Source organism: Pistacia vera, unplaced genomic scaffold (genome assembly GCF_008641045.1).
Source record: "Pistacia vera cultivar Batoury unplaced genomic scaffold, PisVer_v2 Contig1224, whole genome shotgun sequence".
Taxonomy (NCBI): domain Eukaryota; kingdom Viridiplantae; phylum Streptophyta; class Magnoliopsida; order Sapindales; family Anacardiaceae; genus Pistacia; species Pistacia vera.
Window position 1 is genome coordinate 1 of NW_022195276.1, and position 144,179 is coordinate 144,179.

Consider the following 144,179-nt stretch of genomic DNA (forward strand, 5'->3'; position numbering starts at 1 on the left):
TGCTTTATTAGTTTCATGTCTCTATATGACTTTGGTGATAAAATAATTTGTTACAAAATTATCAGAATACTTGTTCTTGTCTTCTATAGCTTGGTTTTGGAACAAAATGAGTATTCTTATGAGAGATGCCACCATTGTTATAGGACAATTGAGTTCACTTTTGATGCCAATTTCTTTTGGAATATGGGTCCTTTCTTGGAAATTATAGCTTTACATGGTCCTATATATCTTTAAATCTAATGTATTTATGATTTTTTGGTTTATTTCTTCTTTAGGCAGTAATCATTATCTGATAGCAATTTTTTTCTCAGCTCATGATATTTTATTAGGCCTGTTTTGGTAAAATCATGAAATAATTTCCTCAAAGAACTTGCTAAGATAGTATGATTTATTGCTGTTTTTTAGATTTCATGACAAAAATTAAAGCTGAGAATTAGAGACCAATTGCAAATAGACATGGGATTTGCTATTTTTTTCCTGCAAATTTGAGCATGTAACAGCAGCTATTTTTGGTGGCAAAAATTTGAAGTAATGCGAGAGTTTAAAAACAAATGACAAATCTCCTTTTAAGCCGAGTAGTGAAAATTTTGCAGAGGCGATTTTTGTTGTTATGTTGAGTGTACATATGTCATCAGCTCCAGTGGCAGATATACGTTTAATTTGATTTGTGTATGACATAAGGTACACTACCCACAAGAACAAGAAAAACAGTAGAAAAAGCTTGGCATATCTGGGTGTGGTGGGGATGGAATTTTGTGCACATGTGCAGAGAAAAAGCCAAGGAGGAAGTTGCCTTATCTTGTTTTCTCTTTTGACATTTACTATTCCAATGTAAACATTTAATCTCATTTCCTAGTTGATCACAATGTAATTATCAACATCCATCTCATAGTTTGTGTAAATATTTCTGTATAGCACATTGGTTTTTATACAGAAGGAAACAAGCAACCNCTTGTTTTCTTAGTTCTTCTATTTCTTCTGAATTTCCCCACTTTCTTTTTGTTCTCTCTAGTCTATACTCTCTTTATTCTCTCTATTTCTCTATAGTCTAGTTTGTCTCTATTAGAAATTGAGCCTACACAAACAATCCTACACTAATCAAGAAAGTTCTCAACAAGAATAAGAACATAGACACACAATCTTTTACTGTGGTTCACTTGTTCAAGATTGAACAAGTTACGTCCACGTTGAGCTCTAGAATATGGAGGCTCGTTGCACTATTATTACCAATGAATCACAGAATACAAACTTAACCACAAACACTCAAAGAATCACTCTCCACACCTCAATCCTTCAACCCCTAACACCATAAATCTACAACCCTAGAGAAAACTATTCCTGCTTCTCTACCCTTGAAAGAAACACAACTTCCAATCAGATTTATAGCAAGATTTACACAAGAGATATGAACATAATCAAGAACCCTAGTAGAGAGAATACAATTGCAAAATACACAAATGATCCACTGTGCAAATTGGGCGATTTGACTTCTTTTATACCGTTGACTAGCAGGAGTGATTTCAACCATTGGATTAGTCACAAATCAAGGGCCAGGATTACAAAGGATAATAACCAAAACGGCAGCGTTTTACTAAAGCTTAAAACGGCAGCGTTTTACTAAAGCTTAAAACGACACCGTTGTGGGCTTCATATATTAACAATCTCCACCTTGAAGCTTGAACCATCCCTTCTGGCAGCATTCTATCAATGTAGTAAGCATCTCATTTATTCCTTCTCAGCTCTAGTGTATCACCTTATATGCAACAAGTCCAAGCAATGCTTGAACTTTGCAGAGGTCACCACCTTGGTTCCCTTGTCAGTTGGGTTTTTTTCAGGTGGTACCTTTATCAGATTCAATTGCCCTCTTGAGATTCGGTCTCAACCGGAATGACACTTTACATCTACGTGCTTAGTCCTCTTATGGTATACTAGGTTTTTACTTAGATGTATGGCACTTTGACTGTCAAAATATACAATCACAAGTCTATCTAGCAAATTTGCTTCTCTCAAGATCTCTTGAAGCCATATTGCTTCCTTAAATGCACATGTTACTACGACATACTCTGCTTCTGTTATGGACAGTGAAACCAGTAGTTGCATTTGTGATTTCCAGCGGACACAATTGCCTCCCAAGGTGAAGTAATAAGCTGTTGTAGACTTCCTTGAGTCTTTATCACCTGCAAAATCAGAGTCTACATACCTAACCAGATCAAGTGAAGTGTTTCTCTTACAAAAATCTAATCCAACATGCACAGTACTATTAATATACCTAAGCAGGCATTTTAATGGAATCTAATGTTCAATTCCAAGATTTGGCATAAACCTACTTAACAATGATATTACATAAGATAAATTAGTCAGGTACTTATCATGGCATACATCACAGAATCTATGGCATTGGAGTATGGAATATTTTCCATCTTTAACATTTCAGTTTCTGTTTTAGGACATTGTAGTTACTAAGGATAAAGTGACTTGCTAAGGGCATGGTAACTACTTTAGAATTAACCATTCCAAATTTAGAAGTTAGTTTTTGTAAGTATGGCAATTGGTGAAGTTTTAACCTATTAAACCTTTTATCATCCCTAGTATATTCTTTGCACAACCTAAGTCATTTATGTCAAACTCAGCACTTAATTTTGCTTTCGAGTAATCTATGTGAGGCTTAGATTTACTTATTAATAACATATCATCAACATACAAAAGCAAATATATAGGCATGTTATTAATACAAGCAAAGTAAAAGCAATTGTCGTACTTACTCCTAGTTAAATCAATTCCTACTATTAATGAGTCAAATATTTTATATCATTAGAGGACTGTTTAAGACCATAAAGAGACTTATGCAATAGACACACATGTTCAGGCAAGCTTTTATCCTTAAAACCAGTAGGTTGACTCATAAAAATCTTTTCTTCTAACTCACTATGCAAAAAGGCAGTTTTAACATCCAATTGTTCTAATTCTAAATCATGATGTGCAATAATTGACAACATTAGCCTAATAGTTTTGAATTTAACTACAGGTGAAAAGATTTCGTTAAAGTCAATACTTGCCCTTTATATGAAGCCCTTAGCCATTAGCCTAGCTTTATATCTTGGAGGTCTGACAAGTTGATATCTTCCTTCAACTTATATAGCCATTTGCACTCCACCAGCTTCTGGTCTTTAGGCTTTGGGACCAGAGACCAAGTCTTATTCAGCTTCAAGGACTCAATTTCTTCCTTCATGGCAGCAAGCCACTTCTTGTTGTCCTTGGAGCTTATTGCTTCTTCATAAGAGTCAGGCTCAGACCTCTGAATTTGTACTCCAACAATCAATGTTGTGTAGATTAGGTCTGTATAGCTAAACCTAATAGGAGATCTGATTTCTCTCCTAACTCTATCTCTTGCTAGTTGGTATTGATCCAAGTCACCATATATGTTGGGCCTCTTCCACATTTTCTATCAGCTCACCTTCATCATCTTGGTCTTGATCAAGTGGCAATGGTTCATTTGCTGGTTTAGTCCCCTCAGTTGGGTCAGTTAGCTCAGCATGGCCTGTTGGCTCCACCTCAAACTAATTATCTCAGCTTGATCAGAATTTACAGAATCACTTCTAGGATTACCTGCATTGTTGTTAGTAATCTTGCAAGGAAACACATTCTCATTAAAAATTACATCTCTGCTGATTATGACTTTAATTCCTTGGGCATCCTTTGGTCCTTTCTTAGGATCTAAAAATACACATCTAAGGGATCTAGGCTCCAGTTTCCATCACCTATGTGTGCATAAGTAGCACAACCAAACACTCTCAAGTGACTAAGAGTTGGTCTTCTTCTAGACCATCTCTCTTCAAGACATTTAAATTCTATAGAGTTGGAGGGACTCCTATTAATAAGGTATGTTGTTGTTGTTGTTAAGGTTTCTCCCAAAAAGGTTTTTGGCAGACAAGCAGTGAATAAGAGGCATCTCACCTTTTCTAATAGTGTTCTATTCATCCTCTCAACAACTCCATTTTGCTAAGGGATTCTCCTAACTGTCGTATGCCTCAAAATCCCCTGCTTTGTATAGTATGCATCAAATTTAGAGTTATAGAACTCCAATCCATTGTCTGTCCTAAGGGCCTTAACTTTTTTCTCTACTTGGTTTTCGACCAAGGTTTTCCAGCCTTTAAATCTGATTAAGGCTTCATCCTTAGTCTTAAGAAGATGTACCCATACCTTCCTACTATAATCATCCACAATTGATAGAAAGTAACTATTCCCTCTATGTGACCTAACCCTTTTAGGACCCCATAGGCTAGCATGCAAATAGTCTAAACAATTAACAGCCAAATGAGTTCCTTTTGGGAAACTCATTCTATGTTGTTTACCCAAGACACAGGTTTCACAGAAACTCAGGTCAGACACAGACTCATTACCAAAGTAACCTTGTTGTCTAAGTATATTCACCCATGTGGCCCATTCTCAAGTGTCATTTCTTTGTAGCAGACATGTTAGTGGATAGAAGTGCAGTATTATAAACATCAGGGTAATATTGACCACACAATATATACAAACCATTCTTTTTAACACCTTTAAGCAGTATATTACCATTTTTATACACTACTATACACCCATTATGTGCTTTATAGCAACAACCAACTTCATCAAGAGTTCCTAATGAGATCAGGTTTCATTTGAGTTCAGGTATATATCTAACTCTAGTTAACATTATTACCTTACCACTATTTAGTCTAATGGTGATATTACCTATACCTAGACCTGGCAAAATGGGTCCAGACCCCGGGGACGGCCCGTACCCAGGTAAAAAATATAGGGTACGAGTCCAATATATTAAACCCATTTTTTTGGACCCGCACTCGGCCCGACCCGTATAACTGACGAGTTATATGGGTGAACCCACGGGCACCCGCGGGTACTTGTTTTTGAAAATCCCTAACCCTAACCCCCCTAAGGCTAACTCAGTAACTCTCTATCCCGCCTCTCATCTCTCTCAATCTTCAACATAACAATTCATCCTCTCAATCTCAATCTCTCATCAGTCAACTGAGTACCTCCCTCTTTGCCATCTTCTTCGTACCTCAACTCCCTCTTCGATAATCATCACTCGTCAATCATCAGTACGGCAGACCTCACAGGTATTTCATCCAGTCCTCATTCCTTCCGGACTAAAGTCTCGGTTGCCCTCGCTACATCTCGGTCGGCTGTCACTCCTCTCACTCCGTCTCGGACTGGGCATCGGAGGCGTTCCATTCCTAAAACTCCGGATTCTTGGAGCTCCTATCACCTAGTAAGCTATTTTCTACTTGAATGTGTTTTCTTCGTAATCTGTGCGGAAGTGGTTGTACACATTGTTCCGTATTTTGCCCTTGTTTTTCCCTTTTGTTCTTTTAAATTTGTGTGTTGTTTGTTTGTTTTTTTGACACATTTTGGTTGTCTTTTTTAGTTGCACGTGTTTAATGTAGTGTACTCATATTTTTGTCCGTCGGTTTTTATTATTGAAGCAGATGGATGCAAAGTGGAAATTGTTATTTATTGATTTTGTATTTTAATTTTTGTTTGGATTAAAATTGTTTACACTTATATTGTTTTTTTGGTTAGCTTTCCCTGTAGCTCCAATATGTGCTAGAGTTGTTTTCGTTGAGTGGGTATGTTGGGTTGCATTTGCAGGTGTGGAATCGGAGTTTGTTTATTGTGCTTGAATTAGCCTCTTTGTGTACATATTGAACATCTGCCGCTGTGAAAGGACATAACCCCCTGTGAAACAAATCAATCCACTCTTTGTAGACCATGCTAGTGATCATGTTACGAAATAGATAGTATTCATCTAAGGGGATAGATCCCATGAGTTCATGTTTAAAAACGATATGTTCATCTGTTGTGGATTTTGTTTTTGTGATCTTTGTAAAGGCCTCTTTACCTATTTGTACTTATTTGCTTTATTATTTCATGTCTCTATATGACTTGTTTGATAAATATTTGTGTACAAATTCCAGATACTTGATTCCTTGCTTCTAAGCTTGGGTCTTGGAAACAAAATGAGATTGCTTAGATGAGGATGTCACCATTGTTATGAGGACAATGAGTTCACTTTTGATGCAATTCTTTTGAATATGGGTCTTCGTCCTTGAAATTATGATTTACATGTGCTATATATTCTTTAAATCAATGTATTTATGAATTCTTGTGGTTATGTTCTCTTTAGCAATAAGATTACGATACGCATTTTTTTCGTCAGATCCATGATATTGTTTATTATGCCTGTTTTGTTAAAATCATGAAATAATTTCTCAAAAGACTATGCTAAGATGTGATTTATTACTGTTTTTTTTAGCTTTTCATGACAAAAATTAAGCCGTACAATTAGAGACCATGCAAGACAGGAATGATTTGCTATTTTGTTCCTGCGGATTGACATTAACAAACATTGTTTTGGTGGCCAATTTTGAGTAACTGCGAGAGTTTTAAAACAAATGACAAATCTCCTTTAAGCAGAGTAGTGAAATTTTGCAGAGGGCGTATTTTTGTTGTTATGTTGAGTGGTACATACGTCACAGCTCCAGTGGCAGATATACGTTTATTTGCATTTGTTGGATGAAATAAATCTTTTTTTTGGGGTATACAACTACCAAGAACAAGGAAAAACATAGAAGAGCTTGGCATATCTGTGTTGTTGTGGGGATGAATTTTGTGCCATGGTGAAAAAGAAAAAGCCAAAAAAGGAAGTTGCCTTATCTGTTTTTCTTTTGGACATTTACTATTTCATGTAACATTTAACTCATTTCCTAGTTGACTCACATGTATTATCAACATCCATCTCATAGTTTTTGTGTAAATCTTTCTGTAGAGCAACATTGGTTTTATATACAGACAGGAACAAGCAACCCTTTGGTTGTAGTTGTACCTTGCTAGTGTTTGGGTGTAATCTGAAAAGTACAAATAATAAAAACCTTAATTGAATTCGGGAGACAAGGGATTTCTAGTTCTGTTGTTTCTAGGATTCATGAACGACAATTTTTCAATTAACGGAATATATGTGTTATGTGTATGTTTATTTTGGTTCCATTTGGTTATCATTCAAATGAATTGAATTTAGGAGTAGTTGTATTAGGGGGTGTCAAGTAAAAATCTAGAACTGTAGAATTTTAGGGGTGGTAATTGTCAGTTCAGTAAAAACATTAGGGGTGAAAACAAACTAAAACCTAAGCAGAGAAAAAACGGTTACCTGCGGTCCACCCGTAACCCGTATAGGGCAGGGTACAGGTCCATATTTTGGACCCTTATACTTGACCCGTAATACTTCGAACCCGTATTGGCCCCGACCCTTGGCCCATACCCTGAAGACCGCGCCCAACCCAGCCACCCACCTATTTGCCAGTTACCATACCTGAACCGACAGGAACTGGTTATTTCCCAGTCACTGTCAACCATCTTAAGTGTTGGGAACCCATTCTTGTTGGATCATATGGAAGGAGACATCTTGAATCTAACACCTCATTCTTGACCAATTATAGTATTAGAGATAGTGAGGTCTTCAAAGACTTTCAATGTAATATAGTGCACGCTAGGTTACTCTCAGTACTAGCCTGTTTATGTTGCTTCATCCAACTCATAACAGGTTTGTTTTTTTTTAAGGGTTGATTGTTAACACTGTAGAAGCATGTCCTAGTTTGCGCCTTTAGGTTACATTTTCCTTTACATCCTTCTTTGTTTTTTAAACCTAAGTTGTTTTGAGACACACTTTTTGCTTCCTTACCAAATGACCAGAATTATCATCCTTGTACAATAGATATTACCATTTCTTTTCTGAATTTTAGTTCAAGCCCCTACGATTTCACCCAGCAACAGGCAAACCACACTAGGAACTATCCCACACTAACTGTGTAACGCATTCTTTACTACTAAATCTGAGTCAGGCAAACACAATTTACAAACTTATTAAGTAAAAGAGTCTCATAGTCTCTGGTCATGCCTTCCTGCAGTGTTAAGGTCCATCCTTTTAGAAATACATCTAGGTTTCATCTATGGCACTGCTAGATCTAGTTTATAAGCAAACAAGGCACCTTTAAAAAAGCATAATAGAGGCAGAGACTGCAAAGCACATCAAGTTTCGAGTTTACCCAGATGCGTTTGAGATGCCAGACCATCTACCTTCAACACAACTGTGTGGATAATTCATGATCTCAATTGTAAGCTTATTCATCTACCTCTGACTTCTTAGGTTTTTCTTAGACCTATTCGTGGCGCTTTCTCTGGAGCAATACCCCTGTGTTGTGGAATAAGGGCTTTCACTCTTTTTCCAAGTGTTTACGTCAATCTTACCATCATAGCTTGGGGAGGATTTTCCATGATTGTGTTGGTACTCATGACTCGACTGTTGATAAGAACCCCTAATTCAGAATTGTTTCTGACCTTGCACTTTGGACCAGAGCTGCTCTCTAAATTTCCAAGAATTGACAGAAGACTCAAGATTTGAAAAACTGATTCTACACCGTTGGATAAATGACAAAAAACCCCCAGTGCCTTAGCATAGAATTGACTGCGAATCGTACTCAAGCTTTGATACCTGTTGAAACAACACCCAAAATTTTGAGCCTACCAAACCATCCTCCCACTCCAGCAAAGTTCTCAACAGAAATACGCCACTGCCGACACACATCTTGTTACCGTGGTTCACTTGTTCAATTTTGACACCAGGCGATTTCCACTGTTGGCTAGTCCCCCTCACGTGCAGGATGCAAGGCTCATCCCCTTCCCCGCTGGCCGATGTGAGGACACGTACACTGGTCCAAAACCCACGATCCGTTGTGGGCTTCATATTTACACTCTCTCTTGTTTCCTTCTGGTTTTTCATCCCTACCATGGACCGACTTTTTTTGGATCTTCTACGCCCTTCCGGATCTTGCTATTTATTAACTGTGGTGTCTCATTGGCGGACTCTGCTTTTTCCTTTGAATCTGCTGACTATTTACAGGCTGCCAAACGACCTCGTCTCAGGTACTAGCTCCGGCGAGCGTTCCTCGAAGTTTGCCCGCCTCTCCCCATGCACTTGAGAGGGGTGATCCTGCCCACGGTGATTGCACGCTTCTGAGTGGATTCCGTGTGACATTGGCTCCTTTCCCCCTCATCATCTCTGATGTTGCGAGTCGTATGTATGCTTGCCTTCGACCCTCAGAAGAAATTGTTGTCCCTCCTCCTCTGTCCTCCCCTTCGCGGCCTTTTTTAAGCCCCCTACGCCTTACTCAGTCCCCTTCGTTCGTCCCTCCTTGCGTGCCTCACCCTTTGCAGCTTCCCCTTATGGCTCTTTTTTCTCCTCCTTATTATTTATTCCATAAATCACTCGCTTTTTTTTCCTCTTTCTGTTCTATGCTCCCCTCCGTTATGTTCTTTCTCGCACCCTAAGCTCTCCCCCCTCCTCTTTTTTCCTGCCTCCTCCCTTCGCCCCCCACCTTCCGTCTTACTAAAACTGAACGGGAATACAACGTGACTGGCAAACGAACCAAAAGACTTCAGAGAGGGAGGGCTGGTTACAATAGAGGGTCGGGTATTGTCCTGCTGTCTGTGATTCTGTTCCAACTTGATTCGGCGCGGAGGGTATCTTCCCTCACGCTCCCATAACTTACCCATACACTGTTCCATGCCTCTTCCCCCCGTTTTCGCTCGGCGATCGGGGAACTTGTCCCCCTCTCAACTTTGGAGAATGAGCTTCTAGTTTCATTAACAATTCCTACGTAAGTAACCATTAGCATCCTATTTTCTTTCTATTTTTCATTATTACCATTACCATTCCAATTTATCAGATTCAAATGAACGTAAACATGGCCTCAGTTACCTATTCATACTAGATTCCTCTTTCTTTCTGCTCTCCCTCGTTTCTCCGGTTTTTCTATCCCTCATTTCTAGGGGGGAGGTTCCAAATAACCTCCCTTTGTGAGAACCCCGCCCGACCTACACGCACGTTCCTCCCCACGACATCCTAAAGGTACGGAACTGCACCCCGTGCAGGTTCGTCCATTCCACAGACCCCACCTAAAATCTCAGTTCATCCCTTTCCTCCCGTACCCTCTCCCACTCCCCTTCCCCCCAATTAGTTAAACCGACAACAAATTCCTTCAAGAGGCACCCCCCCCCCCCGTCCCAACAGTTTCTCTTCTTCTGTCCACTGTGACCGCCGCTACCTCTTCTCCCCCAATCCCAACGGGGACTCCAACGCCCCCTTGCCTTCCCTCCGTTCTCCCCCTTCCCACTTACCTTCGCCCTCACCACCCCCCCAAACCCCCCCCCTTGCAACACTGCCCCCATACTCCTCCTCAAACACTCCTCTCTCCCTCATACTTCGCTTCTACTTCCTTCCTTTTCCCTTCCCTTCGTCTTGACTACCAATGGGTGCCTTGCCTCTACCTTCCTTTACTCTCCTCCCTAACAACCAATGTGTACACTACACGTACCGTTCCCTGTATCTTCCTTCCTTTTACTTCTTCCTCCTCCGTCCTCTGCAGCTTCCTCTGTTTACACTGCCGTTCTCCTTTCTCTTCCTTAGTCCATTTTCCCAAGCATGTCTGTGATCCTGGTCAACCTATTCGTGCGATTATAAATTACGGTACTGACTACTCCCTTACTCAGTAAGTACTTCTACTCAGAACTTTCTGGCTACGTGTTTTAGCCGTACTGCACAATTTAGCGTAAACACTCCACCCCCCCTCGGTTCTCCTCCTGTTCTCCTCGACTGTTTCCTCCTCCTCCCTTCATACCCGTCCCTCCTTTGTCATTCCCCCCTTAGCATCCCCACTCACCATCTTATCCCTCACTTCACCCACCACCTCACAGTACTCTCCTCTCCGTATTCTCATGTCCATCGTTATACTTCCTTCCCTTCTCCCAATCAGAGTTAATTACCCGTATTAGCCCTGTAGGCCACACTGTTCTACCCACTTCTGTTTCATCTACAGATAATTGTCCTACAATTCGAGCCGGTACCCCCTTTGTACACTTTGTACATTTTCCTGCGCCCTTATGTGCTCCCCCCTATCTAATTGTCAGCGTTCTCCGGAGGTACACGTCCTCTCAAAACTCCATCAAATCTTTCCCCCGCCCACCCCCATACCCTTCCTACCACCATTTGTACACTCATTAATCACGCCATTGTACAATCTTCGGAAGCGCCGTCCTACTTCATCTCACACCTAATTTACCCAAACCTACCACCCCAATCCTTATGAATCATCAATACAACCTCCATGACCCTCCTATCTTTCCAGTCTTACATTACCCTCACCCGGCATGGGCTAGAAACCTCTCTTTCTCCATATCCAAACACTCCCATCACCATAGAGACCCCCTTAAAGCTGCTACCCACCTACAGTCGTATACCTAACTTCAATACAACTATCTCCCTCTTCTTACCTTCCTCGTTAGCTTAACTTGTCAATCCTTTACTTCGTATAGGGCTCGCTTAATGTTTGACCTAGTAGTGATGTTCTAAGCTTAATTATTGTGATGTAATCGTCGTACGATACGCTATTTTGCTTGGGTTGGTGGTGTATCATGTGTGCGGTGGCTTACTATGATCATTAAGCTCTCTGTTCTTTCTTCTATCTTTTTCTTAATAGTGTATTTAATTCCGTCGTTTCACGTAGTTTAAGTGTTGTTTTATTTCCCGCCTCCAACCTTCCAGTCGTGTATTTATATGATGAGGTTTGATCCCTTTTGATTTTGTTCTTGTCTTCTTCCTCCACATCCCCTCTTCTATTCTTTTATTTCTACACTATGTTTATCTTCTTGTCAGAATAACTCCTTTTAAACCCTTACATACGTACTCTAGTCATCCTTCCGAGTCGTGAGTTGGGTGATGATGGGGCAGTGTAGAGGGGTGGGGGTTGTGTGTGGGTGGGGGGGTTGCGGGGCCCGGGGGGGACCTTGCCTCCCAGAGGATCGAGGATTTCTCTGTATCTCTAGTTCCGTCACCTTCCTGCTCTTCTCTCTTCTTTATCTGGATTTTGCCGGGTGCATGTCTCTGCTACCACATTTCTATGCCTTAATTTTTGAGTTTTGGAACTTTTTTGCCTATCCCTGATCTGTTGTTTTGAACTTTTTTTTATCTACGCTAAAAGCAAGGGGAGCTAGTAGCCCATGTACTGCATTCATTTTGTCTTCTTTATATGAGGGATTGTGGGTAATGTGGTTAGCTAGAGTTGTGACCGACACGGGCCCTTCTTCATTGATATGATATTAGATTGCAAAAGACAAGGGTACAACCGTGTAAGGTCCAACGGATAATCGTACAGGTCTTTTTCTAAGTTACGATTCCAGTTCGGTATGGTCCTCAAATGAGGGAACCAAATCAGAACAACACATGTTGGTTTCAAAAAAAAAATGGAACCAAAACCCATCGCATAGTATTAGTTCGGGGTAGGTTCAATTCTCGTTTCGTCTACCTGAAAGTTACCCATGCTTCACCCCCGCGATTTCTATATAATCTGTCTTGTTTACGTTGTTCTTCTGCGGGTGTATCAACTCCGACTAAAGCAAATGTATATAATGGCTTCTCTTCGGTAGCACATTTAGGTTAGACTGTCTACGGTAAACTTACAATTGCGGAGGCAACCCAAATCTACAAACCACCTGCATAGTGAAAATCAACTTTCAACTCCAATCAATTAAATTTTGCATACAAGAACAACTGGTACCATCATCCTATTGTGGCACTGTTCAGTTTTTGAGGACCAAAGATCCATTAACCCACCTGCCGAGCATAAAGAAACGCGCAAGTTAACATTCTATTATAGACATACAAAACATTAGTAAAAAGAAATGTGGGGAAGTCCTAACACCATTTTACTGCTTTTCAAATACTTTCTTCGTCCCAAAAGCTTCCAATAACACCATAGTCAGTGTCAAAATGGGTTTAACTAGGGCCTCTGATAACAAAATATAAGGCCATTTATTTGGAATAACTTTAAACATATTCCTTCTTTTGTATCATTCTAAGCTCAGATAGAAAGTTCATTTAGTTACCACAACAAAATAATACAGTGATCTCTTGAGAGTTGCAGAAAAAAGAAGAAAATTCCACTTAAGGAATAAAATCAGTGATATTAACATACTATTTGAAAGAGAACAAATGCACCTCATGAAGAGTTCCATGTCTCCTCCAACTGAAATTACAGCGTCGCACCCTCCTATGAGCATGCAACCATGAGACTTATATTCTATTACACTACCGACCTTAACCAACCTTTAATAAAGACACGAACTGACAAATCAAGGGCATCTAGAATGACTCCATATACAGCCCTCATTTATGTCGATCACAGGAGAAGGACAGAAGTAAAGGATTCACATGTCTCATCAGGTACAGATACACTAACTAAGCAAACACTTCAAACCCCTAAGGAAATATCAAATCTTTCATAAATATAAGCCTAAGACATGCCTTAACATCAGTAATATTGCAGCGCTAAACGTAAATAATATCAAGAAATAGAAATGAGCAAAACTTTAAAGCATAAGAACAGAGAAAACCTTTCCAACAAAACATACTACAAAAACTCCAAACTATTTGAAATTTAGGTTGTACACTGATAAAAAAATAACAAATTGACAAAAGCAAAGCCAAATTAGCTAGGACAATTCAAAACCTGGGAAGTATTGTGGAACCCGATATATTCCAATTTTTCTTTCTTTTTATTCTTTCGCATAATAAAAAACCCTTCATCATCAAAAGATTTGGTTCCCAAAACACAAAACATCTAAACAGTGGATCAAAGTCATAACTTCAGGTTGTTGATAGTACTGGGCCAAGCAAACCATGAATAAATGCAAAAAATACTAGTTAGAATAAGTCATAGGAAAAAGATGCATGTGATACAAGACAGAGGATGTGCTGCAGGGATTCTTAATTATTCCAAAGTAGCTTCAAGAAACATTGTTCCTAACTATATAATCATTGTTTGGAGGTGAATTCTGCACGTATGCATGCATAAATCATCGCGAAAGACGTAGATCTTTCCTACTCAAAACACTAACATAGCAAGCGATCAGACTTCAGTAACTAACAAAAAATTACTAAAAGGAAAAGCACTCTATGTGACTTCATGTTTTCTCACAATTCTCTGTTTGTGAAAATAATTTGTTTGTAGGCATCATCTGACGACACCCGCCCCATAACTCGCAAGCAAAACTAAAAAGAAATTTACATCAATGACTTAAGGATTTGTTTGAACTACTATAAACAGGTAGGGAAATCATTTCAAGCAAACCTATAAGGACATATGCGTTTCGCTATGCATTTCTTGCTGTAACGTAATTTTCGATCGTCCCGATAAGGGTCTCTATCTTCTGAACAAAGTCAATCACATCTAATTTTTCTAAATAGCTCAGAAATACGGGGGGAGTCCACAGATTGTAATGCAAAACAGAACCTTTTATCACTTTTACCAAACCAATTTTTTTACAGAACTATGCCGAAGAAGAGAACTTTAAGCATAATCATACTATGAAGTTGAAGTTGTGCAGGCCCAAACAAGTTCTACAAACGATTTTCTAAAAGCAAACCAAGGGAAAGACTTGCTAAAAGACCAAAATCTTTCAAACAAACACTACAAATATCATATGAAATATATCATTTCTTCTCCCAACATCTAATTTCTTTTAACATTGATCTTTAGCAAGATGTATGCTTAATATCAAAACCTTTTCGAGAATAGTAAAAATGTCATCGGCTAGAGAGAATAACTATCCGCATAAAATAATTCTCCTGAGTAGAAACTATCACATGCTCCAGCATCAAGATAAACAAGAAACTGAAACACATATATGTCGTTAGAGGGTGTACTAAGGCATAATAGACTCTCTTTTAAGTAAGGTGGACATGAATTGTTACTTTTGTGGGTTTAATTAATTAGAAAAATAACCCATCAAATTTGATGAGCAGCTTGTACTTAGAACTATTTCTGAGAATGCTTATAGCAGTATAGAACTCATCAAGCGAGAATTGTACTTAGAAGAAAATTTGACAAGCAGAAAAGTTGGATTATCTTCATATTGACTGTTATGTCCTATAGAGCTGGGATAGAATCAAAGGCAGACCAAGGGAAAATAAGTTCTAGACATTTTGGAATAAGCAATGGAATTAGAAATCCCAACAAAGTTGCACCCATGTAAGGAAGATTAACAAGGTGAGCACTAATAATTAGCACTATAGCAGAAAAATTTTTAAAAGAAATAACTAAAACACCATAAACTTCGCTAATATATATATACGTGTGTGTATCTCTCAACCAACTTCCAAATACAACAATAAACTATGACAAAGCAACTAGTAAGCACTAGTTTTGAATTGGGTAATGTATTGAACGCCAGAGGTTCGGTGTGGAAAAGGCCCTTGGGTACAACCAAAAGTTCAACGATTCAAATTTCCTTGGAGCTATCTACTTGGGATATTATATCACACAGCTCTCATAGCTACCAACCTTGTATACTCTAGAAGGACCCTCATTCTTTGACTCAGTGAACACATAGAAAAGATCAAGGGATTTTTGGGTGAATATATGTATTATAGGAGCTAGCACATTGCAAAGGTGTCAAGATGATAGCACCACTACAAAAGGGTTCTAATACAGTTGTTTTAACACTCTAGAGAGCCATTCCCCAAAAAGACATGAGTCACATGACCACCTCCCCTCAAAATACATAAAATGTTCAATGTTGTGCTTAGTTAAGTTCTGTTAAACTGTACGGTACTATTTTTATTGGGAAAAAAAATGTATATCAAAACTTTGCTTTAAGAAATTATTATATTCACACAGTTTCTCGTTGAAAAACCAAGTAACATAAATGATGTTTTGCCAAACCAAACACATAACACCTTTAAATAGCTACTTTAAATATTAGACTAAAAACATCCACAAACTATGTAATATAAAACAAAGTTTTGCCAAATCTAACACATAACACCTTTGCTAAGCTACTTTAAATATTAGACTAAAAACATCTACACAACAGAATGATCAATCCATTTTTAAACAGAACAAACATATACCACACCAATTTCTAAAATAGAAGTCATAAGTTAATTATCAGTTCTTTTATAACTACTCAGCTAATAACATCTGCTACTTCACGCAGCAAATGCAATCAATCATTTTCTTTTTGCAATCTAACATGAAATGTATTCATTATAAATAAGTTTGATCCAACATCAATCTGCAGACTCCATAACATAGAGAAGTATAATTCAATACATACATAAGAAGACCAAATTAGACAGCAAAAATAATAACACCTGTTTTCTCTATCTCGATACCTTAACTCCCTCTCCTTTTCTCTTTCCCTAAGCTCCTGCTCCCGAATCCTCTCTCTTTCATCCTGGTCGCTTCGGTGCCTTTCTGGTCGACTCCCACTTCGACGGACTGCTCTCTCTCCTTCTCCATCTCCACACCAACGGCAACAAGCGAAAACGACAAGACTAAGAACGCAAAGGAAAGTGGAAAATGAAAAGGCAAGGCAGCTTCAAAGGGGAAATGGTCAGGAATGGTGCGTGGTGAAGAGAAGATGCGCGCAATATCAAAGGGGAAATTGGGGGAATCGGGGCCTGGGAATTAGGCTGGGTTTATATAGCAAAAGGGTTTTTAGTAATTAACTTAAAAAAATTGGTCATTTCTTTAGTTCATTATTTTTTTAACTAATGTTCTAGTTACCATTAATATATTTCATATTTTGTAAACTATATTTATCAGCTAAAATTTTAGTTGCCAAGCAAGTTAATTTAGAACTAATTTTTTAATTGCAAAATAATCATTTTAGTTGTTTATGATTTTCCTTTGGCGGGAATACGAAAGTTGGGTGGGANAATTAATTAAGTAATCATTTAAGTATGTAATGTTATAATTAATTAAGTGATTATAATTTAATGTAATGTTATAATTAATTAAGTGATTATAATTTAATGTAATGTTATAATTAATTAAGTAATTATTTAATTATAATGTAATGTTTTAATTAATGAAATTTCTAATCATTTAACTAAGTGTTATACTAATGTTTATAATAGAATGTTATACTTAATAAAATAATCATTTAATTAAGTAATCATTTATTTATAACATAATATTATAATTAATTAAGTAATCATACTATTAATTTATAATGTAATGTTATAATTAATTAAATTTCTAATCATTTAATTAAGTATTATGCTAATGTAGTAAGTTACTAACATTTATAATATAATGTCATAATTAATTAAGTAATCTTTTAATTATGTAATGTTATAATTAATTATGTGATCACACTATAATATAATGTTATAATAAATTAAGTAATCATACTATAAATATTTAATGTAATATTATAATTAATTAAATTTCTAATCATTCAATTAAGTATTGTACTAATCTTTATAATAGAATGTTATAATTAATTAAATAATCATTTAATTAAATAATCATTTATTTATAACATAATATTATAATTAATTAAATAATTATATCAAAAATTTATAATATAATATTATAATTAATTAAATAATATGCTAATGTAGTAAATTACTAATATTTATAATATAATGTCATAATTAATTAAATAATTATTTAATTATGTGATCATACTATAATGTAATGTTATAATAAATTAAATAATCATATTATAAATCTTTAATATAATATTATAATTAATTAAATTTCTAATCATTTAATTTAGTATTATATTAATGTTTAAAATAAAATTTTATAATTAATTAAATAATCGTTTAATTAAATAATCATTTGTTTATAATGTAATGTTATAATTAATTAAATAATTATATTATGAATCTATAATATAATATTATAATTAATTAAATTTCTAATTATTTAATTAAATAATGTACTAAATTACTAATATAATATTATAAACTTATAATTAATTAAATAATCATTTAATTATAATATAATATTATAATTGATTAAGTAATCATTTAACTAATAAATTATTAATATTTATCAATTTATCATATATAATTAATTAATTACTAATTTACTACAGATATACTTAAAACTTGATAATTAATAAAAATAATTAAATAAAAATTATTATTTAATCAAATATATTATTTTATTCAAAAATAATTTTTTTAATAACATTAAAACACTTTTAATTGGTCATAATTCCAACTATATATTTAATCAATCAAAACTTTAATATTAATATATTATAATATATTAAAGTTTTTTATATGGTATAATTTATATGTAATAAGTATAATTGTATATTTATTTAATTAGGATATGATAAAAATTTAACTTTTTCCATCTTAAATTTTTTTATATGTAAAACATATAGACCCCCTATTTTTCACAAATATTTCATTTCAGCCCAAGTCCCAAAACAGATTCCAAAACAAGGTACCAACTGTAAGTTCCAAGCCGGATACTCGCTACAGATTCTTTTTTCCAAGTTCCGGTTCCAGTTCCGATTCCGGTTCCTCCACATGTAGGAACCAAATCAGAACCACACAGTGTTGGTTTCAAAAAAATGGAACCAAAACCCATCCGCATAGTATCAGTTCTGGGTAGGTTCCGATTCTAGTTTCGGTTCTACCTGCAAGTTACCCATGCTAACCCCCGCTATTTCTCTATAATCTGTCTTGTTTATCGTGTTCTTCTGCTGGTTTATCACTCCTACTAAAGCAAATTTATAATGCTTCTCTCGCATCACATTTAGTTTAAGATCTTCTAACGGTCTAACCTTTACAATATGCTTAGGCACCCAAATCTACAACACCATGCATAGTGAAACATAACTTTCAACTCCAAATCAATTAAAATTTTGCATACAAGAACACCTGGTCTCCATCACTCCTATTGTGACTGCTTACAGTTTTTGAGGCCCAAAAGAATCCATTAACAACCTGCCGATCATAAAGCAAGATGCAAGTTACATTCTATCTACTAGACATACAAACATTAGTAAAAAGAAATGTGGAAGTCCTAACACCATTTAATGCTTTTTCAAATACTTTTCTTAGTCCAAAGCTTACATAAACATATTTCAGTTCAAACTTGGTTTAACTAGGGCCTATGATAACAAAATATAGGCCATTTATTTGAATAACTGTTAAAACATATCTCTTCTTTGATCTATCTAAGCTCAGATAGAAAGTTCATTAGTTACCACTACAAAATAATCAGTGATCTCTTTGAGTTGCAGAAAAAAGAAAATATACACTCTAATGCATAAAATAGTGAAATTAACATACATTTGAAAGAGAAACAAACTGCACCTCATGAAGAGTTCCATCTCCTCCAACTGCAATTACAGCGTCAGCACCCTCCCTTATAGCCTGCACACCATGAGACTTATATATAACACTACAGACATTTTAAACCAACCTTTAATAAAGAACCCAACTAACTTCAAGGGCAATCTAGAATGACTCCAATACCACCTCCCCTCATTATGTCGATCACAATGAGAAGGACCAGAAGTCAAGGATTCACATGTCTATCAGGTACACGATACACTAACTAAGCAAACAAATTCAAACCCCTAAAGGAAATATCAAAATTTTCATAAATATAAGCTAAGACATTCCTTAACATCATTAATATTGCAGCCTAAACTTAAATAATATCAATAAGAATAGAAATAGGCAAACTCTAAAGCATAAAGAAACAGAAAACATTACAACCAAACCATACTACAAAACAACTCCAAAATATTTTGAAATTTATGGTTGTACACCTGATTAAAAAAAATAAAAATTGACAAAAGCAAAGCCAAATTAGCTAGACAATTCAAACCATTGGGAAGTATTTGGGAACAATATATATCCAATCTTTTCTTTTCTTTTTTTCATTCTTTTCGCATAATAAAAAAAACCCTTCATCATCAAAAGATTTGGTCCCAAAACACAAAAATCTAAACAGTGGATTCAAATTCATAACTTCAGGTTGTTGCATTAGCTACTGGGCCAAGCAAAAACATGAATAAATGCAAAAAATAAATTATGAATAAGTCAAATAGGAAAAGAAGCATGATACAAGACAGAGGAGTGTGCAGGGATCTTATATTCCAAAGTAGCTTCAAGAAAACATTGATCATAACTATCAATCATTTGTGAGTTGAATTCTTGCACTTATTCATGCATATAATCATCTGCAGAGACTGTATGATCTTTCACTACTCAAACACTAACATAGCATAGCGATCCAGAATTCAGATAACTAAAAAAAAATTACTAAAAGAAAAGCACTATGTGGCTACTTCATTTAGTTTTCCTCACAATTTCTCCCTGGGGAAAATAATTTGGATTTTGTAGTGCATCATATGACGAAGCTAACATCGCAAGCAAAACAAAAAGAAATTTACATCAATGCTTAATATTTTGTTGAACTAATATAAACATTGTAGGGAAATCATTTCAAGACAAACCTATAAGGACAAATGCGTAGCCTATGCTATTTCTTGCTTTAAAGTAATTTCAGAATCCGTCCGAAGGGTCTTATCTTCTGAATCCAAGTCAATCCACTATCTAATTTTTCCTAAATAGATTCAAGAATATACTGGGGGAGTTCCACAAGATTGTAATGCAAACAGAACCTTTTATCACTTTTTACCAAACCAAATTTTTTACAGAACATCTGCACCGAAGAAGAACTTTAAGCATAAAATACTATGAAGTTGAATTTTTGCAGGCCCAAACAAGTCTCTCAACCGATTTTCTAAAAAGCAAACTCCTAAGGGAAAGACTTTGCTAAAGACAAAATCTTTCAAACAACACTACAAAATCATATGAATATATCAATTTCTTCTCCCAACATCCTAATTTCTTTTAAATCTGAACTCTTATGCAAGATGTATGCTAAAATCAAAACTTTTCGAAGAATATTAAAAATGTCATCTGCTAGAGAGAATAACTATCCGCATAAAATAATTTCCTGAGTAGAAACTATCACATGCTCCAGCATCAAGATAAACAAGAAACTGAAACACATATATGCGTTAGAGGGTGTACTAAGGCATAATAGACTCTCTTTTAAGTAAGGTGGACATGAATTGTTACTTTTGTGGGTTTAATTAATTAGAAAAATAACCCATCAAATTTGATGAGCAGCTGTACTTAGAACTATTTCTGAGAATGCTTATAGCAGTATAGAACTCATCAAGCGAGAATTGTACTTGAAGAAAATTTGACAAGCAGAAAAGTTGGATTATCTTCATATTGACTGTTTGTCCTATAGAGCTGGGATAGAATCAAAGGCAGACCAAGGGAAAATAAGTTCTAAACATTTTGGAATAAGCAATGGAAGTAGAAATCCCAACAAAGTTGCACCATGTAAGGAGATTAACAAGGTGAGCACTAATAATAGCACTATAGCAGAAAAATTTTAAAAAGAAATAACTAAAACACCATAAACTTCGCTAATATATATATACGTGTGTGTATCTCTCAACCAACTTCCAAATACAACAATAAACTATGACAAAGCAACTAGTAAGCACTAGTTTTGAATTGGGTAATGTATTGAACGCCAGAGGTTCGGTGTGGAAGGCCCTTGGGTACAACCAAAAGTTCAACGATTCAAATTTCCTTGGAGCTATCTACTTGGGATATTATATCACACAGCTCATAGCTACACAACCTTGTATACTCTAGAAGGACCCTCATTCTTTGACTCAGTGAACACATAGAAAAGATCAAGGGATTTTGGGTGAATATAGTATTATAGGAGCTAGCACATTGCAAAGGGGTCAAGATGATAGCACCACTACAAAAGAGTTCTAATACAGTTGTTTAACACTCTAGAGAGCCATTCCCCAAAAAGGCATGAGTCACATGACCACCTCCCTCAAAATACATAAAATGTTGTGCTTAGTTAGTTCTGTTAACTGTACGGTACTATTTTATTGGGAAAAAAAAATATTATCAAAACTTTGCTTTAAGAAATATTATATTCACACAGTTTCTCGTTGAAAAACCAAGTAACATAAATGATGTTTTGCCAAACCAAACACATAACACCTTTAAATAGCTACTTTAAATATTAGACTAAAAACATCCACAAAAATGTAATATAAAACAAAGTTTTGCCAAATCAACACATAACACCTTTGCTAAGCTACTTTAAATATTAGACTAAAAAATCTACACAACAGAATGATCAATCCATTTTTAAACAGAACAAACATATACCACACCAATTTCTAAATAGAAGTCATAAGTTAATTATCAGTTCTTTATAACTACTCAGCTAATAACATCTGCTACTTCACGCAGCAAATGCAATCAATTATTTTCTTTTTGCAATCTAACATGAAATGTATTCATTATAAATAAGTTTGATCCAACATCAATCTGCAGACTCCATAACATAGAGACGTATAATTCAATACATACATAAGAAGACCAAATTAGACAGCAAAAATAATAACACCTGTTTTCTCTATCTCGATACCTTAACTCCCTCTCCTTTTCTCTTTCCTAAGCTCCTGCTCCGAATCCTCTCTCTTTCATCCTGGTCGCTTCGGTGCCTTTTGGTCGACTCCCACTTCGACGGACTGCGCTTCTCCTCTCCATCTCACACACCAACGGCAACAAGCGAAAACGACAAGACTAAGAACGCAAAGGAAAGTGGAAAATGAAAAGGCAAGGCAGCTTCAAAGGGGAAATGGTCAGGAATGGTGCGTGGTGAAGAGAAGATGCGCGCAATATCAAAGGGGAAATTGGGGGAATCGGGGCCTGGGAATTAGGCTGGGTTTATATAGCAAAAGGGTTTTTAGTAATTAACTTAAAAAATTGGTCATTTCTTTAGTCATTATTTTTTAACTAATGTTCTAGTTACCATTAATATATTTTATTTGTAAACTATATTATCAGCTAAAATTTTAGTTGCCAAGCAAGTTAATTTAGAACTAATTTTTAATTGCAAAATAATCTTTTAGTTGTTATGATTTCCTTTGGCGGGAATACGAAAGTTGGGTGGGAATATGAAATTTCAATTAATTTTGGCAACAAAATCCAATTTAGTTGCCATAGATGCGTTTTTTGTAACTATTTTAATATGCACAAAATAATTTATGCTAAAAACACCCTACCCCCTTGTAATTATGTAAAAAACTTGGATATTTTGGTAATTTTTTTATTATAACTAGTTTAGCTATTATATTGTAGTTGCCAATATTATTTTTTATAACAAAAAATTAGATGTGAAATCACATATTAGATGTCAATTATTCCGCTTTACTTGGAAATTTCGAGCAAAATTGACAACTAAATAATTTAGTCGCTAATGTAAATTGTTCTGCAAAATCAAATAGTCCTTCGCACTTTCATAATCATCCTATTTGGTTCTAGACCGTTGTTAAATTGGCAAAGGGAGAGTTACAAAGTGCATAGAGTAGACATTTAAGATGAAAACATACCAACATAATGCCAAAAAATTAAGAAAAAGAAAGAGTACCTTCAGAGAGACAAACCCAGTTTGATTGTTCAAAGACAGTAACGAAGTGAACAAGGCAGAGGCAGTAAACATATGTAATGGCATCAAAGACAGAGCCCCACCCAGCTCCACTGGAAGCCTGAATAAAAAACCCATACAACAATCCTAGTCAAGCTTAAAGAGCTACTTTAACACAACTGAACATTAAAATTTAACAAAATGGTAATAAAATAAATTTAAAAAAAAAAACCATAAGATACTAATCAAAGTAACCTGGAGTAGGTGCGCTTGTGAAGAGATGACAAGCGAGAAACAGAGGTCGGCTTAATGGGAGAAGCTAGTCCGGTAAATTTACTCGCCGTTGAACCAGACGGTGAGCGGCTGAGACCAACAAGGACACTCGTTCCCAAGGAGCAGGAACGCCCGTTCCTATACTACAGAAGTCAACAAGCTACAACTGTAAGACAACTTAGCTTGAGAGGGGCTATCAAGATATAAGCTTAAGAGCAGTTTGGGTTAAAAGTAATTTTGGAGAGTAGTCTAGATTACATTATCATTTGTGTGGGATAAAATATCAGAAGTCAAAGTTTGAAAGAAACCTAGCGTTTTGTATCAACGACTTTATAAAGAGTCTGCGCATATTTTTTCCAGTTAGTTACTCCAGTTGTTAGTGAAAAATTCTATAATTTCTTCTTTCTTCAATTTCGTTCTTGATCTTTATTTCTTTTAATTAATTCTAGAAAATATTCACAAAAACTCATGTGTATTTTTAAATTGCTTTAGAAAGAGATAAAAGAAATTTCACTTTTAATTTTTCTCTGAGTTAAATTTTTTTTGTTAACTCCAATATAGTTTTCACTCTCCTCCACCTTCAATTATTATATTTATATTTTTTGTTACAATAGAACTCCAAGTTCTCTTAAGCTTGAAGTTATAAACTAATCAACAAAAAATAAGCAACGTAATACTTCCGATTTATGGAAATCTCCATGACGGTGGAGTTTCTAATATGCAATTTCTATTTAGTAATTAAGAAGACATAATTTTGAGTTTAGGAAACTAAAAGGAAAGGACATTAAATGCATAGAATAAATTGTAGACAAACTTGAAAAAGGGGTGTAAAGAAAAAAATATAATTAAGTCTAAAAAATATAATAGTATTATATATCATATGGAGTTAGAAAGATATTTTTAATAAAATAAGGAACACTTAATAGGATCTATGATAACATACGGGGTACAAATCATTTTTCTTAAGTTGCTAAAAGAATGGTTTTACGCAAGAGTCAATCAAACGGGTCAGAATGTGACTCCGCACCCATGGGAAATCCAGAATTCATGCATTTAAACACAAAATTTAAGCTCGCAACATTATGGTCAAAAGGTACTCGTATGGCTGTGTTTGGATGGGGGCATATAAGATAACGGGGATAATTCATTTACTTTGTAAGATTTTGGTGTTTAGTTTGCAAGTAATAATATAACGGGAATTTTTATTGCAAATAGGAGGCGTTTGGATAATATAATATTTATTATAAGGGTATATTAAATTACGAAAAGAAAAATCACCTTGAAGATTATTGTGAATGTTTAGAAAATGTGTTTGGTTGGTTCGAATAAATTGGTGAATAATATGTTTAGTTCGGAGGATAAATGGGTGGTTATGATTAATAGATACAAATTGCCCTCTTTTAAATATTAATATAATAGTATTTTTATTTTTACTATTATTTTGAATCATTTCTTTTAACCCCATAAATTTGAAATTTTGGTAAAACACCCTAGCCATATAAAACTTTAATTTGTAGCAAAATCACCCCCACCCACCCCAAGCCACTGCCGGTAGCCAGCCACCACCGCCGATCGCCGCGGTAGTTGACGAAATGGGGCACGATTGGCCATATATGGTCAGCCATGTGCCTACAAAGCTAGAAGTAGCCACGGAAATGGCAAAATCATGGCCATTTCACGGCAGATCTGTGGTCGTTTCACAATCACATCTTTGGCCATGAAACAGCCATAGAAACGCCTGATCTGGCCATTTCTGACGATGGATCTATGATCCATAGCTGTGGAAAAGGCTGTGTTTACTATTAATAATGTTGGGATTAATCCAACACACCTCCCCCAAAAAAATTGTTTCGTTGTAATGGTGTATGACTGGCAGGATCTGGCGCGGTCGTGCGCTGGTAAGGACTTTTCGACCATGGATCACAAATCTATGGCCGAAAAAAGCCAGGTCTAGTGTGTCTATGGTTTCAGGCAAAAGATGTGATTGTGAAGCGGCCACAAATGTGGTCATGAAACGGCAAGGCCAGATCTGCCTATGAAATGGCCATAGATCTAGCTGTTAAATGGCCATGGATTTGTGATCCATGGCGGGAAATGGCTTTGTCGGCTCATGGTCGGCCATATACGACCAATCGGCACTATTTTGTCAACTGCCAGTGATGGTGGCTAGCTATCGGCAATGGCTTGGGGTGGGTGATTTTGCTTCAAATTAAAGTTTATATGACTAAGGTGTTTTTAGCAAAATTTCAAATATAGGGGGTCAAAAGAAATGATAAAAATAATAATAATTACTATTATATTAATACTTAAAAAGAAAGACAATTTAGTAATCTATATAACAACCCACTCATTATCCTCCCAACCAACAATTATTCACACAATTATTCGAACTAACCAAACACATTTTCTAAACATTCCCAGTAATCTTTAGATGATCTACCTTTTCATTAATATAATATCTTCCTATAATAAAATTATGATACAAATGTCCCTTATATATAAAAACATTTACATGAATTGAGCTTTAATTATTCCCTTCTATTTACGTGGTTGCCAAATTCACTTCATAAAAATGAATGTTCAAATTTAAACTCTTTTTAGGAGTTACCATAACTTTTCAATTTCGCAAAGCACACAGGAGGTTGATGACAATGACTTCACAATCGTCTGATTAAATTGGTTGATTCCATTTTGTTATTTTTAATAGAAGATTGATCATCTAGTTCCATTTTTTAGTAAGCGAGATGGTTCTTCTGTTTAAAAGTCAAAATACTCTTCTTTTTTATATTGTATAAGTATAGATTGAAGAATGGCATAATATAAAATATAAAAATTGCTACCATTTCTTAAATTTCAAGAAGTATATCCTTGTATTTTACACCCCAAGGTTTAGACCAATAGAGCTAAATCCTAAGGGTGCGTTTGGTTGGAGGTAATGTTGGATTACTAAGGTAATATCATCTTATATTACTTTATTATCACATTTGGTTTCAAGTAATATAAGATTTCGGTAATCTTCCAATATAATAATAGTTACTATTGGTAATATAGGAGGTAATCTGATTACCTCCATTTTCTTAGGTATTTTAAGATTACTGGTAATCTTATTTGTTATAATTTTCCCTTAGTAATAAAATTTTAGGACAATAATACCTTTGATTTAAAAACAATTTAAAAATATCAATTGACTATTTTATCCTTATATACAAAGTTTTTAGGACATAAATAACCTTGAATTTAAGAATCTGGCCAACATGCTAGTTGCGAAAACCACCGTGACAGCGACGGAATGGCTCATGGTTGGCCTTATTGGTCGATTGTGCATCACTAAGGTTGTTTCTGGCCATAGATCACAAATTCGTGGCCGGAAACAGCCAGATCTGGCTGTGAAAATCCAGATATTTGGTTGTGAAACGACCGTCGTTTCATTCCAAATATCTAGTCTTTCAGGGCCAAAAACACTGTCACCACTGTGCGGTAGTGGCAGGCCGCTAGCAATGGCTTGGAGTGGATGGAGGGTTTTGTCAAGTTTTAAACTCGTTTGACTGAGGTGTTTTATCTAAATTTGAAATGTAGGGGGTTAAAAGAGATTATTCAAAAATATAATAAAAAATAATTATATAATATTTAAAAATGAGGGCAATTTAGTAATTTTATAACATATCTACCAATTTATTCAACCAACCAAACACATTTCTCTAAATATTCTCAGTAATCTTCAAGATAATCTATCTTTTCATTAATATAATATTCTCAATAATACAACATTTCCTAGGCCAAACACACCCTAAAGGGGTAAATACAATTAACTCATCTTAAATTTGGTATAATTATTTATAACTTCAAAAACATCTAATTTGTCAATCATGTGCGTTAGATTAGGAGTCTTGTTCCTAATAGGTATTAAGTCTTAATAGGATGTGAATCCTTGTTGTTAGGATTCTTTTCCACCTATGATTAGGTTGATTATTACGATCTACTCACTTTGGGTTCCTAAGTCTTAGTATTAGAAACTATAAATAGGTGATTATTGGGTCTTTTTTAACTACTTCATAAAAACATTGTGGATAGTTCATAGGTATAGAGACTGAGAGATTCTTGATATTATATTTAGCTCTGTTCTAGTGAAGTAAATTAATATTCCCGTAGTGTCGGCATATGTCAAACCATATAAATCTTGTTTGTCTTTTTTTTTTTTTTTTTTGGTTCTCTATTCTTCTCATGTGTCTTTCCTTGAGTCAAATCACGTAAATCTTGTGGTGTCTCTTTCCAAGTCTATATGAGACTTTCTAAAAATGTTTTAATAAACTTGTTCATATACTTAAAATGGATTAAACGAGTGATGGAAATATTACATGCTGTGTTTCACGACTCAGCAAAAGATAATTAATAAGAGTTAGTATTGGAGAGGATTAAAGAGAGAGACGTTTACTTGCCATGTGGTTTAAATCTCCATCTTCGCTGCATGTATATCTGTTTAAGTCAAGATTGGCCAACGCGCTCCATAAATTCTTCAAGACTTTATATCTCGTCAAAATTTTACCCGAGTTTTGTGCTATGTATAATCTCCTAGATTACAACGGAAGAAGAAAAAGTATAGATCTTAACAATTAAAAGACAAGCGACGAAAGTGCAGGTTTTATCGTTAATTTGGCGATAATATGAAAGAGAAAATGTCTCTACAAGAGGAACATACTCCCAACATAAAAGGTAAGCACGACCAAGAATATGATGGTGACTGATGGAAGAAAACAAATACTTTCATATGGCGCCAGCGGCCAAACCAGCAATAAATAGTTTTCCAGTTGATGGAAAATTTAAATGATATTAACTACAAGCAATATATCGATCTTTTCTAAATTAGAAAAAGGTGTAATATAAATGATATTAAATTACAAGCATAATTTTCTTGACACTGGAAAGGTAGTTTTGACGTTATTAAATTGAAAGTAATTAAGGATAAAACTAAAAAGGTAAATATGTTTTTTTTTTTTTTATCAATTAAAGTGTCACTTACGGTAATAACATATAAAAAACACACAATTTCCTTGATGTTTTCTTAAATAAAATTCCCTTCATTATCAAAAATAACAATTTACCTTTCTTGTCACTGTAATATTGGTTTTGTTAATTAACTAACATATTTAACATGAATCTGTTGAATTAAATGGCAAAACCCCAATGGAATACCAACAGTAGGGGGCAAATAGTTATTTCTTATACTTGAGGGAGGGAATAAAATAATGAACCTCAAGAGGGAAATTGCATAAACTCTAAATTCTAAAGTCTTATCGAATTCCAATGTCTCCCTACCGCTTTTTAACTAGTAGAATTACTAGATTAAATGTTAATTCTGTTTGGTTCAACGAAATGGACAAGGACTTTCCATTTGGTTTGGTTAGGTCTGAGTCATTAGCCTATGACTGGGGATTCCCCGTTCCTTAAAAAGGAGAAGGGCATCCTCTCAAAATTTTGGGCATTTTAGGAATTGAAATGTCCAATTTACCCTAGTTTATTTTTTTAATTCATTTTATCTTTACAGCTATTTATTTAAATTTTATTATTTTATAATTCAATAATTGTTAAAATTTAATATCAATAACTAAATATAATTGTTCTAACCCCAACATCTTGTCAACAAAGCCACGACCAACCCATGGCCATTCCCGCTATGACCGTTGTCGGATGGCGATTGTTCCTCACGTTACCAATTGAAAGGAAAACAAAAACAGAGCATAAAAATAGAGAGTATCGAAGAGGAAGAAGAGAGTGTATTTACTGTATTGATTCTTAAAGAGTAAAGTAGAGATTACAACTTTTATATTAAGCTGCTACACAAACTGATTTAACAGTAATCAGTTTTACAAGAAACGGCAGCATATTAGGCAGTGTAAGATTTTTTGATTTTACTTTATAGTCAACATGCTCCCTCAAACGTGATTACATCGTAAATAAAGTTTTATCATCACCTGACCTCGTTCCTTGCTTCTAATTAAGAATAAAAAATATTGGGAATTAAAAGGATAAATGGTAAATAACTCGAAACCTGATTACTACGCCTAAATATTGAATTTATATTACTTCAGGGAAGTATAGAAATAAACCAGAGGATATACTATGCTCTTGAACGTCCTAATAAAACTTTAATCCAGCAAAATATTCTACGGTGATGTGGACTTGTGAGAGATGGGTACGGAAACTGAAAATGAGAGTGGCGGAGAGAGAGAGAGAGAGAGAGAGATTCAGTTCAATTAGTTGGATTATTGGAACTTGACAGTGACCATACCCAACTTCATGCCAATTGCAAGTCATAAGGTCGATATAAAAATTGGCAACAGCACGCTAACCAGGGCTGACAGAACCAAGAAAAATACACCTAAATGGCATGTTTTCAAATATACTAGACCAAAATGATAAAACAAAAAAAATAAATAAAATAATAACAATAACAATAACAATAAAATAAAAAATTAGTATATCGAAATATACTATTGCGTTAAAATTATTTTATTAGAAGAAAAATTTCGCATAAAGTTAAAAAAGTAAACTAATTATAATGATTTATCATGTGATTGAATTATCTAATTTAATATCAAACAAAATAATTATCTAAGTTTCCTAAAACCCACAAACATGAAATACTTGTTTTTTCTGATGCAAAAATAAATTACAATTCTTAAAAATTCAACCCAAACAATAATGTTCCCATATTTTTATTATCTTCTCTGAGCTCTTTAGTCCAATTAAATTAAACACTACGCAGGTAGAAGATTCAGCAGAAAAGCAATGAATTTAACTAGCAAGTTGCTTTTTCACGTTTCCTTTTCGAATTCGTATTTTCAAATACATTTTGACGACAGCATATTTAGTAATTTAATAACATAAACTTTCTAATGCAAATTATATTTAAAAAAAAAAATGCATGGCTTGAGAAATAAGAGATGTTTGTGTAATTAATTATTAAGTTTATGAATATGAAAGTCACATGATGTGAAGTTAATTGCATAAGATATATATACACAAAAATGTTGTCATGTGTTTTATGGGAGAGGGAGAGGGAGAGGGAGAGGAATGAGTAAGTCAAGCCATAGATATAGCGGGGAGATTGCTTAATTATGTGCATTAATTATTTCTTCCATAACTCTAGAAACTTGTATATATATACTACTTCTTTCATGTGATCATGAGAATATATCATTTGAAATTGTACATTTTACTACATGATGAATTGAACAAGTTTACACAGAGACAAAATGTTTCCTAAATCTAAGCATTAGGTCCTTTGAAAATGACTCCAACAATTTTTTAAGAGATGCATCAATATATATTTAACTCCTCAGAATACACCAAATAATTAAGGTCCTTTAGCGTAATTATACACCTGAAATTCTTGAGAAACCTTCCTTAAATGTCATTAATAATGTCAGTAGAAAGTAGTGATCCAATCAGAGAGTGGTGATATTTTTAGAAGTAACTAGCATCAAGTCCAAAAATTTGAAAAGGCAATTGCATTTTCAACGTCGTCTTCCGTAATTCAAAATACATTAAATGCGTTTTGAATGAATGGGATTAACTCGATTTCATAAATCATATTAAATCCATTCGCCATTCCAATTACCATAGACAATGATTGTTTTATTTTCTAACTAGACATGGTCCGCGCATTGTAAGGATATATTATTTAATATTTTTAAAATAGGTTATAAATAAATTTATTCTAATAAAATAAAGTAATTAAATTAAGAGATTATAATTGTTAAATTATACAAGTTTTAATATAAATATAACTTCTATATCTATACAGAGTTGTGTTAATATAAAATCAATAATTGTATCTTGATATTTATCAATTATTCAAATTTAAAATTTATATTGAGTTCATTTACAGGTTTGACATTGACTGGTAAATTTTTTTCTCAGAGTATAGGATTCTCTTCAGCCAAGGTTTAAAAACAGATTAACTTCCATCTTTATACGTTTTTATTTAAAATGGTTAAATTTTTGGAATGTCCATGTAATGTACTTATGTACTTATTATTAATACTCATCCAATGTGTGAAGATAGAAGAATCAAATCAAAACTAACGTGTTATGATGGAGAACAATTTTCAATCAATTAATGAGTAACACCAAAATCAAGATAAAATTGAATATAGAGAATAATTCTTTTATTATATATAAAAAAATAAGTACATTGCTTTTTCATACTGTAAAGTGGGTTTGGACGATGTAGAGTTTATTTTCTATTTTTCTTATAGTTGTTCAGTTCCTCTAGTGCATATGCATACTCTGTTTTGTTTATGTTATAAATAATATCCATGGCAGATTTTATAATTTCTAACATCTGGTCAATGACTTCTCTGAACTTGTCTCTAACAGTATGTAGATCATCCAGATTGGATTCAACTTTTTTGAAAATCTCCCTCAATTCCTGCATTCCCTAAAAAATGTCTAAACCAATTGCAGAAATAATATACAATCACATTTTATAAATATATGGAAACGGTAACATGAATGTGTAAATATAATTATGAGATGAACTCTCGACATATAAAAAAAAAATGGTTTTTATATTCCCACAAATATGTATCATCGTTTTGTTTGACATTTTGTAATTTAGGATACAAAAGATGTGGAGTATTCATACCTTCTGGTTGCCTCGGTAGGAATTATTGTTGTTGAGGTCGTTGCTGGTATTCATTGCAGATTCTTTTGGTTGTGATGTTTTGTCAGCCATTTTCGAATTAAGTTGTGGAAAAGAAATGAACAATTAAAGCGTATAGTATCTGAAGAAAGTTAAATGGGTGATTGATGTCAGAGCAATATTTATAGGAGAATAGGATACAAAGAGGTGGAATATGAACTGACAACCGGTAATAAATAAACGTGTCGATCGAAAAAGTGTTAATAATTATTTGGATAAGGTAATACGAAACATTAGTAGATTATCTGTACGATATTAAAGAATACCTTAATAAATATTTTGTTAAGTGTGCAACATATTAGTTAGGTAGTTAATGATGGTTCGACAAGATATTGAGTTATTATGATAAATAAACACTGTGATTTACTATTAATAAAATCTTATTGATACATTTTTAAAGGAATGACAATAAATATTTTGTCAAGTATCAAAGTCAGAGATGATATGATAATGTCATAATATATTTATTAATTTTTTAATTGTGGTTGGGCAATATGGTTATGAAACATGCATATAGTTCAGCTTCAATCTTGTTTGATCAATAATGCTACAAAAGTTTTTTTTTAAATTTGTAATAGAAAGGGTTATTTCTAGTTTTTTTAATTAAGATTATAATATATTTAGATTGATGTTTGTTGAATATATTCAATTTTTTAACATTTTTATAAACATTTTTGTCTAATTAATATTTTTATTAAATATCTATTAAAATATTAAATATTGTTTATGTTTTATCTAGTATTTTAGTCTTGTAATTAAAATTTTGTTACTTCACATTAGAATATATTTTGACTCGTTTTATGTAAATAGAAATAGGAAACAAACAGAGGGAATAAATTTGAACTCATCTTTTATGCGAGAATGTTTGAACAATTTCTGGGGTACTATATCACACAATATAAAAGTTGCTCCGGGAAAATTAACAGAAATTTAATAACTGATAGAAACGTTGATTGAAAAAGTCAACTTATTGTGTGATGAGATACGAAACGGTAGCAAAACTGTTTGTGGTGCATTAAAGGAAAGCGTAATATATAAATAGTTAACAATGGTTCTATGGGCAAGTTTCCAAAATATGTTGTGGTTTGGCATAGAATTTAATCTAATGAATAATGGAATGGAAATTTATTTTTATATATTATAAGAACAATATTTAGATTCCTATTTGTCGAACATGTTTAATTATTTGAAATTGTCATAATCATTGGTGTTTAATATTTTTATTAAATATTGTTTACGTTTTACTGATTATTGTAATTTTGATATCAATTTTTCTTTATAAGTTATTAAATATTTTGATCAATCATAAATAATTGAGTGAGTTTTAACTTCTATTTTTAGATTAAACCAAAAAACATTTAAATTTGTACATGTGCAAGAAATTACATTAGAAACTTACTAAAAATTAAATTTCTTATAGACTATTTGGTAATTCACATTACATCTATGACATATGATATTTTTTGGTGACGTTGACCTGTCCTAGTGTATAAGATTTTGATTCTCCTTGTTGCAAGTCCCAAATATTCATTTTTAATGAGAATTGTTGCAGTTGGAGTCAGGGACTCGAATTCTTCCCTACAGTATTTCAGTTTGTAGAAATGATTAGGTTGTTTTACTAATTTCATTAGAATTTATATACCTTTGTTGTCATTTACAGTAAGCAGAGCAACGACAGTGTGATATATTGCTTGCATGTTATATTTTTGGCAAACTGCAATCAGTAGTTTTGATCCCATATATGTATCATGTTCGATGAAGAACAAATGTGTTCCCACTAGTGGTAAAGCTTGTTTATTTTCTGCTTCTGTAAGTGTCTTCGGAATTGAAAGTCCCGCTGTTGTTATTGTTGGCAGTTTGTGTTGTTGTTTCGAAATGTCGATTCTTTGTAATATTTGTTTTATATTTGCTTGTTTGTTCAGAGATTTGCACCTATAAATTATATGGTAAGTAATGGTTTCGAAGCACAAGATTCGTAATAGTTAAAAAAAAAAAATCCATAGTTGGGAATCACAATACCATTACCTTATGATTAAGCAATTAAGAATAAATAAGTGTGCCAAATATGACTCAGTTAAATATGGATCCTAAAACGTGTTTTGTTTTTTGTGTATTAGAAAACTATTAACAACTAAAGATGCACATGGTTCAGCAGAGTCATTTGTATGCTTAACCATTATTGTTATAAGACTGTTGCGGAATAAACCACTATCATATTGTCATTAGTTGTATGTTTAACCTTTTTGTATAATATCATTTTATGTATGACTACGAAAATAATGAAATCAATAGATTAATGAAATATGATGGTTTTAGTAAAAGTTGTGTTAACCGTATTGCTTGTAAAGCAGTGTCATCTTTGTCGGTTGCTTTTACAATGATTCGTTGTAGAATTTCTGATGGTAATTGCAACAGACCTGTGGGTTGTTTTTTTGTTCTTTTGTAAGGAATCATGATGTCTTGGTATTGTTTTTTGGGTGCAAGTATATGGAAATTATGTTATTGATATGGTATCTGTGGTTTATATAGTTCGCATGTGGGTAGCGAACAACTTTTTTTTTTTTTTTTTTTTTTGTATTTCAACTGCTTAGATAATGTTATGTTAATCATTAATAAGAGTAAGCGCTGTTATCTAAATCTGGTTTTTAATAGTTTTTTAAATAAATGATGTTTGTATTAATCATTTAATGTTAAGTATTACTTAATTTCTATATAGGTATATTAAACATTTGAGACATTTGATTAGTACGAATTTTTTTAAACCAGTGGGAAACAGATTGTGTTTCATCAAAATAAATGTCTTCTTTTATGAATTCCATTAATATCATATAAATACCTACATAAACAGTATTATTTATTTGATCAACACTTTATCAAAAGCTGTACATTAAGAACAACATTAAATATCACAATACGAGATATCATCAAAATATCAATCACATCAATAAAAAAGTAAGTACATTAACCCATAATTAAAACTAAATTCTAATATCTTGATTTTTAATAAAAATGTCACATAAAAAATATCACATAATAGTACAATGCATCGATCAACAATAAATAAACATGGTGATCTACTAATAATGATATCTTATTGGCACAGTATTAAACGAAACAGTAATAAATATTTAAATATTCAAGTTAGATGTTGTGATGATGTGATAATATATCAATTAATATAAAATATTTATACGGTTCAGCTTTGGTCTTGTTTAATTGTTTATGTTTTATTGAGTATGTTAGTTTGTTAATTAAAATTTTGTTGATTCACATCAGAACATATTTTGATTTGTTTTGTTTAATTAGGAATACAAAAGAAACAGATGGAATATGAATAAAGATGTTATAATAAATAAACATGGTTGTTTAAGATGAATAAGATCTAACTGGCATGAGTTTAATAGAAAGGATAAGAAGAATAATTGGAAAAGGCGGTAAAAATATATATGCATAAAAATATGACATTGAATATCAAAGACATGTCTGCAAAAATAATATCGATTGTACGATTAGACCATATAATATTTAGATAGTCTTCTCAACTTACATGAGTGATTTAATAACATCTGTGTACAATTGATATTAATAATTATAAAGGTATAATTATTAATTTTATCTTAACATCTGGTCAATGACTTCTCTGAATTTGTGTTTGTATCACTTTAATATTATTTAAATTATTTATTTAAAATTTAAAAGTATTTATTTGTTTTTTGAGAATACAAAAGGTGTTTTGGGAAAACGAATAAATTTTTAGTAATAAGTAAACATATTGATTGAAAAACATTAATAACTTTTTGGATACGAAACGGTAGCAAACATAATAAATATTTTTTTTTTTTAAGTATTTAAGTCAGAAACGTCATGGTAATATTATAATATATCGGTTGGATCGTGAATAATGGTTTGGCAACCGTGCTCCAAATGGATGTTATCTTTCAGCGTGGGATTTAATTTGGTTGATAAAAAAAATGATTTATCTTAACATCTGGTAAGGACTTCTCTGAATTTGTATTGGTATCACTTTAATATTATGTAAATTATTTATTTAAATTTTTTTTTTTTGATAATACAAAAGGTGTTTTGGGAAAACAAATAAATGTCTAGGAATAAGTAAACACGTCGATCGAAAAAATGCTAATAAGTTTTTAAATAAGAGGATATGAAACGGTAGCAAAAGTAATAATTATTTTTGTTAAGTATTCAAGGTAGAAACGTCATGATGATGTTGTAATATATCGGTTGGATAGTGAATTATGGTTTAGCAGTCGTGCTCCAAATGGATGTTATTATTCAACATGGGATTTAATTTGGTTGATAATAGAATGTAATTTTTTTCGATGTGTGATAGGAATGTTTATTTATACATTTTGTTAATTTACATTATAATATATTTAGATTGATGTTTGTCAAACATGTGTAGACAATCCAATGAGTTTTAATTTCTATTTTCAGAATAAATTAAAAAGCATTTAAATTTTTACATGTGTAATAAATCATATAAGGAACTCAATAAAGATTATATTTTATATATACTATTTGGTAATCTACGTTACATTTTGGACATGTGATATTTTCTGGCGACGTTGATTTGTCCCAATGTATACAATTTTGATTCTCTTTGTCGCAAAACCAAAATATTCTCCTTTTAATAAGAATTGTCGCAATTGGAGTCATGACTTGAGCACTTCCCTGCAATTTTTCTGTTTGTGGAATTGATTGGTTAGTTTCACTAATTTCATTAGAATTTTTACACCTTTACTATCGTGCATAGTGATTAGAGCAATGACGGTTTGATACATTGCTTGTTGGTTATTTTGTTTGCAAAATGCAATAGGTAGTTGTAATCCTCTGTTTCTATCATGTTCCATAAAGAACAAATGTGTTCCAAGCAGTAGAGAACGTAATACCCAAGATGTCAAAGGTATGTTCCTAACTCAAAATAGTCATTTAGATGTTAATTATATGTTAAAAAGCATAAAATCTAACTAAGGGCAAAATAGTCAATTCATTTGGAACGTTATGAATCAATTATCCATAGAAAGGCATTAGGGGCAAAATAGTCATTTTGCCTATGGATAAGCATTGAAAAAGTCAAGGATGAGTAGGCTTAATTGCATTTAATGGCATTAATTAAGTAATAATTATGTTTAGTGCGAAATGACCAAAATGCCCTTATATAAAGAATTAAGGACTTATGAGTTATACAATTAAAATAATTGAGCCAATAGTATAATTTTGGAAAATTAATGAAATATTTTCCTATAAATGAGAGGAAATTTGTTCAAGCCAAGGGAGAGAGCATTTCTGCAACCTTTCTTCCATTTTCTCTCAAATCTTCCATGAAACAAACCTTCTCTCTCTAAGTTTTAAAGGAGTTTTGCATTAGTTTTCAAGGAGAACATGACAGGAGCCTTGGATCTTCAAGTTGAAGGGTTTAAGGTAAGGATTAAAAACCCTAGTTTTGATGTGATTTGAAGATTTGAAGTAGATGTTGACGTATAATGTTATATATGTAGGATTAAGGTGTAAAAGAAGACAAAGGCAAAGGATTTGTTGGAGGAATTCTTTAAAAAGGTAAGAAAGAACCTCCCATGACCTTAGGGAATATGCTAGGGTTTGTAGATTTTTATGAGACCTTAAATTAAGGCTTTAAGGCATAGAATTAGTTGATGGCAAGTGTAGTTGAACTCATTTATTCTATTTATTGTCTTGAATTCATTATACATGAAATTATTGCTATTTATGTTTTATGAGTTGTTATGTTTGATTGAAGAAAATGAAGTGTTGATGTTGATTGTGGCAAAACTTGTAGTATTGGAGGCCACATGGTGTTGAATGGTTGCTATTAGAAGTGTTGATGTGTTGTTTGCATTAACTTACAATGTTATAACAATGATGGATGATTATGGGAATGAGATTTTACACTTCCTTTAAGATGTTAAAGACTAGTAAGGGGAGGTTTATTTGATCCATAAGTTGACCTATTGGTTAATTGTTAATAGGAATTGATGTGGCATAGTTTAATATAAAAAATTCGGATTTGGTAAGCTTTGGGTTATGTTAAACATGCTTCAGTATTTCGACCATAACTTGAGTTATAAAAATCGAAATGAGATGATTCTTGAAGAACTAGAAATTTAGGAGATAGCCCTACAATGTTTATGTTTAGGCCAAGAGCCAATTCGTTTAGAAAATGGATGGAAAATGGCCTTAGTATAAGCTTCTAGTTATTAAAGTTTAAGATTTAACATAATTAATTCTTATGATTATGAATTGATTATATATTGATGTGATTAAGCCATGTACTAATGTGTATCCATTAGTTAGATGATCTTTGAAAGATATACATGGTCATGATGTCAATGCATGATTAATGTTATGAAATGGCATGAAGATGCAATGTAATACATGTTTTAAGATGATGTATGTGAGCAAGAGGTAATGTAAATGGATTGATAATCCATAGATGAATTAAAAGTATTAAGCTCACCAAAATATGTATTTACATGCCATAAGATGTTAGAGATGCATATAGACATGATGGAAAATGCGTAAGCATATCCTTGTATACCGGTTGAGGAAAGATGAATATATGCTTTAGATGCTAAATAACGCATAAGCACGCCTCCCGATGATATGAGCTCTAGATGAATTTGAGGCTAGATAATATGAAGTGCTTCAGACGCTAAGAAAAGTCTTATCGGCTACACGTTAAATGCTTCATATGCATTTAGTTGCACTACATGAGTTATGATGTTATTTACATCATGAGATGATTTATACTCATGTTAGATGAGATTTAGATGTTATATCATGATATGTAATGTGTGTGTACTATGTTTACATACTTATTTGTATGTGTATGCATTGATGTTTATATAGCCATGGGATAAAATGATGAAAGACATATGAAATAGAAAAAGGGAAGTATACCTAGATGTAAAAGATAAGTGGTGTGTTAACAAATATGTTTAAATGAGGGTCAAATAGCACATTTAGAATGAAATGAATCATTCCTTACTGAGCAACTAGCGCTCACCCTTTCATTGTTGATTGCTTTGTAGGTAGACCAGAAGCGAAGGATGCTAGAGACAGCGGGGCTACATGTGAGGGGAGATGATTTATTATCATCTTGATATTTTTATGCTGATGTAAATAATGTAAATGATAAATGTTTGTGAAACACCTTTGGAAGCTTCTACCCTATAAATATGTTTTGATTGTGTAATTTCCGGATAAATTCTTAAAGTTTTTGAAATTATAAGTTTGGATCTTGCGTGTTATCTTATATGCATGTTTAGGATATTATTACTATTATCCTTACACATTTTTTTTTTCTAAATACAACTCGTTCTCCAGACATGTATCCCCGGGATTCTCATTGAGGGATATTTTGAAGATACCTAACTGGAGGGGGGGTTTTTCCAGAGAAGCATGCATATTTTCTGCTTCTGCAAGGATCTTTGGAATTGAAAGTCCCGCCGTTGTTATAGTTGGTAGTTTGTGTCGTTGTTTAAAGATGTTTCTTCTATGTAAGACTTGTTTTATGTTTGTTTGTTGGTTTAGAGATTTGCACCTATAAATTGTAAGGTAAATAATGGTTTTCAAACACAAGATGCACAATTAAAAAAAAAAAAAAAATTTTGTTTTCCAAGCACAAGATCCACAACAACAAAAAAAAAGTGTAAATAATAGTTTCAATGGTTGGTAATCATAATATCATTCCCTGTATGATCAAGAAGTTAACAATAAAAAAGTTTGAAAATATGGTTCAGTTAAATATTGATTCTAACATTTTTTTTTTTAATGTATTAGAAAACTGTTAAGAACTAAAGACACAAGTGATTTGGCATAATTCGTTTCAATTGTTGGGAGTCGACATACAATTTTCTGTATGACTAACAAAACAATGAAATCAACAGATTAACAAAACATGATGATATTAGTTAAACTTACGTTAACTGTATTGCTTGAAGAGTGGTGTTGTTATTCTGAATTCCTTTTGCAATGATTCGTTGCACAATTTGTGATAGTAATTGTAACAGATTTGTGGGTTGTGTTTTCATTCTGTTGGAAGGAATCATGATGTTTTAGTGGAGTCTTTTTGTGTGTAAGTATATGGAAATTATAATGTTGTTACAGTCTTTGTGGTTTATATAATTTTGTTGTAGATATTGGATAGCGAACAGTTTTCTGTGTGTTTGGATTTGGTAGATATTACCATGTTAATTATTAATGAGAGTTAGCGTTGTTATTTGAATCGCGTTTCTAGTATTTTTGTAAATTAATGATAGTTTTCTTATTTTGTTGAACATTAATTATTTGATTTTGTTATATATATCAGATATCGTTGCTTCATTGTTGATTCTACCAAGAAAAATTGATTATTCTATTCAACAAATATAAACTTTTTTGTCGTAATCACTTAATGTTAAGTATTAATTTATCTTAAGTGTAAACGGTTTGCATTCATCTATTATCTCTACGTGGTATATTAAGTATTTGATACATTCGACTAGTATGAATCTTTTTAAATTCATATAAATTAATGTATTGAATGATATTTTGTTCATTGTACATGGATTATGTGCATATCTTATGCAGGTGTCTGATGCTCTGAAAGTTCTTTGAGATAATTGGGCAACTGGTCAAATGAAAGAGGGTGCCTCTGTTGTAAGAAGATGGGAGGATCTAGACACTAACATATTGGTGAAAATCTTCCTATGTTTTGATGTCTTGCAATTGACTTCAGGGATTGCTCACGTTTGTAATTCATGGCGTTCAGCTTGCTGTGATCCTTTGCTTTGGAAAATTCTTGATTTGTCAATGTTGAGATCAAATTTCATCAAAATCCCATTAGAGTCATATGTTTACATGGATGAGTGTTCTGATAACACATTGACTCGTTTGTTGAAGATTTCGTTGAGTCTCAATCGGGGACACATAAGAACCTTAATTTTTCACTTCAATTTGTATGTAAGGGACGAACAATTTACTTATATTGCTGAAACGTATTTTTTTTTTTTTATTCTCGCTATTTATTAACTGAGTCTTTGGCATTGCCTTTAGTACCAGTGATCATCATCTTTAATTTTCTTTTTGGTACAGTGAACTGGGAAGTAACCCACCATATATTGTTGTCTGCAGGTGCCTTTGGCTGAGGCGTCTCATTATGCCAGCTTGGAACAAAATAAAGAAGATGTAATTTGCAAGGCCATTCATACATAGAGATCTCTTGAATCCCTGACAATGCAAGAACTTCAGTGAACTCAAGGTCATGGGTACTTTTAACGTTCTCTTTGCTTCTACGATAGCCAAATTTCTTCCAAATTTGAAGATTTTGAGATTGAGATGCTGAGTGATAGTTAAGGATGCCCTAATGCTTATATTGGATGACCTACCAAACCTGGAAGTCCTCAACATATCACATTGCCTTCTTATAGAAGGTACACTACTTCCTCCACTGATGCCCGAAAAAATTATTAAGAAGCTAGATAAAATTATCTTGGAGAAGGCTGCTCGATTACGTGAGTTCTTAACATGTACTAAGCACTCATGCATCATGTGCTAGCGTACTCAAAGTGATGAAGGCTTTATGAGGTGGTACAAATATGAGGAAGGCCTATGGAAAATCGATGAGGTGAGGTCTCTTACTTTTTGATTAGAACATTGTAGAGACTATAATTATAACATTTTGTTTTGTTTGTATGTAATATCTACGTAATATGTTGTTGAATAGGCATATATAGAATTGGTCCATTGTGTTTTAGGTTGTCATCCTCCTAACGATTTCGTTTTAGGTCATCAACATTGTAATACTTGCATGATGATCTTCTCCCATGGGAAAAGTATTATTTGTTTGCATAATTATGTACATATGGTAAAATTTCACTACAAGAAATATGTTATATTGTGACAAAATTAATTTTGTCAAACGTTATTTTGTCACGAGTAATATAGTTATTATGAAAAATAAAGAAACATCACATTAAGTATGACAAAGAGAATATACAGTGACTAAAAAAAATATTTTCATAATATTTTATCACAATAAAGAACCCTATAATAAATGTAATGAAGAAAAACGTTTTTATCATAATATTTCGTCACAAATTTTTGACGTAAAATTTTGGCGTCTAGGTAAATTGTTTATTATGACAAACATATTATGTCATAAAACATTTTAGTCATTATATTTAGTTACACATGCTATAACTATAAATTATTTTGTCACAAAAAAAAATTTATTTATTATTAAAAAAAATTTGTCATAATATATGCTGAAATAGAGGTATTAATGACAAAATGTTTGAGTCAAAATTTAAGCGTCGAGATAAATTGTTTATCGTGACAAACATATTTGTCATCAAAAACTTTAGTCACTATATTTAATAATACATGCTATAATTACAAACTCATTTGTCACAAAAAAAAAAAAAAAATTGTCATTTATAAATGTTATAATGGAGGTATTAGTGACAAAATATTTGAGTTAGATTGAACATGATATTTTGTGACAAAAATTTCCTAAAAAAACATATAATATGATCTCCTTTAATTTTTATTTTTAAAAACTCATAAAACCCAAAAAATTGTAAAAAAATAAAAAATCATTAATAATTTTATAAATGTAAATATTATAGGAAAAACCAAATCCTGAAAGAAGAAAAATAAGACGCAAGAAGGAGAAGAAGTAGGGAGAAGGGACAAACGTACTCTAAAACGCAATTGTTTCCCTCACACTTTAGCTGTGAGTTTGTATTTTTAGTTAGATAAAATATATATAGAGTAAGGAAAAAAAAATAAATGATTGGGTTTGCTTATGTGGTTATAGGGAAGAGTTGAGAGAAGAGTGCATAGGTTCGAATCTTGCAGTACCCATTTTTATAAAAAAACTAGTTTTTTCTTTGGTCTTTTTTTTTTTAAAATTTATTTCATTAATGTTTAGTAACTCCGCCAATGATCTTTGCACACAATTTACTCTTAATTTGGAAAAAGAAAAGAAAAGAAAAGAACCAATTTTAGTATATTAGAATATATCCTAATCCAATAAAAATACAATGATAATCCATGGTTTAGGTTTCTTATATAGACTTACAAGTTAATCATATGTAGCAATACTTGATCATAATGTACTACTCCAACTTCTTATAATAACTCTAGACTAATAAAACTTGACTAAATTAATTAATATCAGAAAAAAAAAAAAAAAACCTACAGCCAGTATTTGATTAATGAATAATATAATCTTTAGACCATACAGGCGGTTGTCTTGTTCTTTTTGGAACACTTTTATTCTTTTTGGTTGTTATGTACTAAAGTATATACAGTATATGATCATATGAAATTAGAAGATTGAGATAAATTATACAATTCAAGCTACCCTTGAGGTGGGTGTTTGACATGTGGTTTAGTTAATACTCTATTTAATTTAATTTGCCATTTCTAATTTATTGCAGCAAGGACTCGATTGAGTGATTGATTTAAACTTCTAATTTTATAGGTTGAATGAGAATATATATACATGTAAACGATGAATATGTATTAGCTTGAAATTATAACAAAAAATCAATTACAATATTTACAGTTATGACAAATAATAATATATATTTTATATATTAACGATAGATATGTATATATATTTTTTTATAAGCATAAGTAATTGATTAATTAAACATATATAAAAACTTGAGAAAAACTCAATTGAAAAGTTTGGGTCATTAAATCTATAAAAATTATGAAGGATCGAATAATATAAATTGTGTTGGATATGATGAATAATAATATATATTTTATATATTAAAGATAAACATTTTTATTTTTGTTAAAAATCAGTCTATTAAAAAAAAAATTAAGTTTTTTAAACAAAATAAAAAAATATATAAAATATAAATTAATAAATAACCAATTTTAATAATTAAGAAAAAAAAAATCAAATTTCAAATAAGTAGAAAAAATGGCCCAGCCCCTTTTTATCTATTTTCCCCACCCCACCGCCCCAAAAGCTCCACCCTCAATTTTCTTTCATGCCTGCTGCTCACATTCCCTCATATCTACTGACTTCCCTCCAACAGCCCCAAAATCTAACAACCTCCAATTGAAATCACTACGAACTCTAGCAGGTGGCCACCTTCTCTAATTTATTTTCTTTTTTCTCTTCATTCTTGTTTTCCCTCTCTCACTATTTGTTTAATGTTTTCATGGATTTGTTCATTTTCAAGGTGAATTTGATGGTGGTGCAATGGTTGCTTGTGTTGGGTTAATATAATGCATAGTTTGGAGGTTTTTGTTTGTTGCGGTTATGGTTTAAGGGTGCATTGGTTGCCGGAATCGCACCGTGCTATTCTAGGGCTGGTGCGAATTGGACAGTGGTGGAGGCTAAGGCGACGATAGTGGGTAGAGAGGCAAAAGATGAAGGGGCGGCGACAGAGGGACTTGTTACAACTGTGAACAGAATAGTCATCTGGCTAGGGATTGTCACCAGGGAGGTGGCGGTGGTGAATTTCATTTGAAGGTTTGATTTTTAAGGCTTATATTGAATCTCTGGCGTTTTCAACTTAAAATTTTTTCACTTGAGTTGGCATATTGCATTTAAATTGATTATATGGTGGGTTGCGTTGGCTGTGTGGGAGAAATTAATTTATTGAGCAGTAATACATAATTGTGGAAATATAGAGACAAAATTTTAGCATGTTTGTTGGTCTTTTTATCATGATTTACTATAATCAAAATCATATTACTTGTTGAATCCAAGAACTTGGATTCAGCTTTCATTCAATATTATTTATTTGATGATAATTTGTTTGTGATACACAATAATTTTTTGTGTTTGCCCATTATCCTTAATGTTTACGGTTTAGTGTAAACATGGTCTGATATTAGCAATTACTAACATGTGCCTCTACAAAGGAATTAGACCTTATCTGAATGAAACAGAGAGGGAAAAGGGCAAAATCAACTTTGGTGGAGCCAAAATCTAAGCTGCTTTTTATCATACGCATACAAGGGTACGTTGCATTCTTTGGTGATTTGCCTAAAGTTTTTTGCTTTGTATTGTTTTGGGTTATGATATCTCACTATCATTTTATTCAGGCAAAATGACATGCACCCAAAAATTAGGAAGATCCTGTACAAACTAAGATTGATGAAAATCTTTAGCGGTGTCTTTGCCATGGCTAGTGAAGGCATATATGAATAGCTGCAAGAGGTGGAGCCATATGTCACTTATAGGTAAGAGACAAACATTACTTTCCATTATTTTGTGATATGATCTGTTCGATGTTTAGCATGAGGATCAAACTACAAGCATCTGTTTCATGACTTTTGTATGATATGCACTTGGTTGGATGATGAATGTTGAAATCTAGAATAATCTAGAATTGCAACTTCTTTGAGGATGCATCATTTTATCACTTCATATATTCTATTATCCCTTAATTAAGTAATAAGAAGATGAGTGTGTTCTGTTGAAGGATACAACTATGATCAAGTTCTACAGATATAATTAATTCTTGAGCATCTTGGTTTATGTATTTGATTGGGAGTATTGCTGGTGTTGATGAATTAGTAGCTTTTTTTCCTTCAACCAAACTACTTATTCAAGAAATCATTTTGTTAGTTTATCATCTTTAGTTTCCCAATGCAAATAATTTGTAAGATGTTGCCCTGGTTTGAAGTAATGATTAACCCTTATGTGCCAAATACTCCTAGCTTTAAGTCAATGGAGATAGTTATAATGTTTGTTTTTCTTGGGTATTTTACTTAGTATTGACTAGTTCCAACCTCCATGGGCTCACCTTTAACACCCAATAGTAGCTACTTTGTATTACCTTACAGTTCCATTCTCTCTTAAGAATGTTACCACTTTATGCTTTTCCAAATTCTTTTAATGCTATAAACATTGTTCATATTGTATTGACGATATTTTCCCTTTTTTTGTTTTTGTTTTTTTAACTCTTCAGGTTTTGGATGCCGCCAAGTCTCTTCCTCCAGTGGAGCTGCTGCATTCTTGCTTACTTATTCGCGTGTGCTGGACGAGTATTACTGTTTGGGCTGTAGATATTTCCATGTTGAAACCTTGGAGGCTTGGAAGAAGACTTTTGTCGCCATTGACTAGAACCTTTTCTGGAGCTGTTTTTACTGGGGAATTATTTACAGATTGCAGGTTGCTGCTCCCTCCTTTTCTTCTTGTTTTGGTTGCGTATAAGCAGGATTTTAGTAGTCGTTGTGCAAAATTTTTTGGTTCTTTGGGTGGATGGTTCTTTTGTGTATAGCATGTGCAATTGACTTTTGTATACCAAAGTCCAACATTGTTTTTGTGTTGCTGGTCATTTTGTAGAGTCCTCTTTGAGGCTTGCTTGGTGCCTTTTTTGGAATGTAAATCCATGCCACCTTTTTTGTTTTCTTTGGCTTGGTTGCTTGGGCTTGTCCAAGGAACTTGACTTTGTAGGGGTCTTCTTTTTGGGACTCAATCCTTTATTCTTTATAAAATTACTTTTTACCCAAAAAATATGCAAGAAGGGTTATGCAAAGATAGAGAAACAAAGTATATTGAGATGACAAAAAATATTTGTCACGCCTATATTATTTTGACAATAAAAAATTTGTCATGTAAAAATAGTTGTATTAAAAATTATTTGTCATGCTATTAAATTTTTTACAAAATTATTTCTGTCACTATGCAATTTTTGACAAATAATATTATCATATAAACAAACATGTGACAAAATAAATGTTGTCACAATAAAGTCTGACAAATAAATTACGGTCACTATTAAAATTATGAGAATATAATTTAGTCATTACTGTTACAATTTTGACAAAATCAATTTCATCATCATATATTATATTCTCACCATAAAGATTATCATTTGGTCTTTAAATGTAAATCAATTGTGACAAAATATTACTTATAGTGATAAAAATTGTCTTCTATTGTTACAAATAATATATCACAAGAAACTAGTTTACAATGATAAATTATTATTGTCACAATAAATAATTAGGCTATGGTGACCAAACACTCTTATGTCACCATACACTTAAGAGTACGAGCTTAATGTGACCAATCTGGTGACCAATATAATTCCTCACATTAGTGAAATGGTCACAATTTTGATATTTATAGTGACAAATTATTTTGTTGCGAAAAGCCTAAATTATTTTACAACTAGTTGATCGTTTGTTGTCCATTAAGGTTATTTCAAAATGAAGTGGTTTCAAAGTAATACGCAATTGAGTATTTTATCTGTTTCCAATTCATGTTATTTTATGTATGGAATCATTATTGCTTAATATTATTGAATTTGAAATTCTATTGATTTTGTAATTGTTAGTGTCAAATTCATTTCTATTGTCAGGTTTAGTATTTGATAGTGAGATTTTGAAGGAATCTTTGATTTTCCCTTCTTTTATACTTTTATGTTAAGTTATAGTGACATTGTTCGGTTGAAGTGGTAATATTAAAGTTTTATAGTGCGCTATCATTTTGGCTTTGTAAAATTCGTAAATGATGAAAGACGTTGTTGTTTAAAATGTTGTTGATGTTTAAAAAAAATATGCGGATTTAATATTCAGTATTTTACTTGAAGTAAATTTGGGGATTTAAGGTTTTCTCTGTCAGTTTCAGCTTCAAAGGCATTTGTCCCAATCTGTTTGTCGTGTTTTCCATGTCCCTCTTTTCTCGTTGACTGAAGTTGAGATAAGTAAAGTAAATTTTCTTTAGTTACAGTGACAATGTCGTTTTTTATTTTACATTGGTCTAATTAATTTGTCATCGATTTTAACTTTGATTAAAGTGCATGCTATTCTTACAAAGTTCTGAGATTTGTTATTATTGTTATAAGAAGTTGTTGTTAGATGGTTGCTGATAATTTGTTGTGCTGCTCAGGTTGTTTATTGGTTTCTCTAGTAGTCATGTTGCAAATTATTTTCTCGGTAAATTTACTACTAAAATTGGTGTCTTTCTTACACGATTTTGTTTGTTCAAGTCAGGTTGTTTATTTGTTGTTCTGGCAGTCGCGTTGCACACTATTTTCTCAATAAATCTACTACTGAAATTAGTGTTTTCCTCATTACGATTTTGTTTATTATCTTGTCATATTTAGTGTATATTGTAATACTGTTGTTGTTTTATGAATTGATCTTATGAAATGCCAGTGGTACAAATGCTTCAAAAGTTAACATCATTGTTATCATCTAATTATCTATTTATTTTTCGAAACAGTTGCCAAGGTTTTGGTATTCTCTATAGTACGTCTGAGATATTGTTGTTTTAATTTGTGTCTCTATCACATATCACAAAGAATAAATGTCTCCCAAGTAATAACAAAGTCTTACAATTTCTATTAAGTTGAATGATTGTTTGTTTTCTCTATTTTTATTTATTTGATGATGTTATTTTTTCATTGTAGTAATCGTTCCCAGAAACTTGATGAAATTTATTCGAAGACTTGATTTTGAAGTTCTGTATAAAGGAAGATCAAGCAGTGATTCCAAGTCATAATTGTTAACACCTTTACAAACTCCTATTTTACCTGCATCTGTCTCCAATTCTGTAAACCTGATTCTAGTTCCTGCCATGTTAAATTGATTGAAGAAGAAGATAATCAGTCAGAAGAAATTCCATTACGTAAATTGGTGAAACGGCAGAAAACATGTTAGCAAGAGGGTTCGAATATGAATTCTGAACGAAAATGGAAAAAACTTTCTAAAGAAGACCTAGACAGCAAAATATTCGGTCTAGGGAAAGGGGTAATGTTTTTTCACTTTATCATGTGAATATATACTTTATTTGGCACGACGATGTTAATGTGGTTTCATTGTTTTTTAAATAGGCTTATGAAGGTTTCTTAGAAATCAGAGAACATTGGCTTGTTTCAGAAGATGTGATCTCAGATTTGAAAAAAGAAAATGAAGATGTGATTTTCGAGGTTCGCAGATTGGAAGAACAGTTGAAAATATCAAATGAGGCGTTTGAAAAGGTCAAAATTGAATTGAAACACTATAAAGAATCATTTAGTAATGTTGAACAGTCTTTTACAAATGAGCGGCAGCAAAAGGAAGTCTTTAAAAAAAAAAAAGTAATGAATTGTCTGAAGAAAATGATAACATCAAATCTTTAATTGCACAAGCTGAGAAAGATAAAGAAAAGGCTTATGATTTGGTGTCAGAAATGTTTTTGGCCACAAGAAAAGCTTGTGTCATAGAATTTAAGAACAGATTCCCAAATGAAGATTCTAGTTTTTTAGAGACAATTGTGTTGCAAAATGAGAAGATGCCGCCTAATAGAGATTATATTGACTGCAATGTTGTTGTACCTTTCTCTGGTCCACTTAACATCGCTTCTATAAATTTTTAAACCGTTTGTTAAATATTTTGACAGTATTTGCAAATATTTGCCACGTAAGTGTTTATAGTTGTGTTATTATTATGGACGTGGATGTATTCGCTTGATGCTAATTTTTGTGTATATGAAAAAAAGTCTCCAGCCCACGTAATGTTACTTCTGTAAATATTTAAAGTGTATAATTGTACTATTGATGTTAAATATCTTGACGATGTCTGTCATGCAAGAGTTTGTTGTTGAGTTGCATATGTAAAAAATATGCATTTATAACACATAATACATATAATGTAGCATTCATTGTATCTGACAATAATAATATAAAACGTATAAATATCTTTGTATCAAGGAATTTACGTTTCTGTATCTATTTAATCATTTAATGTGACCTTTTCATATTCATATAAATATTTTTAATTTTTCACATTAATCTCTCATAAACAATGTCTTATATTATATACAATGCATCAATCCTTTCTTTTATAAACAATGCTTTTTATTATATATAACATATGAATCTCTTCAGTTAAACACTTCTTTGAAAACAATATTTGTCGATGTCCCTGCCGATTCATCATGTTGTAGGGCTAGCAGAATCTTGATACCTTGTCTTGAGGTTACTCTTGATAGTACGACGTATAATTGACCATGTGTAAAGACCTGATGTTTCATATATGATCCTACTGTTTTGAGTGATTGAACCTGGCTTTTGTTTATTGTCATACAAAAGCTAACTGTCACAAGTAACTGTCTTCTCTTCAACCTAAAAGGCCACTTCATATCTACATTCGACATTATTATTCCGGGAATTGTAACAGTATATATCCCCAATATTTGACCCCGTAATAATCACTGCTTTTATGGACCACTTTCCTAAATGGGTTATAATCAGTCTGATTCCATTGCAATGACCATCAGATTGATTCAAATTACACAGCAACATAATTGGAATGCCAATTTTCAAATGCAACTCATGTTTGGGCATACCAGAGCACATTAGAGAATTAAGAAATTCGATCGGATAGAGAATGTCATCATCATTTGAGATACCTGCTACTTTGCAAGTGTTGTCTGAGCTGAAATACGTCTTTCCATCTGTTGGCAAACTCTGGGTGATATAGTCGTTGAATCTATGTACTGTCTCATTTTTGGGTGTCAATATTGCTCTCTCTCTCTCTCTCTCTCTCTCTCTCTCTCTCTCATATAGTCAATATTATTTATTTGAGCAGATAAATCTGGAAAAACAGCATTCATAATTGTTTCTTCGTGATTAGTATGTTGATTAATTTTTAAGTCTTCAGGTATTTGGATGTAACTCTCATCTTCTACGATGTCCCTTGCTTTTCCAATATCAAGTAACAGTTTGTCAAAAGTCTTCAAGTTATCCAATTCTGTTGGGTTTACCAAGTTTGTCTTCAATCTCATGTTCTCTGTAAGTCTCAACACTGTTACATGTTTCCAAAGGGTAGATAATGATAAACAGGCCTGGATTATGTCATGTTTTTTCCCTTTTGGTATAACTGGTAGAAGCTGTCTGGAATCACCACCCAGGGCAACAGTGAGGCCTCCAAATATTCTATTGGCATTTGATTGATCTTTTTCAGAGAAAATATCTTTCAAAGTTCTATTAAGAGCTTCAAAGCAATACCTATTTGCCATGGGTGCTTCATCCCAAATGATCAAAGCTGTTTCCTTGAGTAGTTTTGCCAATTGTGTCCCCTTTTTTATATCACATGTACTTTCCTCAGTGATATCTAAAGGAATTCGAAAATGTGAATGTATTGTTCTTCCACTGGATAGTAGCAATGCATCAATTCTTGATGTAGCTGCAGCCAGTACAATTTTACCCTCAGATCTTAATTTGGCCATGATTGTTGACCATAGGAAGGTTTTGCCTGTTCCACCATGTCTGTGAACAAAAAATGGTGTTCCACTTTGATTGTTGACAGAATCAAGGATTGAATCGTATATGCATCTCTGGCCATTGTTGAGACCCTTGTATAAATCATTGTATAGTGTTTTCATGTTGTCGATGTCCTAATCTAATTCCTTAGATATTAATCTATTATGTAAATTCTCAAAAATGGAATAGTTTGGAATTGGCATTCTAGGGAAATCAACCAAGGATTTTCCTGCCTTTTTCATCAGCTCTTCAATCTCAAACAATGCATGATTCTAAATCTGTTCCTCAGTGCTTCTCAATTCTGTCATCCGCATTTTCTATTTAAGAATGTAGGGAATGTCTTCAGATAGGCATTCTGCATTTGCTTTCCACAAGTCTCTTGGACTCACCACTTCTTTATATACAAGAATAGTTACAAAAAGTTGTCTTAACTATCTTCCAGTAGCCCATGTTGATGTTTCATTCGAGCAATCATTCCACTCTTTATCTTCATCCAACAATCCTAATGCATAACATTCATCTTTGAATGTACTGAATATTTCTCCGTTAACAATTCAAATATCTTCAAAGGATGTTGCTCCTCTTACTAAGTTCAGAAGCATTCGCAAATAATATTTCTCACCACTACCTAGAAATGCAAAATACACCCTGCCAATACACCTTGATTTTTGTCATGGGGACCATTTTCTTTATGTATCCTTCCAAACCCATTTGCTTGGAAAATCAAGATAAGTCAATGATCTTGCGGATTGGTATCGTTGATTACACTTCGTCCATTCAGTCAATTTCGTTTGCATAACAACCTTGCTTTCCAAAAGTTTAACCAAACACTTACTTGGATAGAAAATAATTGTTTGTTCATTCTCTAATTGGAATGGCAATCTTTCGACAGCCAGTTCTCTGTAATACATGTCAAATTGAAATATCCTCCAGCAAGCTTCCATAGAAGAGATATATCTGTAATGTTTTCGATTGAATCAATTAATATTATATTTATAACAAACATGAACAAACAATATAAAAACATTATATCTAATGTATTTTATACATACCTGCAGTCCAGATTTGCCTTTATTTCATCTTTGTTCTATAAAATCTTGCATTGATTGTTCTATTGACCATTGTTTTTAATTTCCATAGAACAATGAATTGTATATCCTTATTTTGCTTCTGAAACTAATCCACCTGTTACCACTACCCACATCCAATAAACCTTTTAATGGTTTTGGCGATTCTTTCAATAACGGTAATGGAACTTTGCCATCCATACAACATAATGAAAACAAAGGGATGTCTGGCTCTTGGTTCTTAATAGTTCGCTCTTCGTACCACATGACTGATCCACAATGAATTCACTTGAAGGATGGTTCACCAAAGTTCCAAGAATCTTTTTCCACTGTGCAAAGAAATAACATGATATTTTTAGAAAGTAATAAAGTTAATACTTAGATGTGTTCTGTTAATTTGGGAACTCACAATGACATTTTTTTTTTTCAAGTAACTTTAATATTTGAGTCAACATTTAAATATGTCTAACTAACAATATGACATTTGTTACCTCTTTTTGTTGAGCGAGATTTTGAACCTCTATTTGTCTTTGATAAAGATTTCTTTTGGTTTTTCAATGTTTGACTTGGAAATGAAAATAATAAAAAAAGATCATCACAATATTCAACAACACTTGCAATGTTATAAATGGTTCGGCAAAGTTCCACACCTTTATTTTTACAATGTAATGAAATAATCTAAAAAACATAGGTAACCACTAATATGAAAAACATAGATTTGAAGCATTTGAAGAACATAGGTAACAACTAATATGATATTTTTTACCTCTCTTCCTTTTTAATTTAGACATCCTCTCCATTCTATTTTCCTCGTGTATCTCATTTACATTTACAGAAACATTTGAAGAACTTGTTAAACCCTTCTCTATGTTTGATACACATTGTTTCTGTTTTTTAGATCTCTCATCTGGATTTCAAAATAATAATATTAGAATTAATACTATGCCATTTAAAAAATTGTCTAACAAATAGTGAGGAATCCATTGCCTAACCATTGTCCATAATTCTGATTCTTCAAAGTCTGCTATAGTTGATAACATCACCATCAAACCATCAATTTGGCTATAGAATGGTAATAGAGCAAATACCGATCCACAATTTATCCATAAGGTATCATTGAGGTCTACATTCTATTGCCAAAACATTATCAGGATATGATTGGTTGCGTTTATCAGTTGTTATAACTTTTCTAGGAACACTGCCAAACCATGAATTTGATCGGAATTTGGATAACTTGATACAATCCCATCTATTCCCATATTGGTCACTTTAGGAATATTTCATTGGCGCAAGTCCAAAGGAAACGATAGTAAATATTTTGTTAAACCTACAACTTAGAAAACATTATAAGAACGCCAAGATGGTTAGACCTTCCGGATGCCAATGCAATGCACACATACTAACAAAAGAAGTAAAAAATCGTTATCCATAATTGGGCAGCATGATTTGCTTGGCAATTTGTTTGTTGTAATTCATTGCATAAGATATCCTGATCCAGAAAGCACACCTTTGATATATTGTCCAAGTATTAACAAATACATAGATGATTGGGACACATACAGTTGAATACATCAAAATCACCATATATTGACTACGACCAACAAATCTTTACATCATCAAATGTCAAACCACAAATGTTCAAGTAGGCAAAATAACTTGCACAGTAACAACTATCATAATCCAGCAACACCAAACCCAGAATAACCAAATCTCTGAATCACCATCACCATCATGTCGGGATACTAACCATGACACTCCCACAGCACGAAACGTTGACATCCACAATGACCAAATCCGATACAATAACATTCCATTCATAAATCACAAAATCTAACCTCAACTACTATTGGATTTTGCCACCTTGTGAAACAATGCACCGAGCAGCACAGTTCAATGATATTTGAGGGCCAATCGTCTCACCTAAGAACAGAGTTAGCAAAAACAATACTAACATGAGTCTTGTTAACATAAAACAATCCATAAATGTTTCATGTAGCTCAGTTCCAAAACAAATGCGTACATATCGGTCGAAACAAACAGATAGCATGACTGAAAAAACAATGGTTAATCTTTAGAAAAAATATGAACCATGAATGTTTAATGTTACTCAGCGTCAAAAATACAAGGAAAAACTAATTGCCCCTCACATGAACATTCCAACAACAAATACTCACTGTTCGGCCAAAACTGTATGCTAAAAATAAAATCAACAAACATCAGTGAGCATATAATTCACGCTAATTGACTACAGCCACAGACATACCAAATCAATGACCTTACTGAAGACTTAATAAACACAACTTGGTACATAACACGCTGGCCATTGTATGAACACGTCAACTTTTTTCCCTGTAACCTGAAAATGAAATCAACACAATCAACAAATTCACATTTTATGCCGATCGATCGGCAGAAAAGACACACCGAATCAATGATTATACCAAAAAAATAATAAACACAAATCCTCATTTACTTGAAAACAAACATAACAAAATGTAATGGATCTTCATGTTAACACTGTTAATGAACACTTATCCATTCGTATAAAAACTGGTACCTAAAGACGGAAACAACAAAAGTTAATTAATCTTCATATTAAAATTATCAAGGAACACACTTACCGTTCGGAAAGAATAACACAATCAATCATTCAAATAAATTGGCTGAGCAAAAGCAATTATTCAATCTAACAATAACCGTTAAAATAGTTGGGAGACATACTTACAGTTTCGCATTAAAATAGTTAGAAGATATACTTACAGATAAGAAAAACAAATCAAAATAACCACTCATCTGACAGTGTCAATCCGACATCCCGCCTTTATTCCATGCTAATTCATGAATCTCTGACCTGTAACCAATAACAAAAACATACTTAAATAAAAAACCATCGATCAAAATGCACGCGAAGAATAGACATATTATTTTCACAAACTAAACTAACATATAAATAATTAACAAAAGACCAGACGTATTTTTGACACTAACTAACAAATTGCGATGATACACAACTGAACATGCCCCCCTTTTATAACCCCTTATTTAGACATTCCGAATACCAATGCAATTAAACACGATTTCAATACGAAGAAAGTTTTCCAATTTCAATACAATGCACCTATATAATTATAGATAGCAATCCTAGACAAATGTCATTAAACCATAATTAGTAATAGCAATCCAATACACTTGTATATTTGTTATTAATGCACATCTTTGGAATGCCAATGCAATGCACCTGTATTATTATTATTATTTTAATTATTAATACAGATCCCATTTTTTTAATTAATTAATAATTATAGATGAATCAATAAATATCAATCTAACATGTCAAGATAGAGCAATTTGATTGGCTTATCAATCTAATGTGCCAAAACGGGGCAATTCTAGAACTTCTAAAATATGCCACATGGCAAACAAATAGCATGAGTATTCAACTTTATATATATATATATATATATATATATATTGTGGAACATATTGTTGATAATTTGACCGTGTTACTTAAACACTTCGTATGACCAAAACAACTCATGATGAGCTACTATACCCCAAAGCTTTTCTTCTTCTAAAATCTAAATTCAATTCCATGGTTGGTGTTAGCTTTAATAACTGATTGACTGTCAAATATGGGTTTAACAATGAGATAATGTTTTCTATACCATAGAAAATTATAAACTAAGAACTTGTTTGTTTTCAAAATTAGGTCTAATTATAACTAAATTTAGGTGTTTTTGAGATTTACCGTTTATTTGTTTTCAATAATGCTAGATGTACAAAGAAATTTTACAAAGATTTATGTACAAAGTGATGTGGCAAGAAATGAATGGAAGTGTGAACACAAAAAGTCAAACTCATCATATTTACTCTTCCATTCATTTCTTACCACATCACTTTGTACAAAAATCTTTATAAGATTTCTTTGTACATGTAGCATTACACATTTGTTTTTTACATGTTTATTGTAAGATAAAATCATTAAGCTAAAAGTTTTTGGCTTTTAGAATGGGACAATAGCAACTTAAATTTTTAGCTTAATTTGAAACACTAATTAATAGTCATTTATAAATCATAATTCAATTATTTAAAAGGAAAAAAAAAATATTACGTAAAATCAAAGCTTGAAAATGGGTATCATCGTTTTAAATAAAAAGTCAAGTTGATACCAAATCATCTTAATCACTTAATTAATTTTTTTCTCAATAATACCCCTATCAAATCCATTTAAACCAAAACTAGTTTAGCCCTTCTATTTTATATTTTCTTTGAATTGTTCAATTTGTTATTTATTATGTGATTGCATGTAACGCCCACATGGAGGTACATAATTTAATTTATGCTCTTATACCTTTAGTTACCTTTAGTTGATTTTTACTAAAGTTATTTTGAGAAAATGTGAAGAAAATGGCTTAAACTTGCATTAAGGGTAAAATGGTCTTTTCACTCAAAATTAGTTGAAATTGTGGGGAGTGAAAAGAGATAGTATTTCATAGAAAATGCAATAAAAATGAGGGCATTATGGTAATTGACTAAGAGACATAGATGGAATTTTAAAGAAAGTGCAAGGGCAAAATGGGAAACTAATATATAATTTTTATGTTATATCAAATTGAAGAGTGAAACCCTAGCCACTCTTACCCATTTGCACGCCACTTTCACCTCCATATTCTCTCAAATTCTTCAATCCTTCTTCAAAGGAAATTCATAGGTTTTGGGTGTTTTTGAGTGGATTTTCAATCTTAAGCTTCTATAGGTAAGATCCTTGCACTAAGAAGTGAATTTTAGTTTTTAAAGTGTTGATTTTGATGGTTTATGCTCATAGGATTTAAGAGGAAGAGAGTTTGATCAAAGGAGATTCTTAAAGGGTTGAATTTGCTCATATCAAAGGTAAGTAAATCCTACCCTAAGTATGATTTAAGTTATGTTGTGTAGAGAACTTTCTTTATGCATATATATGTGTTATATGTAGAATTGTTGATGGATTTGGTGTTGAATAATGATTAGAACCTATCCATGAGAAGTTGTGTTGGTGTAGTTGTTATTTGATGAATGTTTGGATGAGATTTGGAAGAATTGAAGTGAAAATTTTGAAGTGTGTATCTTGGGCAGATTTGGTGTTAATTATGGAGGAGTTTATTCCAAATTTTTGGTGGCCTAAAATAGAGATAGAAGTGTAGCCAAATTAGTGTTGATTTGTGCACATGAATTGTTTGATGAAATGCCAAGGAGAAGTGCATGTATGAGTATGAGTATGTGTTACCTTGGGATGTGTTCGTAGATGGTAGAGAATGACATGTTTGCATTCCATAATGCATAATTGCATTTAAATATGTGAATTTAGAAAGAATTATAAGCATGAAACTATCTACATGCATACATATTCATAAGAGCATGAAAATGCCCTAAAATATGTTAAAGAGAAAATAGAAAGAAATGAGAATATTAAAGATATTCAAATCTGAATTTTTCTTAAAGAAGTGTAAAAAAAAGATAAAAAGAAGAGAAGGTTGTTGCGATGGGTAGCCGTGAGTGACATAGTCCCACATGCACGCCGCCTTTAGTGAGCGGCCTCAAAATTCAGAAAGAAGAAATATACAGTCCGTTAGAAGTGTGTGTGGATGAGGACTGTACCCAGAAATAGAGAATTCACTCACACGCCAAGGCTCCAAATCCATGCCTCAACCGAGTCCAATCGGCAAGAATAGAAAAGAAAGAAAAAAAAAAAAAATAGAAAGAAAGAATAGAAAGTCTAGTTTGTCTCTATTAGAAATTGAGCCTACACAAACAATCCTACACTAATCAAGAAAGTTCTCAACAAGAATAAGAACATAGACACACAATCTTTTACCGTGGTTCACTTGTTCAAGATCGAACAAGTTACGTCCACGTTGAGCTCCAGAATATGGAGGCTCGTTGCACTATTATTATCAATGAATCACAGAGTACAAACTTAGCCACAAACACTCAAAGAATCACTCTCCACACCTCAATCTTCAACCCCTTACACTGTAAATCTGCAACCCTAGAGAAAACTATTCTTGCTTCTAACACCTTGAAAGAAACACAACTTCTAATCAGATTTATAGCAAGATTTACACAAGAGATATGAACACAATCAAGAACTGTAGCAGAGAGAATACAATCGCAAAATACACAAATGATCCACTGTACAAATTGGGCGATTTGACTTCTTTTATACCGTTGACCAGCAGGAGTGATTTCAACCGTTGGATTAGTCACAAATCAAGGGCCAGGATTGCAAAGGATAATAACCAAAACGGCAGCGTGTTACTAAACCTTAAAATGACATCGTTGTGGGCTTCATATATTAACAATCTCCACCTTGAAGCCTAAACCATCCTTTCTGGCAGCATTCCATCAGTGTAGCAAGCATCTCATATATTCCTTCTCAACTCTAGTGTATCACCTTATATGCAACAAGTCTAAGCAATGCTTGAACTTTGCAGAGGTCACCACCTTGGTTCCTTGTTAGCTGGGTTTTTTTCAGTTGGTACCTTCATCAGATTCAGTTTGCCCTCTTGAGATTAGGTCTGAGACAAAATGACACTTCACATCTATGTGCTTAGTCATCTCATGGTATACTGGGTTTTTACTTAGATGTATGGCACTTTGACTGTCAGAATATACAATCACAAGTCCATCTAGCAAATTTGCTTCTCTCAAGATCTCTTGAAGCCATATTGTTTCCTTAAATGCATCTGTTACTACCACATACTCTGCTTCTGTTATGGACAGTGAAACCAATAGTTGCATTTGTGATTTCCAACTAACACAATTGCCTCCTAGGGTGAAGTAATAAGCTGTTGTAGACTTTCTTAAGTCTTTATCACCTACAAAATCAGAGTCTACTTACCCAACCAGATCAAGTGAAGTGTTTCTCTTACAAAAATCTAATGCAACATGCATAGTACTATTAATATACCTAAGCAGCCATTTTAATGGAATCCAATGTTCAATTCCAAGATTTGGCATAAACCTACTTAATAATGATATTACATAAGATAAATTAGGTCAAGTACTTATCATGGCATACATCATAGAATCTAGGGCATTGGAGTATGGAATATTTTCCATCTTTAACATTTCAGTTTCTGTTTTAGGACATTGCAGTTACTAAGGATAAAGTGACTTCTAAGGGCATGGTAACTACTTTAGAATCAACCATTCCAAATTTAGAAGTTAGTTTCTGTAAGTATGGCAATTGGTGAAGTTTTAACCTATTAAACCTTCTATTTCTATCAATTATCATCTCTAATATCTTCTTTGCACAGCCTAAGTCATTTATGTCAAACTTAGCACTTAATTTTGCTTTCAAGTAATCTATGTGAGGCTTAGATTTACTTATTAATAACATATCATCAACATACAAAAGCAAATATATAGGCATGTTATTAATACAAGCAAAGTAAAAGCAATTGTTGTACTTACTCCTAGTTAAACCAATTCCTACTATTAATGAGTCAAATATTTTATATCATTGCCTAGGGGACTGTTTAAGACCATAGAGAGACTTATGCAATAGACACACATGTTTAGGCAAGCTTTTATCCTTAAAACCAGTAGGTTGACTCATAAAAATCTTTTCTTCTAACTCACTATGCAAAAAGGCAGTTTTAACATCCAGTTGTTCTAATTCTAAATCATAATGTGCAACAATTGACAACATTAGCCGAATAGTTTTGAATTTAACTACAGGTGAAAAGATTTCATTAAAGTCAATACTTGCCCCTTATGTGAAGCCCTTAGCCCTTAGCTTGGCTTTATATCTTGGAGGTCTGACATGTTGATGTCTTCCTTCAACTTATACATCCATTTGCACTCCACCAGCTTCTGGTCTTTAGGCTTTGGGACCAGAGACCAAGTCTTATTCAGCTTCAAGGACTCCATTTCTTCCTTCATAGCAGTAAGCCATTTCTTGTTGTCCTTGGAGCTTATTGCTTATTCTTAAGAGTCAGGCTCAGACCTCTGAATTTGTAATCTCGCAATCAATGCTATGTAGATTAGATCTACATAGCTAAACCTAGCAGGAGATCTGATTAATCTCCTGACTCTAACTCTTGCTAGCTGGTATTGTTCCAAGTCACCATATATGTTGGGCCTCTTCCACATTTTCTATCAGCTCACCTTCAACATCTTGGTCTTGGTCAAGTGGCAATGGTTCATTTGTTGGTTCAGTCCCCTTAGTTGGGTCAGTTAGCTCAGCATGGCATGTTGTCTCCACCTCAAACTGATTATCTCAGCTTGATCAGAATTTACAGAATCACTTCTAGGATTACCTACATTGTTGTTAGTAATCTTGCAAGGAAACACATTCTCATTAAAAATTACATCTCTGCTGATTATGACTCTAATTCCTTGCGCATCATCCTTTGGTCTCTTCTTAGGATCTAAAAATACACATCTAAGGGACCTAGGCTCTAGTTTCCATCACCCATGTATGCATAAGCAGCACAACCAAACACTCTCAAGTGACTAAGAGTTGGTCTTCTTCTAAACCACCTCTCTTCAGGACACTTAAATTCTATAGAGTTGGAGGGACTCCTATTAATAAGGTAGGTTGTTGTTGTTAAGGCTTCCCCCAAAAAGGTTTTTGGCAGACAAGCAATGAATAAGAGGCATCTCACCTTTTCTAATAGTGTTATATTCATCCTCTCAACAACTCCATTTTGCTAAGGGATTCTCCTAACTGTCATATGCCTCAAAATCCCCTGGTCTGTATAGTATGCATCAAATTTAGAGTTACAGAACTCCAATCCATTGTCCGTCCTAAGGGCCTTAACTTTTTTTCTCTACTTGGTTTTCCACCAAGGTTTTCTAGCCTTTAAATCTGGTTAAGGCTTCATCCTTAGTCTTAAGAAGGTGTACCCATACCTTCCTATTATAATCATCCACAATGGATAGAAAGTAACTATTCCCTCCATGTGACCTAAGCTTTTCAGGACCCTATAGGCCAGCATGCAAATAGTCTAACAATTAACAACCAGATGAGTTCTTTTTGGAAAACTCATTCTATGTTGTTTAACTAAGACACATATTTCACAAAAACTCAGGTTAGACACAAACTCATTACCAAAGTAACCCTGCTGTCTAAGTATATTCACCCATATGGCCCATTCTCAGGTGTCATTTCTTTGTATCAGACATGTTAGTGGATAGAAGTGTAGTATTATAAACATTAGGGTAATATTGACCACACAATATATATATAAACCATTCTTTTTAACACCTTTAAGTAGTATATTACCATTTTTATACACTACTATACACCCATTCTGTGCTTTATAGCAACAACCAACTTCATCAAGAGTTCCTAATGAGATCAGGTTTCATTTGAGTTCAGGTATATATCTAACTCTAGTTAACATTTTTTCCTTACCACTATTTAGTCTAATGGTGATATTACCCATACCTGAACCTCACAGGAATTGTTATTTCCCATGAATACAGTTTCATGTTCACCACTCTTAAGTTTTTGGAACCATTCTTTGTTAGGACTCATATGGAAGGAACATCCTGAATCTAACACTCATTCTTTGACACTAGTTGTATTAGAGACAGTGAGTGCTTCAAAGATTTCAATGTTACTACTAGTGCAAGCTAGGTTACTCTCAGTACTAGCCTATTTTTGTTTCTTAATCCACTCATAACAATTTTTTTTTTTTAAGGTGTCCTGATTTGTTACAATAGAAGCATTTCCTAATTTCTCCCTTAGATTTACTATTTCCCTTACCCTTCTTTTTGTTTTTAAAACCTAAGTTGTTTTGAGAACCTTTTCCAACTTCCTTACAAAACTGACCAGAAACTTTCATACCTTTTACAAATAGATTATTACCATTTCTTTTCTGAATTTTCAGTTCAAGCTCCCTAGATTTCAACCCAACAACTATCAAATCCACACTAGGAACTATCCCACTATACTATAACGCATTCTTTACTACTAAATACTCATCAGGCAAAGAATTTAATAGGATCACAGTAAGACTAGAGTCTCCTAGTTCCTGGTCAATGCCTTTCAGTGTTAAGGTCATCTTTAGAAACTCATCTAGGTTTTCATCTATGACTTAGCTAGATCCATTTTATAAGAAAACAAGGCACTCTTTAAAAAAGCTAAATTAGGAGCAGACTGCAGAGCATATAAAGTTTCGAGTTTACTCCAGAGTGCGATTGGAGATTCCAGACCATCTACCTTTCACAACACGTTGTCGGATAAGTTCATGATGATCAAATTGTAAGCTTCTTCGTCTACCTCTGACTTCTTCTTTAGTTTTTCTTCAGACCATTTTGTGGCATCCTTCTCTAGAGCAATACCCACCTTGTTGTGGGACAGAAGGGCTTTCAGCTTCTTTTTACAGGTGTTGAAGTCAATCTTCCCATCATACTGGGAGATTTCCATATGTGTTGTACTCATGACTCGATTTAGATAAGAAACCCTAAAATTTCAAGATTGATTTCTGACTTGACTTTTGAGACCAGAATTGATCTCTAATTTCCAAGAATTGAAGAAAGACTCAAAGATTTAGAAACCCTAGAGATCTAGAACCCGTTAAATCGAAAAACCCCCAAATTTGATTAACCCTATAATTTGAGAAATCGTACTCAAGCTTTGATACCACTGTTAGAAATTGAGCCTACACAAACAATCCTCCACTAATCAAGAAAGTTCTTAATAAGAATAAGAATATAGACACACAATCTTTTACCGTGGTTGACTTGTTCAAGATTGAACAAGCTATGTCCATGTTGAGCTCCAGAATATGGAGGCTCGCTGCACTATTATTATCAACGAATCACAAAGTACAAACTTTACCACAAACATTCCAAGAATCACTCTCCACACCTCAATCCTTCAACCCTTTACACCATAAATTTGTAACCCTAGAGAAAACTATTCCTGCTTCTCTACCTTTGAAAGAAATACAACTTCCAATCAAATTTACAACAAGATTTACACAAGAGATATGAACATAATCAAGAACCCTAGCAGAGAGAATACAATCACAAATACACAAATGATCCACTGTGTAAATTGGGCGATTTGACTTCTTTTATACCATTGACCGACATGAGTGATTTCAACTATTGGATTAGTCACAAATCAAGGGCCAGGATTGCAAAAGATAAAAACCAAAACGGCAGCGTGTTACTAAAGCTCAAAACGACACCGTTTTGAGCTTCATATATTAGCAGTCTCTCTTGTTCTTCTTCTGGTTTTTCATCAATAACTTATGGAAGAATTTTTTTACGAATATTTACTAAGAACATTTCAGGATTATTGATTATTTATTAATCGGTGATGCTTATCATTGGAGGAATTACTGATTTCTTCCTTTAGAATATGATGAGATATTTATTGAATACAAGAATTGCTATCAAGGTAATAGATCCAGTCGAGAGTATACTAGCAAGTTTTAACTACTATCACAATGCAATGAGATGGGTGATCCTGAACAACGAGTGATTGCAAGATTCTTGGAAGGATTAAGTAGTGACATATGAGATCAAATTTTCCTACAAACTCACCATACATCGTATGATGTTGCACAATCATTGTATGCATTGAATTGCACTTCGAAAGAAGAAAAATTGTGCTCAACCTCCACCTAACTCTGCTCCACCTCCAAATCTAGAAGGAATTTCTAATTTAATTGAACAACTCAAGAATTAAATGAGTAAGTCCCCAATTAGCTTCATAAATTCATTGAGTGCTCCTAACATTAATTAATCCTAAAATCCTAAAATCCAATAGGTATGATAGGCAGCAACAAATATGTGAAGATTACAATTTGTAATATTTTTTTATACTCCATTATTATTATTTATTAAATAAATAACTAATATTTTTTTTAATATTTAGTTTTATATTGATACAATAAAGTTATTTATCTTATAATAATAATAATAATAATAATAATAATAATAATAATAATAATAATAATAATAATAATAAACATATATTTTTACTGAATACTTACCTTAAGCAAAAAAAATATCGTAACTTATTTAATAATTTATCATGATGAAGAAAAATAATTCATAATATTTTGTACATTGTATGTTATGTTATTATGTTAAAATTGGACTTTATCAAGCTAACAATAAATTAAACATACAATGTTCAGTCAAAAATAATTTTAATTTTAATTTATTACAAAATGTTTTAGATCAGAGAATAGTTTTTGTCTAAACCATTTTTAAAAGATTCTATTTCATTAACAACTGCTACCGTAAGTAAACAATAGAATCCTATTTTATTCTCTTCCCTTTTCGTCTACCATTCCCATTCCAATTTCATAATATTCCATGAAGTAAACATGGCCTCAGTTATTATATTCGTACTAGATTTCCCCCTTTCTTTGTGCTCTCCCTAGTTTATCCTTGGTTTTTTCTTCCCTATTTCTGAGGGTGAGTGGTTCCAAGTACCCTACATTTTTTGGAGGAACCAAAACCGAAACCGCACAATGCAGGTTCCCAAAAAAAGGAATCAAAACTGGAACCGCATAGTACAGGTTCTCAAAAAAAGGAATCGGAATCGCATAGTGCAGGTTTTTAAATTTAAAGAATTGAAACCTAAAATATAGGTTCCGATTCCTTTCCCGGGTACCCTATAAAAAATCAATTACCCCCAATTAGTTTAAAAAATGATAAAAATACCTTAAAAGTTTACAAATACACCCCTAACAAATTTTAATTACTCATTCATTTATGTCCAATGTGACTTATAAATCCTCTAATCTCTAGGCAATACTTCAATTCAATCAATTCATCACAATTCACATAAAATTCCTCAATCAAAACAAAAACACAAACAATTAATTAAATTAATTAAATAATCATTCTATAAATCTATAATTTAATATTATAATTAATTAAATTTCTGATCATTAAATTAGTATTGTACTAATGTTTATAATTGAATATTATAATTAATTAAATAATTATACTATAAATCTATAATGTAATGTTATAATTAATTAAATTTTTAATTATTTAATTAAATAATATACTATTGTAGTAAATTACTAATGTTTATAATGTAATGCTATAAATTTATAATTAATTAAGTAATCATTTAATTATGTAATGTTATAATTAATTAAGTAATTATTTAATTATAATGTAATATTTTAATTAATTAAATTTCTAATAATTTAATTAAGTGTTATATTAATGTTTATAATAGAATGTTATAATTAATAAAATAATCATTTAATTAAGTGATAATTTGTTTATAACATAATATTATAATTAATTAAGTAATCATACTATAAATTTATAATATAATGTTATAATTAATTAAATTTCTAATCATTTAATTAAGTATTATACTAATATAGTAAATTACTAATGTTTATAATATAATATCATCATTAATTAAGTAATCTTTTAATTATGTAATGTTATAATTAATTATGTGATCATACTATAATGTAATGTTATAATGAATTAAGTAATCATACTATAAATCTTTAATGTAATATTATAATTAATTAAATTTCTAGTCATTTAATTAAGTATTGTACTAATCTTTATAATGAAATGTTATAATTAATTAAATGATCATTTGTTTATAACATAATATTATAATTAATTAAGTAATTATACTATAAATTTATAATATAATATTATAATTAATTAAATTTCTAATCATTTAATTAAATACTGTGTTAATATAATAAATTATTAATATAATATAATGTCATAATTAATTAAATAATCATTTAATTATGTGATCATACTATAATGTAATGTTATAATGAATTAAATAATCATACTATAAATCTTTAATGTAATATTATAGTTAATTAAATTTTTAATCATTTAATTTAGTATTATACTAGTGTTTATAATGGAATGTTATAATTGATTAAGTAATCATTTAATTAAGTAATCATTTATTTATAATATAATGTTATAATTAATTAAATAATTATATTATGAATCTATAATATAATATTATAATTAATTAAATTTCTAATTATTTAATTAAGTAATTTACTAAATTACTAATGTAATATTATAAACTTATAATTAATTAAATAATCATTTAATTATAATGTAATATTATAATTGATTAAATAATCATTTAACTAGTAAAGTATTAATGTTTATCAATTTATCATATATAATTAATTAATTCCTAATATACTACATATATACTTAGAACTTCATAATTGATAAAAAAAACTAAATAAAAAATATTATTCAATCAAATATATTATTTTATTCAAAAATAATTTTTTTAATAACATTAAAACAATTTTAATTGGTCATAATTCCAATTATATACTTAATTAATCAAAACTTTAATATTAATATATTTTAATATATTAAAGTTTCTTATATGATGTAGTTTATATGTAATAAGTATAATTGTATATTTATTTAATTAGGGTATGGTAAAAATTTAACTTTTTCCATCTTAAATTTCTTTTATATGTAAAACTATATAGACCCCCTATTTTTCACAGATATTTCATTTCAGCCCAAGTCCCAAAACAGGTTCCAAAACAAGGCACCCACTGTAGGTTTCAAGCCGGGTACCCGCTATAGATTCTTTTTTCCAAGTTCCGACTCTGATTCCTCCACGTGTAGGAACCGGAATCAGAACCACGTAGTGTTGGTTCCAAAAAAATGGAACCCAAACCCATCCGCATAGTGTCAGCTCTGGGTAGGTTCCGATTCTGGTTCCGATTCTACCTACAGGTTACCCATGCTCACCCCCGCTATTTCTCTCTATAATCTATCTTGTTTATCTTGTTCTTCTGCTGGTTTATCACTCCTACTAAAGCAAATTTATAATGCTTCTCTCGCAGCACATTTAGTTTAAGATCTTCTAACGGTCTAACCTTTACAATATGCTTAGGCACCCAAATCTACAACACTATGCATAGTGAAACATAACTTTCAACTCCAAATCAATTAAAATTTTGCATACAAGAACACCTGGTCTCCATCACTCCTATTGTGACTGCTTGCAGTTTTTCCGGCCCAAAAGAATCCATTAACAACCTGCCGATCATAAAGCAAGATGCAAGTTACATTCTATCTACCAGACATACAGACATTAATAAAAAGAAATGTGGAAGTCCTAACACCATTTTACTGCTTTTTCAAATACTTTTCTTAGTCCAAAGCTTACAATAAACATAATTCAGTTCAAACCTGGTTTAACTAGGGCCTATGATAACAGAATATAAGGCCATTTATTTGAATAACTGTTAAACATATTCCTTCTTTGCTATCTATCTAAGCTCAGATAGAAAGTTCATTAGTTACCACTACAAAATAATCAGTGATCTCTTACTGAATTGCAGAAAAAAAAAAATATACACTCTAATGCATAAAATAGTGAAATTAACATACTATTTGAAAGAGAAACAAACTGCACCTCATGAAGAGTTCCATCTCCTCCAACTGCAATTACAACATCAACACCCTCCCTTACAGCCTGCAAACCATGAGACTTGTATATATACACTACAGCCATTTAAACCAACCTTTAATAAAGAACCTGAACTAACTTCAAGGGCAATCTAAGGGCAATCTAGAATGACTCCAATACCTACCTCCCTCATTATGTTGATCACATGAAAAGGACCAGAAGTCAAGGATTCACATATCTGTCAGGTACACGATACACTAACTAAGCAAACAAATTCAAACCCCTAAAGGAAATATCAAAATTTTCATAAATATAAGCTAAGACATTTCTTAACATCATTAATATTTGCAACCTGAACTTAAATAATATCAATAAGAACAGAAATAGGCAAACTGTAAAGCATAAAGAAACAGAAAACATTTACAACCAAACCATACTACAAAACAACTCCAAAATTATTTTGAAATTTATGGTTGTACACCTGATTAAAAAAAATAAAAATTGACAAAAGCAAAGCCAAATTAGCAAGACAATTCAAACGATTGGGAAGTATTTGGGAACAATATATATCCAATCTTTTCTTTTTTTTTTTTTTCATTCTTTTCGCATAATAAAAAAACCCTTCATCATCAAAAGATTTGGTCCCAAAACACAAAAATCTAAACAGTGGATTCAAATTCATAACTTCAGGTTGTTGCATTAGCTATTGGGCCAAGCAAAAACATGAATAAATGCCAAAAATACTAATTATGAATAAGTCAAATAGGAAAAGAATGCATGATACAAGACAGAGGAGTGTGCAGGTATCTTATATTCCAAAGTAGAGTCAGGACAACATTGATCATAACTATCATATATCATTTGTGAGTTAAATTCTTGCACTTATTCATGCATATAATCATCTGCAGAAAACTGTATGATCTTTCACTACTCAAACACTAACATAGCATAGCGATCCAGAATTCAGATAACTAAAAAAAAATTATTAAAAGCAAAGCACTATGTGCTACTTCATTTAGTTTTCCTCACAATTTCTCCTTGGGAAAATAATTTGGATTTTGTAGTGCGTCATATGACAAAGCTAACATCACAAGCAAAACAAAAAGAAATTTACATCAATGCTTAATATTTTGTTTGAACTAATATAAACATTGCAGGGAAATCATTTCAAGACAAACCTGTAAGGACAAATGCGTAGCCCATGCTATTTCTTGCTTTAAAGTAATTTTAGAATCCATCCGACGGGTCTTATCTTCTAAATCCAAGTCAATCCACGAACTAATTTTTCCTGAATAGATTCAAGAATATACTGGGGGAGTTCCACAAGATTGTAATGCAAACAGAACCTTTTATCACTTTTTACCAAACCAAATTTTTTACAGAACATTCGCACCGGAGAAGAACTTTAAGCATAAATCACACTATGAAGTTGAATTTTTGTAGGCCCAAACAAGTCTCTCAACCCGATTTTCTAAAAAGCAAACTCCTAAGGGAAAGACTTTGCTAAAGTCAAAATCTTTCAAACAAGACTACAAAATCATATGAATATATCAATTTCTTCTCCCAACATCCTAATTTTCTTTTAAAATCTAAACTCTTTGTGCAAGATGTATGCTAAAATTCAAAAACTTTTCGAAGCAAATTAAAAATGTCATCTGCTCGAGAGAATAATTATCCGCATAAAATAATTCTCCTGAGTAGAAACTATCACATGCTCCAGCATCAAGATAAACAAGAAACTGAAACACATATATGTCGTTAGAGGGTGTACTAAGGCATAATAGACTCTCTTTTAAGTAAGGTGGACATGAATTGTTACTTTTGTGGGTTTAATTAATTAGAAAAATAACCCATCAAATTTGACGAGCAGCTTGTACTTAGAATTGTTTCTGAGAATGCTTATAGCAGTATAGAACTCATCAAGCGAGAATTGTACTTGGAGGAAAATTTGACAAGCAGAAAAGTTGGATTATCTTCATATTGAATGTTATGTCCTATAGAGCTGAGATAGAATCAAAGGCAGGCCAAGGGAAAATAAGTTCTAGACATTTTGGAATAAGCAATGGAATTAGAAATCCCGACAAAGTTGCACCCATGCAAGGAAGATTAACAAGGTGAGCACTAATAATCAACACTATAGCAGAAAATTTTTAAAAATAAATAACTAAAACACCATAAACTTCACTAATATATATATACGTGTGTGTATGTCTCAACCAACTTCCAAATACAACAATAAACTAGGGCAAAGCAACTAGTAAGCACTAATTTTGAACTGGGTAATGTATTGAACGCCAAAGGCTGGGTATGGAAAAGGCCCTTGGGTACAACCAAAAGTTCAACGATTCAAATTTCCTTGGAGCTATCTGCTTGGGATATTATATCACATAGCTCTCATAGCTACCAACCTTGTATACTCTAGAAGGAACCTCATTCTTTGACTCAGTGAACACATAGAAAAGATCAAGGGATTTTTGGGTGAATATATGTATTATAGGAGCTAGCACATTGCAAAGGTGCCAAGATAATAGCACCACTACAAAAGGGTTCTAATACAGTTGTTTTAACACTCTAGAGAGCCATTCCCCCAAAAAGACATGAGTCACATGACCACCTCCCCTCAAAATACATAAAATGCTGTGCTTAGTTAAGTTCTGTTAAACTGTACAGTACTATTTTTATTGGGAAAAAAAAATATATATCAAAACTTTGCATTAAGAAATTATAATATTCACACAGTTTCTCGTTGAAAAACCAAGTAACATAAATGATGTTTTGCCAAACCAAACACATAACACCTTTAAATATCTACTTTAAATATTAGACTAAAAACATCCACAAACTATGTAATATAAAACAAAGTTTTGCCATATCTAACACATAACACCTTTGCTAAGCTACTTTAAATATTAGACTAAAAACATCTACACAACTTAATGATCAATCCATTTTTAAACAGAACAAACATATACCACACCAATTTCTACAATAGAAGTCATACGTTAATTATCAATTCTTTTATAACTACTCAGCTAATAACATATGCTACTTCACGTAGCAAATGCAATCAATCATTTTCTTTTTGCAATCTAACATGAAATGTATTCATTATAAATAAGTTTGACCCAACATCAATCTGACTCCATAACATAGAGAAGTATAATTCAGTACATACATAAGAAGACCAAATTAGACAGCAAAAATAATAATACCTGTTTTCTCTATCTCGATACCTTAACTCCCTCTCCTTTTCTCTTTCCCTAAGCTCCTGCTCCCGAATCCTCCCTCTTTCATCCTGGTCGCTTCAGTGCCTTTCTGGTCGACTCCGACTTCGACGTGACTGGTCTCTCTCCTTCTCCATCTCCACACCAACGACAACAAGCGAAAACGACAGAACGAAGAACGCAAAGGAAAGTGGAAAATGAAAAGACAAGGCAGCTTCAAAGGGGAAATGGACAGGAATAGTGCGTGGTGAAGAGAAGATGCGCGCAATTTCAACGGGGCAATTGGGGGACTCAGGTCCGAGAATTAGGTTGGGTTTATATAGCAAAAGGGTTTTTAGTAATTAACTTAAAAAAAATTGGTCATTTCTTTAGTTCATTATTTTTTTAACTAATGTTCTAGTTAGGGGTGTTTGGTTCCGGGTATTCTGTACTTTTTAAAGAAACTGGAACTGGAACCGACGGTTCTTTGAAATTTAGAACCAGAACCGAACCGACGGTTTCGGTTCCTAGGTACCCAGAACCAGAATCTGTAACAACGGTTCTGGTTCCGGTTCTAGGTACCCTATAAAATTACAATGACACCCCAAAAGTTTTTAAAATGACAAAAAAACTCTTAAAAACTTACAAATACCCCCCCCCCCACCTAGCACTTGTTAACAAAAATAAAATTACAAATTATAAATTCAAAATTACAAACTCCATTACTTTGTAAAGGTAGATTCTCAAAAGTCAAACCAACTTACTTTAAATGTTATGAAATATAAATAAAAATGTTATGAAATATAAATAAAAATGTATTCACATTACTTTTTCTACAAAAGTTTTTATTAACCCCCCTAATATTTAATTTTATTTTATATTAGTCTCGGTTCCTGATTCCGATTCCTAACTATAGGAACCGGAACCGGAACTGCACAGTAACGGTTCCAAAATTTGGGAACTGGAATCTACCCATTGACGATTGGTTCTGGGTAGGAACCGGAACCAAACCCAGGGTACCTGCCGGTTTCAGTTCCAACCGGTTCTTTTGAACACCCCTAGTTCTAGTTACCATTAATATATTTCATATTTTGTAAACTATATTTATCAGCAAAAATTTTAGTTGCAAAATAATCATTTTAGTTGTCTATGATTTTCCTTTGGCGGGAATACGAAAGTTGGGTGGGAACATGAAATTTTCAATTAATTTTGGCAACAAAATCCAATTTAGTTGCCATAGATGCGTTTTTTGTAACTATTTTTAATATGCACAAAATAATTTATTGCTAAAAATACCCTGAGCCCTTTGTAATTATTGTCAAAAACTTGGATATTTTGGTAATTTTTTTATTCTGTAACTAGTTTAGCTACTATATTGTAGTTGCCAATAATTGTTTTTTATAACAAAAAATTTAGATGTGAAATCACATATTTAGATGTCAATTGTTCCGCTTTACTTGGAAATATTTCCGAGCAAAAATTGTCAACTAAATAATTTAGTCGCTAATGTAAATTGTTCTGCAACTAATCAAATAGTCCTTCGCACTTTCATAATCATCCTTATTTGGTTCTAGAACGTTGTTAAATTGGCAAAGTGAGAGTTACAAAGTGCATAGAGTAGACATTTAAGATGAAAACATACCAACATAATGCCATAAAAAATTAAGAAAAGAAGAGTACCTTCAGAGAGACAACCCCAGTTTTGATTGTTCAAAGACAGTAACGAAGTGAACAAGGCAGAGGCAGTAACACTATGTAATGGCATCAAAGACAGAGCCCCACCGAGCTCCACTGGAAGCCTGAATAAAAAACCCATACAACAATCCCTATTCAAGCTTAAAGACTACTTTAACACAACTGAACGTTAAAATTTAACAAAATGGTAATAAAATAAATAAATAAAAAAAAAAAAACCATAAGATACTAATCAAAAGTAACCTGGAGTAGGTGCACTTGTGAAGAGATGACAAGTGAGAAACAGAGGTCGGCTTAATGGGAGAAGCTAGTCCGGTAAATTTACTCGCCGTTGAAGCAGACAGTGAGCGGTTGAGACCAACAAGGACACTCGTTCCCAAGGAGCAGGAATGCCCGTTCCTTATACTACAGAAGTCAACAAGCTACAACTGTAAGACAACTTAGCTCGAGAGGGGCTATCAAGATATAAGCTTAGGAGCAGTCTGGGTTAAAATGTAATTTTGGAGAGTAGTCTAGATTACATTGTAATTTGTGTGGGATAAAATATCAGAAGTCAAAGTTTGAAAGAAACCTAGCGTTTTGTATCAACGACTTTATAAAGAGTCCTGCGCATATTGTTTCCAGTTAGTTACACCAGTTTGTTAATGAAAAATTTAAAATTCTATAATTTCTTCTCTCTTCAATTTCGTTCTTGATCTTTATTTTCTTTTAATTAATTCTAGAAAATATTCACAAAAACTCATAGTGTATCTTTTTAAATTGCTTTAGAAAGGGATAAAAGAAATTTCACTTTTAATTTTTCTCTGAGTTAAATTTTTTTTTTTAACTCCAAATATAGTTTTTCACTCTCTTCTCACCCTTCATTTTTTTTTTTTTTTTTTTTTTTTTGTTAACAATAGAACACTCCAATTATGGTAGTTTCTCTTAAGGTTGAAGTTATAAACTAATCCAACAAAAAAATAAGCAACGTAATACTTCCGATTTATGGATAATCTCCATGACAGTGGAGTTTCTCAATATACAATTTCTATTTAGTGATTAAGAAGACATAATTTTGAGTTTAGGAAACTTAAAAGGAAAGGACATTAAATGCATAGATTAAATTGTAGACAAACTTGGAAAAGGGGTGTAAAGAAAAAAAATATAATTAAGTCTAAAAAATATAATTAGTATTATATGGAGTTTAGAAAGATATTTTAAAATATAAATAAGGAACACTTAATAATGGATCTATTGCTAACATACGGGTTACAAATCATTTTTCTTAAGTTGCTAAAAGAATGGTTTTACGCAAGGAGTCAATCAAATGGGTCAGAATGTGACTCCGCACCCCATGGGAAATCCAGAATTCATGCATTTAAACGCAAAATTTAAGCTGCAGCATTATGGTTATAAAAGGTACTCGTATGGCTGTGTTTGAATGGGGGTATATAAGATAACGGAGATAATCTTCGTTTACTTTGCAAGATTTTGATGTTTGGTTTGCAAGTAATATAATATTACGGGAATCTTTTATTGCAAATAGTGTTTACTATTAATAATGTTGAGGGTAATCTGATACCCTTCCCCCCCACCCCACCCGAGATTAAAATATTATCGGGTAATCCCCAGCCACAAAAAAGTTGTTTCGCCGTAATTATAATGGTGCACGACCAGCAGGATTTGGCCAGTCGTGCGATAGTAAGACCTTTTCTGACCATGGATCTGCTGAAAACAGTCAAGTCTAGTGTGTCTATAGTCATTTCACAGCCAAAGATGTGATTGTGAAGCGGCCACAAATGTGGTCGTGAAAAGGCCAAATCTGGCTATGAAATGATCATAGATCTAGTTGTGAAACAGCATGGCCAAAGATCTGGACTTTTCAAGGGTAGATTTGCTCGTGAAATGGCCATAGATCTAGTTGTGAAACGGCCATGGATTTGTGATCCATGGCCAAAAATGGCTTTGTCAGCTCATGGTCAGCCATATACGATTAATCATGCGCTATTCTATCGACTGCCGGTGATGGTGGCTAGCTACCGGCAGTGGCTTAAGGTGGGTGATTTCGCTATAAATTAAAGTTTTATATGGTTGAGGTGTTTTAGCAAAATTTCAAATATAGGGGGATAAAAGAAATGATAATAAAAATAATAATAATAAATATTATTATATTAATATTTAAAAAGAAAAGCAATTTAGTAATCTATATAACATACTTACCCATTTATCCTCCCAACCAAACATATTATTTACCAATTTATTCGAACCAACCAAACACATTTTCTAAACATTCACAATAATCTTTAAGATGATCTATCTTTCCGTTAATATAATATCTTCCTATAATAAAACATTACATGATCCAAATGCCCTTTATATATAAAAACATTTACATAAATTGAGCTTTAATCATATTCCATTCTATTTATGTGGTTGCCAAATTCACTTCATAAAAATGAATGTTCAAATTTAATCTCTTTTTAAGAGTTACCATAACTTTTCAATTTCGCAAAGCACAGAAGAGGTTGATTGACAATGACTTTACAATCGATTAAATTGGTTGATTCAATTTTGTTATTTTTAATAGAAGATTGATCATCTAGTTCCATTTTTTAGTAAGCGAGATGTTTTTTTCTGTTTAAAAGTCAAAATACTCTTCTTTTTTATATTGTATAAGTATAGACTGAAGAATGGCATAATATAAAAAATATAAAAATTGCAACCATTTCTTAAATTTCAAGAAGTATATCCTTTTATTTTACGCCACAAGGTTTAGACCAATAGAGCTAAACCCTAAGGGTGCGTTTGGTTGGAGCTAATGTTGGATTACTAAGGTAATGTCATCTTATATTACTTTATTATCACATTTGGTTGTTAAATAATATAAAATTCCGGTAATCTTCCAATACCAATAATAGTTACTGTTGGTAATATAGGAGGTAATATGATTATCTCCATTTTCTTAGGTATTCTAAGATTACTTGGTAATCTTATTTTTGTTATAATTTTATCCCTTAGTAATAAAATTTTAGGACAATAATACCCTTGATTTAAAACAATTTACAAAAATATCAATTGACTATTTTATCCTTATATACAAAGTTTTTAGGACATAAATACCCCTAGAATTTAAGGATCTGGCCACCACTGTTAGTTGCCAAAAATCACCGATGATGACAACGAAATGGCTCACAGTCAGCCTTATCTGGTCGATTGTGCATCGCGAAGGCAATTTCTAGCCATAGATCACAAATTCGTGGCCAGAAACAGCCAGATCTGGCCGTGAAAGGCCAGATATTTGGCAATGAAACGACCACTGCCCGCGGTGGTTGCAAGCCGCTGGCAATGGCTTGGAGTGGATTGAGGTGTTTTTGTTAAGTTTTAAACTTGTTTTGTTGTTGGAGTGTTTTATCTAAATTTGAAATGTAGGGGGTTAAAAAAAATTATTCAAAAAATAATAATAAAATAATATTATATTAATATTTAAAAAGGAGAATAATTTAGTAATTTATATAACATACCCACCAATTTATTTCAACCAACCAAACACATTTCTCTAAACATTTCCAGTAATCTTCAAGATAATCTATATTTTCATTAATATAATATTCTCAATAATACAACATTTCCTAAACCAAACACACCCTAAGGGGTAAATACAATTAACTCGTCTTAAATTTGGTATAATTATTTATAACTTCAAAAACATCTAATTTGTCAATGTCATGTGTGTCAGATTAGGAGTCTTTTTCCTAATAGGATATTAAGTCTTAATAGGATGTGAATCCTTGTTGCTTAGGATTCTTTTCCGCCTATGATTAGGTTGATTTATTAGGATTCCTACTCACTTTGGGTTCCTAAAGTCTTAGTATTAGAAACTATAAATAGGTGATTTGTTGGATCTTTTTTAAGTACTTCATAAAAACATTGTGGATAGTTCATAGGTATAGAGACTGAGAGATCCTTGATATTATATTTGTCTCTTGTTCTAGTGAAGTAAAATAATATTCCCATGTGTGAAACTTGAAAGAAAAGAAAGATAAACTTGATTCTAGTTGAATGATACTTTGTATTAACTTGATACAATACTTGCTGCTTTTATACTTGAACGAAACAAGTGAAGGAAGTGTGAAAAGATTAAGAAAAGAGTAAAGTTGCAGCAACTAACAAAACAAATTTGAGAAGAAGACTTTTACACATAAAGTAAAACGACATCGTTTGTAAAACTAGCGTCAGGTCCTCTCATTTTGTGAACTTGCAGTTAGCACCATGAATCTTTGGTCAACACTTCCCCTCAAGCCAAGCTGCTTCTCTTTTCCATGATCTTTAACATTTCCCCACAAACTCAACTGATTCTACTTTCTAATAGTAAGCTGCTTTTCTTTTCCATTTTCTTTAACATTTCCCCGCAAACTCAACTGATTCGAAATTCTCCAAAAACTACTCCATTACTTTTGATCTGCTGCATTATTTTTCTGCATTACCAAAACTGGACAAAATTTCTGATCTGCTGCATTATTTTTCTGCACCACCAAAACTGCATAAAATTTCTGATTTGCTACATTATTTTTCTGCACCACCAAAACTGCATAAAATTTTTGATCTACTGCATTATTTTTCTGCACCACCAAAACTGCATAAAATCTGCTACATTACTTCTAGATCATCAAAATTTTCCATCAACCCAAAACTGCATAAAAAATTCTGCATTAACAACTCCATAACAACTGACTTGCTACATTACTTCTACATCATCAAAAATTCTGCATCAATCCAAAAACTGCATAAAAATTTGGCGTTAACAACTCCACAACAAGTAATATGTTGGACCATTTCTGCACCACCACATCAAAGCTGCATAAAAGTGCTGCATTAACAATCACCACAACAAGTAATCTGTTGCACTACTTCTACATCACCACATCAAAGCTGCATAAAAGAAATTCTGCAATTAGCACAACAACTAATCTGCTGCATTACTTCTCTGCAGCCATTTCTAAATCAGCAACAGGCATGGCAAGAACATTCAATTTCTGTCTCAGTTCTTGAAATTTTGCAATCACCACAACAACTAATCTGCTGCACTACTTCTCTGCAACCATTTCTAAATCAGCAACAGGCATGGCAAGAACATTCAATTTCTGTCTCAGTTCTTGAAATTCTGCAATCACCACAACAACTAATCTGCTGCACTACTTCTCTGCAGCCATTTCTAAATCCCCACAACAAGTAATCTGTTGCACTACTTCTGCATCACTACATCAAAGCTGCATAAAAGAAATTCTGCAATTAGCACAACAACTAATCTGCTGCATTACTTCTCTGCAGCCATTTCTAAATCAGCAACAGGCATGGCAAGAACATTCAATTTCTGTCTCAGTTCTTGAAATTGAGCTACTGACAGAGCCTTGGTTAGCACATCTGCTATCTGTAGCTGAGATGGTACATACTAAACTGCAATATTCTTTGCAAGAACTTGATCCCTGATGTAGTGAACATCAATTTCAATGTGTTTGGTTCGTGCATGAAAAATAGGATTTGCGGCAAAAGCACCCGTACTCACATTATCACACCAAATAACAGGGGGAGTTTTCAGTTTTAATCCTAACTCTGAAAACATGCTCTATAGCCATGCAATTTCAGTGGCTGTGTTAGCTAATGCCTTATACCCAGCTTCGGTTGATGAAAGAGCAACCACCTTCTATATTCTTGAGCTCCAATGAATTAGATTAGGACCAAAGAACACACAATACCCACTTGTAGACCTTCGGTCATCCAAACTACTACCCCAATCTGCATCAGCATAACATTCAATGCTAAGAGATGCTGTTGGCATGAACTATAATCCATAGTACTGAGTGCCTTTTATATACCTTAAAACCCTTTTGCAAGCCTGCCATTGAAGCTCAGTATGAGCTTGAAGATACTGACTTAGTTTGTTTACTACAAAGCTTATATCGAGTCTAGTAAGGGTAAGGTATTGAAGGGCTCCTATGGTGCTCCTATAAAGACTAGGGTCTTTGAACAAAGGGCTGTCTGTAGAATAGAGTTTGATACCAACAACCATTGGGGTTGAACATGCATGAGAATCTTGCATTTGTGTCTTGACAAGTAGATCAACAATATACTTAGTCTATTTTAAGTGAATACCATTAGGTGTTCTTGTAGCTTCTAACCCCAAGAAGTATTTGATGGAACCAAGTGTCTTTAAAGCAAATTGATCATTCAATTCTTGAACAAGCTGATGTATGGATGAAGAGTTGGATCTAGTAATCAAAATGTCATCCACATATATAAGAATATATGTAACATGACCAGAATTTTTACAAATGAACAAACTAGAATCAAAAATAGAATTCTGAAATCCTTTGGCAATAAGTGCAAACTTCAGCTTGTCAAACCAGGCTCTAGGGGCTTGTTTTAGGCCATAGAGAGCCTTATTTAATTTACAAACATAAGAGGGAACAGCAACATTTTCAAATTCACCAGGTTGCAACATGTAGACAACTTCATTCAAAGTATCATTAAGAAATGCATTGTTCACATCCACTTGTTGGATATCCCAACCATTAGTTACAGCAAGGGTGAGAATGATCCTAATGGTGGAAGGTTTAACTACAGGACTAAATGTTTCAAAGTAGTCTAACCCGGGTGTTTGTTGAAACCCTTTAGCAACCAATCTAGCTTTGTATTTTTGCAAAGAACCATCAACATGAAACTTGGTCCTAAACACTCATTCATTCCTAACTACATGCATGTCATTAGTTCTTGGTACCAAAATCCAGGTGTTGTTTTTCATTAGTGCATCAAATTCCATTTGCATAGCTTCTTTCCATTCAGCAATAGCTAATGCCTCTTTCACAGGATAAGGTTCAGGGAGGACAGGGGTGTTACTAGATAAAATAAGTGCAGTTTTTCCTGAATGGTTGAGGATTACGGAAGAATTGGTTTTGGACCTTGTTAACATGGGATGTGTGTTTGTATTTGGAGGTTGATCAGTTGATGTAGTGAGAAACTGTGAGGGTGCCAAGTCAACTACAAGTGGGCAGTGAGTAAAATCTTGATTAGAGGCTGACTGAGAAGTGACAGGAGGATGAAGAGGTGGATAAGAGGTGGATAAGAGGTTAGATCTATTGCAAGTGTATGGTTTGAGAGTTTGGAATCAGTTTGCTTATAGGGAGAAGGTATTAGTTCAAGAGAGGGATTTTGAGGATTGGACACTGGTTTAGATGAATCAAGTGCTGTGTTTAAAGAATTTGGAGAGGAATCAGTATGTAAATTGGAGGTATTTTCAGGAGCAAGTGCAGATTTATAAGATGGTAATGGTGAGATAGAATTTGATACTCTAATTGTTGAAGGAGGACTAACTTGAGAGCTCAGTTTTGCTGGAGAGACTTTTTTGCTGGACACATCTGGTGGTTGAACTTTATAATAGGGAAAGTTAGTATATGACTCATTGAAACATGATTCTCTAAAAGCTGAAGTAGTAGGCTGACCAAAACCAGATTTAAAAGGAAACTCTATTTCATGAAATTTAATATTAGGAGTAATGTAAATTTTTCCTTCGGCACTTAGACACTTATAACCTTTGTGAATTAGGTTGTATCCTACAACACACACTTTGAAGAATGAAAGCTAAGTTTATGTTGATTGTAATCTCTCAAATAAGGAAAAAAGCTGATCCAAAGACCTTCAAAGAATTGTATAAAGGTGGTCTACCAAACAGAACCTGATATGGTGAAATAAAATCCAAAACAGCAGTAGGCATTCTATTTATTAAAAACGCAACAGTGTCAAAGGCAAACCACCAGAGATGCATAGGCATGGATGCATGTGCTAACAAGGTTAAACCTGTCTCTACTAAATGTCTATGCTTCCTTTCACTACGTCCATTTTGTTGATGCACATGTGCACACGAATACCTAAACTGAATTCCTGATTTTGTTAAGTAAGGCACTAAACCCTCATACTCACCTCCCTGATCAGATTGGACACACAATATTTTATGTTGAAATTGTCTCTCGGCTAAGTGATGGAATTTGATAAAAACATATTGCACTTCAGCCTTGGTTTGTAAGGGAAATAACCATGTAAATCGGCTATAATCATCTAGGAAATGGATATAGTATTTGAACCCTTCTAAAGATGCAATTGGAGCAAGACCCCATATATCACTATGAATCAATTCCAATGGTTTAGTGGCTCGAGAATTAGAGACAGGAAAGTGGTTTCTATGTACTTTGCCAAGTTGGTAGGCATCACAAAAGGATAGAGCTGGAATGATTTGTGATGAATTTGAGTGCACTTGATGCATGATTTTATTAAAAACTATTGAGTGTGGATGACCTAAACGATTATGCCAAAGTGAGGAAGCAGGTTCTTTAACAGCTTGTAATACTAAGGATGGGCAGTCAGTGATGCTGGACTTAAAGTTGGAAGTAGTAGAAATAGATGCATCAGAGATACTATGTAACGGAATATGGACAGTACATGCTAATGCATCAGACATATCAGACTCATTATCAAACATAGCATAACAACTAGCTTTAGCAACACCATGTACATGCGAAGCATTAACAATGCATGTTGATATGTCAAGTGCATAAGAATTATGTGCTTTAGCAATGCATGCTGATGCTTTAGATGTTGATATGTCAGGTGTATCAGAATCATTTGCATTAACAATGCATGCTGATGCTTCAGATATATTAGAATTATTATCAACAACAGCAGAACAATACTTACTACCAAACATAGCAGAACAGCTAGCTTTAGCAATACTAGCACATGTGAAGCATTAACAATACATGCTGATAACTTAGGTATATCAGAATCATTAGATGCTTTAGGTGTATTAGAATTAATATCAACAATAGCGGAACAATTAACTTTAGTAGTATTAAGACAATTAGAATTGAAGTTTGATGATACATTAATAGTAGATATATCAGAAATATCAGCACAATGTTTCAAAATAGAACCAGTTTTATTAAAAGTAACAAAATTACAATTGTTCAAAACAGATTCACTAGCCATTTTATTACTGCTATCCTTAAGACAGTATGTGGATTTGTTCTTAAGACTAGACACAAGATTCTTGCAAGTAACAAGACTTGAGGTTGTAACACAGCTTCCTACAGACTCATTATCAATAACAGACTTATTCTTAACAACAGACTCAAGTTTAGTAGAGGTAACTTTGGTAGGTTCAACTGAAGAAACAAAGCTCTGACATTTAAGAGATGCAATAGAGTGATCGAAGGAAGGTAGAGGACTGACAGAGGGAAGTCTCAACTGATAGAGTCCAGCACTAAGTTCTCCCTATAGTAACACTGCCCTGGAAAGTTTGTCCTTAATAATGCAACAATCAGAGTTAAATTCTACTACCGCATTATTATCCTTAGTGAACTTAGATATGGTAAGGAGATTTTTAGTGATTCTAGGTACACACAAAACATTTTTTAAGTGTAAGCATTTAGATTGTAAAGAACTAGGTAAGGAAGTAAAACCAATATGTGAGATATCAAGAAACTCACCACTGCCTACCTGTAGCTGATCAGCTCCACCATAGTTTCTGCTAACAATCAACTGAGTCAGATCATAAGTGACATGATACGTAGCCCCGCAGTCCATATACCAGGTAGGATCTTGAGGAGTTGTGGAGGCAATTGATGCAACAGGTATATAGGATGAAGGTTGTGAGTTGAATGGTGAAGGTTGTTGAAAGGCAAAGTAGGCTTGAGTTGGTGTTGTGATCTGCTAGCTTGGAACTGTGAAATTTTGTGGTTGTGAGGCAAAATGTTGTTGCTGGTGATTAAGGCCACTGTGGTTGCCATGTGATTGTGTTGTATGAAAGGGAACAAATCCAGGTTGTAACGACTGAGGAGGTTGCTGTGAAGAGATCTGACTTGTTTGATTATGTGGATAGGTAAAAGATCCATTCCTAATTACATGATTAGAGGAACTGAACTGCGGAGATGCACCACTTCCAACACCGATGGTGTGATTATTTGAGTTGTATTGAGGAGGAGCACCATTATAATTTGAATTGTAACGATGATAACACTGCACAGCCGTGTGTCCAATTTTACTACATAGTTGACAAATTGGCCTGCCCCTACCATTTCCTCTACCTCTTCCTCATCCAGAATTTATAAATCCAATAGGTTGATAGGGAATAGTTGAAGCACCATAAGGATTAGAAGGTACTGAGTGAAAGAATTGGCCATAATGGACAGAAGGAGCTGGAGCAGGTAAAGGACAGTGTTGTGTAAAAGATGGATTGGATAAAGTGTTTAGAGATGGAGAAAATTGAGATGAGGAACTTGAAGAATTTACAGGATCATTTGAAGGATTAAGGGATGGCTTAAGACCAGCATTACTCACAGCAGCAACATGGACAGAACTGGTTGGAAAATCAACAGAATTAAACTTTTATAACCTCAGTTCATACTTCTATAACAAGAACTGTGCTTCTTGAAGTGTCACTGTATCAAACTTGGATTCAAGCCGTGAAGTCAAGTTAACCACCGCTGCATCAAATTCAGGTCCCAAACCGTCTAACACATATTGGAGTACTTCTTCATTAGTGATAACTGGACCATTAGCAGATAAACTTTCTGCTATATTTTTCATCTTCTTAACATACTTACTAATGCTTAAATTGCCCTTTTGTGTAGTTTGTAATAGGTTTTTCAAATGTAAAGCTCTAGCTTTAGAATCATTTAGGAATTCTCGCTCAGGAGCAAACCAAATCTCAGATGAGAGCTGACATTTTGATATACAACTGAACATGCATTCAGAGATTGAAGTAAGTAACCAAGTAAATAAAAACTTGTCAGTTCGTTTCCAAGCAATATATGCCGGATTGACTTTGCTTTTGATTAGGTTGTTTTTTGACAGAGCACTTTCTATTTCAGAGGAATTTTCACTTTCTGATGAAATTAAAGGTTGAGGACATGGAATAAAACCTGTAAGGTGTTCTTCCAGCTCATGAGCTCCAACAGTAGAAAGAGCTTGCGACCTCCAAAATCGATAGTTATCTCGATAGTTATCTCGCGTCAACTTTGGATTAATCACTTGTAAGCTTGAAGAGAAGATTGAGGAGTGCGAATCAGTGAAATTTTGGAGCTTATTCATGCTATTTGCAGAGAGATTAACACCAGAAAAATCAGCCATTAACGTGAGTCTCGGGCTCTGATACCATGTGAAACTTGAAAGAAAAGAAAGATAAACTTGATTCTAGCTGAATGATACTTTGTATTAACAAACTTGATACAATACTTGCTACTTTTATACTTGAACGAAACAAATGAAGAGAGTGTGAAAAGGTTAAGAAAAGAGTAAAGTTGCAGCAGCTAACAAAACACGTTTGAGAAGAAGACTTTTACACATAAAGTAAAATGACATCGTTTGTAAAACTTACCTCAGGTCCTCTCATTTTGTGAACTTGCAGTTAGCTCCATGAATCTTTGGTCAACACTTCCCCTCAAGCTAAGCTGCTTCTCTTTTCCATTATCTTTAACACCATGCAGTGTTGGCATGTTGTCAAACCATATAAATCTTGTGTCCCTTTTTTTTTTTTTTTTTTTTTTTTTTTTTTGTTCTCTGGTTCTTCTTATTGTTCCTTCCTTGAGTCAAACCACGTAAATCTTGTGTGTCTTCTTTCCAAGTCCTATATGAGACTTTCTAAAAATGTTTTTATAAACTTAGTTCAAATACTAAAAATGGATTAAACGAGTCGATGGAAATTATACATGCATGTGTTTCACGACTCAGCAAAAGATAATTAATAAGAGTTAGTGTTGGAGAGGATTAAAGAGAGAGACGTTTACTTGCCATGTGGTTTAGTATAACTCCATCTTTCCTGCATGTATATTCTGTTTAAGTCAAGATTGGCCAACGCCGCTCCATAAATTCTTCAAAACTTTTATCATCTCGTCAAAATTTTACCCGAGTTTTGTGCTATGTATAATCTTCTAGATTACAACGGAAGAAGAAAAAGTATAGATCTTAACAATTAAAAGACAAGCCGACGAAAGTGCTAGGTTTTATCGTTAATTTGGAGAAAAATATGAAAGAGAAAATGTCTCTACAAGAGGAACATACTCCCAATATAAAAGCATCTTGTGTTTACTGAAAAGGTAAGCACAACGCAGAATATGATGGTGACAGATGGAAGGAAACAAATACTTTCATATGGCGCCGGCGGCCAAACCAGCAATAAATAGTTTTCTCAGTGGATGGAAAATTTTAAATGATATTAAGTTACAAGCATATATATTCGATCTTTTCTAAATTAGAAAAAGGAGATATTATATAAATGATATTAAGTTACAAGCATATAATTCTTCTTGACACTGGAAAGTAAGTTTTGACGTTATTAAATTGAAAGTAATTAAGGATAAAACTAAAAAGGTAAACATGTTTTTTTATCAATTAATGTGTCACTTACGGTAGTAACATATAAATAACATACAATTTCCTTGATGTTTTCTTAAACAAAATTTTCCCTTCATTATCAAAAATAACAATTTACCTCTTCTTGTCACTGTAATGTTGGTTTTTGTTAATTAACTAACATATTTTACATTGAATCTGTTGAATTAAATAGCAAAACCCTAATGGAATACCAACAGTTGGGGGTAAATAGTTATTTCTTATACTTGAGGGAGGGAATAAAATAATGAAACCTCAGGAGGGAAATTGCATTAAACTCTAAATTCTCTAGTCCTATGGAATTCCAATGTCTCCCTTCCGCTTTTTAAATATGTAGAATTACTAGATTTATCGTGCAAATATTAACTCTATTTGGTTCAACGAAATGGACAAGGACTTTCCATTCCTTTGGTTTGGTCCGAGCCATTTAGCCTATGACTGGGGATTCCTCGTTCCTTTAAAAAGGACAAGGGCATTCCTCTCAAAATTTTGGGGCATTTTAGGAAGTGAAATGTCTATTTTACCCTAGTTTATTTTTTTATTCTCATTTTATCTTTACAGCTATTTATTTAAAATTTAATTATTTTATAATTCAACAATTGTTAAAATTTAATATCAATAACTAAAATATAATTGTTCTAACCCCAACATCTTGTCGACAAAGCCACAACCACATTGCCATTCTCACTATGACCAATGTTAGATGGCAACTGTTCCTCACGTTACCAATATCACTGTTGACATGTGAAGGATTGGCAACCAATGATCTGCCGATCTAGATAAGTCTTGACTTCTAAGTCCAACACACTGACGTCACCAATTGTAAATTATGCGGTGATTTTTTCTAATCAATTTTCAATGGATTCCATTACTTGATCAAATATACTTATATGTATAATCATTTAAACTTAATGGTATTTTTGCTCAAAACCCACAATTTTTATTTTGTTCAATTAACCTTCCTTATTACAAGTAAGCAATGTAATCCTATTTGGTTCTTTCAACATTAACATTACATTTCCCATCTCATTCCTATTCACATCCAATTCATACACCAAACATGATCTAATTGTGTTTGCCAATTAATTTTTAAAAAGTTGTACAGAAATAAAAAAGTCCAATATAATAATGAAACATAATGACCGTTTCATATCAAATTGAAATCAAGATTGAATACGCATACATAGAAATATTATCATTTAGGGGTTATTTGCTTGAAAAACTAATAAAAAAATATCCAAGTTTTGAAAATTACAAAAATTGGTTACATAAAAGAACTTACCCGCTAAATAAAACAAAAGTTTTGTACAAAATTAAAATACCTTTTAACTTAAAATTAATAAAAGAAAACAATCTAATATAAGAAAAATTAAAATCAAGACTTAATTGGAAATTGTTCCTCCATCATAAATTCATAATCGGACTGTAATCACACACTGATACACGTATATGCAGTGATGACAAAGGAATCAATTTGAGCCACTAAAACGGGGCTTATACAAGCTGAGAAAAGTAGGTATATTAAATGGTTGAAATGTGTAACTACTCAATTAACACCCTAATCGCTAAGCTAGTAAAGGTTAATTGAGTAAATAAAATATAATATTGATGCAAAACCTAGCTATGAATTCCTACTGACTATATGTTTCTATAATCTCAAGCTTTTTATGGCATGCAATAATGTTTCCAATGAATGGTAGGCCAAATTCAAAATCAGATAAAATTCAAAAAAATAAAATAAAAAACAATCTTTTGCAGGCGTAAGTTGATTAAACAAAACTTCATATCAGAAACTCGATAACTTGATACCAAAATAACATAACATCTCTTTAACTGTGGGTGAATAATATGCCATAAAATCACATGTTTAAACATAATTTTTTTCACATTAAAATAGTTGTAGGATATCATTTTCATTTCATGATAGCATCTTAGGTATTAGATATATGAAAGTCTCAGAGTTGTAGATATGTTGTGTTTAAGTGAGAGTATTAGATATGTATAAGACGTTGGGGGTCTGAATGTGCAGGTCCAAAGTTTAGATGAAACGGTGCGTTTTTAGTATAATTGAATACTATAAAAACTGCAGATTTGTAACAATATTTTAGTTAAGTAAAAAAATTCAGATCTGGTTTTCTTTCCTCTGCATTTTCGTTCCTCTGTTTTACTTTTTCTTTGGTGTTCTTTGCTGAGCTTCAGCACTTGTATCTTGAAATCTCTCATGGTATCAGAGCCAAAGACAAACGTCAATGGCAAATTCAAGTTCTAAATTCATAAATTTGAAGGTTGGAATCGAGCAGACTGGACATGAAAATGCAGGAAGTTTAGCTCAGCAATCCTTTCTACTGAATCTCTCTGTCAAATTAGGGGAAAAAAAATTACAACTATTGGCGCTCACAAATTCTTCCTGCCTTGGCCTCTCACGAGCTTGATGGATATGTTACAGGTGAACATCCTTGTCCTCCTATGTTTCAAATTGAGAAAACTTCAGATTGTGAAATAGGAATCAAGAAACCAAACCCTAGGTATTTTAGCTGGAAAAGAACAGATCAGTCTTTAGTAAGTGGTTAATCTCATCCATATCAGAACCTATGTTTAGACATGTCACCAAGTGTACCACTGCCTACGAAATTTGGAATACTCTAGAACTATATTTTCAATTTTTTTCAAAGGCTAGAACACTGCACTTACGTAATCTGTTACAGAGTACTAAGAAAGAGTCACTAAGTGTGAATGAGTATATTCTAAAAATGAAAGAGTATGGTGATGAGTTAATTTCTAGTGGAGTTCAGATTGGAGAGGAAGAATTACTCCTGTATATTGTGGATGGGTTAGGACCAAAATTTGAAGCTATGGTTGCAAATTTGATAGCTAATAGTAGTCAGGCTACTCTTCAAGAAGCTCAGATATTGCTTCACAAACATGAGATGAGACTGGAAAAACAGAACCATGCTCTGTCCAGTTTCCATGAACATATGGCTTTAGCGTTACTTGCGTCTAAGCAAGGTTCTACTGTGTCCAATACTGGAGCATCTCAGCTTCAAGCTTCTGGTACACAAGAGACATCTTTTCTCACTCCTCATTTATCGCCAATGCAGACAGGATTGATTTCATATCAGAATCAGAATCCATATGTTCCGTATCCTTCTAATGCTACTGCATTCAATCCTATGTCTTCTCACCCTGGGTCTCCTCAGTTTGTCTCCTCTGGATTGATGCATTTTCCTAACAATGGGATGAGAGGCAGAGGTAGAGGGCGAGGATATGTCAAGCCACATTTGGTATGTCAAGTTTGTGGCAAAACAAGACACTCGGCTGTTCAATGTTACCACCGCTTTGATCATAACTACCAAGGTTTCACGACTCAGAATTATACTCCAACCCCTGGTCATAATAACATGTCAAATTACTCTACACAAGGCTCATCATCAAGCTTCAATGTTCAACACCCAGTAGGTAGCTTTGTTGTTCAATAACCAGCAGTCTCTTTTCCTGAGACAGTTCATGAACCCGCACAAGCCTTGTTTGCTGCAAATTATGCATTACCAATAATCTCACAAAATTCATATGGAGGTTTTCATGATCTATTAGCAAAGCATAATTCTCCAGCTTCTACTCAGAATTTTAAAAACTGTCAGCCATAACAGTCTACTAGTGGACCTTCCTATACCGGTGGACCTTCTTATCAACATTCAACATTCATGTCTACTCCTACAGTTAATGCTATACAGCCAGTAGCAATAGCACATACCCTTAATGATCAGTCCTAGTACATGGATTCAGGTGCTTCAAACCACATGACTGCTGATTCAACAAACCTAATAGTGAAGACAGATTATCAAGGAGGGTCACAAGTGCAAGTGGGGAATGGTCAATCTATTCCAATCACACATACAGGTATAATTTCATTACCCTCAGCTGTACCTTGTAGAGCTTTACAAATGCATAACATTTTGTGTGTTCCACATATCACTAAGAATCTATTGAGTATCTCTCAAATTACCAAGGAGAACAATGTAATAGTTGAATTTCATGTTGATTATTGCCTGATAAAGGATAAGATCAGCCAAGAAGTGCTTCTCTATGGGATTGTCAAAGATGGGCTATATCGATTGACATTTCCAAAAGGAGTCTCTTCTTCAGCAATTTACTCTCCTACTGCTGGTATCTCCTCCAATATCTGTGATGTTACTGCTCAATCTACATTTAGTGGTTCTCCTCTAGCTGCTGCTGAATCTAATAAGTCTCCTACTGCTGGTATCTCTTCCAATATCTATGATGTTACTGCTCAGTCTACATTTAGTTGTTCTCCTCTAGCTGCTACTGAATGTAATAAGTTGGATTCTGATATCCCTTTAGCTAGCACTGCAGTTTTTTCTGCCATTTGTAATCAATCACAATCTGTCTCCAAAAATGCTATGTTATGGCATGCTAGATTGGGACATCCCAATACTAAAGTACTTAGTGCAGTTCTAAATAAAATGCATGTAAGACATTCTGTTGATAATAATAATCCACTATTTTGTAAAGCCTGCCAATTTGGCAAATTGCAACAATGTCGATTTCCAAGTTCTCAGTCAAGAGCAAAACACCCTTTAGAATTAGTATATTCTGATTTATGGGGGCCTGCACCTATAAATTCTACTGAAGGATATAGATACTATATCATCTTTGTAGACAATTTTAGTAGGTATGTTTGGATCTATCCGTTAAAGTTTAAGTCTGAGGCTTTTAATGTCTTTACCCAATTCCACTGTTTTGTTGAAAATCAGTTAAATACTAAGCTTAAGTGCTTGCAAACAGACTGCGGTGGAGAATACATGCCATTTGCTAATTATCTGTAGAAACATGGAGTATTATTTAGGCATCCTTGTCCGTATATTCATCAGCAAAATGGGCGTGAGGAAAGAAAACATAGGATGATCACTGAATTTGGATTGTCTCTGTTAGCACATGCTGGAATGCCCTTGAAGTTTTGGTGGACAGCTTTTAGCATAGCTACTTACCTCTTAAACAGACTCCCCTCAGTTGCCATCAATTTTATCTCACCTTTTCAGTGTCTGTTTAATCAAGAACCAGACAATACCATGCTTAAGGTATTTGGTTGTAGCTGCTTTCTATACCTCAGACCTTATCAGCCAAACAAACTCTCATTTCACACAGAAAAATGTGTGTTTCTTGGGTACAGCCTTGCACACAAAGGGTATAAATGTATGGTAGCCTCTGGTAGAGTTTATGTAGTAAAGCAAGTAAGGTTTAACGAGATTAAATTTCCTTTCAAGTCTGGATTTCAAAATGATGTGTTTGATTCTGAAAATTTCACTAAAAATTCTGGATTTTCTCAAGCCTGATTTCTGCCGTGTAATGCTCAATCAATGATAGATCCATCATTGTTAAATTCTCCAATATCAGTTTCAGTAGAGCCACATACTGATCATACTGGTCCAGTTGAATGTACATCTACTGAAGTATATTCCAATCCTCACTCTGTACTTAATGTATCTGCAGGTTCAAAATAGGTCATGACATCAGATCCTCATGCATCTACTATTCGTAATTCTGGTCTTGTGGTTGATAATGTTTTTGTAGGGTTAGAACAGCCTAGTATATCTGATACTCATGTTTCTACTATATCTGATTCTGATCATGTGATTGAACCTGTTGGAATTTCATCTTCGGATCTGCCTGGTATTCACTTGGAAGTTGTACTACCCATATCTTCATCCATGGGTCCATATGACAATATTCATCCCATGGTCACTAGATCCAAGGCTAAGACTTATGCTCTTTTAGCAACTCAGTGTATATTAGCAGAACCAAATTTTGTCACTGAAGCAATGAATACTCCAGAATGGAAGGAAGCTATGTATGCTGAATATCAACCACTTTTGAAGAATCAAACATGGGAGTTGGTTCCATATGAAGAGGGTATGAATGTAGTTGGAAGTAAGTGGGTGTTCAAGACTAAATTACACTCTGATGGGTCACTTCAAAAGTACAAGGCCAGGTTGGTAGCCAAAGGATTCCAGCAAACTCCTGGCCTTGATTACTTTGATACTTTTTCCCCGGTAGTCAAGGCAGCCACTATTCGAGTTATCTTATCTTTAGCAGTCTATAATGGTTGGGAAGTGCAACAACTAGATGTGAATAATGCGTTTTTGAATGGGGACTTAACTGAGCAAGTGTTTATGATGCCTCTTGAAGGTTTTTCTAATTTTTCTCAAACAAAGCAGGTGTGCGGACTACAGAAGGCTTTATATGGTCTTAAACAGGCCCCTAGAGCCTGGTTTGACAAGTTACAAGCTGCTTTATTGACTTGGGGATTCAGAAATTCTGCTTATGATATTAGTCTATTCTTTTACAAAAAAGACTCTCATGTTGTGTATCTTCTGGTCTATGTAGACGATATCCTACTTACAGGCAATAATCCACATTTGATGTCTCAAATTGTGAAAGATCTTAATGATCAGTTTGCATTAAAAATACTTGGTCCAGTGAGCTATTTTCTGGGATTTGAAGTGAAGAGAACTGCTGCTGGGCTGCTGCTCACTCAAAGTAAATATGCTCAAGAATTACTTCTCAAGGCTGGTATGGAGAGTTCTAAACCTTATTCTACACCTATGGCTACAGGAACTAGACTAAGTAAGGAGGATGGTGCTTCTTTTGAGCAGCCTTCTCTTTATCGAAGCATTATAGGGGGACTGTAGTACTTGATTTTATCTAGACCTGATCTAGCTTTTGCCGTCAATAGATTGAGTCAATTTCTTCAACATCCCACTGAAAACCACTGGACAGCCTGCAAACGTATATTGAGATATGTCAAGGGCACTCTTAAGCATGGGTTGTTGTTCACAAAGAAAGATCATTTCTTCCTTGATGCTTTTGCTGATGCTGATTGGGCAAGCGATGTCACTGATAGAAGATCAACTACAGGTTATAGTGTATTTGTTGGAGGTAACTTAGTTCAGTGGAGCTCCCAGAAACAGAAGGTAGTTTCCTTGTCCTCTACGGAGGCTGAGTACAAAGCTCTCTGCCATACTGCTACTGAAATTGTGTGGATCAAACAGTTATTTACTGAGTTAGATATACATAGTACTAATATACCTATTATTTGGTGCGATAACATGAGCACATGAGCCTTGTCTGCAAATCCTGTATTCCATGCGCGAACTAAGCACACAGAAATAGATGTGCATTATGTTCGGGACTTAGTTGCTTAGAAAAATGTGAGTGTTCAGTATGTTGCATTTGAATTTCAGGTTGTTGATATCTTAACCAAAGCCCTTCCAAGTAATAGATTTGCTTTCTTAAGGGAGAAACTGAATGTTACTGATGAACTGCCTGAATAAGAATGTTTGAGCTGGTTGCTGTGTGTTTATTCAATTGTGAGTCTGACACTGAATAGATGCTGGTTGATTTTGCTAGTTGATGCTGGTTGAGTTCTTTTGATAGTTGATACTGTAAAGATGATTGATGCTTGGTGGAGTAATGCTGGTGGTTTCTTTGCTGGATGATGTGGTTGATGTTGATTGATTTTGCTGTTGAATTTTGCTGGAGTAATGCTGGTTGATGATGGTGATGCTTGCCAGTGTAATGCTGGTTGTTGTTTTGCTGGTTGATGTTAGGATGAGACAATGCTGAAGAAGTTGATGCTCGGATGAGAAAATGATGATGTGGTTGATGCTGATTGATTTTGCTATTGAATTTTGTTGGAGTAATGCTGGTTGATGATGGTGATGCTTGCTAGTGTAATGCTGGTTGTTGTTTTGCTGGTTGATGTTAGGATGAGACAATGCTGAAGAAGTTGATGCTCGGATGAGAAAATGATGATGTGGTTGATGCTGATTGATTTTGCTATTGAATTTTGTTGGAGTAATGCTGGTTGATGATGGTGATGCTTGCTAGTGTAATGCTGGTTGTTGTTTTGCTGGTTGATGTTAGGATGAGAAAATGCTGAAAAAGTTGATGCTGAGATGAGAAGATGCTGAAGCTTGAAGGAGTTCAGAATAAGCAGGAAGAAACTTTAGAGTTGCAGACACGTAACACGTTTTGGTTTCAGGGGAGATATTAGATATATGAAAGTCTTAGAGTTGTAGATATGTTGTGTTTAAGTGAGAGTACTAGATATGTATAAGACGTTGGGGGTCTGAATGTAAAGGTCCAAAGTTTAGATGAAACAGTGCGTTTTTAGTATAATTGAATACTATAAAAACTGCAGATCTGTAACAATATTTTAGTTAAGTAAAAAAATTCAGATCTGGTTTTCTTTCCTCTGCATTTTCGTTCCTCTGTTTTACTTTTTCTCTGGTGTTCTTTGCTGAGCTTCAGCACTTGTATCTTGAAATCTCTCATTAGGGAAGTCCGTTTATATAAACCTGAAATTTTCAGTGACATGAAAAGCAAACTAAATCAAGTTACCGTCAAGAGATGCTAGAAAAATTCCAGTTGCAACAGTACAAGATTTGTGTGAGAAATCGTGTGGTATATATATATATATAAAATAAATGTTTGATTGATGCCCTAGCACACGTGTATTGTCATTGAAAGTAGACGAGAGTATGCATAACGTGAACGTTTAGTCCAAATCTGATTTTTCTCAATTTAACCATGATGAAAAAATCTAGAATACTATGGTTATCCCATTATTCATATTACAATAACAGCACAGCATGCATTGACATATCATATCACCACGTAGCTATGCCAACGTTTAATGACAATCTCTATATTAATAATAATTATTGTCATTGATATTCTTAACATATTCATCTATTTATATAACACTTTATAATCTCATGTGCCCATGCTACATTGTTCTTTATCTTTTTTTCTTTTTTTTTTCTTTTCTCTTTTCAAGCTTAAAAAAACATAATAATGATAATAACAATAATAACCATAATAATAACACTTTTTTTAATTAATCAAGGGAGGAAAATAATTTATATTACAGGAAAATGTTTTTTTTTCTATTAATATTAGAGGAAAATTTTCTGAAATTTTATGGTACAATTATTACAATAGGAAAATAAATTTTTTGCATCAAATAAATAAATATATATATGTTTGTGTGTGTAAAGTTTAAGTATAAAATATTTATTTTGTGTTGTATATTAGTTAAACAACAACTATTCTTAAGTAATTTTTTTTAGTAGGAATAAGAAAGTGATTAATCAAAATTTGAATTGATTTGAACATTATATTATCCCAATGCCGTCAAAATATTATTATTGTTATCCTCACAAGAATAACAATAAGAAGAAGTAGCATTCTGTTTCCATGAAAGGATTACGAAACGAAAAAGAAGATGCCATGAAAGGAGTGAATACTTTTAACTTCATAAACATTTGGTTATTTTACATAGTCATAACTTCAACTGCAAAATCACAACATACAACCGAGTTTGATTTATCAACACATGCCTAGTTATATCACTTTACAACTAATTATTCAGATTATAGAACAACTAAGTGTAATATTTTCGAAATTTCTGTAACACCAAGTAGCCGTAGGGTTCATCTTTTGTACGTCTTTGTGTGTTCCATAATTTCTGCCATGATATCAGAAACACAGATCCTTTATTCTCTGACGAATTCTTGTAGTTTCGATTCCAATCCTCGAACTGATGGCCTGCATATATATATATAATGCCAGAAAAGGAAAATTAATGAGTTATTCTGAAAGCATCTCCATGTGTATTTGAATGCTTTTGTCTATATATATATATCCAATCATTAGAAAATATTCAATCTCATTTCTACTATCAGCTTGACTATATATAACCTGTTAATTTCGGTTTGAAATTCAGGATTATTATTACAATTAATTAATAAGATGGACAATATGAAGTAATTTTTTTTTTTTTAATGTATATTTACAAATATAAACAAAATCCTTAATTTAACGACAACTCTTCGTTATATAATCTTATAAAACATAGATTAAAATAGAAAAGAAAAGCGATATATACCTGGGACTTAATTATGTATATGATTCTATCGCCTGCAACATACTGAGTAGAACTTATGACTTCGGCTCCTTCCTGCTGAAGAATATTGATAATGTCATGTAACATGAAGTTCTTGTCCAACCCACATATCAAATTTATTTCCAAACTAGAATCTGAGCATTTTATGTTTAGTACAGGTAATCTTGAGCGGCTTGTCTTTTTATTTTCATCACCGCTACTCTCTTTCAGTAGTAATGCCCTTCGGCGCCTTCGGTCCTCCACTCTTTCTTGCAATTGCTTTATATGATTGGTAGCATGCTCCAACAACTCAATCGCTGAAACCTATAATAAGAAAAAATAAATAAATAAATAAAAGCAGCGCTTAATTAATTTGCTTCCAATAAAAATAAATAAAGAAACGAGAAATTAAGGATATCCAAACCTTAGAGGATTGTAGAGGAGTCAAAAAAGCGAGCTCGGAAAGAAGATCTTTCATATGCTTTCTTCGGACTCTCTCCTTCATGTTTCGGTCAAGTCTAGACGCCCCTGATCCATTTCCATTGCCCCGTTCCATATATATTACTCTTTTCGAGCTTTCTCTGCCAAGCGATTCAAACACACAAACAAGGATGCAAATGAGCCACGTCGACACAAATAAATATAGACCAGCTCCTTTTATTGATACCAGAGAAATTAATTCTTCATTGATATTTTATTATCATTGATGACGACAGATCACTGTGATATTCACTGGAAGAGAGAGGGAGTTTCTTTTCGAAGAAGTTAGTTATCATCATGTTCATGTTCGTATGTAATTTATCACTACATGATTTTAGTGTAGACTGTACTGTAACTAAACATGAACAAGATGGGACTCCAATGATAAGGAATCGTGCACAAACACAAAGTCTTCTCTTTTACGTTGAAATGGAAACAAACAGTATGTGTGTACATGGGTAATAATATGCTGACACACAAATCTCACAAACCAATGTGGCACCTAAGTTGGTATTAACACATCAACTAACGATTTTGACTAAACATAAATGGCCATTCCTTGTGAAGGAATGACCATTCCTTATGAAGAAACAATTGTTCTTTATGAAGGAATGATCATTCCTTCATAAGGAACGGTTGTTCCTTATGAATGAACAATCATTACTTCATATAGAATGACTATTCCATAGCCATTCTCCCTTCATACATGACCACTCCGTCAAGGAATGACCCGTTCCATAAGAAATGAATTATCGTTCCTTAGAGAGGAAAGATCATTCCATAAGAAATGAATAGTTATTCCTTAGAGAGGAACGGTCATTCCTCACTAGAAGAATGACCATTCCTTTTATGAACAGTCATTTTTTAAGTTTAGTCAAAATTATTTTGTGTCTTGGGTTATCAAGTCAGCTGCCACGTCGAGGTTTGTGAGGAAATTTGTAAGATTCGTTTGTCAGTCTATTTTTATTTATGTGTATATATATATATAATATTAATTTCTCCCCAAAAGTTAGAGGGATCTTGTTCTGACATAAAGGCATGCATAATAAACTGTGGGTGCATGCATAATAAACTGTGGGTAATTTTGACAAGGGTTTACATCCAATAACGAAATCGAAAGACAGAAAATTTTATTAGTCAACAAAAAACGGAAGAGGTACATGATGTATTTTAATTCAAACCCAAGAAACCCTCGTAAATAAAGTTTTATCATCACCTGACCTCGTTCCTTGGCTTCTAATTAATGAAAAAATATTGGGAACTAAAATGGATAAATGGTAAATAACTCGACACCTGATTACTACGCCTAAAATATTGAATTTTATACTATACTTCAGGGAAGTATAGAAACCAATACCAGAGGATATACTATACTCTTGGACGTCCCTAATAAAACTTTAATCCAACAAAATATTCTACGGTGATGTTGGGACTTGGGAGACATATGGGTCACGGTTTAAAACTGAAAATGAGAGAGAGAGAGATTCAGTTCAATTAGTTGGATTATTGGATACTTGACAGTGACCATTACCCAATTTCATGCCAATTGCAAGTCATGAGTCGATATAAAAGATTGGCAACAGCACGCTTAACCAGGGCTGGACCAGAACCGAGAAAAATACCCTAACATGGCCACTGTTTTCAAATATACTAGACCAAAATGATAAAACAAAAAAATAAAAATAAAATAATAATAATAATAATAATAATAAATAAATAAATTTAGTATCGGAAATATACTATTGGTTAAAATTATTTTATTAGAAGAAAAATTTCGCATAAAGTTAAAACAGTAAACTAATTATAATGATTTATCATGTGATTGAATTATCTAAGTTAATATCAAACAAAATAATTATCCAAGTTTCCTAAAACCCACAAACATGAAATACTTGTTGTTTCTAATGCAAAAATAAATTACAATTCTTGAAAATTCAACCCAAACAATAATGTTCCCATATTTTTATTATCTTCTCTCAGCTCTTTTAGTCCAATTAAATTAAACAGTACGCAGGTAGAAGATTCAGCAGAAAAGCAATGAATTTAACTAGCAAGTTGCTTTTTCACGTTTCCTTTTTGAATTCGTATTTTCAAATACATTTTGACTACAGCATATTTAGTAATTTAATAACATAAACTTTCTAATGCAAATTATATTTTAAAAAAAAAATGCATGGCTTGAGAAATAAGAGATTTTGTGTAATTAATTATTAAGTTTATGAATATGAAAGTCACATGATGTGAAGTTAATTGCATAAGATATATATACACAAAAATGTTGTCATGTGTTTTATGGGAGAGGGAGAGGGAGAGGGAGAGGAATGAGTAAGTCAAGCCATAGATATAGCGAGGAGATTGCTTAATTATGTGCATTAACTATTTCTTCCATAACTCTAGAAACTTGTATACATAATTACATATACTACTTCTTTCATGTGATCATGAGAATATATCATTTGAAATTGTACATTTTACTACATGATGAATTGAACAAGTTTACACAGAGACAAAATGTTTCCTAAATCTAAGCATTAGGTCTTTTGAAATGACTCCAACAATTTTTTAAGAGATGCATCAATATATATTTAACTCCTCAGAATACACCAAATAATTAAGGTCCTTTAGCTTAATTATACACCTGAAATTCTTTAGAAACCTTCCTTAAATGTCATTAACAACGTCAGTAGAAAGTAGTGATCCAATCACAGAGTGGTGATATTTTTAGAAGTAACTAGCATCAAGTCCAAAAATATGAAAAGGCAATTGCATTTTCAACGTCGTCTTCCGTAATTCAAATTACATTAAATGCGTTTTGAATAAATGGGATTAACTCGATTTCATAAATCATATTAAATCCATTCACCATTCCAATGACCATAGACAACGGTTGTTTTATTTTCTAAACTAGACAGGGTGCGCGCATTGTACGGATATATTATTTAATATTTTTAAAATAGGTTATAAACTGCGAAGCTTTTAGCAAAGTTAGCAAGAAACTGGAACAAAGAGAAGAAAACGAGAGAGAGAAAATGAGGGCTGAATATTCTTTTGTTACTTTACTAATTTCTTTTTCAGTTAATACATTTTGTTTTACTGTACACTTTTATAGTGTTTACATGAGTGTAACGATACTGATCTTGTTACAGCTTAACTGAAAGCTTAACAGAAATGTAACAACTAACAGCATTGACAAATGACACTTTTACCCCTTTACTAACATCTTCCCTTAAACTGAACTTGGGAGAATCATTTTTACTTCTTTACTAATATCTTCCCTTGAACTGAACCTGGGAATCTTGAACCATTGCAGGCAGGCACTTTTACCCCTTTACTAACATCTTCCCTTGAAATGAATCCTGGGAATCTGGAATCATTTCTGCTCAGAATTCAACTGAATCGAACTATCAGAAATCTCAGAAATCAGCTGAATCAATCCTCTGTTTTTCTCAAAATCAACTAAGTTAATCGTCTGTTTTCCATCCTCTATAACTTCAGTTAAAAAAACTCTGAATCAAATCTTCCTTTTGAATGATACAAATGAACTCAACTGAAACACCTAAACTGATACAAGGAACTAAGGCTGCGTTTGGTTCAAAATTTGGGGGTTTTGGGAAAAGTTTTTTGAAAAAAGTTAAAAAAAAGTTGAATTGGGCGGGTATTACGAGGTAAAATTTATAAATTAATAAAATCTCCTTTATGTTTGTTTTTTTACAAAATACCCCCTATAATAAAACATTAAAAGTTAACAAAAATACCCCTAACCCACCCTCAAACACCCCCAGCCGGCGACCACCACCGGAGGTGGCCGGAGCAGCCGTATGGGCGCATGACCGGTTGGATCTTGTCGGTCATGCGTCGCTTTGGCCTTTTCCGGCCAGATCCACGGTGGATCTGGCCGGAAAAGGCCAGATCTACGGTCAGATCTGGCCGTCAACGGCCAGATCTGGCCGTATTTGCTCTCAACGACGGCCAACAAACGGTCGTCGTTGATGGTCAACGACGACCGTTTGTTGGCCGTCGTGACCGAGTGTTACGGCCAAAGATCTGGCCGTCAACGGCCAGATCTTTGGCCTTAGATCTGGCCTTTTCCGGCCAGATCCACCGTGGATCTGGCCGGAAAAGGCTAGATCGGCGCACTGCCGGCCAGATTCAGCCGGTAGTGCGCCATTCTACCAGATTCCGGCCATTTTCCGGTGGTGGTGGCCGGAATCTGGTAAATGTGGATTATTGGGGTGTTTTTGTAATTTAAAAAAAAATATTTAGGGGTATTTAATTTAATTATCAAATTTAAAGGGTTTAAAAAAAGTTGAATAATTTTGGGAGTAGTATTCCCAAAAATCTGAATTTTTGGGTATTTTACTGTTTAACTTTTTTGGGAATACTAAAAGTAGTATTCCCAAATGTTAAACAAACGCAGCCTAAAACAACCACCTAAAATAGTCAAACTGATACAGGCAACAGTCAAACTGATACAGACAACTGAAAACCTCTTCTTTCTGTATTTTCCAACACTTGTTCAGTACTATTGCAGTCAGATCATAGAAAGCAAACATCTAACTCCATGCAGTACTACAACTGATAAGCAAACATACAACTCCAGTCAGATCACAGAAAGCAAACATCCAACTCCATGCAGTACTACAACTGATAAGCGAACATACAACTCCAGTCAGATCACAGAAAGAAATCATCCAACTCCATGCAGTACTACAACTGAAACACTCTTTTCTCTGTATTTTTCAACACTCCTCATTATGTTCAGAGCTACTGCAGTCAGATCACAGACAACAACTTAATCAGATCCATCAAGGAGGCATCAACAGAACATACACCTCCATGCATTACAATACTCCTGAAGCAGCTCCTTCATCATACCACAAAACATACAACTACATGCATCACAATAATTCTGAATCAGTACTACACAAAAGGCAAATTAGTCAACAAAAAAAAACCAAGAAAGCAAATTTATCTGCAGCTAACTGTGTTACCAATTTTTGCATTAGCAACAAATTTATCAACAGCAGCAGCATTATTAGCAACAAATTTATCAACAGCAGCAGCATTATTAGCAACAAATTTATCATCAGCAGTAGCAATATCATTGGCAGATTTAGCATCTGTATTACTAGAATAAGTAGTCACAACAGTCAATTTGTCCCGAAGAGCCTCAAACTTGGTGGTTGATAATGCTTTGGTGAAGATGTCAGCTTTTTGGTAATCAATAGGTACATATTGGACTTTGAGATGGTTGGTTGCAACTTGCTCTCGAACATAATGAGCATCCAAATCTATGTGTTTGGTTCTTACATGAAACACTGGATTAGACGCTAAGGATCCAACACTCTGATTGTCACACCAAATGATGGGTGTAGTGTAAAGAATCAGTCCCATTTTAGAGAAGAGACTTCTAAACCAGGCTATTTCTATGGCTCCTTGTGCAAAGGCACGATATTCAGCTTCTGTGGAGGATAGAGCTACAACTCTTTGTTTCCTTGAACTCCACTAAAGCAGATTTGGACCAAGAAATAAACAGCAGCCACTTGTAGATCTCTTATCTTGGATACAACCTGCCCAATCAGCATCTGTAAAGCAGTCTAAGTGAAATCTATGAATTTTTTGAAATGTAACACCAAAATCCATAGTCCCTTTGATGTATCTAAGGAGTCTCTTACAAGTCTGCCAGTGAAGCTGAGTAGGGGCTTTAAGAAACTGACTTAGCTTATTTATTGAATAAGCAATGTTAGGCCGAGATAATGTCAAATATTGTAGGGCCCCGATTGTTCTTCTATACAAGGCTGGTTTGTCAAAACATTCACTGTCTTTAAGAGTAAGCTTGTTGCCTACTGCCATAGGAATGGAACACTGATTCCAGTCCATCATTCATGTTTTGACTAAGAGATCTCGAGCATATTTTGCTTGACTCATGTGAATGCTAGAGGCTGTTCTATGAACTTCAAAACCCAGAAAATATTTAAGAGATCCTAGAGTTTTCAATGCAAATTCAACTTTCAATTTTTGAACCATAGTTTCAACCAACTTAGAATCACTTCCTGTTATTAGTATGTCATCCACATAAACAACAACATACAATGTCTGACCATTCAGTCTATAAACGAACAGGCTTGAGTCAGCTATAGAAGACACAAAACCCCATTGAAGAAATGCAGTTTTCAGCTTTTCAAACTAGGCTCTAGAGGCCTGTTTTAACCCATATAAAGCTTTAACTAACTTGCATACATGCAGAGGTTTTTGGGCATCAACAAAACCTGTAGGTTGGGTCATGTAGATTGTCTTACTTAACTCACCATTTAGAAATGCATTATTAATGTCCAATTGCTGAATATCCCAACCATAGGTGATAGCTAGGCTCAACACAACTTGAATTGTAACTGATTTAATAACCAGGTTGGAGGTTTCAAGATAATCTACTCCTGGGGTTTGTTGGAAACCTTTAGCAACTGACATTACTTTATACCTTTGGATAGAACCATCTGAATTCTGTTTGACCCAAAAAACCCACTTACAGCCTACTATGTTCATGTTAGGTTCAGTAGGGACAAGTTCCCAAGTATTGTTTGATTGCAAGGCATCAAACTCACTCTGCATGGCAGTTTTCTAGGAAGGATGATGAAGAGCTTCCTAGTAGGTTCAGTTTGATCAGGAGTAGAAGAGGAGAATGTAGAGGAAGCTAACATGGAACTATGGAGTTTGGCCTTAGACCTAGTGAGCATAGGGTGAGTATTGGGAGATTGGGAATCAAAAGGAAGTCAACTGTGAGATTTATACCCTTCAATGAGTCAACTAAGTGAGATGGATGAGAGGGATGTGATGGTGAAGACTGAGGGTCAAAAGGTAGGTCAACTGTCAAATGGATATTTTTAGGAGAAGTGTCTAATGAAGGTGAGGTATTTGGGGACTGATCAGAGTGAGAAGTAGACTCAATGAGGCTCGGATCAGAAGCAGAAGGCTGAGTGGATATAGGTGAACTGTGATTCTAATCAGAACAAGATAAGGACTGAGCAGATTGTGTGACAGTAGGAGGGGACTGAGTAGATACAGACTTGGTATTTACTGATAGAGGGCAGGAGGTGGACACAGTTGAATGTTGCTGATCACATGTAGGCAAGGCAGTGGGAATAATAAAGGCATTAGAAAAAATAGAAGAAGGACCTGTTGGTGATGGCAAAGAAAGACTATTTTGTGATGAGGAAGAGACATTATGAGCAAAAGGAAATGTAGACTCATCAAATTTAGCACTTAAACAGACAAAAATCTTTCCATTCAAGTCCATACACTTGTACCCCTTGTGATGCATACTAAATCCAATAAAGGTGCATTGAGTTGTATGAAATGCAAATTTATAAGAGTTATAGGGCCGAATGAATGGGTAGACTGCACAACCAAAAACTTTTATGACTGAATAATCTAGAATTTGGCTGAACATGTAACCCCCTACCCGAGGTACGTAGCTAATGTCTCTTACTTTACTCTTGTTGACTTGGAATATTGTTAATATGGTTTGGTTGGCCCTTGATTGAATGGATGCTTTGGTTTGGTTGAGTGGTTGCCCTGAAATTGTAGAGACTTGGTGGAATTTTGGGGTTACTGTCTTCGCCGGGGCAAAGAAGAATCGTCGCCGCGACGATGAGGCCCTACAACCCATGGTGTAGGTTCTGTGAAGTTTCGCTGGGGCGAAGAAATAGTCTTCGCCGTGGCGACGAGCCTAACAAAAAGTTTAATGAAGTTTCTACAGAATTCTTCCTTTGGGGCACAATGACCATTCTACCCCTAATTAGCAGGAAAAGTAGGGAGTGAAATGCAAGGAAATTGCATGGAGAATAGTTTAATTGGGGGTGCATTTGTAAAGAATTAAAAGGGCAAAAGTGGAATTCTTAAAAAAAAAAAGTAAGGGTAAAATGGGAAAGAATGGAGAAAATATGAGCTAATAAGGGTTTAACTTTAGAAACTCATTCATTCATCTTCTTCCACTGCCTCTTTCATTCTCCATTTCCTCACAATTTCTCCTTCAAGCTTTCAAGGATTTTGAAGGGTTTTTAGTTAGATCTTGGTAGAGAATTGATCCAAGGCATCCTAAGGTAAGATTTCTTACTCTAGATGTGAATTTTACCTATAAAGGTGATGAGGTCTTAATGTGTTATTGTTTTAAGGTATAGAGAAAAGTCTTCTACCAAAGGAAAAGAGAAGTGTTGGTGGAATCACATCATCACAAGGTAAGAAAATCCCAACCCAAGTTGAGATTTGAGAATTCTCTTGAGTAGAGATTTAGTAGAAATGATGTATGCATGTTATATGTATGTTATTGAGAAATTGAGTAGAGATATATGTCTACTTGTTGAGAAAATAAGTTGAGAATGAGTATTCATATTGTGTTATTGGGTATATTTTCTTTATAAGAAGTGTTGATGTGTGATGAGTTGAGATGAAGTTGAATGAGATTGAGTATATATTTTGGGAGTGTTCCTCTATGATAGGGGTTATGCCCATGGAAGGGAGTTTATTCCCATTTTTGGATGGTTAAAAAGAGAAATAGAGTTGTAGTTAGATAAGAGTTGTTAGATGCACATGAGTTGTTTGATGAAATGCCTAAGAGAAGCATGAGAATGAGTTATAAACCTTACTTATTGCAACATTACATATTGGCATTTCTTAAGTGCATTAATGAGCATGAACCATCCATATGCATTACTTGTGCATTGAGAAGTAGCTTGAGAAAGAATTGAGAAAGAGTAGAGAATTACTCTAAGAGTTGAGCTACATTATGATGAGTAGCTAGAGAAAGAGTAGAGACCTTGTGCACAAGCTACTCTAAGAGCTAAAGAAGATAATAGAGTAAGTTGTGCGATGGAGAACCCGTGAGTGATGAGCAGAGTCACAAGAGTCGGTGCTTTGTGATCCCCAGCCATGCCTCTGATAAGATGGGGCCGTGACCGTCACGTAGAGTGGAACATGAGATTTTAGCCATGCCCTCGGTAAGAAAGGGTCGTGACATTCAAGAGATATAGAGAAAGAATGTACACTCACATGGCCAAGGGTTCCGAATCCATGCATGACCAAATCCGATCGTTAGAGAAATGAGTAGAAGTCACGTAGAGTGGTAGCGCCCAGTCGTGCCTCCGGTCAGATGAGGCCGAGACATTCCAATGAGTAAGAATGAGAAACAAAGGAATAGAAAGAACAGAAAGAGAAAAAGAGAAAAAGAGTAAAGTCACAAAGAGCGGGTTGAGTTCCCGGCCATGCCTCCGGTAAGATGAGGCCGTGACATACACCAGAGGGTGTATAGCAAAGAATATGAGAAACAGAAACAGAAAGAGAATAGAGATGAGAAAAGAATAGTGTAAGGAAAGAATTGAGAGAAAGTGTTACGGGGATAGACAAGTAGAGAATTTACTTACTGAGCATTATTTGTGCTCACCCCGTTGTTTCTATGCTTTTGCAGGTTCCAGGTGACTACGCAGTCGGATGGACGTCAGCGGGAGAGGGAGAGTAGTTACACTGTCCACCACATTTTTGAGAACTTTTGTAAATGATACTAACCTTATGTAAAGAATATGTATATTAAATGAAAGAAAACTTTTGGGCCCAACTATTTTTATTAATGTACCTTTATTTTATTGTATGTGTTTTTATGAATATAGTAGTATAAAGCAGGTATTACAGAACAGAACTTCAAAAGGGCAGGAATTGGACAGAACAGGGGTGGGTAGTCTATTTGTGAGATAAGTTACTGTTTGAAAAGCATGCCACCAGTACTTTAGAGGCATGCTGGCTTGAGCCAATAAGGTTAACCCCTGCTCAACTATTTGCCTATGTTTTCGTTCCACCCTTCCATTTTGTTGATGTGTATAAGGACAAGGATGCCTTACAACAATACCATGATTAGCAAAATAGGATGTTAGACTTCTAAACCCCCCCCCCCCCCCCCCCCCCCCCCCCCCCCCCCCCCCCCAATCTGTTTGGACACTTTTCAGAGGCTTATTAAACTGTCTCTCTACAAGTTTATGAAACTATTGAAAAATTAGACTTGTTTCAAATTTAGTTTTTAACGGAAAAATCCAGGTAAATCTACTATAATCATCTAGAAATTGGATATAATATTTAAAGCCTTTAGGAGATGAAATGGGTGCTGGTCCCCAAAGGTCTGAATGGACTAATTCTAAAGGTTGAGAAGCTTTAGAAGCTGATCTGGGAAATGCAGACTGATGAAGTTTTCCAAATTGGCAAGCTGTGCAGAATTCTAAAGAACCTTGAACTGAGCTATTGATTTTCAAGGAATTCATGACTTTAGTAAGGACAGTAGCATTAGGGTGTCCAAATCGTTTGTGCCACAACATGCAATTGGTTTTTTCTATTGGAAATGATTGAAAAATGTTGTCTTTATTAGTATTAGTAGCATCATTACAAGCAGATACAAGATTACACTGACTAGATAGAGCTGAACTAGTATTAACAGAAACTGAATCAGTAGATTGTTTGACATCATACAAAGAACTAGCAACATTATTTTGGCATGATTGTGAGTCTACAGATGGTAAAGGGTGCTCAAGATGCAATGGGCTTGAAGTCTTGGCTGATTTGTTGAAAGCTGAAGATGAAGAAGTAGGCTGACCAGGAGACAGATTTGAGTTTGAAGAGGATGTATTGGTTGAAGTTTGGAGTTGGTATAGGCTAGCTTTAAGCTTTCCTTGAAGAAGAATAGCTTTGGAGTGCTTGTCCTTAACCACACAGTGATCACAAAAAAATTCAACAATGACATTATTATCTTTTGTGAATTTTGAAATACTTAATAGGTTTTTTGTAATATAAGGCACACATAACACATTTTTCAAATGAAGAGATCTAGATTGACATGAAAACGAAGTAAAACCAGTGTGAGAGATAGGAAGAAGCTCACCATTTCCAACCTGAAAATGCTCATTGCCAATGTAGTTTGAGTTCAGTGTGAGTTGAGATACATCAGAGGTCACATGGTTTGTTGCTCCAGAATCCATGTACCATGAGACATCTTGAACTGTGGCTGGAGTGGCAGTGTAATGTGTAGCTGGATTAGGACCAGGAGGAGCATGTGTTTGAGACAGAAGTGTTTGATTCTGAGGATTGTGCATAGATGGTTGAGACTGCACCAGAACTGACTGAGGACTGTTTGGAAATCCAATTGAATTAGCACTTGAATTGTTGGAGAAGTCAAGTTATGAATGCATAGGCTGATGTGCACTGGAGTTATAAGAACCATGTGAAGTGTAGAATTGTGGCTGAAAGTTCTCTAGTGATATGATATAGTTCTGAGAAAACTGATTTCTGCCTGGTATATTATTCACTCCAGTAAAATTAGCATCAAACTGATGATAGCAGTTTAATGCTAAGTGACCATTTTTTCCACAAACCTGACATACTAGCCTGTTTCTTCCAAATCCCCTGCCTCTACCTCTACCTCTACCTCGGCCACCCCCAAATTGTGGAGAGTAAGATGGGTTGAAAGCTAATGGGTTAATAGGGTGGTTAGGGTTAGGAATAGATTGTATAGGGATGTATGGATGAGGTGTGAAACCATGATGAAAGGCTAGACTGGGGATTTGAGACTGTCCAAAACTAGATTGCTCAGAGCTGGTTTGTCCAAAACTGAACTTAGATTGTAATTCATTCTTATATTTCTTGTCCGTTTCATTTGTAAAGACATTGGCAAGATGCACTGACCCCCCACTAAACTTAGTGTTGATGACAGAATTCAGGGCCAGATTTGCTTTTTCTAACCTAAGTTCATATTTCTGCAGAATGATCTGTGCTTCCTGAATCGTTAATGGATCTAAACGGGACTCCAATCTGGTGGTTATATTCACTATAGCAGGATCATATTCAGAGTTTAATCCTTCAAGTATATAATTCAAAAGCTCCTCATCAGTCACAATAATTCCACTACCAGACAACATCTCAGCAATTCCTTTCATTTTGACAAAATATTCATGCATATTTAGATTGTCCTTTTTAGTATTTTGCAGTAAATTCTTAATATGCAGGGTTTTGGTTCTTGACTTAGTAAGAAATTCTTTTTCTAAGGTAATCCACATATCTGTAGAAAATTGACACTTTGAGACTACATTGAACATAGATTCAAAGATTGAGCTAAGAAGCCAGCTTACAAGTAATTTGTCGGTTTTCTTCCACTGATTATACTCTGGATTGGTTCTTTTCTCCATAGTCCCTTCCGAGTTTTCAGCTTGAATCTTGACAAACGGAGCTGGGCATGAGACTAATCCAGTAAGATGTTCTTCTAAATCGTGAGATCCAACTGCGAACAGAAACTAGGATTTCCAAAATCTGTAATTATCCCTAGTTAGTTTAGGGGAAATTACCGGAAGAGCTGAATAGGTCATTGATGACGAATTCATGCAATCGACTGAACCAATGGGTACTTTGTGAGTTGAATTAGCTGAATTAGAGGAGAAATGTATCAGATCAACCATTTTTGACGCTAGTCGATGGCTCTGATACCATGTGAAGCTTTGAGTAAAGTTAGCAAGAAACTAGAACAAAGAGAAGAAAATGAGAGAGAGAAAATGAAAGCTGAATATTCTTTTGTTACTTTACTAATTTCTTTTTCAGTTAATACATTTTGTTTTACTGTACACTTTTATAGTGTTTACATGAGTGTAACAATACTCTAACTGATCTTGTTACAGCTTAACTGAAAGCCTAACAGAAATGTAACAACTAATAGCATTGACAAATGACACTTTTACCCCTTTACTAACATAAACAAACTTATTCTAACATAATAAAGTAATTAAATTAAGAGATTATAATTGTTAAATTATACAAGTTTTAATGTAAATATAATTTTTATATATATACAGAGTTGTATTAATATAAAATTAATAATTGTATCTTTATAATTATTAATATCAATTAATATTATGAATATCAATTATTCAAATTTAAAATTTATATTGAGTTCATTTACAGGTTTGACATTGACTGGTAAATTTTTTTCTCACAATATAGGAATCTCTTCAGCCAAGGTTTGAAACAAACTAACTTCCATCTTTATATGTTTTTATTTAAAATGGTTAGATTTTTGGAATGCCTATGTAATGTACTTATATAATTATTATTAATACTCATCCAATGTGTGAAGATGGAAGAATCAAATCAAAACTAACGTATTATGATGGAGAACAATTTTCAATCAATTAATGAGTAACACCAAAATCAAGATAAAATTGAATATAGAGAATAATTCTTTTATTATAAAAAAAAATAAGCACATCACTTTTTCATACTATAAAGTGGGTTTGGACGATGTAGAGTTTATTTTTTATTTTTCTTATAGTTGTTCAGTTCCTCTAGTGCATATGCATACTCTCTTTTGTTTATGTTATAAATAATATCCATGGCAGATTCCATGATTTCTAACATCTGGTCAATGACTTCTCTAAACTTGTCTCTAGCAGTATGTTGATCATCCAGATTGGATTCAACTTTTTTGAAAATCTCCCTCAATTTTGGCATTCCCTGAAAAATGTCTAAACCAATTGCAGAAATAATATACAATCAAATTTTATAAATATATGGAAACGGTAACATGAATGTGTAAATATAATTATGAGATGAACTCTCGACATATCAAAAAAAAAATTAATGGTTTTTATATTCCCACAAATATGTATCATCATTTTGTTTGAAATTTTGTAATTTAAGATACAAAAGATGTGGAACATTCATGCCTTTTGGTTGCCTTGGTGGAGAATTACTGTTGTTGAGGTCGTTGCTGGTATTCGTTGCAGATTCTTTTGGTTGTGATGTTTTGTCAGCCATTTTCGAATTAATTTGTGGAAAAGAAATGAACAATTAAAGTGTATAGTATCTAAAGAAAGTTAAATGGGTGATTGATGTCAGAGCAATATTTATAGGAGAATAGGATACAAAGAGGTGGAATATGAACAGACAACCGATAATAAATAAACGTGTCGATCGAAAAAGTGTTAAAAATTATTTGGATAAGGTAATACGAAACGTTAGCAGACTATCTGTACAATATTAAAGAATACCTTAATAAATGTTTTGTTAAGTGTGCAACATATTAGTTAGGTAGTTAATGATGGTTCGACAAGATATTGAGTTATTATGATAAATTAATACTGTGATTTACTAATAATAAAATCTTATTGATACATTTTTAAAGGAAGGACAATAAATATTTTGTCAAGTATCAAAGTCAGAGATGATATGATGATGTCATAATATATTTAGTAATTTTTTAATTGTGGTTCGGCAATATGGTTATGAAACATGCATATAGTTCGGCTTTGATCTTGTTTGATCAATAATGCTACAAAAGTTTTAATCAAATTTGTAATAGAAATGGTTATTTCTAGTTTTTTTAATTAAGATTATAATATATTTAGATTGATGTTTGTTGAATATGTTCAATTTTTTAACATTTTTATAAACAATTTTGTCTAATTAATATTGTTATTAAATATCTATTAAAATATTAAATATTGTTTATGTTTTATCTAGTATTTTAGTCTTGTAATTAAAATTTTGTTACTTCACATTAGAATATATTTTGACTTGTTTTATGTAAATAGAAATAGGAAACAAACAGAGGGAATAAATTTGAACTCATCTTTTATGCCAGAATGTTTGAACAATTTATGGGGTATTGTATCACACAATATAAAAGTTGCTCCGAGAAAACAGAAATTTAGTAACTGATAGACACGTTGATTGAAAAAGTCAACTTATTGCGTGATGAGATACGAAACAGTAGCAAAACTGTTTGTGGTGCATTAAAGGAAAACGTAATAAATAGTTAACAATGGTTCTGTGGGCAGGTTTCCAAAATATGTTGTGGTTCGACATAGAATTTAATCTAATGAATAATGGAATGGAAATTTATTTTTATATGTTATAGGAACAGTATTTAGATTGTTGTTTGTCGAACATGTTTAATTATTTGAAATTGTCATAATCATTAGTGTTTAATATTTTTATTAAATATTGTTTACGTTTTACTGATTATTGTAATTTTGATATCAATTTTTCTTTATAAGTTATTAAATATTTGGATCAATCATAAATAATTGAGTGAGTTTTAACTTCTATTTTCAGATTAAACCAAAAAGCATTTAAATTTGTACATGTGCAAGAAATTACATAAGAAACTTACTAAAAATTAAAGTTCTTATAGACTATTTGGTAATCCACGTTACATCTATGACATATGATATTTTTTGGTGACGTTGACCTGTCCCAGTGTATAAGATTTTGATTCTCCTTGTTGCAAGTCCCAAATATTCGTTTTTAATGAGAATTATTGCAGTTGGAGTTAGGGACTTGAATTCTTCCCTACAATATTTTAGTTTGTAGAAATGATTAGGTTGTTTTACTAATTTCATTAGAATTTGTATACCTTTGTTGTCATGTACAGTAAGCAGAGCAACGGCAGCGTGATATATTGCTTGCATGTTATATTTTTGGCAAACTGCAATCAGTAGTTTTTATCCCATATAGGTATCATGTTCGATGAAGAACAAATGTGTTCCCAGTAGTAGTAAAGCTTGTTTATTTTCTGCTTCTGCAAGTGTCTTCCAAATTGAAATTCCCGCTGTTGTTATTGTTGGTAGTTTGTGTCGTTGTTTCGAAATGTCGATTCTTTGTAATATTTGTTTTATGTTTGCTTGTTTGTTCAGAGATTTGCACCTGTAAATTCTATGGTAAGTAATGGTTTCGAAGCACAAGATTTGTAATAATTAAAAAAAAAAAAATCCATAGTTGGGAATCACAATACCATTACCTTATGATTAAGCAATTAGGAATAAATAAGTGAGCCAAATTTGACTCAGTTAAATATGGATCCTAAAACGTATTTTGTTTTTTGTGTATTAGAAAACTATTAACAACTAAAGATGCACATGGTTCGGCAGAGTCATTTGTATGGTTAACCATTATTGTTATAAGACTGCTGCAGAATAAACCACTATCATATTGTCATTAGTTGTATGTTTAACCATTTTGTATAATATCATTTTATGTATGACTACGAAAATAATGAAATCAATAGATTAATGAAATACGATGGTTTTAGTAAAACTTAAGCATGTAAAGCAGTGTCATCTTTGTCGGTTGCTTTTACAATGATTCGTTGTAGAATTTTTTATGGTAATTGCAACAGACTTGTGGGTTGTTTTTTGGTTCTTTTGTAAGGAATCATGATGTCTTGGTATTGTTTTTTGGGTGCAAGTATATGGAAATTATGTTGTTGATATGGTATCTGTGGTTTATATAGTTCGCATGTGGGTAGCGAAGAGCTTTTTTTTTTTTTTGTATTTTTTGTATTTCAACTGCTTAGATAATGTTATGTTAATTATTAATAAGAGTAAGCGTTTTTATCTGAATCTGGTTTTTAATAGTTTTGTAAATAAATGATGTTTATATTAATCATTTAATGTTAAGTATTACTTATATGTAAATATAAACGGTCCACATTCATGTTAATTTCTATATAGGTATATTAAGCATTTGAGACATTTGATTAGTACGAATTTTTTTTAAACCAGTGGGAAATAGATCGTGTTTCATCAAAATAAATGTCTTCTTTTATGAATTCCATTAATACCATATAAATATCTACATAAACAGTATCATTTATTTGATCAACACTTTATCAAAGCTGTACATTAAGAACAACATTAAATATCACAATACGAGATATCATCAAAATATCAATCACATCAATAAAAAAGTAAGTACGTTAACCCATAATTAAAACTAAATTCTAATATCCTCATTTTTAATAAAAATGTCACATAAAAAATATCACATAATAGTAAAATGCATCGATCAACAATAAATAAACATGGTGATCTACTAATAATGATATCTTATTGGCACAGTTTTAAAGGAAACAGTAATAAATATTTAAATATTCAAGTTAGATGTTGTGATGATGTGATAATATATCAATTAATATAAAATATTTATACGGTTCGACTTTGGTCTTGTTTAATTGTTTATGTTTTATTGAGTATGTTAGTTTGCTAATTAAAATTTTGTTGATTTACATCAGAATATATTTTGATTTGTTTTTTTTTTTAATTAGGAATACAAAAGAAACAGATGGAATATGAATAAAGATGTTATAATAAATAAACATGGTTGTTTAAGAAGAATAAGATCTAACTGGCATGAGTTTAATAGAAAGGATAAGAAGAATAAATTGGAAAAGGCAGTAAAAATATATATGCATGAAAATATGACATTGAATATCAAAGACATGTCTGCAAAAATAATATCGATTGTACGATTAGACCATATAATATTTAGGTAGTCTTCTCAACTTGCATGAGTGATTTAATAACATCTGTGTACAATTGATATTAATAATTATAAAGGTATAATTATTAATTTTATCTTAACATCTGGTCAATGACTTATTTGAATTTGTGTTTGTATCACTTTAATATTATGTAAATTATTTATTTTAAATTTAAAAGTATTTATTTGTTTTTTGAGAATACAAAAGGTGCTTTGAGAAAGCGAATAAATGTTTAGTAATAAGTAAACATATTGATTGAAAAAACGTTAATAACTTTTTGGATACGAAACGGTAGCAAACGTAATAAATATTTTGTTAAGTATTCAAGTCAGAAATGTCATGATAATATTATAATACATCGGTTGGATCGTGAATAATGGTTTGGCAACCATGCTCCAAATGGATGTTATCGTTCAGCATGGGATTTAATTTGGTTGATAAAAAAAATGATTTATCTTAACATCTGGTAATGACTTCTCTGAATTTGTGTTGGTATCACTTTAATATTATGTAAATTATTTATTTAAAATTATTTTTTTTAAAATACAAAAGGTGTTTTGGGAAAACAAATAAATGTCTAGGAATAAGTAAACACGTCGATCGAAAAAATGTTAATAAGTTTTTAAATAAGAGGATACGAAATGGTAGCAAACTTAATAATTATTTTGTTAAGTACTCAAGTTAGAAACGTCATGATGATATTATAATATATCGGTTGGATAGTGAATTATGGTTCAGCAGCCATGCTCCAAATGGATGTTATCATTCAGCATGGGATTTAATTTGGTTGATAATAGAATGGAATTTTTTTCGATGTGTGATAGGAATGTTTATTTATACATTTTGTTAATTTACATTATAATATATTTAGATTGATGTTTGTCAAACATGTGTAGACAATCCAATGAGTTTTAATTTCTATTTTCAGAATAAACTAAAAAGTATTTAAATTTTTACATGTGTAATAAATCATATAAGGAACTCACTAAAGATTATATTTCATACATACTATTTGGTAATCTACATTACATCTTGGACATGTGATATTTTCTGGCGACATTGATTTGTCCCGATGTATACAATTTTGATTCTCTTTGTCGCAAAACCGAAATATTCTCCTTTTAATGAGAATTGTCGCAATTGGAGTCATGACTTGAACACTTCCCTTTAATTTTTTAGTTTGTGGAATTGATTGGTTAGTTTCACTAATTTCATTAGAATTTTTACACCTTTACTATCGTGCATAGTGATTAGAGCAGTGACGGTTTGATACATTGCTTGTTGGTTATTTTGTTTGCAAAATGCAATAAGTAGTTGTAATCCTCTGTTTCTATCATGTTCCATAAAGAATAAATGTGTTCCAAGCACTAGAGAATGTAATACCCAAGATGTCAAAGGTATATTCCTAACTCAAAATAGTCCTTTAGATGTTAATTTTATGTTAAAAAACATAAAATCTAACTAAGGGCAAAATAGTCAATTCCTTTGGAACTATACGAATCAATTATCCATAGAAAGGCATTAGGGGCAAAATAGTCATTTTTCCTATGGATAAGTATTGAAAAAGTCAATGATGAGTAGGCTTAATTGCATTTAATTGCATTAATTAAGTAATAATTATGTTTAGTGCGAAATGACCAAAATGCCCTTATATAAAGAATTAAGGACTTATGAGTTATACAATTAAAATAATTGGGCCAATAGTATAATTTTAGAAAATTAATGAAATATTTTCCTATAAATGAGAGGAAATTCGTTCAAGCCAAGGGAGAGAGCATTTCTTCAACCTTTCTTCCATTTTCTCTCAAATCTTCCATGAAACAAGCCTTCTCCCTCTAAGTTTTAAAGGAGTTTTGCATTATTTTTCAAGGAGAACAAGATAGGAGCCTTGGATCTTCAAGTTGAAGGGTTTAAGGTAAGGATTAAAAACCCTAGTTTTGATGTGATTTGAAGATTTGAAGTAGATGTTGAGGTATAATGTTATATATGTAGGATTAAGGTGTAAAAGAAGTCAAAGGCAAAGGATTTGTTGGAGGAAGTCTTTAAAAAGGTAAGGAAGAACCTCCCATGACTTTAGGGTTTATGCTAGGGTTTGTAGATTTTTATGAAACCTTAAATTAAGGCTTTAAGGCATAGAATTAGTTGATGGCAAGTGTAGTTGAACTCATTTATTCTACTTATTGCCTTGAATTCATTATACATGAAGTTATTGCTCTTTATGTTTTATGAGTTGTTATGTTTGATTGAAGAAAATGAAGTGTGGATACTGATTGTGGCAAAAATTGTAGTATTGGAGGCCACATGGTGTTGAATGGTTGCTATTAGAAGTGTTGAGGTGTTGTTTGCATTAGCTTACAATGTTATAGCAATAATGGATGATTATGGGAATGAGATTTTACACTTCCTTTAAGATGTTAAAGACTATTAAGGGGAGGTTTATTTGATCCATAAGTTAACCTATTGGTTAATGTCAATAGGAATTGATGTGGCATAGTTAATATGAAAATTCGGATTTAGTGGGCTTAGGGGTTTTGTTAACCCTGCTTCAGTATTTCGACCATAACTTGAGTTATAAAAATCGAAATGAGATGATTCTTGAAGCATTAGAAAGCTAAGACACAGACCTATAACTTTTATGTTTATGCCAAGAGCCAATTCGTTTGAGAAAAGGATGGAAAATGGCCTGAAGCATAAACTGGTTATTAAAGTTTAAGATTTAACATAATCAATTCTTATGATTATGAATTGATTATTAATGTATTATTGTAATTATGCCATGTACTAATGTTTACCCATTAGTTAGATGATCTTTGAAAGATATACATGGTCATAATGTCAATGCATGACTAATGTTATGAAATGGCATGAAGATGCAATGTAATACATGTTTTAAGATGATGTATGTGAGCAAGAGGTAATGTAAATGGATTGATAATCGATAGATGAATTAAAAGTATTAAGCTCACCAAAATATGTATTTACATGCCATAAAATGTTAGAGATGCATATAGACATGATGGAAAACGCGTAAGCATATCCTTGTATACCGGTTGCGGAAAGATGAATATATGCTTTAGATGTTAAATAACGCGTAAGCATGCCTCCCGATGATATGAGCTCTAGATGAATTTGAGGCTAGATGATATGAAGTGCTTAAGACGCTAAGAAATGTCCGATCGGCTACACGTTAAATGCTTCATATGCATTTAGTTGCACTACATGAGTTATGATGTTATTTACATCATGAGATGATTTATACTCATGTTAGATGATATTTAGATGTTATATCATGACATGTAATGTGTGTGTACTATGTTTACATACTTATTTGTATGTGTATGCATTGATGTTTATATAGCCATGGGATAAAATGATGAAAGACATATGAAATAGAAAAAGGGAAGTATACCTAGATGTAAAAGATAAGTGGTGTGTTAACAAATATGTTTAAATGAGGGTCAAATAGCACATTTAGAATGAAATGGATCATTCCTTATTGAGTGACTAGCGCTCACCCTTTCATTGTTGATTGCTTTGCAGGTAGACCAGAAGCGAAGGATGTTAGAGATAACGGGGCTACATGTGAGGGGAGATGATTTATTATCATCTTGATGTAAATAATGTAAATGATAAATGTTTGTGAAACACCTTTGGAAGCTTCTACCCTATAAATATGTTTTGATTGTGTAATTTCCTGATAAATTCTTAAAGTTTTTGAAATTATAAGTTTAGATCTTGCGTGACATTTTATATGCATTTTTTGGATATTATTATTATTATCCTTACACAGGTTTTTTTCTAAATACAACTCGTTCTCCAGACATGTATCCCCAAGATTCTCATTGAGGGATATTTAGAGGATACCTGACTGGAGGAGAGTTTTACAGAGAAGCATGCTTATTTTCTGCTTCTACAAGGATCTTTGGAATTGAAAGTCTCGCCGTTGTTATAGCTGGTAGTTTATGTCGTTGTTTGAAGATGTTTCTTCTATGTAAGACTTGTTTTACGTTTGTCTATTGGTTTAGAGATTTGCACCTATAAATTGTAAGGCAAAGAATGGTTTTCAAACACAAGATGCACAATAATAAAAAAAATAAAAAAATAAAAAAAATTGTTTTCCAAACACAAGATCCACAACAACCAAAAAAAAGTGTAAATAATAGTTTCAACAGTTGGTAATCATAATATCATTACCTGTATGATCAACAAGTTAACAATAAAAATGTGTGAAAAATATATTTCCATTAAATATTGATTCTAACATTTTTTTTTTTTATGTATTAGAAAAATGTTAAGAACTAAAGGCACAAGTGATTTGGCATAATCCGTTTCAATTGTTGGGAGTCGACATACGATTTTTTGTATGACTAACAAAACAATGAAATTAACAGATTAACAAAACATGATGATATTAGTAAAACTAACGTTAACTGTATTGCTTGAAGAGTGGTGTTGTTATTTTGAATTCCTTTTGCAATGATTCGTTGCCCAATTTGTGATAGTAATTGTAACAGATTTGTGGGTTGTGTTTTCATTCTTTTGTAAGGAATCATGATGTTTTAGTGGCGCTTTTTTTTTTTTTTTTTTTGTGTGTGTGTGTAAGTATATGGAAATTATAATGTTGTTACCGTCTTTTTGGTTTATATAATTTTTATGTAGATATTGGATAGCGAACAGTTTTCTATGTGTTTGGATTTGGTAGATATTATCATGTTAATTATTAATGAGAGTTAGCGTTGTTATTTGAATCTCGTTTTTAGTATTTTTGTCCATTAATGATGGTTTTTTTATTTTGTTGAACATTAATTATTTGATTTTGTTATATATATCAAATATCGTTGCTTCATTGTTGACTCTACCAAGAAAAGTTGATTATTCTATTCAACAAAAATAAACTTTTTTTGTCGTAATCACTTAATGTTAAGCATTAATTTATCTAAAGTGTAAACGGTTTGCATTCATCTATTATCTCTATGTAGTTATATTAAGTATTTGATACATTTGATTAGTACAAATCTTTTTAAATTCATATAAATTAATGTATTGAATGATATTTTGTGCATTGTACATGGATTATGTGCATATCTTATGCAGGTGTCTGATGCTCTGAAAGTTCTTTGAGATAATTGGGCAACTGGTTAAATGAAAGAGGGTGCCTTTGTTGTAAGAAGATGGGAGGATCTGGACACTAACATATTGGTGAAAATCTTCCTATGTTTTGATGTCTTGCAGTTGACTTCAGGGATTGTTCACGTTTGTAATTCATGGCGTTTAGCTTGCTGTGATCCTTTGCTTTGGAAAACTCTTGATTTGTCAATGTTGAGATCAAATTTCATCAAAATCCCATTAGAGTCATATGTTTACATGGATGAGTGTTCTGATAAGACATTGACTCGTTTGTTGAAGATTTCATTGAGTCTCAACCAGGGACACATAAGAACCTTAATTTTTCACTTCAATTTGTATGTAAGGGACGAACAATTTACTTATATTGCTGAAACGTATTTTTTTTTTTTTTTATTCTCGCTATTTATTGACTGAGTCTTTGGCATTGCCTTTGGTACCAGTGATCATCATCTTTAATTTTCTTTTTGGTACAGTGAATTGGGAAGTAACCCACCATATATTGTTGTTTGCAGGTGCCTCTAGCTGAGGCGTCTCGTTATGCCAGCTTGGAACAGAATAAAAAAGGATGTAATTTGCAAGGCCATTCACAAATGGAGATCTCTTGAATCCCTGACAATGCCTAGTATAGTAGATCCGCCTTATCTCATAGAGGAAATAACCCTAAATTGCAAGAACTTCAGTGAACTCAAGGTCATGGGTCCTTTTAATGTTCTCTTTGCTTCTACGATAGCCAAATTTCTTCCAAATTTGAAAATTTTGAGCTTGAGATGTTGAGTGATATTTAAGGATGCCCTAATGCTTATATTGGATGACCTACCAAACCTGGAAGTCCTCAACATATCACATTGCCTTCTTATAGAAGGTCCACTACTTCCTCCACTGATGCCCAAAAAAATTATTAAGAAGCTAGATAAAATTATCTTGGAGAAGGCTACTCGATTACGTGAGTTCTTAACATGTACTAAGCACTCATACATCATGTGCTAGCGTACTCGAAGTGATGAAGGCTTTATGAGGTGGTACAAGTATGAGGAAGGCCTATGGAAAATGGATGAGGCGAGATCTCTTACTCTTTGATTAGAACACTGTAGAGACTATAATTATTTTGTTTTGTTTGTATGTAATATCTACATAATATGTTGTTGAATAAGCATATATAGAATCGGTCCATTGTGTTTTAGGTTGTCATCCTCGTAAAGCTTCCGTTTTAGGTCGTCAACATTGTAATACTTGCATGATGATCTTCTCCCATAGGAAAAGTATTATTTGTTTGCATAATTATGTACATATGGTAAAATTTCACTTTTTGTTGCTTCAAGTTGATCTTTTGTTGTCCATTAATGTTATTTCAAAATGAAGTGGTTTCAAAGTAATACGCAATTGAGTATTTTATCTGTTTCCAATTCATGTTATTTTATGTATGGAATCATTATTGCTTATATTGTTGAATTTGAAATTCTATTGATTTTGTAATTGTTAGTGTCAAATTCATTTCTATTGTCAAGTTTAGTATTTGATAGTGAGATTTTGAAGGAATCTTTGATTTTCCCTTCTTTTATACTTTTATGTTAAGTTATAGTGACATTGTTCGGTTGAAGTGGTAATATTAAAGTTTTATAGTGCGCTATCATTTTGGTTTTGTAAAATTTGTAAATGATGAAAAACATTGTAATTTAAAATGTTTTTGATATTTAAAGAAAATATGCGGATGTAATATTCAGTATTTTACTTGAAGTAAATTTGGGGATTTAAGGTTTTCTTTGTCAGTTTCAGCTTTAAAGGCATTTGTCCCAGTCTGTTTGTCATGTTTTCCACGTCCGTCTTTCCTTGTTGACTGAAGTTGAGATAAGTAAAGTAAATTTTCTTTAGTTACAATGACAATGTCGTTTTTTATTTTACATTGGTCTAATTAATTTGTCATCAATTTTAACTTTGATTAAAGTGCATGCTATTCTTACAAAGTTCTGAGATTTGTTATTATTGTTATAAGAAGTTGTTGTTAGATGGTTGCTGATAATTTGTTGTGCTTAGGTTGTTTATTGGTTTCTCTAGTATTCATGTTGCCGATTATTTTCTTGGTAAATTTACTGCTAAAATTGGTGTCTTTCTTACACGATTTTGTTTGTTCAAGTCAGGTTGTTTATTTGTTGTTCTGGTAATCGCGTTGCACACTATTTTCTCGGTAAATCTACTACTAAAATTGGTATTTTCCTCATTACGATTTTGTTTATTATCTTGTTATATTTAGTGTATATTGTAATGCTGTCGTTGTTTTATGAATTGATGTTATGAAATGCCAGTGGTACAAATGCTTCAAAAGTTAACATCATTGTTATCGTCTAATTATCTATTCATTTTTCGAAACAGTTGCCAAGTTTTGGTATTCTCTGTAGTACGTCTAAGATATTGTTGTTTTAATTTGTGTCTCTATCACGTATCACGAAGAATAAATGTCTCCCAAGTAATAACAAATTCTTACAATTTCTATCAAGTTGAATGATTGTCTGTTTTCTCTATTTTTATTTATTTGATGATGTTATTTTTTCATTGTAGTAATGGCTCCCAAAAACTTGATGAAATTTATTCGAAGACTTGATTCTGAAGTTCTGTATAAAGGAGGATCAAGCAGTGATTCCAAGTCATAATTGTTAATGCCTTTATAGACTCCTGTTTTACCTGCTTCGGCCTCCAATTCTGTAAACCTGATTTTGGTTCCTGCCATGTTAAATTGATTGAAGAAGAAGATAATCAGTCAGAAGAAATTCCATTACATAAATTGGTGAAACGACATAAAACCTGTCAGTAAAAGGGTTCAAATATGAATTCTGAACGAAAATGGAAAAAACTTTCTAAAGAAGACCTAGACAGCAAAATATTCGGTCTAGGGAAAGAGGTAACGTTTTTTCACTTTATCATGTGAATATATACTTTATTTGGCACAACGATGTTAATGTGGTTTCATTGTTTTTTAAATAGGCTTATGAAGTTTTCTTAGAAATCAGAGAACATTAGCTTGTTTTAGAAGATGTGATCTCAGATTTGAAAAAAGAAAATGAAGATGTGATTTTCGAGGTTCACAGATTGGAAGAACAATTGAAAATATCAAAGGAGGTGTTTGAAAAGGTCAAAATCGAATTGAAACACTATCAAGAATCATTTAGTAATGCTAAACAGTCTTTTGCAAATGAGCGGCAGCAAAAGGATGTCTTTAAAAAGAAAAGTAATGAATTGTCTGAAGAAAACGATAACATCAAATCTTTAATTGCACAAGCTAAGAAAGATAAAGAAAAGGCATATGATTCAGTGTCAGAAATGTTTTTGGCCACCATAAAAGCTTGTGTCAAAGAATTTAAGAACAGATTCCCAAATGAAGATTCTAGTTTTTTAGAGACAATTGTGTTGAAAAATGAGAAGATGCCGCCTAATAGAGATTATATTGACCGCAGTGTTGTTGTACCTTTCTCTGTACCTTTCTTTGGTCCACTTAACGCTACTTTTATAAATTTTTAAACCGTTTGTTAAATATTTTGACAATATTTGCAAATATTTTGACAATATTTGCAAATATTTTGACAATATTTGCCACGCAAGTGTTTATAGTTGTGTTATCATTATGGACGTGGATGTATTCACTTGATGCTAATTTTTGTGTATATGAAAAAAAGTCTTTAGCCCATGTAATGTTACTTTTGTAAATATTTAAAGTGTTTAATTGTACTATTGATGTTAAATATCTTGACGATGTCTGTCGTGCAAGAGTTTGTGTTTGAGTTGCGTATGTAAAAAATATGCATTTATAACACATAATACATATAATGTAGCATTCGTTGTATCTGACAATAATAATATAAAACGTATAAATATCTTTGTATCAAGGAATTTACGTTTCTGTATATATTTAATCATTTAATGTGACCTTTTCATATTCATATAAATATCTTTAATTTTTCACATTAATCTCTCATAAACAATGTCTTATATTATATACAATGTATCAATCCTTTCTATTATAAACAATGCTTTTTATTATATATAACATATGAATCCCTTCAGTTAAACACTTCTTTGAAAACAATATTTGTCGATGTCTCCGCCGATTCATCATGTTGCAGGGCTAGCAAAATCTTGATACCTTGTCTTGAGGTTACTCTTGATAGTGCGAAATACAATTGACCATGTGTAAAGACCTGATGTTTCATATACAATCCTACTGTTTTGAGTGATTGACCTTGACTTTTGTTTATTGTCATACAAAAGCTAACTGTCGTAGGTAACTGTCTTCTCTTCAACCTGAAAGGCCACTTAATATCTACATTCGACATTATTATTTTGGGAATTGTAACTGTATCCCCAATATTTGACCTCATAATAATCACTGCTTTTATGGACCACTTTCCTAAATGGGTTATAATTAGTCTGGTTCCATTGCAAAGACCATCAGATTGATTCAAATTACGCAGCAACATAATTGGAATGCCAATTTTCAAATGCAACTCATGTTTGGGCATACCGGGGCACATCAGAGAATTAAGAAATTCGGTCGAATAGAGAATGTCATCATCATTTGAGATGCCTGCTACTTTGCAAGTGCTGTCTAAGCTTAAATGCGTCTTTCCATCTGTTGGCAAACTCTGGGTGATATAGTCGTTGAATCTATGTACTGTCTCATTTTTTGGTGTCAATATTGCTCTCTCTCTCATATAGTCAATATTATTTATTTGAGTAGATAAATCTGGAAAAACAGCATTCATAATTGTTTCTTCGTGATTGGTATGTTGATAAATTTTCAAGTCTTTAGGCATTTAGAAGTAACTCTCATCTTCTACAACGTCCCTTCCTTCTCCAATATCAAGTAACCATTTTTCAAAAGTCTTCAAGTTATCCAATTCTGTTGGGTTTACCAAGTTTGTCTTCAATCTCATGTTCTCTATAAGTCTCAACACTGTTACATGTTTCCAAAGGATAGATGATGATAAACAAGCCTGGATTATGTCATGTTTTTTTCCCTTTTGGTATAACTGGTAGAATATATCTGAAATCACCACCCGGGGCAACAGTGAGGCCTCCAAATATTCTGTTGGCATTTGATTGATCTTTTTCAGACAAAATTTCTTTCAGAGTTTTGTTAAGAGCTTCAAAGCAATACCTATATGCCATGGGTGCTTCATCCCAAATTATCAAAGTTGTTTCCTCGAGCAGTTTTTCCAATTGTGTCCCCTTTTTGATATCATATGTACTTTCCTCAGTGATATCTAAAGGAATTCAAAAACGTGAATGTGTTGTTCTTCCACTGATAGCAGCAATGCAACAATTCCTAATGTAGTTGCAGCCAATACAATTTTACCCTCAGATCTTAATTTGGCCATGATTGTTGACCATAGGAAGGTTTTGCTTGTTCCACCATGTCCGTAAACAAAAAATGGTGTTACACTTTGATTGTTGACAGAATCAAGGATTGAATCGTATATGCGTCTCTGGCCATTATTGAGACCCTTGTATAAATCACTGTATAGTGTTTTCATGTTGTCGATATCATAATCTAATTCCTTAGCAATTAATCTATTCTGTAAATTCTAAAAAATGGAACAGTTTGGAATTGGCACTCTAAGGAAATCAGCCAAGGATTTTCCTACCTTTTTCATCAGCTCTTCAATCTCAAACAATGCATGATTCTGAATATGTTCCTCAGTGCTTCTCAATTCTGTCATCTGTGTTTTCTGTTTAAAAATGTAGGGAATGTCTTCAGATAGGCGTTCTGCATTTGCTTTTCACAAGTCTCTTGGACTCACCACTTCATTATATACAAGAATAGTTACAAAGAGTTGTCTTAACTGTCTTCCGGTAGCCCATGTTGATGTTTCATCCAAGCAATCATTCCACTCTTTATCTTCATCCAACAATCCTAATGCATAACATGCATCTTTGAATGTACTGAATATTTCTTCATTAACAGTTCGAATATCTTCAAATGATGTTGCTCCTCTTGCTAAGTTCAGAAGCATTCGCAAATAATATTTCTCACCACTACCTGGAAATGCAAAATACACCCTACCAATACACCTTGATTTTTGTCATGGGGACCATTTTCTTTATGTATCCTTCCAAAACCATTTGCTTGGAAAATCAAGATAAGTTAATGATCTTGCGGATTGGTATCGTTGATTACACTTCGTCCATTCAGTCAATTTCGTTTGCATAACAACCTTGTTTTCCAAAAGTTTAACCAAACACTTACTTGGATCGAAAATAACTATTTGTTCATTCTCTAAGTGGAATGGCAATCTTTCTACATTTTGTTCTCTGTAATACATGTCAAATTGAAATATCCTCCAGCAAGCTTCCATAGAAGAGATATATCTGTAATGTTTTCGATTGAATCAATTAATAGTATATTTATAACAAACATGAACAAACAATATAAAAGCATTATATCTAATGTATTTTGTACATACCTACAATCCAGATTTGCCTTTATTTCATCTTTGTTCTGTAAAATCTTGCATTGATTGTTTTGTTGACCATTGCTTTTAATTTCCATAGAACAATGAATTGTATATCCTTATTTTGCTTCTGAAACTAATCCTCATGTTACCACTGCCCACATCCAATAAACCTTTTAATGGTTCTGGCAATTCTTTCAATAACGGTAACTGAACTCTGCCATCCATACAACATAATGAAAACAAAGGGATGGCTGGCCTTGGTTCTTAACAGTTCGCTCTTCGTACCACATGATTGATCCACAATGAATTCACTTGAAGGATAGTTCACCAAAGTTCCAGGACTCTTTTTCCACTATGCAAAGAAATAACATGATATTTTTAAAAAGTAATAAAGTTAATACTTAGATGTGTTCAGTTAATTTGGGAACTCACAATGACATTTTTTTTTTCAAGTAACTTTAATATTTGAGTCAACATTTAAATATGTCTAACTAACAATATGACATTTGTTACCTCTTTTTGTTGAGCGAGATTTTGAGCCTCTATTTGTCTTTGATAAAGATTTCTTTTGTTTTTTCAATGTTTGACCTAGAAATGAAAATAATAAAAAAAGATCATCACAATATTCAACAACACTTGCAATGTTCTAAATGGTTCGGCAAAGTTCAACACCTTTATTTTTACAATGTAATGAAATAATCTAAAAAACATAGGTAACCACTAATATGAAAAACATAGATTTGAAGCATTTGAAGAACATAGGTAACAACTAATATGATATTTTTTTACCTCTCTTCCTTTTTAATTTAGATATCCTCTTCATTCTATTTTCTTCGTGTATCTCATTTACATTTACAGAAACATTTGAAGAACTTGTTGAACCCTTTCTCTATGTTTGATACACATTGTTTCTGTTTTTCAAATCTCTCATTTGGATTTCAAAATAATAATATTAGAATTAATACTATACCATTTAAAAAATTGTCTAACAAATAGCGAGGAATCCATTGCCTAACCATTGTCCATAATTATGATTCTTCAAAGTCTGCTACAGTTGATAACATCACCGTCAAACCATCAATTTGGCTATAGAATGGTAATAGAGCAGATACCGATCCACAATTTATCCATAAGGTATCATTGAGGTCTGCATTCTATTGCCGAACCATTATCAGGATATGATTGGTTACGTTTATAAGTTGTTATAACTTTTCTAGAAACACTGCCAAACCATGAATTTGATCGGAATTTGGATACCTTGATACAATCCCATCTATTCCTATATTGGTCACTTTAGGAATATTTCATTGGCGCAAGTCCAAAGGAAAGGATAGTAAATATTTTGTTAAACCTACAGCTTAGAAAACATTATAAGAACGCCAAGATGGTTAGACCTTTTTGATGCCAATGCAATGCACACATACTGACAAAAGAAGTAAAAAATCGTTATCCATAATTGGGCAGCATGATTTGCTTGGCAATTTGTTTGTTGTAATTCATTGCATAAGATATCATGATCCAGAAAGCACACCTTTGATATATTGCCTAAGTATTAATGAATACATAGATGATTGGGACACATACAGTTGAATACATCAAAATCACTGTATATTGACTACGACCAACAAATCTTTACATCATCAAATGTCAAACCACGAATGTTCATGTAGGAAAAATAACTTGCATAGTAACAACTGTCATAATCCAACAACACCGAACCCGGAATAACCAAATCTTTGAATCACCATCACCATCATGCCGGGATACTAACCATGACACTCCCACAACACAAAACGTTGACATCCACAATGACCAAATCCGATACAATAATATTCCATTCACAAATCACAAAATCTAACCTCAACTACTATTGGATTTTGCCACCTTGTGACAACAATGCACCGAGCAGCACAATTCAATGATATTTGAGGGCCAATCGTCTCACTTGAGAACAGAGTTAGCAAAAAAAATACTAACACGAGTCTTGTTAACATAAAACAATCCATAAATGCTTCATGTAGCTCAGTCCCAAAACAAATGCTTACATATCGGTCGAAACAAACAGATAGCATGGCCGAAAAAACAATGGTTAATCTTTAGAAAAAATACAAACCATGAACGTTTAATGTTACTCAGCGTCAACAATACAGGGAAAAACTAATTGCCCCTCACATGAACATTCCAACAACAAATACTCACTATTTGGCTGAAACTGTATGCTAAAAATAAAATCAACAAACATCAGTGAGCATATAATTCACGCTAATCGATTGCAACCACAGACATACCAAATCAATGACCTTACTGAAGACTTAATAAACACAACTTGGTACAGAACACGCTAGCCATTGTATGAACACGTCAACTTTTTTCCCTGTAACCTGAAAATGAAATCAACAAATTCACATTTTATGCCGATCAATCGGTAGAAGACACACCGAATCAATGATTGTACCAAAAAAATAATAAACAACACAAATCCTCATTTCCTTGAAAACAAACATAACAAAATGTAATGGATCTTCATGTTAACATTGTTAAGGAACAATTATCCATTCGTATAAAAACTGGTACCTAAAGACAAAAACAATAAAAGTTAATTAATCTTCATATTAAAATTATCAAGGAACACACTTACCGTTCGGAAGGAATAACACAATCAATCATTCAAATAAATTAGCTGAACAAAAGCAATCATTCAATCTAACAATAACAATTAAAATAGTTGGGAGACATACTTACAGTTTCGCATTAAAATAGTTAGAAGATATACTTACAATTCAGAAAAATAAATCAAAATAACAACTCATCTGACAGTGTCAATCCGACATCCTGCCTTTATTCCATGTCAATTCATGAATCTCTGACCTGTAAACAACAACAAAAACATACATAAATAAAAAACCATCGATCAAAATGCACGTGAAGAACAGACATATTATTTTCACAAACTAAACTAACATATAAACAATTAACAAAAGACTAGACGTATTTTTGACACCAACTAACAAATTGCGATGATACACAACTGAACATGCGCCCATTTTATAACCCCTTATTTAGACCTTCCGAATACCAATGTAATTAAATACGATTTCAATACGAAGAAAGTTTTCCAATGTCAATACAATGCACCTATATAATTATAGATAGCAATCCTAGACGACTGTCATTAAACCACAATTAGTAATAGCAATCTAATACACTTGTATACTTGTTATTAATGCACATCTTTGGAATGTCAATGCAATGCACCTGAATTATTATTAATATAGATCCCATTATTTTAATTAATTAATAATTATAGATGGATCAATAAATATCAATCTAACGTGTCAAGATAAAGCAATTTGATTGGCTTATCAATCTAATGTGCCAAAACGGAACAATTCTAAAACTTCTAAAATGTGTCACATGGCAAACAACCCACATGGGTATTCAGCTTTGTATATATATATATTGTGGAACATATTGTTGATAATTTGACCGCGTTACTTAAACACTTCGTATGACCAAAACAACTCATGATGAGCTGCTATACCCCAAAGCTTTTCTTCTTCTAAAATCTAAATTCCGTGGTTGGTGATAGCTTTAATAACTGATTGACTGTCAAATATGGGTTTAACAATGAGATAATGTTGTCTATACCATAGAAAATTATAAAGTAAGAACTTGTTTGTTTTCAAAATTAAGTCTAATTGTAACTAAATTTAGGTGTTTAAGAGATTTACCGTTTATTTGTTTTTACATGTTTATTGTAAGATAAAATCATTAAGCTAAAAGTTTTTGGCTTTTAGAATGGGACAATAGTAACTTAAATTTTTAGCTTAATTTGAAACACTAATTAATAGTTATTTATAAATCATAATTCAATTATTTAAAAGTAAAAAACAAAATATTACGTAAAAACAAAGCTTGAAAATGGGCATCATCGTTTTAAATAAAAAGTCAAGTTGATACCAAAACATCTTAATCACTTAATTAATTTTTTTTCTCAATAATACCCCTATCAAATCCATTTAAACCAAAACTAGTTTAGCCCTTCTATTTTATATTTTCTTTGAATTGTTCAATTTGTTATTTATTATGTGATTGCATTAATTGTTATATATTACATGCAGTGCATTTTGGAAGGAATTATGTGATTGCATTATATTATTTCATGGCTTATACATACAAAATAGGAGTGCAATAAATAAACAAATATATGACATGCATTTTGCCCCTTGTTGTTTCTTCAAAAACAAAATAAGAGTAGTTGCACAACACCCTGCAAGTAGGGCATAAACGAGCTGAGCCGAGCCAAGTTTTGGGCTAATCAAACTCAGCTCGTTTGCTATAATGTTGAGCTCACAAATAAAAAAATAATAATAATAATAAAAAACTCTCTAGTTCTTCATTTTTCACTTTTCCAATTGAACTCAAGTTGAGCCGAAATCTGGCCGACTCGAACTCAGCTCGACATTGTAGCTGAGGCTGAACTCGCAAGCGGCTCGGCTCGGTTGACACAAACTACTCACTCTAATTTATCGACCCTTGTGTGAATGTTCTCCAACTTAAGTAGCCTTGTGTTTTTATTCGAAAATGGATTTGATTTTAAGGATGTATTTGCTTCTATAACTTCAATGCATGTCAAACACTTAAACAGCCTCCAAAATTATGATCATTGGATCACACAACAGTCAAATTTCATGCAACGACTCATTTTATATTTAAGGGCAGGATCATTTATCATAGATTATTTAAGGCCAAAATAGGTAGTAAACCTTTCATCATTACACAAAAAAATTGTCCAAGTGTCATAATATTGGTTGAGGTCTTCGGTATTACCTAATTTTCTAAGGATAAAAGTTACCTAATTTTGTTATTGCATCGGGGTAATCTCCGACAACTTTTTAAAACGGAAAAAGCAAACAATCCAATAAAAATGGGGGCTGTGGCAATTTCTCATACAATAATATTATACTCACTAACTTTCTCTCACAAACGCGATATATCAGCTCGCAATGAGTTCTATCTATCCAACAATGAGTCCCGTTTGACCAAATACGAGCTATCATGCAGTGTTTATAAGAAAAATGTGTAAGAAGTATTTATCAACCTGTCTTTATTTTTTTCCTTATCTGTGAGGGTTGACAATATTGGGTGATCTACAAAGGGGGTTTTGTGTAATTATCACAAGAATTAAAGATTAAAAATTAAAACAAAAATATTAGATAAAGAGTATTTAAAAATTATTATGTAGTAATTTTTATTAAGGTTAAACTTATAAAATTAAAAATTAAAATAGGAAATGTTGATCAATTTGATAAGACCTAAAAATCACTTCCTTTTATTATTTAAATTTAAAATATGTTATCATATTTTACAATGACACATACATTAAAATACTAATTTTAAGATGTTTACCACCCACAAATTATGGTTACTAGATTATTTTCAAAACTCTCAAGCTTTGATGACATTTACTCATTTAGTGAATATGAATGACAGTTGAACTTCGTTACAGTATGCAAAGCTTAACTAGAAAATAGAAGTACGAAAAAATGTTTGCTCTCTTTCTGAAGTTGGAACTAAAACATGCATTGAAACCTTCTCTTGCGATGATGATAATCTGCCTGGTAGGAGCTCATAAGCCTTGCTATAGAGTCGTTGCAAATCTGCCGAAAACACATTAAAAAATACATGCATAATTTTCCAATCCAACAAGAAGCACGAAAATAGATCTAAAACATAGAAAAAGTGCATTAAGCTTTTGCACAATACTATTCCAGCTGCTCGCTTTCTCATTTAAAAGTAATTTTAAATGACAAAACCTCAGAAATTTAAGAAACTTCAGTTATCTTCATTTATCCCCTAATTTCCATGTATCAAGCTCAAAACATTCACCTATTTCCTAACAACCAGCTTGAAGAAACAAATAATTTCAATTTAACTGAACATCCACTCTTTTCTGTACCATATAGCTCTATTCATCCCAGCACAAAGACAGGCTTCGCGACATTGATAGGTTTCAAAGAGACAAATCTTAAAGAACAATGATAAGATTCAACAATAGTTTATTAGTGCTAACATGGTTTTAGTTTTATTTCCTATTTGATTAGGAGTAGGATTTTATTTTTTAAGCCTATAAACAAATAAAGGCTTCTATTGTTAGTGTTGACATGGTTAATTGTAATGGAATAAGAATATTGGTTTTTCTCCTCTATAGATTGTCTCTTGTTTTCTTAGTTCTTCTATTTCTTCTGAATTTCCCCACTTTCTTTTTGTTCTCTCTAGTCTATACTCTCTTTATTCTCTCTATTTCTCTATAGTCTAGTTTGTCTCTATTAGAAATTGAGCCTACACAAACAATCCTACACTAATCAAGAAAGTTCTCAACAAGAATAAGAACATAGACACACAATCTTTTACCGTGGTTCACTTGTTCAAGATTGAACAAGTTACGTCCACGTTGAGCTTCAGATTATGGAGGCTCGTTGCACTATTATTATCAATGAATCATAGAGTACAAACTTAACCACAAACACTCAAAGAATCACTCTCCACACCTTAATCCTTCAACCCCTTACACCGTAAATCTGCAACCCTAGAGAAAACTATTCCTGCTTCTCTACCCTTGAAAGAAACACAACTTCCAATCAAATTTACAGCAAGATTTACACAAGAGATATGAACATAATCAAGAACCCTAGCAGAGAGAATACAATCGCAAAATACGCAAATGATCCACTATGCAAATTGGGCGATTTGACTTCTTTTATACCGTTGACTAGCAAGGGTGATTTCAACCGTTGGATTAGTCACAAATCAAGGGCCAGAATTGCAAAGGATAGTAACCAAAATGGCAGCATGTTACTAAAGCTAAAAATGACACTGTTGTGGGCTTCATATATTAACAATCTCCACCTTGAAGCCTAAACCATCCCTTCTACAGCATTCCATCAGTGTAGCAAGCATCTCATATATTCCTTCTCAGCTCTAGTGTATCACCTTATATGCAACAAGTCCAAGCAATGCTTGAACTTTACAGAGGTCACCACCTTGGTTCCCTTGTCAGTTGGGTTTTTTTTAGTTGGTACCTTCATCAAATGCCCTTTTGAGATTAGGTCTCAGACGGAATGACACTTCACATCTACGTGCTTAGTCCTCTCATGGTATACTGGGTTTTTACTTAGATGTATGGCACTTTGGCTGTCAGAATATACAATCACAAGTCCATCTAGCAAATTTGCTTCTCTCAAGATCTCTTGAAGCCATATTGCTTCCTTAAATGCATCTGTTACTACCACAAACTCTGCTGTTATGGACAGTGAAACCAGTAGTTGCATTTGTGATTTCTAGCTAACACAATTGCCTCCCAAGGTGAAGTAATAGGCTGTTGTAGACTTCCTTGAGTCTTTATCACCTGCAAAATCAGAGTCTACATACCCAACTAGATCAAGTGAAGTGTTTCTCTTACAAAAATCTAATCCAACATGCACAGTGCTATTAATATACCTAAGCAGCCATTTTAATGGAATCCAATGTTCAATTCCAAGATTTGGCATAAACCTACTTAACAATGATATTACATAAGATAAATTAGGTCAGGTACTTATCATGGCATACATCACAAAATCTATGGCATTGGAGTATGGAATATTTTCCATCTTTAACATTTCAGTTTCTGTTTTAGGATATTGCAATTACTAAGGATAAAGTGACTTGCTAAGGGCATGGTAACTACTTTAGAATTAACCATTCCAAATTTAGAAGTTAGTTTTTGTAAGTATGGCAATTGGTGAAGTTTTAACCTATTAAACCTTCTATTTCTATCAATTATCATCCCTAGTATCTTCTTTGCATATCCTAAGTCATTTATGTCAAACTCTGCTCTTAATTTTGCTTTCAAGTAATCTATGTGAGGCTTAGATTTACTTATTAATAACATATCATCAACATACAAAAGCAAATATATAGGCATGTTATTAATACAAGCAAAGTAAAAGCAATTGTCGTACTTACTCCTAGTTAAACCAATTCCTACTATTAATGAGTCAAATATTTTATATCATTGCCTAGGGGATTGTTTAAGACCATAAAGAGACTTATGCAATAGATACACATGTTCAAGCAAGCTTTTATCCTTAAAACCAGTAGGTTGACTCATAAAAATCTTTTCTTCTAACTCACTATGCAAAAAGGCAGTTTTAACATCTAATTGTTCTAATTCTAAATCACGATGTGCAACAATTGACAAAATTAGCCTAATAGTTTTGAATTTAACTACAGGTGAAAAGATTTCGTTAAAGTCAATACTTGCCCTTTATGTGAAGCCCTTAGCCATTAGCCTGGCTTTATATCTTGGAGGTCTGACATGTGGATGTCTTCCTTTAACTTATACAGTCATTTGCACTCCACTAGCTTCTGGTCTATAGGCTTTGGGACCAGAGATCAAGTCTTATTAAGCTTCAAGGACTCCATTTCTTCCTTCATGGCAACAAGCCACTTCTTGTTGTCGTTGGAGCTTATTGCTTCTTCATAAGAGTCAGGCTCAGACCTCTGAATTTGTACTCCAGCAATCAATGTTGTGTAGATTAGGTCTGCATAGCTAAACCTAGCAGGAGATCTGATTTCTCTCCTGACTCTATCTCTTGCTAGCTGATATTGATCCAAGTCACCATATATGTTGGGCCTCTTCCATATTTTCTATCAACTCACCTTCATCATCTTGGTCTTGATCAAGTGGCAATGGTTCATTTACTGGTTCAGTTCCCTCAACTGGGTCAGTTAGCTCAACATGGCATGTTGGCTCCACCTCAAACTAATTATCTCAGCTTGATCAGAATTTATAGAATCACTTCTAGGATTACCTGCATTGTTGTTAGTAATCTTGCAAGGAAACATATTCTCATTAAAAATTACATTTCTGCTGATTATGACTCTAATTCCTTGGGCATCCTTTGGTCCCTTCTTAGGATCTTAAAATACACATCTAAGGGACCTAGGCTCCAGTTTCCATCACCTATGTGTGCATAAGCAGCACAACCAAACACTCTCAAGTGACTAAGAGTTGGTCTTCTTCTCAACCATCTCTCTTCAAGACACTTAAATTCTATAGAGTTGGAGGGACTCCTATTAATAAGGTAGGTTGTTGTTGTTAAGGCTTCCCCCAAAAAGGTTTTTGGCAGACAAGTAATGAATAAGAGGCATCTCACCTTTTCTAATAGTGTTCTATTCATCCTCTCAACAACTTCATTTTGCTAAGGGATTCTCCTAACTATCCCATGCCTCAAAATCCCCCTAGTCTGCATAGTATGCATCAAATTTAGAGCTCCAATCCATTGTCTGTCCTAAGGGCCTTAACTTTTTTCTCTACTTAGTTTTACACCAAGGTTTTCCAACCTTTAAATCTGGTTAAGGCTTCATCCTTAGTCTTAAGAAGGTGTACTCATACCTTCCTACTATAATCATCCACAATGGATAGAAAGTAAATATTCCCTCCATGTGACCTAACCCTTTCAAGACCCCATAGGCCAGCATGCAAATAGTCTAAACAATTAACAGCCAGAAGAGTTCCTTTTGGGAAACTCATTCTCTGTTGTTTACCCAAGACACAGGTTTCACAGAAACTCAGGTCAGACACAGACTCATTACCAAATTAAGTAACCCTGTTGTCTAAATATATTCACCCATATGGCCCATTCTCAAGTGTCATTTCTTTGTAGCGGACATGTTAGTGGATAGAAATGCAATATTATAAACATCAGGGTAATATTGACCACACAATATATATAAAACCCATTCTTTTTAACACATTTAAGCAGTATATTACCATTTTTATACACTACTATACACCCATTCTGTGCTTTATAGGAACAACCAACTTCATCAAGAGTTCCTAATGAGATCAGGTTTCATTTGAGTTCAGGTATATATCTAACTCCAGTTAACATTATTACCTTACCACTATTTAGTCTAATGGTGATATTACATATACCTGAACCTCACCAGAATTGTTATTTCTCATGAATACAGTTTCATGTTCACCACTCTTAGGTTTTTGGAACCATTCTTTGTTAGGACTCATATGGAAGGAACATCCTAAATCTAACACTCATTCTTTGACACTAGTAGTATTAGAGACAGTGAGTGCTTCAAAGATTTCAAAGTTACTACTAGTGCAAGCTAGGTTACTTTCAGTACTAGCCTGTTTCTGTTTCTTAATCCACTCATAGCAGTTTTTTTAAGGTGTCCTAATTTGTTACAGTAGAAGCATTTCCTAGTTTCTCCCTTAGGTTTACTATTTCCCTTACTCTTCTTTTTGTATTTAAACCTAAGTTGTTTTGAGAACCTTTTCTAGCTTCCTTACCAATTTGACCAGAATCTGTAAATACCTTTTACAAATAGATTATTACCATTTCTTTTCTGAATTTTCAGTTCAAGCTCCCTAGATTTCAACCCAGCAACTATCAAATCCACACTGGGAACTATCCCATTATACTATAACGCATTCTTTACTACAAAATACTCCTCAGGCAAAGAATTTAACATAATTATAGTAAGACTAGAGTCTCCTAGTTCCTGGTCAGTGCCTTTCAGTGTTAATGTCATCTTTAGAAACTCATCTAGGTTTTCATCTATGACTTAGCTAGATCCATTTTATAAGAAAACAAGGCACCCTTTAAAAAAGCTAAATTAGAAGCAGACTACAGAGCATATAAAGTTTCGAGTTTACCCTAGAGTGCGATTAGAGATTCCAAACCATCTAACTTTCGCAACATGTTGTCGGATAAGTTCATGATGATCAAATTGTAAGCTTCTTCGTCTACCTCTGACTTCTTCTTTAGTTTTTCTTCAGACCATTTCATGGCATCCTTCTCTAGAGCAATACCCACCTTGTTGTGGGACAGAAGGGCTTTCATCTTCTTTTTCCAGGTGTTGAAGTCTATCTTCCCATCATACTGGGAGATTTCCATACGCGTTGTACCCATGACTCAATTTAGATAAGAAACCCTAAAATTTCAAGATTGATTTCTGACTTGACTTTTGAGACCAAAATTGATCTCTAATTTCCAAGAATTGAAGAAAGACTCAAAGATTTAGAAACCCTAGAGATCTAGAACCCATTAAATCGAAAAACCCACAAATTTGACTAACCCTAGACTTTGAGAAATTGTACTCAAGCTTTGATACCACTATTAGAAATTGAGCCTACACAAACAATCCTCCACTAATCAAGAAAGTTCTTAACAAGAATAAGAACATAGACACACAATCTTTTACCGTGGTTCACTTGTTCAAGATTGAACAAGCTACGTCCATGTTGAGCTTCAGAATATGGAGGCTCGCTGCACTATTATTATCAACGAATCACAAAGTACAAACTTTATGTAACAACTGCTGTAAACTAGTAAAATGCTTGCATAATAATAATAGAAACTGGGCCCAAAACTTTTCTTTCTATTATATGTAATAAATCTTTTATACACAAAGAGTATTATTTTACAAAATGCTATTTAAAAACAAAAACAGGGGAAACAGTGTAGCTATTGCTCCTCGCTTGCCGACGCCCCTCCGACTGCATCATCACCTAGATCCTGCATCCACAAAGGAAAATGACGGGGTGAGCACAAAATAATGCTCAGTAAGTAAACTCTCTATCTGTCTATCCCCGTAACTATTTTTCTTAATTCCTTCCTCACACTTTCTTTCTATTGTTTTCTATTAACGTTATGGCCTCATCTTACCGGAGGTACGGTCGGATGGCGTTCACACGACACCATCTCACTCTTCATGACTGTCGGGTGGAGTTCACACAGCACCAACCCGCTGTTAGTGACTACCGAGTGGGGATCACAAAGCATCTACCCGGTTTTCATAACTATCGGGTGGAGACCACAAAGCACCTGCCCGTTTCTCATGACTTTTGGGTGACGATCACAAAGCATCAATCCTTTTCTAATAACTATCGGGTGGCGATCACAAAGCATCACTCCTTTTCTAATAACTATCGGGTGATGATCACAAAGCATCAACCCATTTCTACTAAATATCGGGTGACGATCACATACTAAATATCGGGTGACGGTCACAAAGCATCAACCCATTTCTACTAAATATCGGGTGACGATCACAAAGCATCAACCCATTTCTACTAAATATTGGGTGACGATCACAAAGCATCAACCCATTTCTACTAAATATCGGGTGACGATCACAAAGCATCAACCCGTTTCTAATGACTTTTTCTACTCTAGCACTTCTCATTCTCTCTACCCGTAGAGTAGTTGCATTCACATAGTTCTCTACTCATAAAGCAAGTGCATACACTAAGTTTTCTACTCTTCTTAAGTCACTTCTCAATGCACAAATAATGCATATGGATGGTTCATCTCCACTAATGCACTTATGAAATGCCAACATGCAATGTTGCAAGAATTAAGGTTCACTACTCATACTCAAACCTCTACTAGGCATTTCATTAAACAACTCAAGTGCATAATAAGACTCTACTATAACAATAATTCTATGTCTTTCTCTAACCATCCAAAATGGGAGAAAACTCCTCACATAGCCATAAATCCTGTCATAGAATAACACTGCCAAAAAGGATTTCTCAAAATCCTTCAATTCCATCTCAAACTACATTCCCAACCCACATCTCACTTCTCATAATTAAAGTGTATGAACAAACATAAAGCAATAATTATCTCCATTTAAATCTTAATAACATAGCATATCACATGCATATACATACACACATAATTGCAATTAACTCTCTATTCAAGAAAATTCTCAAATCTCTACTTGGGTTGGGGTTTACTTACCTTGTGATGGAGAGATCTCACTAGCTCTTCCTTTCTCTTGGTTTGCTTGGTTTTTCTCTACCCTTTAAACAATTAAACAATTCAACCAAAGGACCTTAATATTCAAATATAAATAAAATCTCGCACAACTTCACATCCAAAACAAGAATCCTTACCTTAGGAAGCCTTAGCTTGATTTTCTACCCCAAATCACTCCAAAAGCCCTCTCAAAATCCTTGAACAATTGAAAGAGAAATTGAGAGAAAGTAAGAAAGGAGAGTGGCGGTGGAGAAGAAGAATGAAGGGTTTGCAATGACTTAATTCCTTTTAATACAATTTATGCACAAGCATTCCCATTTTGCCCTTACTCTTCCTTAGGAATTCCATCTATATCCTTTGATTCATTACAAACACATCCCCATATTAACATATTCTCCAAGCAAATTCCTTATATTTTACTCCCCACTTTTCCTACTAATAAGGGGTAGAATGGTCAAATTGCCCTTAGGGAAGAAAATATCTAAAACTTAACAAACATTTTGGTCGGCCTGTCGCCGCGGCGAAAAAGGTTCTGTCGCCACGGCGAAACTGTCTGGCAGCTTTCCCGGCTTCAACACCTTTTCGCCGAATCTTCGCCTCGACGAAGCCTGGAACACTAAACTTCTTCTATTTTCAACCAATTTCAAGGCAAGTATTCAACATACCACTCAATCAAAGGCCAACCAAACAATAATACTAATAAACCGACTCAAATAAGAGCAAAAGAAGAAACATTAGCTACGTACCTCAAGTGGGGCGTTACACTTTACCACAAACACTCCAAGAATCACTCTCCACACCTCAATCCTTCAACCCCTTACGCCATAAATCTGCAACCCTAGAGAAAACTATTCTTGCTTCTCTACCCTTGAAAGAAACACAACTTCCAATCAAATTTACAGCAAGATTTACACAAGAGATATGAACATAATCAAGAACCCTAGCAGAGANGTTTTAGTTTTATTTCCTATTTGATTAGGAGTAGGATTTTATTTTTTAAGCCTATAAACAAATAAAGGCTTCTATTGTTAGTGTTGACATGGTTAATTGTAATGGAATAAGAATATTGGTTTTTCTCCCCTATGGATTGTCTCTTGTTTTCTTAGTTCTTCTATTTCTTCTGAATTTCCCCACTTTCTTTTTGTTCTCTCTAGTCTATACTCTATTCTCTCCATTTCTCTATAGTCTAGTTTGTCTCTATTAGAAATTGAGCCTACACAAACAATCCTACACTAATCAAGAAAGTTCTCAACAAGAATAAGAACATAGACACACAATCTTTTACCGTGGTTCACTTGTTCAAGATTGAACAAGTTACGTCCACGTTGAGCTTCAGATTATGGAGGCTCGTTGCACTATTATTATCAATGAATCATAGAGTACAAACTTAACCACAAACACTCAAAGAATCACTCTCCACACCTTAATCCTTCAACCCCTTACACCGTAAATCTGCAACCCTAGAGAAAACTATTCCTGCTTCTCTACCCTTGAAAGAAACACAACTTCCAATCAAATTTACAGCAAGATTTACACAAGAGATATGAACATAATCAAGAACCCTAGCAGAGAGAATATAATCGCAAATACACAAATGATCCATTGTGCAAATTGGGCGATTTGACTTCTTTTATACCGTTGACCAACAGGATTGATTTCAACTATTGGATTAGTCACAAATCAAGGGCCAGGATTGCAAAGGACAATAACCAAAACGGCAACGTGTTACTAAAGCTCAAAACGACACCGTTGTGGGCTTCATATATTAACAGTCTCTCTTGTTCTTCTTCTAGTTTTTCATCAATAACATATGGAAGAATTTTTTTACGAATATTTACTAAGAACATGTCAGGATTATTGATTATTTATTAATCGGTGATGCTTAACATTGGAGGAATCACTGATTTCTTCCTTTAGAATATGATATATTTATTGAATACAAGAATTGCTATCAAGGTAATAGATCCGGTCGAGAGTATACTAGTAAGTTTTAAGGACTATCACAATGCAATGAGATGGGTGATCCTGAACAACGAGTGATTGCAAGATTCTTGGGTGGATTAAGTAGTGACATATGAGATCAAATTTTCCTACAAACTCACCATACATCGTACGATGGTGATTGCAACGAGTGATTGCAGAGTCATTGTATGTATTGAATTGCACTTCGAAAGAAGAAAAATTGTGCTCAACCTTCACCTAACTCTGCTCCACCTCCAAATCTAGAAGGAATTTCTAATTTAATTGAACAACTCAAGAATTACATGAGTAAGTCCCCAATTAGCTTCATAAATTCATTGAGTGCTCCTAACATTAATTAATCCTAAAATCATAATATCTAATAGATATGATAGGCAGCAACAAATATGTGAAGATTACAATTAGTAATATTTTTTTATACTCCATTATTATTTATTAAATAAATAACTAATATTTTTTTAATATTTAGTTTCATATTGATACAATAAAGTTATTTATCTTATAATAATAATAATATTAAACATATACTTTTACTGAATACTTACCTTAAGCAAAAAAAAATCGTAACTTATTTAATAATTTATCATGATGAAGAAAAATAATTCATAATATTTTGTACATTGTATGTTATGTTATTATGTTAAAATTTGACTTTATCAAGCTAACAATAAATCAAACATACAATGTTCAGTCAAAAATAATTTTAATTTTAATTTATTACAAAATGTTTTAGATCAGAGAGTAGTTTTTGTCTAAACAATTTTTAAAAGATTCTATTTCATTAACGTGAGTAAACAATAGAATCCTATTTTATTCTCTTCTCTTTTCATCTACCATTCCCATTCCAATTTCATAATATTCCATTAAGTAAACATGGCCTCAGTTATTATATTCGTACTAGATTTCCCCCTTTCTTTCTGCTCTCCCTAGTTTATACTCGGTTTTTTCTTCCCTATTTCTAAAGGTAAGCGGTTCCAGGTGTCCTACATTTTTTGGGAGAACCAGAACCAAAACCGCACAGTACAGTTCTTAAATTCAAAGTTCCGAAACCTAAAATATAGGTTCCAGCTCTTTTCCCGAGTACTCTGTAAAAAATCAATTACCCCCAATTAGTTTAAAAATGACAAAAATACCTTAAAAGTTTACAATACACCCCTAATAAATTTTAATTTCTCATTCATTTATGTCCAATGTGACTTATAAATCCTCTAATCTCTAAACGAAACTTGAATTCAATCAATTCATCACATTTCACATAAAATTCATCAATCAAAACAAAAACACAAACAATTAATTAAATTAATTAAACAATCATTCTATAAATCTATAATTTAATATTATAATTAATTAAATTTCTAATCATTAAATTAGTATTGTACTAATGTTTATAATTGAATATTATAATTAATTAAGTAATCATACTATAAATTTATAGTATAATGTTATAATTAATTAAATTTTTAATTATTTAATTAAGTAATGTACTATTGTAGTAAATTACTAATGTTTATAATGTAATATTATAAATTTATAATTAATTAAGTAATCATTTAACTATGTAATGTTATAATTAATTAAGTAATTATTTAATTATAATGTAATGTTTTAATTAATTAAATTTCTAATCATTTAATTAAGTGTTGTACTAATATTTATAATAGAATATTATAATTAATAAAATAATCATTTAATTAAGTAATCATTTGTTTATAACATAATATTATAATTAATTAAATAATCATACTACAAATTTATAATGTAATGTTATAATTAATTAAATTTCTAATCATTTAATTAAGTATTATGCTAATGTAGTAAATTACTAATGTTTATAATATAATGTCATAATTAATTAAGTAATCTTTTAGTTATGTAATGTTATAATTAATTATGTGATCATACTATAATGCAATGTTATAATGAATTAAGTAATCATACTATAAATCTTTAATGTAATATTATAATTAATTAAATTTCTAATCATTTAATTAAGTATTGTACTAATCTTTATATTGGAATGTTATAATTAATTAATTAATCATTTAATTAAGTAATCATTTGTTTATAACATAATATTATAATTAATTAAGTAATTATACCATAAATTTATAATATAATGTTATAATTAATTAATTTTTCTAATCATTTAATTAAATATTATGCTAATGTAATAAATTACTAATATTTATAATATAATGTCATAATTAATTAAGTAATCATTTAATTATGTGATCATACTATAATGTAATGTTATAATGAATTAAATAATCATACTATAAATCTTTAATGTAATATTATAGTTAATTAAATTTCTAATCATTTAATTTAGTATTATACTAATGCTTATAATGGAATGTTATAATTAATTAAGTAATCGTTTAATTAAGTAATCGTTTATTTATAATGTAATATTATAATTAATTAAATAATTATATTATGAATCTATAATATAATATTATAATTAATTAAATTTCTAATTATTTAATTAAGTAATGTATTAAATTACTAATGTAATATTATAAACTTATAATTAATTAAATAATCTTACTAGTTAAATGATTACTTAATCAATTATAATATTACATTATAATTAAATGATCAATCATTTAACTAGTAAAGTATTAATATTTATCAATTTATCATATATAATTAATTAATTACTAATTTACTACACTTAGAACTTGATAATTGATAAAAATAACTAAATAAAAATTATTATTCAATCAAATATATTATTTTATTCAAAAATAATTTTTTAATAACATTAAAACACTTTTAATTGGTCATAATTCCAATTATATACTTAATTAATCAAAACTTTAATATTAATATATTATAATATATTAAAGTTTTTTATATGGTGTAGTTTATATGTAATAAGTATAATTGTATATTTATTTAATTAGGTTATGGTAAAAATTTAACTTTTTCATTCTTAAATTTTTTTTATATGTAAAACTATATAGACCCCCTATTTTTCACAGATATTTCATTTCAACCCAAGTCCTAAAACAAGGTACCCACTGCAGGTTCCAAATCGGGTACCCGCTATAGGTTTTTTTTTTTTCCAAGTTTCGGTTTCGGTTCCTCCACGTGGAGGAACCGGAATCAGAACCACATAGTGTTGATTCCAAAAAAATAGAACCGAAACCCATCCGCATAGTATCAGTTCTAGGTAGGTTCCGATTTTGGTTCCGGTTCTACTTGCAGGTTACCCATGCTCACCCCTGCTATTTCTCTATAATATGTCTTGTTTATCTTGTTCTTCTACTGGTTTATCACTCCTACTAAAGCAAATTTATAATGCTTCTCTCGCAGCACATTTAGTTTAAGATCTTCTAACGGTCTAACCTTTACAATATGCTTAGGCACCCAAATCTACAACACTATGCATAGTGAAACATAACTTTCAACTCCAAATCAATTAAAATTCTGCATACAAGAACACCTGGTCTCCATCACTCCTATTGTGACTGCTTACAGTTTTTCTGAACCAAAAGAATGCATTAACAACCTGCCGATCATAAAGCAAGATGCAAGTTACATTCTATCTACCAGACATACAGACATTAGTAAAAAGAAATGTGGAAGTCCTGACACCATTTTACTACTTTTTCAAATACTTTTCTCAGTCCAAAGCTTACAATAAACATATTTCAGTTCAAACCTGGTTTAACCAGGGCCTATGATAACAGAATATAAGGCCATTTATTTGAATAATTGTTAAACATATTCCTTCTTTGCTATCTATCTAAGCGCAGATAGAAAGTTCATTAGTTACCACTGCAAAATAATCAGTGATCTCTTACTGAGTTGCAAAAAATATATATATATATATATACACTCTAATGCATAAAATAGTGAAATTAACATACTATTTGAAGGAGAAACAAACTGCACCTCATGAAGAGTCCCATCTCCTCCAACTGCAATTACAGCGTCAGCACCCTCCCTTATAGCCTGCACACCATGAGACTTGTATATATACACTACAGACATTTAAACCAACCTTTAATAAAGAACCCGAACTAACTTCAAGGGCAATCTAGAATGACTCCAATACCTACCTCCCTCATTATGTCGATCAAATGAGAAGGACCAGAAATCAAGGATTCACATATCTGTCAGGTACACATACACTAACTAAGCAAACAAATTCAAACCCCTAAAAGGAAATATCAAAATTTTCATAAATATAAGCTAAGACATTTCTTAACATCATTAATATTTGCAACCTAAACTTAAATAATATCAATAAGAATAGAAATAGTCAAACTCTAAAGCATAAAGAAACATAAAACATTTATAACCAAACCATACTACAAAACAACTCCAAAATTATTTTGAAATTTATGGTTGTACATCTGATTGAAAAAAATAGAAATTGACAAAAGCAAAGCTAAATTAGCTAGACAATTCAAACCATTGGGAAGTATTTGGGAACAATATATATCCAATCTTTTCTTTTGTTTCATTCTTTTCGCATAATAAAAAAGCCCTTCATCATCAAAAGATTTGGTCCCAAAACACAAAAATCTAAACAGTGGATTCAAATTCATAACTTTAGGTTGTTGCATTAGCTACT

The 144,179-nt window shown here is 32.9% G+C and overlaps 1 protein-coding gene and 1 long non-coding RNA gene across 4 annotated transcripts; both read right to left on the reverse strand.

Annotated features, from left to right (window-relative positions):
• Nucleotides 1–18,388: 18,388 nt before the first annotated feature.
• On the reverse strand, nt 18,389–71,447 carry LOC116115940. Of its 2 annotated transcripts, none has more exons than XR_004125751.1 (3): nt 71,351–71,447; nt 19,241–19,300; nt 18,389–18,868 (listed from the first exon to the last, which is right to left on the reverse strand). It is a non-coding gene; the product is annotated as an uncharacterized LOC116115940 (long non-coding RNA). The 2 variants fall into 2 exon arrangements; XR_004125750.1 differs by lacking the exon at nt 71,351–71,447 and adding an exon at nt 22,416–22,522.
• Nucleotides 71,448–94,737: 23,290 nt separating this feature from the next.
• LOC116115914 lies at nt 94,738–95,955 on the reverse strand. 2 transcript variants are annotated; one of them, XM_031402054.1, is made up of 4 exons: nt 95,821–95,955; nt 95,574–95,720; nt 95,400–95,471; nt 94,738–95,059 (listed from the first exon to the last, which is right to left on the reverse strand). In XM_031402054.1, the coding sequence occupies exons 1-4, from the start codon at nt 95,950–95,952 to the stop codon at nt 94,991–94,993; spliced, it is 420 nt and encodes a 139-aa protein (XP_031257914.1). In that variant the 5' UTR covers nt 95,953–95,955; the 3' UTR covers nt 94,738–94,990. The 2 variants fall into 2 exon arrangements, with proteins under 2 accessions (XP_031257914.1, XP_031257905.1); XM_031402045.1 differs by having other exon boundaries at nt 95,400–95,474.
• Nucleotides 95,956–144,179: the final 48,224 nt, after the last annotated feature.

Coding starts and splice junctions, on each gene's coding strand:
- LOC116115914 (XM_031402045.1), bottom strand. CDS start 95,952: ATGGAACGGGGCAATGGAAATGGATCAGGGGCGTCTAGACTTGACCGA. Junction 95,721..95,820: donor CTCCTCTACAATCCTCTAAG/GTTTGGATATCC, acceptor TTCTTATTATAG/GTTTCAGCGATTGAGTTGTT. Junction 95,475..95,573: donor CAAGCCGCTCAAGATTACCT/GTACTAAACATA, acceptor AATATTCTTCAG/CAGGAAGGAGCCGAAGTCAT.